Source organism: Lethenteron reissneri, chromosome 26, assembly GCF_015708825.2.
Source record: "Lethenteron reissneri isolate LAM-NWPU_2019-01 chromosome 26, ASM1570882v1, whole genome shotgun sequence".
NCBI classification, from domain to species: domain Eukaryota; kingdom Metazoa; phylum Chordata; class Hyperoartia; order Petromyzontiformes; family Petromyzontidae; genus Lethenteron; species Lethenteron reissneri.
In genome coordinates, this window is record NC_083804.1 from 12,072,470 (window position 1) to 12,180,719 (window position 108,250).

A 108,250-nucleotide genomic window follows, 5' to 3' on the forward strand; every position below is an offset into this window, starting at 1 on the left:
ATAGGGGAGTGTCAATGGCCACGATCTGTGTACAGTAATAGCCTCGATGACTTTCAGATGTGAGAGTGGAGCGCGAGGGTGGTTTGGCTCCAGCCACTTGATGACGGCTACACCTCGAGGGCTCTCACCTCCCTTAAACAACAGGAACTCAAATCGCAGTCACAATTGAGTTTATCAATAAGCAGCGCCGCATTGAGTCTCCTGGATACATTTCTGCGAGTTGTAAGGTTACTTTTATATGTGTGTGTGTGGATGTTGTATTTATTGAGGAAATATTGTAAATAAAAGAGTATTAATATTGTTACGTTATCGAAATGTGATTTTTGTACACGGCTTCTATCTTAATGGCTTAGGCTAATTTACAACTCTTTTTTGCTTTCGCCTTCGAGAAAAGCTTATTGTCAATGTCTATAGTCAGTTTGATAAATGTGTGATTTCTTTTCATAACCGTATTCTAGAAGATTACCGCAGGAGTGTTTTTGAATTTTATTTGCATTTCGTTTTTGCCAATTTTAGAAATCGGAATGACTTTGTTTTGAACTCCCTGCCTATGCCTAGAGTGGCATAGGCAGTCTGTGGTTGGGCATGGCTTACTGCTTAGCCCTTATGGGGGAGAAAGTTAGACCTCACTTATAAAGGCGTAGATGAAGACTTGTTAGAATAAAGATTGAGCAGCATTGGTCAGCGAAATTTTGTTTTATTTAATGTGTTTTTTACATATATTGGTTTAAAGAACCGAAGTATTAACATAACACATAAAAAAGGTAAATCCACAGCCTGAAATGTTTTGTTCGGCTCACTTCTAGCAGAAGAGCCTCCACTCGGGGGAGCTCAAGAAAACCTCAAAGGAATTTGGCCTACTCTTCCACGCTATGAATATGATACGTCCTTCCAAAAATCTACTGACCATGACGACACGCTTCCTCCTGCTCATCAGGTCATGTCAGAAGGCCGTGCTGATGCCTCGGACCTGTCGTCGGTCCCGGTCCTACGCCTGCCTGCGATCAGACTCAGCTCGACACATCCCATCACGGAGTATTCAGCACCACAGAGGCATGCGCCTCCGCACGCATCCACGGACGACGCCCTGGCAAGAAACCTACAGGGCGACGTGTGGCAGCTCCGCTCGGAGGTGGTGCACGGCTTGAGGGCAGATGTGGCCCAGCTGCAGAGCGACTTCAGGCAGCTGCGCTCGGAGACCGTGGAGAGGCTGGTAGCTGAGCGGGCGGCTCGAGTCGCCCTGATGGACTCGGTGCGTGCGGGCGGAGACGCCGTGGCGGGCATCGTGTCCCGTCTGCAGCGTGCCGAGGGGACGCTGCACGAGGAGAAGCTGGCTTTCGGCACCCTCGCCACTCGCACGAAGCAGCTGGAGCAGAGCGTGGTGCAGGCATGCAGGGCCCAGCTCGATCAAAGGTAGTTAAAGTTGCCACCTGTGCTGGGCTTTCCTCGATCCGTTTGTTTGTTTGTTTCATCATCATCGCGAGAAATGGGTAGATACGCCGTAGGTGTCCGCTACACATTCTGCCATTTGTTTCCACGTGTCTGTCTTGTGTCAAATTTTCATCCTAATTGTGCTGTCCTCATCAGGTCATGAGGTTAAGTTTCCATTCGGATTCCAGAGTTTCATCTGAGATCCTTTCACGTAACTTCTACGTTGGAAGTTAATAATTGTGCGATGAAAAAACTGGTGTCTGCCATCTTATTTCTATTCTTCTCTTCTGTCAGCCATCAAGAGTCGGTCGATGATGAGGATGGATGAAATGTCTCCACTTTTCCGGCAATCGCTTCATGCAGTCCCACAACACGTTCTGTTACAGGTCCCCTTTTTACGTCGTCAATCGATCTTTAATTGCTGTCGGCCTCTACGTTCTACCCTGTACCGTAGGGGAAAGTGGAATTCCCACCACTGCCTCAGTGCCACCTATGGAGATAAGCAAACCGTACCTTTAAAACTCAACTATTTAAATGTTTCCAGGTAAGGTCCACTGAGCTATTTCGCTCTTTTTTAGAGGCGACCTGGCCACAAATGATAGCTCAACGAAGTGGCTGACCACGTGGAAATTTCTAGCAGCCAAATATTCTCAACGCATGTTTCTAAATGTGGAAGGGAAAACTGGAGGACCCGTAAAAAAATCCACGCAACCACGGGGAGAACATGCAAACTCCAGACAAGCAGGCGTCATGCTCGGGATCGAATCCACACCCTCCTTTATACCAGTAGAATGAAATAACACCTCGCCGCTGCGGCGAGAGAGCAACTTTGACCAGTGCATATCAATGATCGTTATAATAATTTTACAAAAATCGTTGCAAACGTTTACGTGCTCGTTGTGCCGCGGAAGGCTGGCGGATATTCGCGAGGATGTGGGCGAGAGGCGGCGTGGGGAGGTGGATCTGAGGCAGTCCCTGGCGGAGCTCGCGCGCGAGTCCCGGCAGACGCGTGGCCAGCTCGAGGATCAGGCGGCGGCGCTGCAGCTTCTCCACGCCGAGATGCGACAGCTCATCCGCAGGAGCGACGTCGAGGCCAGATCAGCTGTGAGCACCAACACCAACAGCAGCAACAGCAGCAGTACCATGACCATGGGGTGGGGGGCATAACTCAATTGTGTCACAGAAGGAAGCTTGCTGTCAACGACGAGATGCGGTGTACATTAGGGATGAGTTTTGAATTTAAAATCTTCTGATGTTAAAGAGAGAACATTTTAAAGACGATTTTGGATTTATTTTTAACATTAATTAATTCAAGTGACTTCGTGCGAACAAAAGTGGCGTCCTCCCCAATTCTACGTGAGCCCACTTTTGGTGAGAAGAACGAAAGCATAGAATTACAGTAGAACAATGGATTTGACTTCACAGCTCTCTACTCCCCACTACGTAGCCGCATAACCTTTAACAACCGGTTATACATGGTGGTTACCCATCCAAACACTGTCTAGGCTCATGCCTGATTAGTCTACGAGATCTGAAGAGATGGGTTAGTTATATACCCAGGAAATATTTGAATCTCCAGATTTGTTTGGAGAGTCGCGCTTGTGATGTTTAGCCAATTTTTTGTAGAAGAGAAATGTTTGCATGTAATGTATGTATTACAGGATACATCTTCTTGGTTCTTTCGGTAAAAAAGACGCTGTCTTTCCGACAGACCTGTTCTTCACCTGAAGATGGCTGCTTGTGTTGCAGCCGAAACGTCGTGAAAATTGTATTTTATTATGTTTTATTATTATTTTATTATTTCCCTTCTACGTGACTTTACCGAAAGAACCAAGAAGATGAATCCCTGCAGTCACGAAAGCTTTAAATCGAAATTTATTACAGGATACTGGCATTATTTGATTTGTAAAGATCTGTTTGAACATCGTAACACCTGTATGATTGCTGGAAAGGGTAAAGCCTATTCTTTTATTATAATATTGATACTGGCAAAAAGGGGCTGGTAGAATTAATAAGGGATATAATAAAAAAAAAACTATCGTAGATGTGTTGTACTCAGAGATAATCACGCTTGAAAATGTATCCTTTTGTACCCCTAAAAGGAAAAATGTGGATACATTGACATTGATTGCACTGATCCAGTCATTTAAATGTAAATGAAAGCTTCAATGCTCCTTACCCATGATCATACATGGAACCATTTTACTCCAATCCTCAAGTCCCTACATTGACTTTCCTTTCTTGACCTCAGAACAACTTGTGGCATCTCTCATCTCGATTGATTTAGTTTTGGTTGCAATTTTTACGTAATATTAAAACGAATAACTAAACCTTCTCTAAATGCACCTGCTTTACTTCAGGTGGAGACGTTGCAGAGAATAAGTGGAGAAAGGCACGTGACGGAGTACTCCAGCAATCATTTGAAAAGCATGCTTGAGCACAGGTACAAACGTGCAGTATTAGTTGCTGCTCAAAAACGAATTCTATTAAGTCCATTACTTTGACAATAAAATGGATTACATCTTCTTTACTATTAAAAAGCAGATTCCAACACGAATTTGTCATGTGCTTCCCGATGCTACAGACTAGCACCGACTTGCATTAACCCACACCAGTCTTAACCACGTTATTTTGAGTAAATCTATGATGGATTTAATGGGTTGGTATATTGCGTGCCGTAAAACATTTCGTGAATGTAGATTTAAAAACAATATATTTGGTGTGATTGGTGTGTAATACACAAGGTTAACCATCATTTTCTGCATGATTATTATTTCTTATTTTTCAGTAGGTTTTCTGATATCCACAATGCATTGCTAGATATTCGAAACAAGCAGGCAATGGTGGAATCTGAAAAAAGAAGTCTGATTCAGACTATGGAGGCAAGGTAAGTATCGATATACACACATATATACATTTATATAGCTCAAGCTTTATATTACAGATGTAATTGTGCAATGATTAGTTGATCGATATAGATATCGAACCTACATTTTGCTGTATATACATCGAATCAAGCGTGTAGGAACTGACTGTTGAATTCGTATGCCTTGTATGTAAGAGATTTACGTGATAACTGCTGTCACTAGAGGCTGCTACAGTCATCACAATATTCCAAAAAAGATTATCGAATACAACCTCTGACCCAAAATCTTTATAATTCATCAAATCGCAAGGGATGCACATTACATGCAACTTTTTTACATAAATATCCACTTTTAGTCATTAATTCTGACCGCTGCTAAGTGCATTTGAGTACTTTCAGAGTTGTCACGAATTACCATTCCATGTATTTTGCACTGAATCACAGCATTAAGGACATTTTGTTTCAACAAGACTTCTTCCACTGAATAACTGAGATAACCTTCCATTTCTCTTCAATGTACACGTGGATGATGATTCAATTGTTGCACACTCGAAATGAAGGACGTGGGCAGGTACTCCAAATGTGAGGGCAGACACATTTTTTGTGGTTAATAGCAATCTTGTGAAGAACAGCACCATCACTCTGTAAAATGTACCAGCACGTGTGTCACACACAGCAATTCTTCCGAGTCGCCATTAACCATGTGACTGACGTCCAAGTCCGGTTAATCATTAACCCTGCCAGCCACCTACAGGCCCAACTCAGTCATCACATGCTGCTGTACACACATGCATTGAGGCACTGCACAGCACATCAGGACTTTCACAAAACCACACTTTACTCCCTTGCTGCACAAGGACATAATTAAAAGAGTGGTCCCTTCCTAATGTGCCACACAAAGATTGTACCATGTCTCTAATTTGTCTTTAAAATAGTACTGAAACTACAGTACTGCACAAAACTCTTCACAATTGAATACCATATTATTCCAAGTTATAACCAGTGACTTGAACACGTGAGAACAACATTGCCGAGATACACTGTATCCCCATTTGTAACAAAACATATGAACGGTTTGCCAATCGTCCCGAAATTTTCTGTCAATAGTTTCTGGTAAAATCAAAGCGTTTTGTACAACATCAGCAGCGACCATTTAGATGGATGCAGCGTCTTAATCATCTCAAGACACTGCACAGAAACAGCATGCCAATGGTAATGTCTCTGCCATGGATGTCTCTGCCCATCACCAGGCTGAATGAACTGACCGCAGGCACGCGGAGACGCTACAGGCCCTGCGCGGACACATAGAGGAGCGACAGCAGGAGACGGAGGGACAGGGGGCACTCATGCAGGTGTTTGGTGTCTCTTCAAATGCAACGTCGTGCTCTTTTACATCACACAATGATACGTTACGCTTTTTACAATGTTCCACTGCAACATCTACATTATTCTATTTGGCTGTTCAATTGTGTCCGACATTATCCTATCTGGGAAGCCAAGCAGGGTTGACTTTGGATAGTGATTGGATGGGTGACCACCTTGCACAAAAGACAGGTGTAATGGGCTATACGTGAACATATTATACATATTTAAATACAAATATAGTTTACAGCCCGTTGTCTTTCACTACTGGATGCAGATCTCCCTGTGCCATCTCAGTCATGGGGGTTCGACCATACTTCACCGTGCTGGTTAGTGCATAGCGTTTGAGGCGGTACCTGGGACCAGCTCAAATATTATTGGCCACTGACGTTAGATATGGCCAGGAATACAACTCAGGTGGCTGGTTTAGTAGCACATTGCACTAACTACTGTACCAAAACTTGACCCCAAATTACGAATAATTTTAAAGCCTGCCAAAATTATACCTCTTGTTTAAACTTCAAAGTGCTTGCCTTAACTTTGAAGCTTTTACTATGTAGCCATGTAATGTACCTCTTTAAATGGAAATTTCTAGAATCTGGCCAGGGTTTCAGTTCGTGTGACATTATTTAAACGAATAGGCTGTACTGAATTGCAATGACTTGATTTGACTCAAATATAGAATCTCAGCGTGCATTTCTGATACCAGAAGTATTCAAAGTGTTATTATTTTTGTAGGTCATGGTTGTTGAGCCTTGAGGGCTTACACTCCAGAGTATGTGGCGTAATATGGTGTTCTGTGTGGGTGTCAGGAGTGCTTTTATGTAACGGTGCAAGAACAACACTTGAGTCATGGCTCTACTTCAGTGTGCAGTGGCAGAATCCACATAGTTTTTTTTTACAAAATGAATCCTCAGCTATTTGAATTATAACTACATACAACTTTAAATATACAATTCACACTTGACTGCAACTGAAATGTGATTAAATTATTTCATGTAACATTTTTAACACATCACCAGAAATATAATTTTAGTTATTTTTATGAATCATTGGAATAATTTAAAAGTAATACTTTGAAGGATTTCTGAAGGCAAAAAATCATTGCATTCTTTATTTTTCATGTTAAACCTAGAATTATAATCTACTATATACTGTGTTAACCATTGGCATCCAAAGCGTGCAACATGAACCTAAATGTACGTTTGATGAATTCAGCATTTACAATGATCAATAGTCCATACAAATCTCAAATGAAAAATAGCTGAGGGCATGTTCACGTATGTTGTTGCATCAAATCATTTCACTTCATCAATCAATAACAGTACCCTCGAGCCTATGAGAGGTGTAAGTAATAAAAAAAAAGTAACCATTACATTAACCTGCTTTGGAACGCGCTTGTTTTGATTAAATTCGGCCTGCAAAGGTCAAAGTAGCGAAATGAAAGCCGCTTTGAAGGTCGAAGTGGCAATTAAAAGATGCCAGGAAGGTGAAAGCTATATCACTGCTCACCATTCGCTCTTGAGTATTTTTTGTTATTCCTACGCATCGTGATAACGCAGCTAACGAAGCGGGAAACAAATTAAGGGGTGAATGGTGACGGCACGTGTCATTGGAGAGAGTATGACTACATCAATACCTCATTCAACTTCATGCATTCTCTATGTATTCCTTATTCTACCTCTCAATGTATTGTAATAACAAGTATGAACCTCTTCGCGCTTCCTTGTGATCATTTCAGCTTTTGTTACATTTTCTTTCGCAGTGTCCATGTTTGTGATCTATTAACTATAGAAGCTAATATGCACTGATTGAAACTTTCTTCATACCGTATACTGATATGTTGCTTTTCATTATTAAGTTCACTCGTCAAAAAAATACTCCAGTTGTGTCCTTACAACCGATATCTTCAATTTGTTGGCACGAGAATAATCCCGAGTGAAATGTTCACACGTCTCAGGGAAAGCTTTCAGAGATGGTGGACGAGGTGAGCGGGAAGATTGTTTCGAAGGAAATGAAGATGCGGGAGGAGGCTCTACAGAGGTTCCTGGCAATCGAGAAGGTAGCTATGCCAAAGTGCACAGCAAAACCCGACGCTAACAATCTCTGTAAATTATGAAGAAGAAACTTAATTTGACGAAACAGTTAATGCTGGCTGTAGGTAATAAGACTAATCATTCATAGACAAAAATAGATTTGTAGCCAATAGGATCGGTCCTCCCATCGGACCTTGTTGTGCGATATCACCATCCTGCGTATATAATGCACACAGCCTTGTTTTAAATCAAATCAAGGGTCACAATTGTGGCCATAATAATTTAGACAGCAACACAACAATGAGTTCCATTTTCTTTACAAATCATTAGTACAGTGAAGCTACTTTCGCCTACTGCTGCCTTGTGCCTCTGAGGCTTTAAGCCGCCCGTGATCACTGTGGAGACAATCTGGCACTGCCTAAGGACGTTAATAAATTTCGATTTAAAGCTTTCGTGACTGCAGGGATTCATCTTCTTGGTTTTTTCGGTAAAGTCACGTAGAAGGGAAGTAATAAAATAATACAAATAAAACATAATAAAACAATTCTCACGACGTTTCGGCTACAACGCAAGCAGCCGTCTTCAGGTGAAGAATGAGACACTGCCAAGCTAGGAGCTTATATATAAGCTGAGTTGGAGGTGGAAGAAGAGCGCCTTAACAAAATAATGTGCATATCAAGATGGAATTTAGCATATTCATGGAAAATGCGTAGGAGGTGAGCGGGGCGGTTTCAAAGTCATATTATGCCCATGCATTATGCAGAATCAGCAGCACCAAAGGGAGGGGGCAGGGGGTAGCATTAACAAAGGGAGGGCATGTTAATAGTATGTAGAAGCAATGAAACATGTGAATGGGAGAATGGTGGCAGGAGACCCGCAGCGGAGCAAATAATGCATTCCCTGTGGAGAACACAAGATACACAGTTAATGCCAGTGAGTGGACTGCAGTCTGAAAGTCACCGCAAACGTGTGAACAACAATGCAAAGGAGAAGTCAGACTGCAAAGTACATTATAAATCACTGGGTTTTTCATAACTCAGATTACCTAATCGAATTTTAAATTGCAGCTAAAATGAATTAACGTATTTTTTAGCTTATTAAATGCATAATACTGACTGAATTGTTGTGTCCAGCGTATGCGAGCTCTGGAATGTGGACAGATGGCTTTTGAGAAAGGCCTTCGGCAAGACAACGAGAAGCGGCTGACGGCACTGCAGCGGCTGCACCAGCAGGAGCTGACGGCTCTTCGTGATCTGCAGAAGGTATCAGTGACCGGCGCAATTTGATGTTAAATAAGGAAAAAAAAATGATGCATATGCGTGGCAAATGTCAAGCTTTCCAATACGTATTTGCCCCCAGAAAAATCTGGTGATTCATTCGAGATAATAGCATTACCTTCTGAGTCGCCAAATGAGATAATCTCACAATTGGGCATCATGGAGAGACGAGGCACGCAAGGCATTTGACGCTATTATTGAATTGGCTGAAAAGTCTTAGCCATTACCACTGGGTTTTTATCCCCAAAATGTGGGTCTCCATTAATAATTTTGCACTATGTTTTTTTCATAGAAGGGTAATTCCATAATAGCAAGGCAACTTCATGCTAAAGTTTTGTTATTGGATCGTCTTTAGGAGAGCTATCGTGACCTTCCCTGTTACAGACATACAGGCACGCACCCAAGCTGCGTGTTCTGGGCTGTCCGACACGACCTTGACGATTTATTAATGAGAAAAGGCTTGAAAGACATGGCAAAGTGTCCCTAATAGCAGCACAATTCTTGACTTGAATTTAAGTTGTGATTAATCGTCTGTCCTCGAGTTATTGTGACCCGATGTTAGAGACAGATAAATGGACAGAAAGACGGACAGAGCTAATGCATTAATGCATTCAACGTTCGTTGGAGAGAACTAAAAAGCGTTGTTCAAATTAGAGCACTTATTATCAATACTCTGATAATAATATTTTCAATGGGTGGCACAGTCGTTAGCGCACAGCGCTATGACCTCGAGAGCATGAGTATGATTCCCCGTCACGGCTGATATCAATACAAGTGACATCTGAAGCAGTGCTGGGCCTACCCTTCACCAACCCCACACAGGAGAGTGCGGTGAAGTATGGTCAAACACCCCCTGTGGCTAACACAGCATGGGGAAGCATTCATTCATAAGTACATTGACAAAGGACGAGGACATTCCACAAATTGGTCTGCATTTTATCACCGCTGGAGAGATAATGACTTGAATGAACTCCTGCGACCTTCCAACTGTGAGATGATTATTCTGCCACATCATGGAAAGCGACATTTACAGTATTAACGCTGTTTTTCCAAGACCATCTGTACTTGGCCTCCAGCAGTTTAATCTTGCATTACGAAATGTGTGCAAGCCATAGTCGTGATCGTGAAAGTTAAACTGATCACGGCAGGCATTACAAAGGGTAAAGCTTCTCTTCAAGGATTGACTCATTGAGTGGCAGAACGTTATATACAGTATGAACACATGGTGAATGTGACGGTAGCGCACAACATTTTCTTCCAAAGAGCAGCTTGTCTAAACCTTCCGAGTGCTATGTGTGAGGTGGAGAGCAACAGCATCATGCAACAGTACCGCAAGATGGATGAAGACGTCGCACGACTGGCGAGCAACCTTGACCGAAGCCGACACGAGCTGAGAAAAGTCGTCAAGGCAGAGATAATGAAAAGGTATCGTTTGCAATGAGCCCTTTCTCTCTCTCTGACTGCACCCTCCAAAACATCGCAGGTGACCTCGAACATTGACATCTCTCGCGAAACGATTGCATCGTTTGCATGTAATCAGTGCTTTATTTCAGCCCAAAAAAAGTCCAAGAATGCTTTTGCAGCATTCTGCTTGCAGCATTTTGGCACGACACATCTCTCTGTCATTATTGTCCTTTAAAAATATATATATTCATCAGAGTGTAGCAAAAAGAGGATGGAATGGTTACTATGGAAAGGCGTAACTTGGACTCTGGCGGTCGTCATCATGACGACCGCTTGTGTTGCTTTTGAAACGTCGTAATTTTTTGTTATTTTGTTATTTTCTTTGAACCTATCTACGTGACTTTACCGAAAGACCCAAAGAATATAAACTACAGGTGCTCTGTGATACCACCTAGTCAATATTGCATGTGCTAAATTAGCTCTTTATCCATCTGTGCATCATTTATGAATAGATGCTTAAACTAATACCTAGACCACAACAGGTATTGCAATTTATAATATATAATTAGACCCAGCAAAATAATCTGTTATTTATTGTTTAATTAATGTTAAGCTCTCTGATATACTGTAGCTTTACTCAATGTGGTTATTCAACTTTTAAAGACTTATATCCTTATTCAGCTATTCAGAATCTTAACATGGAGTGATGTCAGTTTTTGCTCCAGTAACTGTGAATTGTACTGTGCTTTCTTATTCTCTACGGTAGAGATTCTCAAGTTAAAGAGCTGCAGAAGAAAACCAATGAGTTGAAGGAACATCTTCAAGTTGCGATAACAGCCCTGCAGCAGGCGATAAGTGGGACTCAGCAGAAAATAGGCCAAGAGACAGAACGTGTAAGATACAATGTATTCATAACTAATTCATAAAGCTTGACTTCACCAGGCAAACGTATTGAACAAATATAATTAACCTGATATGATTTTTAAAATCTATGGTAAGACACTAACTACTCCAAAAGTTTGTATTATTCCACAAAAAACACACAAAAATTGTTGACGACTTGATTCAACTTCTTAGATTTAAAGACAGACCCATCAGAAACCACTGAATTTAAATATTCCGGGTTTTTTTGTTATTGGAAAGAACAAACATTCATGAACGTAATACTCTATAAGGGGAAGCTCCTATCTTTTACTGTTTTCGAGGCGTATTTTATCGTTAAGAACCGCTTTAATCCGAAATATCTCAAAAACAATAAAAGATAGAACAATGGTTCTCTATTTAATTATTTTGGCTGTTTAACGCGCTATCAAACGGAAAAAACACCACGATCTTCTATTGAACGGTTTCTGAATGACACGCACAAATAAGTTCATGGGGGACTTAAATCGATTAAATAAACTTTACTTCTGATCTATAACTGATCATCAATTACCACTCGATTTCTACACTTCTGAATGCATTTCTTGTATTTCTACATTGCTGATTGCATATTTTGTGATGCAGAGACGCAATCTGTTCATGTGCAGGTAGGTGCTAGGTGGAATATTACGTCGTAAGATTGTGAGAGGCGGTGGCAGTTTGTGGAGGCCTTCATCCAGCAGTGCATTGGTCATGACTAACGATGAAGCAATCAGTATCAACACATTTCACATATTATTCAACAGGATGACAACCGTATAAGTTGATCCCAATTGTGTTTCGCTCAACTTTGATACCATTCAAGTTCCGTAGTCCTATTCGTGGGTTCGCTTTGACAATAGCACCCTCTGCAGACTAAACAGTGGGCGTGAAGGAGGGCGGAATACTTTATTTTACACCCACGTGGATGGCTCAAAAACAGTGAGCGTACACTTAACAATGATGTAAATCAGTCATTATAGGTTGTGCGCCCAAGCATGCCACTGACAGCAGCCATTTTTTCATATCAGGTGGTCACGTCGAGGTTGGTGAGCGAGCCAGTGTAACAGCTTCAAGTGTAGCTCGGTGAATATCTAAAATGTTGCCACTATTCTGATAAGGTGGGCAGCGGTGTCACGCCGTCCATCGTTTGAAATCGGTGACTGCAGTCGCACTTGTAAGCCATTCTTAATCTTCCATCGGGATAGGACCTGGCTGCCTCTGCCGTGCAAATGTTCTGATGCGGTTCAATTACAGATCATTGTTTGCGGAGCAAAGTGGAACCCGGGAACCTTTTATGCGGGGTCGGCAAAAAGAGTGCTTGTTAGGAACGTCAGCCTTGTCCCAGGTTGCTCTCCACTGAGCCTCTGGATTGAGTGAGGGCGCTTCAAGAGCTTGCGCTTAATTCTTAAGTGGGTTGCTGTGCTTTAATCTTGACGTTTGGAGATTTACAAAGGGTTAGCTACGATGTGGGTGTAGACGTGGAGATGTTTGGGCATCTCTTACAATTCAGCAGACCTGAAATTCAAATCACACATTATTGAAATCCAGAGGCTAAAAGCCTTGACTGTAATTCCAGAGGTTCTCGTCGATTCGACTTAGATTGTGATGCCGGTATAGGTTCGCCTGTCATGAATCGCATGTATAATTTGCGCACTCTGTAACTAAAAGGGTCCTAAGAAATCATTTCGCACAACTATGGAGAGCCAGGTGCGTATTATTACTATGGTTTACGATCAGGCAATGGTGACCGGAGATTGTAAATTTTAGTTTTTTTTTGTATAAATATTGGATTCACACCCGACACAGCCAATTAGTAAAGTTTGTCACCTGAAAAAATCTGGCTGTCGCCTGATGAAGCTCGTTGTAACTACTGGCGAAACGTCGTGTTCAGATGATAAATGTTGTGCTCTCCAACACACCGGTTTGCTGTACTAGTAACGAATTGGCACGCTATTTTTTCGTGACAACCCTTACTAAATCGGCTGTGTCGGGTGGTGGCGGGTTTAACGACACATTGCTATTTACGCGATCTAACCCTCCCCCCCAATATTATGGATTCCCACCGCTTTGTGCAAACGCGCCCGTCGTTGCTGTCGTTGTTGTTGTCGTGATTGTTGTCGTTGTTGCTGTACCGGGGGATTGCAGCTCGCCGCCACGATGAGACGCGACGTGCACGACTCGACTGGCAGGAGCTCTCGGGTCCTGGCAGACGTCGACTCCCGGCTCGTCGCCCTCGCCGTGAGGGCTGCCGAGCACGAGGAGAGGTTTGAACAAATCGCCGAGGAAGTGAGTTCACGTTGACCCCCCCCCCATCATCCCCGTCAACCTCTTGAAGCGCGCAATGCCATTTAACGCCGTCTGTAATTCACCCTCCACGTTGTGGCAGCTGGCACGGGGTGGTGGAGGTGGGGGTGGTGGGGGTGGCGGTGGAGGTGGTGGGGGTGGTGGAGGTGGTGGGGGTGGGGTGGTGGGGGTGGTGGTGGTGGGGGTGGTGGTGGGGGTGGTGGAGGTGGGGGTGGTGGGGTGGCGGTGGAGGTGGTGGGGGTGGTGGTGGTGGGGGTGGTGGTGGGGTTGGGGGTGGTGGTGGTGGGGGTGGTGGGGGTGGGGGTGGTGGTGGTGGAGGTGGTGGGGGTGGGGGTGGTGGGGGTGGTGGTGGTGGGGTGGTGGTGGTGGGGGTGGGGGTGGTGGGGGTGCCGCAAACAGGCAGTGTTGCCAGTGGAAGGGCATTTATGAGAGGCAACGTTGTACTGAACGGGATCGCTTTTTTCTGTTGCTAAATGGATTTGGAGGTGTGCCAAAACCATTAACTCAGAAAACACGCCTCTGGCTCAGTATGTTTGACACGATTTTTTTTCCTAATCCCTCCACAAACCAATGACTCATGCACACTCACACTGCTACTACTGCTTATGTCACTACTGGTGGTTGTGGTTGTGGATTGATTGCAAGACGATTAAGCAAATCAGTGACAATAGGTTAAGCCCAACTCTAAGTGTACACACACCACTGACGGAGCCAGTGGGGAGAGATGGGGTGGCACGTGCCCCTCAATGATCCGATCGAAATCCTTAATTTCGATAGGATCATTGGGGTTTATTAGTAATGAATCGGCATTTTGCGACCCCCACTGCCACTGTGTAGCATATTATTATGTGCCAGGGACTCTATGAGATGATAGGACAATAGTCTGAGTCCATAATTAGCATAAGTAACGGCAAAGCGGTTATAAGTGACTCAGAATTGTGCGCAGTTGCGTATACAGGACACGACCTCTCTGAAGGCAATCACCTTCAGCGAGCGCGATGCCGATCACACAACGCGGTTCGAATTCGACCCTTGCCATCGCCGCACACGCGTCCAATAAAAAGCAAGGGACAAGTCCTTACTTACTAACAACTCCTCTATCATGTTTTTATTGCTGGAGGGGTTGCCCCCCCTACCTGAAAATCCCGGCTCCGCCATTGACAAACATAATTTTTAAAAACCGTGTGTTCCAAATTATTATGTATGAACCCATGTTTTTATTTATTTTCTACAAATGTATGAGTTACAGACTTTGTACTGAATCGGACCAGTAGTGAATTCAGAGCACCATATACCAGAGTCAGCAGTTTCTTAATAAGTGTAACCATTAACTCTAGCATGCGTGTTCCGTGTCTCTCTGAGATGTGTGTTCCATGTTGTACCGAAACATACACCTCACATAGACGCAGCACAACCATGAAACCCCTACACAGTAGTAGGTGTACATTTGTGTGCATGGCGATTAAGAGAAATCAATTCAATATTGTACACGACAATGCACATCACGGAACCTCAATTTCTGTTAAGCGATCAAAATCAAAACACGCGTTGACTCCGTGTGCCATTGTCCATCCTTGCATTGTCCAGCGCATCGAAGAGGTCAAGGACCTGCGCAACAGCCTCGTGCGGCTGCAGGGAGAGGTGAGGACTTTGCTCCGGTCAGAGTGGACAGAAACGAACGTGCGGAGACGCAGCTTCGTTAAAAGAGGCGGCTTTGCAACGAGCTCACCGCTCAACCACTGGGGTCTCTACCAAGCTGTCAGGTGACCACGAAAAGGGGCAGAAACACATATCTGCGGAGGGAGCTGCTGGTAGGAACGTTGGGTTGCTCGGTCAATGGCCAGGGTCAACGGCGGCGTGGTGTATTCCGCAAATATGCCCGACTGTGAGGGCGGGCACAAGCCGGCGTGAGTAGGTTAAACGTTGAGTTTTATAAGGGCACCACGGGGTGACCAGCCCCTCCCCACTCAGCCCCACCCCTCCCAGCCCCACCCTCCCCACCCAGCCCCACCCAGCCCCACCCCTCCCCACCCAGCCCCTCCCCACCCTCCCCACCCAGCCCCTCCCCTCCCCACCCTCCCCTCCCCACCCAGCCCCTCCCCACCCAGCCCCACCCTCCCCACCCAGCCCCTCCCTCTCCACCCAGCCCCTCCCTGCACGACGGACGGACGGACACAATAATCCCCTGTGGGCTGGTGTAACCAGGAGGTTCTTACCAGTATAAATGTTTTACAATGGGGAAATGGCAGGGTAATGAGATGCCGAGCAAGCATTGGATGGGTTTCTGGAATGTATTCCTGTGTAGCGGAAACGGTTCCCGTGCAGAGAGTTTGATGGTGTCGGCTCAGTGACCTAGAATTGTAAAAATCAATGATACGGTGGTGGCATTGCGCCTGACTGGACTGAATCCAGCTCTGAGCTCATTCAAATATTATCAAAGACAAAATAGAGGAGTTAGCATTCAAGCGCAGTTAGACATCGCCATCTGCAGTACAGGGCAAGTAACACGGTTCCTGGACTGTTATGTTGATGTGAAAGGGCCCAAAGGTATCTTGGTGTAAGTTTTTCTCTGATTGAACATATATCTTTTATGGGTAGCAGGTTCTAACGACAAGGATGATGCTTGTAGCATAATTAACAGATTAAAAGATTAATAAAAAAACATGATTCTAAAAGTGAATGTGTATTTTAAAAAATATTTAAATATTCCAAAGTGTAAAAAAATGCACATTCTCAAGCATGTTTTGCAGTAAAGAGGCGCTAACGAATAAAAATGAAGTATTGTATCTACATACGAACGTGATCCTAGATGAGCCACACCATTATTGATCATTGCAGGACAATTATTGTCAGCCTGCTGAAGTGCAATTATTGGATTTGTACCATTTTACAAGCATTGATCTTGAGCAATGTTTCCTGATCTTTCACCTTTTCCTTTTTGTCACTCTCAATAATACCATATCCAATTCACAATGGCAGCATTATCGAGAGCAGCGTTTGTTCGTCGCGTTATTCAAAGAGATGCAGGCAGCAGAGTCAGCCCAAGGTCACAATAAAATTCCATGTCACCTGGTCCGTAACATCTCTTCATTAAAGCAGTTCATCAAGAGAAGTTAGCATACCGAGTTTAGCACATCACATGTGTGTACATTCGTGCATGTGTATTCACGAAGAGTGGAGTGAGTCACTCATACAGAGATTCAATGATTTCTTGTCCTTCACGACTGTAATTTGATTCCAGGAACATTTGATGTTTCATCATTTGTTTCCGTCTCATTTACACTACTTCATAACATTTCCATCTTGTTTGTACAATGTAGTCAATCATATCGTCCTAACTGTTGCATGAGTATAACATTTGCATGTATCTTTTTCATGCTACTATCAGCAGAAGACCCTCCACTAGAGGGAGCTCTAGAGACCTTTTAGAGGGCATTTGGCCTATTCTTCCACGCAGGCCATTCGTTTTTGAATAGTCATGAGTACAAGTTAAATGTGATTACATATTAGATTAACATTATGAGTTTTGAGAATTGGTATTGTTGAACGGATGCATCGTTACACCCGTAGGATGCAAGAGTATATCATTATAATTGAGTAGATTATACACATTCATTTTCTGCTTCGGATATCTCAAAATGTAAAGATGTGAGCACCCACGAGAGAGAGCGAGAGAGTGACTCTCATGAGCACATGAGTTGTTCTCAACTCCCTACATGAGTGAACAAAAAGCACCACTTGCACAGGCGCAAGATACACACGTGTGAGTTTGATACGGTGCCATTTCAGGTGGCTGCAATTGAAGCAAAAGCTGTTAAACCACCGAAGAAAGGCGTCCCCCAACCACCGCGTTGATCCCACATCAATCCGCATCCACGTACGCTAAGGCGCTGCTTTGTTGCTCATTAAGGTACTCAAACTGTCCTCCATAATCTACACAGAATTTGCAGCATTTTGTCAGTCCCTTGTTGGATAAAGGCCTTGGCATTCCGTGTCCATCACGAGTGTTATTTTTTTACCTTCGCCGCGCTGGTTACTGTGCGGATTGGTGAGGGGGGGCAGGCGCGGCAGGACCGGTTCAGGTATAACTTGCCACTGATGTTAGCCGTGGCCGGCAATGGTTGTGAGATGTTAACTACCTCGCTTGGTATACAGGATGTCGTGGGTTCTATCCCAACCCTGACGCCTGTATATTTGGAGTTTGCAAGTTCTCAACATGCGTTTAGAGTATTTTGCTGCTGTAAATGTCCACGTGATAAGCCACTTCGTTGAGTTGTCATTTGTGGCCAGGTCGCTTCTGAAAAAGAGCTATTTAGCTCAGTGGGCCTTACCTGGTAAAAATAAAAAATAAAGTATACAGCAGTAGTATTTTAAACTTATTTCGCAACCAACCGTGTTAATTGGAGGTGCGAGTAACAACTCAAGTCACCAGGTTCATATAATTTGTTTAAAATTGCGTTTTGCGTTTAGTTTGTTGTCCTTCCCCCACACCTCCAATTAACACGGTTGGCATCGTTCGGTGCAAACGAAGTTCAACATACATGCATACATATCGCAGTGAGTGTATGACTCTGCCTCTGCTCCCCTCCCAACTCTACCACAGATGTCTTATCCTACGATGATTCAACAAATGAATTACAAGTTGATAATTTTAGCAGAAATAATCTATATATATAAAATCGTGAATCTGTCTGTCTGTGTGTCTCCGGACCATACGCACTTTCATTGGACGGCGGTTGCCCCTGGCAACGGCTAGCGACGCCTTCGCCGCTTTCATTGGACCTGGCAACGGCTAGCGACGCCTTCGCCAAGGGCTGCAGTTTCATTGGGCGGCGGTTGCCCCTGCCAACCGCTAGCCACGCCTTCGCCACTTTCATAAGCTCCGTAAATAATTAAATAATAGGCATTACACAGTATTGTTGGAGCGCTGAGGGGGGGGGAAGGCACGCCACCCGTACCCTGCCTCTTCCAAGTCGACAATTTTAGGCGAGGCCGCAGGCTTTGCACGCTACTAGGCCCCGACACCCACCACGCCACTCTGAGGTAAATTCATCAAAGTTTTTCCTACTCTTCACTACACCCCCACCACAATGTGTGCTATTAATATTACTTTTAAACCCAACGCGCCAACAATCGATTATTTTAATGTCCACTGTACAAATACTCATTAAGCTGGGTGAGCGTACTGACAGTCTATTATGTACACTGTAGCCTGCTTATTAAGCTCTGTGAGCGTACTGCCACTCTATCATGTAGACTCTAGCCTGCTTATGAAGCTGAGTGGGTGTACTGGCAGTCTATAATGTAGACTGTAGCCTGGTTATTATAATCGATTCTTTAAATGTTCTTTGTACAAATTGTCATTAAGCTGCTTTAGCGTACTGCCCGTCTATTATGTAGACTGCAGCCTGCTTATTCAGCTGGCTGGGTGTACTGCCAGTCTATCATGTACACATTAGCCTGGTAGGAAGTAAAGTTAGTCAATTTGTAACACGTACGCTTTCGCAAACATTATTAATAAACAACGTTATTGCGTTTAGATCGCCTTATTTATTAAGGTGTTGTCACCCTTATCCACCACCCGACAAGCCCAATCTGCACAAAATTGTCACGTTCATAAAATACTAAGACTTGACTGCTTTAGCCCACCGGTGTGTTCAAGCGGAAAACCACAACAATTACCATTTCTCATGAAAAAACTATTGTATAATTATGTTTAAACCCCACGCGCCAATAATGCATTTGTTTAAATGTTCACTCAACAAATACTCATTAAGCTGGCTGAGCGTACTGCCACTCTAGAATGTACAGTGTAGCCTGGTTATATTTCTGGGTGGCTGTACTGACAGTCTATCATGTACACATTAGCCTGCTTCTTAAGTAAAGTGAGTCTTTTTGTAACACGTACGCTTTCGCAACCATTCTTCACAAATAACTTTATTGCCTTTCGCTCGCGTTAATTATTAATGTGTTGTAACCCTCCACCACCCCACACGGCCAATCAGTCAAAAAGTGTCCCGTTGATAAAACACTCATAAGTCTCTGCTTTGGCCCACCGGTGTGTACAAGCGTAAAACCACAACAATTCCCATTTCAGAGTACGTCCTTTCGCTGATGCTGGATGCAATTACCAGCCAAACGTCGTACTGTTCAGTTGTCTGTCCATCTGTGTACGATCGCTTGCGAGGGATTTGCCGGGAGGCACGTCCCGTGCCCCGCGATGGGAATAGGCATGTCACTGTGTATGTGTTTGTGTGTATGTATGTGTGTTTGTGTGTATGTGTGTGTCTGCGTGTGTGTATGTGTGTGTCTGCGTGTATGTGTGTGTGTGTGTCTGCAGCAAGCGCGTGTATGTGTACCTATGGACGCGCGCGCGTGTGTTGTGTAGGGGGAACGGTAGTGTAGTGGTTAGCGTGCTGTCTGTGTGTGTGTCTGTGTGTGTGTGTCTGTGTGTGTGTCTGTGTGTGTGCGTGTGTGGTGTGTGGGGAGCGGTAGTGTAGTGGTTAGCGTGCTGTCTGTGTCTGTGTGTGTGTGTCTGTGTGTGTGTCTGTGTGTGTGCGTGTGTGGTGTGTGGGGAGCGGTAGTGTAGTGGTTAGCGTGCTGTCTGTGTGTCTCTGTGTGTGTCTGTCTGTGTGTGTCTGCGTGTGTCTGTGTGTGTGTCTGTGCGTGTGTGGTGTGTGAGGAGCAGTGGGTGTAGTGCTTAACGCTACGCTGCGCTACCAACCCGGCGAACCCAGTTCGATTCCCGCTCACGGCCACCACCGGTGACGATTATTTGAACCTCCCCTAGGTCGACTCTGCCTCAAACGAGTAACTGCTGTGGCGTATTAACATCGCCACTGGGGAGACAAAGGCGGCCGGCCGTGGTGGATACAAGTCCCGGGCGAAGCCGGGTAGTACAGCTAGTTATGGATAAAAACATATTTGGCCAAAAGTAAAATGATGAATTGTTTAATGTCCTGAATCATTTCGCTAGAGATTGGTGAATGAAAAAATATATTGCAATTGAATACAGTACTATTTGCTTCACGAATAACACCGGTTTGTTTCTTGTATACTCGTGTAATTGAATAAACTGTTCAACAGTAAAGTACAAGTATTGACTCCGAAATGTGTCCTTGCATAAACACGTGTGCGAATCAGACTTCCTATGGCTGCAATCAGACTTCGTATGGCTTCATCCAAGCAACATCCAATTTTTTGTCAAATTTTTAATTATTTCTATCTTACCAGGTAAGGCCATTGAAGTATATAGCTCTTTTCAGAAGCGACCTGGCCACAAATGATAGCTCAACGAAGTGGCTCATCGTGTGGAAATGCATTGTAGCCAAACACTCTAAATGCACGACTCTAAATGTGGAGGGAAACCCCGGAGAAAAATCCACACGACCACGGGGAGAACATGCAAACTCCAAATATCAGGTGTTAGGGTTGGAATCGGACCCACGACCCCTGTATACCGGGCGAGGTAGTTAACATCTCGTCACCGTGGCGCCCCTCGGCTAGTCGGAAAACTATAACCCTATTATCTGCATTATAAGATGCACTTTCCCCCCCCGCCCCCCACCTGCATTTTAAAGTAGAAGTTGTGGATACATATGTAATGGGTTCAACTGAGTCGCAGACGTAGACTTTGGAGGCAACACATTTATTCAGTTCCAATACACGGGGTAACTTCCCCTTAACAGAATAACAACCTAAGGTGGTGACCACCCGGCTAACTACACTAGTTACCACGTAACTGTTACTACGGACCCGGGACTACAACGTCCACGTGCTGGAAGACTCGTTGAACGGAGATCGTAGACGAAGGGTTTCTTTCCAGAGATGAACAACGCTGGTCCCTCTCCGGACCCGGCTGATATTCTCTGTGGCGTGGCCGGCTCCACCCTTGGCCACGTCCACCTTCCAGAACCCTCGGGAAGGATCTGGGTCCCAATCACGTGACCGCCCTAGCCCTCTCTTGGGGCCCCTCTGTCAACTTAACCAGTCACGTGTCCTCCCGGGTCAACCAGATTGCCATGGCCTCACACAACCTTAGCCTTCGGTTGGCACCCACACACCCTATCCTGTAGGGCCGGCACTGCACTTACAGCCTGGTGCCACCCAGCGCTATTAACAGCGCACACCGTGCCCCTCTAGGGCCGGTACTACACCCACAACATGGTGGCATCCAGCGATGTCACTACACAGATGTGCTTGCGACCATATTTGTATATATGTATTAACACCAGACGCAAGTTTGGGGTGTGCCTCACTTTCCTGAGTGTCTCATATGGCGGATACAGTAGTCAAATATTCACTTGTTACAGATGGAGACCCATGCACACATTTGGCATGATGGTGTCCCTTTTGTTCATTTATAAGATTAAAAAGAAATTATTTCCAGTTTCTGCTCTTCCAAAGTGCACTCAATGTCATTGTTTTAAATATTTACAAATTTTCTTATTTTGATATTCAAACACAAGTTCTGTTTACTAATTGATTTGTTTCTACATGAGGATTTGGTGTTTCAATCTTTTTTCATGGACCAAAAAAAAAGTTTTTATTAGCTGACATGCCCAGTTAGACTTTCTTTTTTGTCTAAATTAAATGTTTGTGACACAATTCCATGCAAATTTTATGAACATCTTCTAAGCATAGCTGGATTATGCAATGCTAAAATTATGTGCAATATCATTTCACGATCGTTGCCTTCATACATCATTCAAAAATGCATATGGGTCTTCACCATTATACACCGTATGTTACAATTTGTTAAAAACACATCTATTAATACAGTCTTATGTTGGTGAGGATGGAGCACCCATTAACCATACATATATGCCTACAATGCATTTCTGAGCATTTAATAACTGCATATTGCTCCCTGAATCGCTTTAAAAGGCAGGTCTCATCCAAACAAGGAAGAAAATTCATACGCATTCATGGGGGTTCTGGAATAATTTTCAGAATGCATTTGTCCTCGGGAGGCATTTAATGACCAGAACTCATGGAAGGTGTGCAGGATCCGGTGCGCGCTGAGGGTGCAATGAGACGACGGGCTGTGATAGCGACTGCGCTGGAGAGGACCTGTCCTATCTCTAACTTTGGACAACCCTTTGAGTACTTTGGCCAGTTTTATAAACAGGATGATTCCATAACACTCCCTCCCTCCCACCTACAGACAGACGGACAGACAGACACGCACCCAGGCTGTGTTTCTTGGGCTGTCCGACACAAGCTTGGAGCTCCCATTAATGAGAAAAGGCTTTAAAGTTCTGAAGTGTGCCACCCAACAGGGAATATCGATGTCACACCCATTGATGTATCTTATGAAAATGTACTGGAGTTAGATCACAAGGGTGCCATGATGCATTGGCCATAGATTGAAGTGTTTTTCTCATTCAAAAAAGCATTCAAATTAATATTTGAAGTATTTGAAACACACTGCCTAGGTATGCACCTACAAGATAAGACACGATCAGAACAATTATGTTTTGGTTTAATCATTTGAGTTTCCGATATGATTATATTATGTCTAAGATTTTATTAAAAACCCCACCAGCACAATAGTGGACTCAATTAATGTCAGAGAGGTTAGTTTAATGTATATAGCATCATAGCCATGTGTAATTGTACTGCATAAATACACAAATATATACTATGCAGCATGTAATATACTTATTATTTTAAACCCCTCTCCTGAATTGTATACACTTATTTCCCACAAAATGATTCAGTAGCATTACGTTTGAATTTTGCTAAATATTTAACCATGAACATATATATATATCAAAATTAAATAAAAAAATTTATATTGACAACATTCTGTGCGTGTGTACACACACATACAATACACATACTGTAATTACTGTATATGAAAACAGTCAAATATCAAGTCATTCAGGTGTGCGCATTGGCCTGAGCAGAGCCATGAAGGTGATGCTGCATCACAACTTCTTGGCCTTGGAAGTCCATTCTGTGTAGCCCCCCGTGTAGTTGCGCGACCTGCAAATGAAACAGCACAAATACAAGTGTATAACTTCTACAAAAAATGCAATCTAAGCCATTCTCAATCCACCAATAGATGAAGGCCTCGCCACACCGATAACGAGGGTTTTTTTTCTGGTCAGTGCGGGTTGGTGAAACAGGTGGCGGGAGTGAACCCAGGAGCAGTTTTGTTTGCTCCCCGTGGCTGTTAGCTGTGGCTGGGAATCGAACTCCAGCTGCTCTCTGCTTGAAGTAGTGCAGGGTGATGCCCATCTTTCATCTTTGCTGATGGTGTTGAGCCGGTGGTAGAAATTTCACATTCGTATGGAGGGAGCCAGTCTCTCCATAGGAAAGACAATTTAAACTGCTCACGAAGTAATACCCATTCAGTGTACATTCACAACTAATATTCAGTACATACAACGTACAATAATTGAACGATATAGAATCGGGCAGAACTATCCCTCTTCCATTGATTACTAATGCATACCTGTCAACCCATACGGTTTACCCGTATTCTTGTACAGGGAAATTGAGTTTGCAGGTCCATACGGCATACAGCCTTTTTAATATATGCAAACATTGTTTTGTTTATTTGTCTGTGTTTCTCCCTTGTGGTGGGACTTTGTGGTGGGACTTTGTAGGATGAACGTTGAGATTTATAAGGGCACGGGGTGACCAATAACGTCTGAATTTGTCTGCAATAAGGTAGCCACTGATAAGGGGTTGACACAGGTATGGTAATGGGCTAAACAAACTCCCTAAAATTTGCCCTTCCATCTCCATCCCAAACGTCACCCCTCCCGATCTTCCTCAGCTGCAGATGTTGTTGGCCCCGACGATTACAAATCAGCCTCTTCTGTGCGGTGGGGCTACGGCGGTCAAGATGGCGTGTGCGTCTCGCTGCTGCTCAATCTGTTCAACCCGTGATTTTATTTAGATTTTTTTACAAATAAATTGATTAACTTTGTCTGTATGTGTTGTTTATTCAAATATGGTTTCCCTTGAGATGCTTTTACTATTTAAATGTTAGATGACATCTAATTATGATATTGTAATACACTGTATAACAAGTAACAGAACAACAACATACACATTGACTTTGCTCAATTATTCATTGCCAATGCATTGGTTCTATTTAAAACCTGAATTCGTGGACGGCTTGCATAATATATCCTTGCATAAATAACAGAGGATGCAGCCTTGTTTGATGAATGGATGATGAATGCTTTCCGTTGACCTTCTTCAGTCACCCTGGGTCCTGTCCTTGTTAATATTGTTGGGCAGTGACAGTCGCATGGCCCTGAATTGTTGACATTTCTGGCTTGTTGGTTATTTTAACCTGCTTGCTAGGACACCGTGCAGTGTACACAAGCTGGCTACAATTGCCCTCAAAATCAGTTACTTATTTGTTTGCGTTTTAGTTATTAAACGACACAATTGCCCGTTGTATTTACAAATGCCTAAATAAAGGGTAGGGAACCCACTTGGCAGCAGTAAGCAGATGAAAAACCACCTGACTGCCACTTTCATTGTGAGCACTGCTCAACAACTAAACACACACACATGTAGACAAAAGTAATCTTTAAGGCCATGGCCAACCAAAGTATTGTGACTTACAATCTGAGACCACATTGCACTCGGCTCTTCATAAAAAAATAAAGGTAACTTCATCATCGGCATCAGCCATGATCTATCCACTGCTGGATGAAGACTTATCAATGCCATCACTATCACTGCCTTTCTTGAAATAAAACAATTAATCTAGATCCTGCATACAGACGATTTTCATATTCATTGCTCCATCTACATGGTGGCCTTCTGCACGAGTGAGTCCACTGCTATGGCTGCCACTCTATCAGTAGTATTACTCACCATTTCTACATTTTAAGTTATTTAACAAAATTATTAATTACATTTGCTGAACTTTGATCAATGTGCTCAAGGTCTGAAGAGGACCATCCAATCAGAATGTCGAGGTCAGATTTTTCCCTCCATGAAATAAATTAATCTCATGATTTATGTTTTTCTTTCATCTGTTGTTATAATGTACGATCGCAAATGAAGAGGAACAAGACTAATGCAGCAGCAGCAGCACTTCCTTGTTCTGCCCATCCTTTATATGAATTACAGGGTGGAGCAGTGGTACACGGGTTAGCACGGTGCGCTATGAACCCATTTCCTGAGTTTAATCCCTGGCCATGCCTAATTAAAGTGGAAAGTGATATCAGACCCAGTCCTCTCCTCTCCCCTCTTCTTCACAAACCTGCACTGACCAGTAGAAAACGTGGGGAGGACTTTATCCATGGGTGAATCGAGGATAGCTGGAATTTAGCTTTTACTGGTAGGAACCACCTGGTTCCACCAGCCAACAGGGGATTATTGTGTCCGTCCGTCGTGCATAAAAAATGGGAGGGGTGGGGCTGGTTGGAGAGGGGAGGGTGGGGAGGGGCTGGGTAGGGAGGGTGGGGAGGGGCTGGGTGGGGAGGGTGGGGCTGGGTGGGGGGTAGGAGGGGTGGGGCTGGGTGGGGAGGGGCTGGTCACCCCGTGGTGCCCTTATAAAACTCAACGTTTAACCTACTCACGCCGGCTTGTGCCCGCCCTCACAGTCGGCCTTATTTGCGGAATACACCACGCTGCCGTTGACCCTGGCCATTGACCGAGCAACCCAACGTTCCTACCAGCTCCCTCCGCAGGAATGTGTTTTATATATATGAACTATGAAATTGTATTTTAATAGGTTGCCTGAGTTACATAAACGTGGAACGAGTGCTCATGACCTACGACCGGGTGTTAAAAGTTAAAACCGCGATCTTGACCTCAAAGTCAGAGGCAGTATGTTGTGAACTGGTCATATCTTGGTGCTATTACAACGTCTGCTTGTGGCCATTAAAGACCTTCACACCTGTCAAACACAAGTGCATTTTATCATTGATGGAAAATTTAGTTATAATAACGCTTACTCACCCAAAGGAGCAGATGGACAAGGTCTTTAAAAAAACAATCGTAAGCTAAAGGCCTCTGAATTAATGTTATACTAAATACAGTAGTCACGTGCATAAATCAAAGTATATTAACTTATACAGTATTTCAATTGGATAGGGGAAAAGTCCATTATGTAGTAATATGCATGATACAGAGTAGAGAATAGAAATATAAACTAAAACTGAACCAAAATGAATTATTTTTAATTTTACCAGTTAAAACCTACTGATCTATATAGCTCTGTTCAGAAGCGACCTGGCCACAAATTTAAACATAGCTCAACGAAGTTGCTTATCATGTGGACATTTATCGCAGCCAAATACTCTAAATGAATTTTTAGAAATGTGAAGGAAAAACTGGAGGACCCGGAGAAAAATCGACGCGACCACGGGGAGGATGTGCAAACTCCAAATATATAAGCATCAAGGTCGGGATCGAACCCATGATCTCCTCTAGACTAGTTGAGGTAGTTAACATTCCGCCAGCGTGGCGCCCCAAAATTAATGGTTGGGTTAAGCGAGTGTTATCCAGATAATACTGGATTTGTAAATAAGATCAGCCAGTGCTTGTAAAAAAATATATGTACATGCCTATACCTGCTTGTAAGGTATATTTGTTCTATGCTTGTTTTTAGCCTTGACTATTGCTCTCCTCCCCCCCACCCCCAAAAAACACAAGGGATTATTTATCAGTGCTGTAACAATCCTGGAGGTTAAACAAGTGCTGTCGCTGAAACAGATCGCAATCCCAACTCCGAACAATGATCTCCGACACCAGTTTGCCCTCGTCCTGGACAAAACAAACGCGTCTCCGCATTGTGAATGGGTTAAAACCAGAACTGAGAGTGCGTACTTTGTGTAGCCGAGTCTTCGCAGGCTGTAAAGTGCTGTTTGTCCACGCATTCCAGATCGGCAGTAAACCACAATGTTGTCTTCCTTGTGCGGCATGTCCACCCCGTAGAGGCCCTTGAATGTGCCAGAATCTCGGATGAAAGCGTCGTTGATCTTCCCCACTGGAAGGGCACAGCAAGGGAAGAAATGTTTAGACCCGCACAGTCCAGAGTAGAGAGGGATGATAAAGAATTGTGCAGGAGAGTTAGGAGAGTGGAAAATGTTGACCCCCCCCTCCCCCTTTCAACAAACTATTTAGAGCTTATTCGATTGCTGTGTAAGTGTTGCCAGTAACCACATGTAAGCAGTGTTTCCAACATCGTGATTTTTGTCACGAGATCAAGAGATGTTTTGGCTTTCCTTTGCGATTTATTTTTTTGCAAAGCGACTAATGACGATTCTTGTGACTTTCTGGGACAAGGACATGCAAATTTAGGAACGATTCCAGTAGTGTATTAAGTGTTCTGTATAAATTTAGTTACGTGAAACGCTTTTGGTAAATTGCTAAGTGACATTTTGACGACATTAAAAGTGATATCTTGCGACATCTGGTGACCTTTTGAGGTTAATTTGGCAATTTTCCGATTTGAGAAGTTGGCAGCACTGCATAGAAGTGTCACATTACAGCCCCCTGGTCTCAGGCAGTGTTTTCACACATTTACGCTCTTTCATAAAATTGCCCAATTGTCCCATTGCTAGGCCCATACTCTTAAGGGCATCCTTATAATTCTAGATACTATCACAAGTATTTAGAACAATCACAGCATTGACCTGAGGATTTACAGTCAAGTGGCATGGCCATGTCCATTCATCCCCCATCGTGAGCTCGAGCACAGTTTTGTTGTTGACAGAAGGAGTACTGACAATATCAGCGGGCCACCTGTTAAAACAAGTTATTTTGAAGAAAGAGACTGTAAACATTCGTCTCACAAAGGTGTGTGTTTTTTTAAATATTGCAAACAAAATAAAAAAATTACAACAAAAAGCCCAGATAAAAATGTCATATTTTTTTGGTTAGACAAAGCAAGTAACGACAAGAACATTACGTTCTTGAAAACATTGTGCAACACAGGGGTGCGTGTTCGGGACAAACATCGAAAGGGGCGCGGGTTATGGAAATAATATTTTTCTAAAAAAGGTTAAATAACTCGTGTGCAGTGCACAGACCCGTGTTCTCTCTGACATTTTGCATTCATGTTATTTATACATGTAAATTATATCATTAACAGTCATTATCTATCCATTACTGGATGTAAACCACCCCATGCGTTCATCATTCCTCACGGTCCAATGCTGCTACCATCCATCTCACTCTTACAAATGAACTTATCTCATCATTCCATCTCCACGATGGCGGTACTCTTGGTCGAGTTCTCCCCTCCGCTGTACAGTATTATAACCGCAAGTATGTGATGCTATATCCATGTAATAAATCTGGGCCAAATCACAAGTGGCACAATTGTTTCCCCGATGGAAAATTAACTCTCATCGCCAACTTCCAACTTCTCAGACGCTGTCTCCCCGACAGACCTGGTCTTCACCTGAGGACGGCTGCTTGCGTTGTGGCCGAAACGTCGTGAGAATTATTTTATTATGTTATATTTTTATTATTTCCCTTCTACGTGACTTTACCGAAAGAACCAAGAAGATGAATCCCTGCAGTCACTAAAGCTTTAAATCGAAACTTCCCACTGGCTGAAGCACGAGGGTTTGCCGCAACGTGGTAATGCCACGATATAAGATTCACGATAATCGTATCGTCCGTTTTGTTAAATGTCAATATTTCGTGATTAAGTAAAGGTAATAAAGTGGCGCAGGCCTTTTATTACCTTCTTACGCCGCGTCTGGAGGAAGGGCCTCCACTAGAGGGAGCTCTAGAGAACCTCTCTGCGAGGCATTTGGCCTACTCTTTCACGCTGGCGAGACATCTCGGGATAAAATGAGAGCACTCAACACTTTTCCTCACCGCACGCGTCCTGCCGATGGACGAACTGTTATGTGCCTATTTATTCTCAGGAGTAGACAGAAGCAGGATGGCAAGTTCAGTATGCTAACCATGACAACATGGTGGCATCAGTATTGATTATCGTTGCTCTTGTATTTATTGAATGTATATTTGACATCCTGACACACATACAAAGGCAATAATTAAAGTTGTAAGTGATACGCCATTATTCATTCAATTAATCCTGGGTAAAATATGATCGAGCGTAATGGACGACTTGGCGATTAATGAAACTTATTTTTTTGCGGTTAATTTAATTTTGTCATTATTTTCAGCACTATGGATTGTAAACACGTGATTTGGTGATGCTGCTTGCTGCTGCTGTGTTGGCGGTGGTGCACCAGTATAGTCAACAGAAGAAAAAAACAAGATACTCGTCAATAACACTGCCTCAAAAGAAAAATATACGTATATAAAATATGCAAATAAGAATATACATATGAAAATATACGTAAAATGCATATATACAAATATATTTAGAAATAATTTTTTAATATATAAAATATGTTCCGACGTTGTGGGCAATGGCTCTTCTTCATATCTGACCTAGAGGGTAATTCCCGAAACGTCGCAGATTATATATTTTTATTTTAAGGCATTTCTGTTTATGAGTTTTTTTATTATTATGATAGATTGTAAAGTTGCAGTGATTGGAAGACTTGTGGCAGGCTTGTGTTACGTGAACTGCACTTGAAGAACCCTTTAAGTCATCTTTATTCGTACTGAAAGCATGACAAAAGGAATCAAAATACAACAGAGGTGCCATATACAATCACAAATTTATGGGAAACGGACATTTCTATGAATCATCGTATTTAGTAAAATATTGATATTGTATCGTGAAACCGTAGTGAGCACTCAGCATTTTGTACCGAAATCACCGTTCTGTTTCTTTAGCACAGCACAAAAGCCAAAAGAACAGGATTCAGCGAAAGAAGACGAACCAGTTTTTTGTTTTTCTTTTTTAATGATTGTATCACAATGCTTGCAGTTATGCAATGGGCGGTGGTATGTGGGTGCAAAGTGGTTGAAAGTCTACGGAAAGTACAGTGCTGTAGTCAGTCCTTATTTAATGATATACATCGCAAAACAACAGTTTAATGTTTAACGTGCCCAATTAATGTAAGTGAATATCAGTGTTGAACTATAATTCTATTTGTGAAGGGATGATGAATGAATAAGCGAATACCAGCTGTACCTGAATGAGTGAAATAATTAATGCATGAGTGAATAAATGAAAGTGAATGAGTGAAATGGAGCTGTAACCTGAATGTGTATATACAATGATGAGTGATTGGCAGAATGAGTGGATAGTGGTTGTACCTTAATGAGTGATCACATTGATGAATGAGTGAATGTAGAAAAGTATATGGCTAAATGAGTGAAAAGTGGATGTACATGAATGAGTGAATGATTAAATTAATTAAATTAGAAAAATGTAATGGGTGAATTAGTTAATGAGTGGCTGAATGTGTGAATAGTGGTTGTACTTCAATGAGTGAATTAATGAAATGGATAAATGTTTGAAAGTGAATATAACACTTTGGCTTTTTTAAGGCCCAACACTGGAGATTTTCACAAATCTGGCAACTGCCTGATGATTGTGTTTGCCACTACCGGCGGATTGTCTGTACCCAAATGTTAAATTTAGTGGGATTACTCTTCAACAACACACTGGTTTGTGAAAGCAGAAATTAAATGGCACGTTTGCTCACGTGACAGCTTTATTTGGCTGTGTTGGGAAGAGGAAGGGTTGCACAACACATATTAGCATTTTCCTCATGTGATCTAACTCAAATATCAACGATGATCATGATATGAAAGAGATTTGGCAGAATTTAGTAGAAGGCAACATGTACCGTGAAAGAGTGAATTATTGAATCAATAAACAAATGCGATTCAATTAATTATGGAGTGGCTGATTGAGATGGCTGTGGCTGTACCTGGAATGTTGATGGCTGAAGGTATCATTCCCTCCTCCGTTTCACATGGCTCCCGCACGTCGAACACTCTGACGTCTCTGCTCTGCAGCAACCGCTTCAGCTCCTCATAGGAGACCTTGTCTGGCCAGAACACAGACACACGTGTGAAAAATGTCACTTTTATCATATGTAATAATAATTAAAATCATTACAATGTAAAACCCTTTGTCAAGCCACCTCTGGATCCAGGCCTCTTCATGTCGTTTCGGTCATGGCATTTAAAAAATCATACTTTACCACACTGGTCTGTGTTTGTTTGCGAAGGTGCGGGGGAAATATGTCACCACTGATGTGAGTCATGGCTGTGAATCGAACTTGGGTCACCAGATTAGGAGCATACTATGCTAACGATTGCACCACCATAATTAACCTTCTCCAATGAATGGTAATCTACCTTATGTACGACATGATTATAAACTGCTTAACTATAGTAAAAAATATATATTTACTTCTGTGCTTCCATGACCATCTATAATTGCCAAGCAATAGGAGTTCAGGAGAAAATATCCAATGCAGAGTGCATTGCAGCTGTTTGCCAATAACTTAAACTAGTCTTTAATAAATAAATAAAAAAGCAAATATTCTTTGCACAGCAATCACGCTTGGTGTGCCGTTACGGTGAATTGAATCAATGTGTTTTTTTCCCCACAGAATTCACATGATACGAGCAGTCCGGAATATCTGGCTAAGTTAACCTCGTTTATTAAAGTGCCCTTTTCGTTAATTCAATATACGGGGAGCAGTGCACAGTGAACCGTGAATACTGCAGAGTGGATCCCTGAGCAGTGAACAGTGAAGAGTAAAAAGTGATCATTAAACAGATGACCTTAGATCCGAAGGCCCAAATAATCTTGTTGATCTGAGGAATGTATCCTTGTTTTTTGTTCAAAGTGCTTACATGAGCAGATGGCAGAGTTACTCTAAAATTGTGTAACGATCGCATTTACTGGACTGGCACAACCATTTGTGTGTGTGTGTATCATCCGTACAAAGAAAGCAGGCCTACATACCAATTACGATCTATACAGTACTTGCCTCTCTTATGTGCCTAAAACATACAGAGTTTCATACTCTTAGTTTTTTCGGTAAAGTCACGTAGGTAAAAACTGAAATTTTAATTAATAAAATAAAATAATAAAAATCACGACGTTTCGGAGGCAACACAAGTCTCCGTCATCAGGTGGGACCGTCACAGCCAGATTTGCTGTATCACTTGATTTGCTGTATCACTTGATACAGCAAATGTGTTGCCACCGAAACGTCGTGATTTTTTAAATTTTATTTTATTAATTTTAATTTAATTTTTTACCTACGTGACTTCACCGAAAAAACTAAGAGTATGAATCCCTGCAGTCACGAAAGCTTCAAATCTAGAAATACAGAGTTTTTGTCAATCCACTGCTGGATGAGGACCTGCCCTACCAAACTTCGCCACACTGGGTCAATTGCGGGTTGGCGAATGTGTCGAGGCGTGAATAATTACATGGATTGTGGTGGACTTCTGTTCTACTCTCCACAATGTATGAACATTGTCAAAAAACTGCACGTAAGTGATAAGCAAGAAAACGGTGAAGAGAACCCCGCAAATTATCCGCGCATCTCTGGAATGTCAGTCCCGTGCTGGTACAGCTGCATTTCGTTCAGTTGCAAGCAAAAAAAACGACTGTATAAGTTACAAGCCCCTCGACTTTCAGAAAAGCCTGAAAAGTATATTTGTAAACCATTCAAAACATGTTACATGTTAACCCTGTAAATTAAGTATGATGTATGTTGAACTTATTTCGCACCATATACAGCCAGCCGTGCTTATCGGATCAAATGGTCACAGCATTTAATAATAATAAAACATTTACATACATTACCTAGTATCAACGCTGAACCCATTCCATGGAAGTTAAATGTGTTATTCACACGTGCTCAGTGAACTTGGGGAATAGTTTGACGAGAAACGCTCCAGTCAGTACCAGCGATAATCAGATTGAGTCAAATACCCACGGACGCATTTCCACACTCATTTCCCCATAAAGTAGCGGACTCTCCCTCCACTCACTCACTCACCTGCAGCTCACCTACAGCGGTCACTCGTGGACAACCTCGTCACTGTGACGGCTAAAGAGGCACTTCCCCACCGGAGCACACCCATGCAAGAACACGACAGCACACGTTCGCGTATCGAATAAATACAGGAATAAATAATTTCAAACGGGTGCACCTTACCTGTCACCGCAGACATTGAGGGAGAGATAGATTGCTGCAGGTCTCGTAGCCCTCGCCCGGGGTATATAGCAAAGGCGGAGGAGTCCGTGAGTGGCTGCCCACCGCGTGCCTTTAAACGCCCAGGGGGCCCTCCGCTGATCTTATCTTTAGCCAATTGCTTCCCTTCTTCCGGGGTAGGATGAGTCAGCCAAACTCGAAAGTCCATATGACACTAAAAGCTAATTATATAGCCATGTCATATATTGGGGCACCCGCTAACTAATTGGCGTGGTGACAACTTCGTTTTTTTTTTGTTTCCACGCTCCAGATTTGTTTTTGTATATAACTGTAATGGACGGATAGTAACGACGAGGAGTTATAAATAGCTGACAAGAGGTCAAATATGTTGAACCTCATTCCCTTATCCATTCTTATTCCTGCACAAAAAATATTGCTTCGGATTTTACACAAAAAGGAAGGTGATGTTTATTTACATAATGGTCAAGGATATGCATTGAAACCAAAACATCTAAATGGCATCACTATTATCTGCTGGATTATTGAAGCTTCCACCTGATTTAAGGTGAATATTATTGAATCATTAACTGTTGAAATTTCATACGTAGGCTTTCACTACTAATAATACAATTCATAATTAGCTTATTTTGGGTTAGATCATGTAGATATAATGATAGTTAAAAACATTGACCATATACCGACACAATCAAACCCAAACTAATCTAATTATCAATCATTAACTGCTGGCATTGCAAACATTAAAACATGTGTATAGGATGCAAAGCAAACATATTCAGAATTTCCATTGTGGGTAAATAATGCGAGTTTATTTGCTACTGATTCCTTTTTTTAAGTCTCCAAAAGATATAACAAAATTACCAGTGGGTTTCACGCTGTTCTGTTAGCCTTGCTAATGACGCTACTTGGAGGCGTTCACTCAACTTGTGAGGCTGAAGAACACTTAAATGCGATGTTTATTACTATTTAATTGTCCTAGGAAGGAAATAATTTTACGAATAATAAAATACACAAACTGCAGCCATGTATTTGATCAAACATAAACAGAACACAAAGGAGTGTACTGCAAACATGAAAATATTTGATAAAACTGCACCGACCATTGGAAAGCGTTCATCGTTACAAGACGTCATATCTGTATCGCGTGCCTCAGAAAAAAACAAGAATTGTTTTCTAAAGAAATTCCTTGCAATTACAAAAATGTGACATTGGCAAAAGAAGACCAAACGAGTCAAGTCTGGTAGCGTGCAGTCGTGATCCTGAGCTGATGCATCTTGTTTTTATCCAAGCACTGCGTGATTGTTCAAGACTTACTTGTTATTTGAATGTCCATCACAAAGTATTCTTTATCATATATTTACAGCCGTTTGTCAATCCACTGGCGGTCACGGGGAGTTGTTTGACCATACACAACGCTGGTCAGTGCAGGTAGGTCAAAGAAGGGGAGGCCAGGACCGGTGAAGACATCACTCTGCAATTATTGATAGCCCTTGCCAGTAATCGAACTCATTTTGACAGGTTTGTAGCGCAGTACACTTACACAGTTTATGAGGCAGCATATATACCGTATCTGATACGGTACTCAAACAAAATAATATTCTGCATACGTAATGAGTCTCATTCGTAAAAAAAATACTTAGATGAAACGTAAAGCTAATATCTTCTCGAAAAAGAGGTGTAGGATTAGAGAACCAAGGTTGAATCGTATATTCTGTACGTAAAAAAATGATTAATCAGGGTTTACAAGGAACAGAATAGGGATGCCTGTAACCTGCTAATATAAACCACGGGGATTATGGAGGATGTAATTTAAGGAAAATACATACATTTACGTTTTTATCAATATTGTGTACAAAGTATGCATTCCAGTAACTGACTTCATTCTACAATACAAAATCATCAATAAAACAATTCTCGAAACATTGGAGTCCATGAAGCAACAACCCCACAACCTCCCCCCTCTCACCTCCCCAAAGACAAAGATGCCCCGTGTAGCCTTCACAGACTGCTGGGTGCAAGTGCAGCACCTATGAAGGCCAGAACGGCACACGAGGGGGTGGGTGGCCAGGACCACGCTCGGCCGCCTTTGTCTCCCGAGTGGCGATGTTTTACACACCGCACCAGGTACTCGTTTAAGGCTGAGTCGAGGTAGGAGAGGCCCAGGACCGGTTCAGATAATTGTCACTGGTGTTAGCCGTGAGCGCGCTAAACCCCCCCACCACCCCGTGAGCGGCAGTGTGTAAAATCAATATGTTCCATCTCATTTGCTGATATCAATGGTTGCTACAATTTCTTTCTTCATTGACAAACAAAACAATCTACAAAACATATCAGGGAGATTAAGTTCAGTACTTCAAATGCCACATATACTGTCATGCAATTTCTTACGGTTATTTACAAAAAAAACATCAAACACAATTCAGTCAATACGAGCACGCACAATAATAGCCACGCGTACTTTGTATCACTACCCTATCAAAGCAGGGTACAATAATACTAACAAATTAATTCAAGGGAGACAGCAGCATCAATATTTCGTGTATCCTGCGTCCTATCTTTTGCAAATCCCTAGGAGCACGTGCATAGCTCATGCAATGCGCAGGAGACAATCTGATTAGAGGTGGCAAGGGGGCATTGTCGGTGCAATGTAGGATTTGATGGGGCCTCGGTAAGACACTGGTTTGCCAATTGTTGACGCAATGAACCCAGCGATTAAACTCAAGCCCCCCCCTGATCCACGTATAGTCTATTATACAGCACCGTGCATGAGTAGAGTGGTGGCACAGTGGTTAGCGCGCTGCGTTCCGAACTCTGGAACTCCGGTGACTTACGTTCGAGACCTGGCCTCAGTTAATGTCTGTGGCGAGTGATAACTGAATCGCCCCCCACCCCCATCGCCTACCTACAATGACTAGCGTGGTGAAGTATGGTCAAACAATCCCATAAAGCTAAGCAGGTAAACTCTGGACCAAAAGCTCATAAAATCCTGATGGCTAGAAAAATAGAATAATTTCATGTGGAGAGTTGAAGGGCATTAAGTTCAAATTTTTTTGTTTTGTTATTTACTACAGAACGTGTAATGCTCCAAAACAGCACAATATGAGTTTATATACCATAGATGAACCATTATTTGAGGGTTAGGTCATTCCGTTAGCTTCACATTGACATCAACCGACCCACTGGTGTCAAGGGAGCCAGCAGTTACTCAAAACAAAGCAAACCTCAGTGTTTAGACCCCCTCATCGGGGAACAAAACATGGCTTTGTTGTAAAACGTCCAAAAAGGTAGACAACTACACAACTTACAGCAGCATGCTCATTCGTGCAGCGGACAGCAGTGAATACATTGCATTGTATTGCAACATCATATTGCACATGACTGTAAAGGTGCTCTCCCCTTGAAATTCAATTACTTGTCACGATTCAGTGCCATGATTCAAGAATCGATTATTTTTCTGACGTGGTAAATGTGGCTGCAAGGATCAATAAAAATGAATTTCAATAAATACATGGAAAATAATCGACCTTTACACGGGTAATTCTCTTTCGCGTATCATGAACATGAAAATCGATTACGATATATGAATCGATACATGGACACTATCGCAGGTGTATGTAACAGAGCGTAACTGGTAAAAAAAAACATTCATCCCCAATCAGATGACAACTTTTAAAATAGAACAAATCGTGAATGTATCATCAAGCTGAGTGCATTTAAAATGTGAGTGTTGTTTCAAGTACCATTTACTATGAAATTCACAATGAGCTAATGTAATCAGACAACTGTTTCTACAGTTTATTTGTTCATAAAGTCCAAAGCAAAATCTGGAATCTACGTATGTACAGTAATTGCCTTTCTCCCAATTGCATGCCGATAGCACTATCAACATCGCAAGATGAGGACTCCATTTGAAACCCTCCCACAGCAGTCCTCCTTCACCGGTGCACGTTAGAGAATGGCTTGCAGAAAACTAGATATCACAGAACTGCTTCTGAAATCTCAAGTGATCTCTGATCCGCACTCGGGGGCAGCAACTTCCCCAACCCGCTCTGCTCGAGAGACTAACGTTCGTCACGTGACAATGAAAGCGACATTTATTCCTTTACAAGGTTGACATTTTGCCAAATTAAGTGCAAACTCTAATGTAATGCGATGGGTGTTTTGTGTGTGCAGTCACTGGTGACCAGGCTGATTTCAACGAGCTACACTCAGAAATCCAGTGTAATCACGGACATAATCTTCAAACCAAAGATCTCAGCAGTGCAGGGTCAGGGCTTTGACCCCTACGCCACCTGGACACATGCCACTGTAGTGTAATTGACATTTGGGTGGCTACTGCGAACTCTTTCTGGCCTCGATTACGCTTCTGTTACATCATACTCGGTCTGACAGATGCCCAGTGATTGTAACCGCATGCAATGTTGAGTCACATGCTCTGACGTCCTGATGCTTGCGGACAATATTAGCCTGCTTTCACACTGTGACGGGTCACATGATGGGGACCATCACCTGAACAATGACATCACAGATCTTTTCGAATTTGCTATACAAGGCAGACGCACCCGATTAACACACTTGTTATATTAGGAGGGAAAATGGGACTTGTCATGATGTCTGTCGGATCTCTGGTGCAAGAAGAAATACAGTAGTTTTTTTTTACTTTGTTGAATGTAACCTCCTCCAATGACTGCAGGGTAAGGTGAATCCATTATATTGTACAACATGTAATAATGATTTAAAGCCCCTCTGTCAATCTACTGGCTTTCCCACACCATATGTATAATTTAGGTTGTTTGACCATACCTCACCATGCTGGTCGATTCGTATTGGTAAGGGGGTGGGGGGGTTCGGCCCAGCACTGGTTGAGATATCACTCACTACTTATGTTTAGCCGTGGCCAGGAATCAAACTCAGGTTGCCAGGTTTATATCGCAATGCGTTAACCACCTGCACATTGGTTCCACCTTCATACAAAAATAAAAATAAAACGTAGATTTTTTTTTGCACAAGGTTGAGCAGCATTTTTCCAGTTTTATTCCAATGGGAAAATAATAATTTTACCAGAAAATGGCAAGGTCAGAATGACAAAACAAAACAGAATCTTATCGATGCAGAGCAACAACCATTGCGTAATGTTTTACAATTTTACTGCCCCCAACCTTTCACACCTTTCAGGGTGGGTGTGCGCAATGATTTTGCCAATTCAATGCTGCTGTTAAATCAAATTAAATTCCGTGCGAAATCTAATTAAAAACAGTTCCCATGTCAATGGTAAGGGATACATTTTCACAAAATGAAATAAGGCTTTCACGTTATCATATAACAAATTACATAAAGTGTCTTTGCTGGCGGGTATAATTGCGTGGAGAATCGGCGCAGAGGTTAACAGACTTCCCTACGAACGCGTCGGCAGTTTTGACTTTCAGGCGTTATAGGCTATCGAATTCGTTGTGGGAAGCACAGCAAATAAGTGGTAAGACCGCTTCCCACCTTCACCAACCTGACAGAGCCGAGGGTTACTTTAATGCACCTTTCTTGTTATTCACCCTTCAGCATCAATCCATGGAAAATCCTGTTTTGTTTTGCATAAATTCATCCTGTTTGTGGATGAGAATTGATCCAGAAATTACGGCAAATTCCTACGATTATTGAAGCTTATCGAAAGTCATCCAAAGGTTGTGATGAATTCATCTCATTATCTATGCTCAAACATGGATAAGATATGTAAATTGGTAGTGAGAAAAAAGTGTTGGCAATCTGTTATCTGCAGATGAGCCACCAAACTCAACCTATTGTCAGTGGTTTTACACAACTAAGTGTGACCCAAAAGCATAGACAATTCATCATCCCATTACCCAACAACCATCAGTGTGGATAACAAGTAATTTTCACGGATAATAAACATTGCCGATAGCATCCACACATCGCTACGGATAACAGGAGTGTCAGGGTAATGACATGCAATGTTATTTGTTAACAAACAATTACGTATCCGCATGGGTTACACTCTGTAACACAATTTTTGTTCCTGGGTACAAAGAGTTATTTTTTTTATTGCTTATGCCTAAAAAGTATAGAACATGCCTATTATTCCCTACAAGCTTTGCTTTTGTGACCAGGACTTTATGTGAACGAAAGACACAAATGCACACATTTTCTCATTGAAAATAGGTAAATTTAAAAATACCACTGTCCTGGTCACAAAAGCAAAGTTTGTGGGGAATAATAGCCATTTTCTGTACCTTTGAGGCATAAGCAATTATGAAATAACACTTACTACCCAGGAACGAAAATAAAAAATGTCTATTACAGTGTTATGTCAGGCGATCCAAAACGCGTTTGCCCTTGGAAGTATTGTTATAAATATCTAGCCTTTTGCCCGTCCAAGGCCTTGTGTATTGCAGTAAATCTGAAGCGAAAAGCAGACCGCGACGTGATATTCATTGCAATAATGCGTGTGCAATTTGTAAGGGCGCGACTTATTTCATTTTAAGGTTATAATCCCTTGTTCATCATGACGTCCTTTTTACTTCGATGTCTCAACAGCGTTACGGAGATCACGTGACGTGAGGGTTGTGAGTTGACGCCGAGGGGGGAGGAGGCGCCTCGCCCCCCCCCCCCCCATGTGGAGTGACGTCACCCGCTAATTATGAATGGGGGGGGTGTCCATTTGGAGGACGTCACCTGGTCATGAATATTAATGAGGGGGGCTGTTCAATGGAGTGACGCCACTTGCTCATGATTATTAGTGAGGGGGGGGGGGTCCATTTGGAGGACGTCACTTGCTCATGAATATTAATGAGGGGGGATGGTCGATGTGGTGATGTCACGAGCGATGACATTTCTGGGTGATTATAGTAGGTATGGTAGCACTCACGCCAAACAATGTAGGATGCAATACACTTTTACTCCGAGCACAAAACAAACATTACTTCAAAGGTGTTCAGCATCAAGCTTTATTGTACACTATATACAAGGTTGCATAAAACACTGTAAAAATCCACGGTTCAAAAAAGTCATTCAAAAGTTGTATATCCAAGGGGGGGGGGGGGGGGAAGAAGCATTCTTCCTCCTGTAGCGAGTGCACCAAGTGCAATGTACTTCGGAGGACACCCTGGATAGATTGATTTGTTCCCAGTTTCCTGCATACAAAGTTGTACTCTTTCATACACCTCTCACGAGATCGAAAGAACTATCACAATTCATCTTTTTTATATATTTTTTTACAGTCATTAAGGCAAACGTCATAAAGCTAACAATCATCATTTAAAAGGAAATACTGCATAAAAAAACATTTACAATTATCTACAACGTTAATTCTCATTTTACCAATCACACCATATGGACAAATACAGCTTACCGTAAAGGACTATCACCCAATGCGAGGTTAAATGGATGTTGAAAACACATGCAAGTTTGCTATTTCAGGATTGCATGGCCCAATGAGGCAAGTCTGGCGAGTGGCATCTTTAACCAAGAGCTGTACAGCACGTTCCAATTCATACAGCTTCTGTGGCAGTCAGCACCATATAGGGATTACATGTATGGGAAAAGCACAATATATCCTAACCTATCAAATTAACCTTACGACAGTGCACACTTTTATGTAGATGTGACAGCAGATGTCTCATCTGCCTCTAAATGGCTGCATAGATGTCCTAAGTAATGAATTAGGGGTTGCTTTTAGCATATATGTGTTAATAAAGGTGTTTTCTTGTTCATGTCTTTGTTTATTGCGGTTGCACCCGATTCAAGAGCCGAATGGCTCACAGGGTTTTACCCAAATCAATGAACTTGAACATGGATGGAACAAATCTGTATGCATAGCAGAGCATTACCTTGAAAAACCAGGGTACTAGATTCTAAAATTAATCATGCAAGTTAAACCTTGAACCAACTCTGTACACGTTACACATTATACAAAAGCGTGGACACTTTTTTTTTGGACAAGGTATGCATAGCTGAACGCAACAGCTGTATGCACGGACAAATTAATTGAACTACTTGGTGACAAAAATCAATTCACAGCTCTCTAAAGTCTATACAAAGCATACACATTATATTGACTTCCAAAGTGAGAACAATAAATCATTTATATCTAATACGGTTGGTAAAAGTCCAGAGGACTGCATTTAAAACAATAGACGAATATTTTATGATGCGAGTTCTCTATTTAGTGGTCCTCTAGACATATGAAACAAATGGAGTAGTTATGGGGGGTATGAACAAACATTAAAAAACACGTTTTACTTTTCCAATTTTTTTTACAATCTACCACTTAATGTGCTTCGATGACGAATCCCATGTCAAGGATCGTTACTTTGACAAATGTAAATTAGCTTATAAAAATCTATTGTAAAAAAAACCCCAATGTATTTGTACTAGAAAATTTAACATAACCCCTTCCTAAAGAGCCTGCCTAACAACGATAATAAAAAAACATGTAATGGGTCATTTGTTGAAATCCCATACTCATCTGCTGATACATTTCAAATGTATAGGAATTAATTTATCGATGCATTTAAGCCACACAGCATAACTAAATTAAATTGTACCAAAGCCCGAATCAGTAAAAAGGTCTAGGCATGGATACAATAATAAAGATTAAGCAGTGATCAAAAGTAATTAAGAACCCACGGACCCTTACATTTGCTGCAAGAATTGTTTACATGCACACACGATGTTGCAATACAGTAAAAGCCTAGGTTAGTCCAGAGCAATGTTTTTTGGGTAAACTTGGACAATTCCACAACATATTGAAAAAATAAAAAAACACCCAATCTGGCAGCCCTGGAGGAAAGTTACCAACATTCTCACGAGAAACAGGCCGCGATTTACCCTGGGATACGCTTTAGTTGCAACTTTGGGATTATAAACAACATTGTACAGAAGGGTGGCGTATAAGAGGCCTTTTTTGTCCAGGTGCTCACATGTGGTTGTCTGTCGAGCTGCATAACCCAGTCGCAGGTGCCTCTAGAGGGAGACAATCTGCACCTCAACCTGACCCGTCTGATGACATAATTGATGTCGGCACCAGGACAAAAAAAAGCCTCTTACCTCACCATACCATATTTGAACAATTTATGATCTCATATTTTAAGATTAAATATTTCACACAAAACATGTTGTATCAGCTGTTTTAGGGCAGGTGGAGGTGATCCAGAGACTCACACTTTACACGGGCATGTCTTTCAAAAGAAAAGGCCAGTGGATAATTAACACGAATGTGCTGGGATCGCAATCACGGTGTAGCCCACAGATGTAAAAAAAATCACAAGCTCAATATCCAGCTGACATCGAGCATCATTGCATGGAAACTCGGGCTCTGAATCACACTGCAGCCAGTGCCTTATATACATGTTGGATGACCGTTTTAAAACTGAAAAGTAACAAAATGAGTTGTATCCGTAAAAAACAATTGTACAATTATTTAACAAATATAAATGTGGATAAATGTCATAAAAAAAATCACATTCAATTCTGGCCACTGTAATATAACTGGGGTCCAGTGAGAAACTGAAAAAAAACACTTCATATAAGTGTGTCCAATTTAGAGCAAATGGATATTACACATTTTACTTCATTATGTTCGAGGATACGCTTCAAAAGATCAACACATTCGGTACGACTATATTACACCCTTGCAATAGAAAAATAAGAATTGAGGACAGTGGATAAGCACTGAACTAAGCAAAAGTTGTATAGTGGTCCCTCGGTTTACGATGCCATCGATTAATGATCCGCCTCCCATAGGGCCCCATTGTTTCCATTAACGATACATTACGATTAACAATGTTTACGATATCACGCGAACCCGTCAACTTCGGCTAATCGGAGCACTCATAAGTGGACTCAGCAGACATCAGCCAATCAGCGACCCGCCCCCCTTTCATGAGCGTCTTGAGAGCAACTGGTTATCTTTTAAATGTTTAATAAACATTGCTTTTGGAAACAGCTCTCTTGAATAACTTTGGGATTTGTGTTACTTAAAAGTTAAGTAAGATCCATAGCAAAAAGATCGAGGAAGTCGGCACAGCAGACAAATGTTGACAGTTTCTTCAAAGAGACCAAGATTCGAGCCATCAACATCTGAAGGTAAGAATTATTATTTTATGCTCAATTTATGAAAATTTGTATGCTCTATTTATTAATAATTTATCCATGTTTCTATGAATATTAATGCTTTAGTGTTCTTATAACATTTAATATGTAAAATTCTATTTTAATAAATAACTATGCTTTTAGGGTGGTTATCTTCCAAAAGCCTTTAACATGCATTTCCTATATTCGACTCACGCTCATTTCAATTAACGATGATTTTCGTGGAACCAATTAATATCGTTAATCGAGGGACCACTATTATGATCTTCCATTTTCTTGGCAGCCTCATGGTATAGTTTTGTATGTTATCAGAAGCACGAGTACACCCGAGACAAAAGCAATATATGCCTTCCATTTAAAACACGCATTTCATGGGAGATATATGTACATATACAACATCTATGTATATACAGTAGAATGTGTGTGTATATTTACACAAAGGCAATCAATTCAGCTTTGAGAAGTGGATATTAAAACGTTTCTGAGGACATCGACTGATCGTTTCGATATAGGAACACCCAGATAATTATTCGGTTTCCTCGGCTGAGGTTTTGCCATCGTGTTTGCAATTCTCAAAACTTTTAGACCACCCCGTGTATATACACACAGTATATAACCCTAGCAAGAAAGTGCACATTTCTATTGCTTGTGAAAACATTTGAACTTACAACCTATTAAACTGCTGTGTAGACAAATACACTACTAAAACCATAAGGCAGCTAAGTTAATAAACCATAAATACATTTCATTTCTAAAATTCATTTCCATAAATACATTTTGAAATCATTTTACTAAACGCTAAAGATAATTATCCTAAAATATGGATGCTCATGAAAAAATACAGATGATTTATTTATATATTTTGTATATGAGAAAGCAATCCCACATCTTTGGGTGGCCAGCTGCAAGTTGGAAAGCCGACTAATCTCGATTTGAAGCTTTCGTGACTGCAGGAATCCACACTCTTTGGTTCTTTCGGTAAAGTCACGTGGGTAGAAAAATAATAATAGATCACGACGTTTAGATCACCACACAAGCAATCGTCCTCCGGTGGGATATTTATTTTTTCTACGCGACTTTACCGAAAGAACCAAAGAGTATGGAAAGTCAACTGTTGAAATATAATTGTGGCACGCCGATATTAAACATATGCAAATTATATCGGCTATATTTGATTTTTGTTAAGGCGCACTTCCACCTCCAACCCAGCTTATATACAAGCTCCTAGCTTGGCAGTCTCATTCTTCACCTGAAGACGGCTGCTTGCGTTGTAGCCGAAACGTCGTGAGAATTATTTTATTATGTTTTATTTTTATTATTTTATTACTTCCATTCTACGTGACTTTACCGAAAGAACCAAGAAGATATATCGGCTATATTAGCAGCCATCTCGAACACACTCCCAATGTTTGCATAGCAGAAACTGTTATTTTGCGTTATGTGACGTCACTTTTCAAGTAAGACGCCTCGCAGTAAACAACACATCGTGAAGTAACACTGGGGGGGGGGGGGGGGAGAATGGCGTTTCATCATCATTTTACCTCCAAGAGCTTTGAGCTGTGCAGCAGATACGACACAATTTACAATATCCCATTGTCCAGGTCGAGGGGCAAAAACATTACCACACAGCTTCTCTTGCTGCAACATGCAGGGCCAGTTGTTTATCGCCATTATTGCAAGGCAAGCTTTGACAAAAATACGATTTTAAATCTTTAGTTTATATTATAAAAGAGGTGTTTTACACACAAGCCACGTAAAATGTATAGACGACGTTGCTTTATTAGACCCCTTTTAGTGCAGTGATCTTTTTGGGGAAAATCCTTCAGGCAACCTCCAATATGGAATCTCATCGTCAGTTACACAGCATTGTCAACAATGAAACACGCAACAGCAGCAGCCTTTCAGGATGACGACACTCTCATATAAGTTGTGTATAAAGTGAAACATCCATTTAAACTCACTGCATTTACCAGCGGCAAATAAAAGGCAATAAATACAGACATTATACTTGGAGATTGCTCACAAAGACACACAATTCATCAGATGCACCGAAATGCACTTCATTTTAACCCGGAAATGAATCCGGTGCAGAATAATGGATTAGTGCGCAATAATGAGAAACACGAGTAATGGTACACTGTAGGACAGCAGATGCACCTTCCAGGATGAAGCAATTCCACGAGACCAGGTTTCAGGCCGTTGCTTAGGCACATGAGTGGAGGCTTGCAAGTGAATTCCATCCAATTAATAGAGGCCCTTTAGTCTTCGTGTTTCACAGCTCACAGGAAGTAAATTACAGAAACAGCCCACGTGAGCTGAATATCACTTGAAAACAAGACGTTCTCTTCGGCGAATCATTTGCAGTGTTCATATAACACTGGGTGTACATGTTTTATTGGCTTGACAGGACAGGCACATGATCAAATACTACGTGATTCACAGAGCCACACTTCTCTGGATTTTTATTTTATCTGGCCCAAAACGTGATCTCCTGAAATGACGTTTCAAGTTACTGATAATTAGTTGCCTCCTATTCCCACGATTATGGCTGTTAACTTCTGATAGGGGTTCATAAAAATGTGTGATTGCAAGTAACGTTTAGATCTGTTTTATATGTAAGCACCACCGAGGAACTGGAGCATGACAAGCGAGAATATCAAGGCATCACATCTGACTGACAACATAGAAAAGGTTTGTAAATCGTGATACCACCTCCACAGAATTGTTTTCACACCCTGCCAAAAAATGTAGAATGGCTACACCCCACTGTGGTCACATTCATTTTTTTTTATTTACAACTATTTTTCGGTTGTGTTCAACAGGCAAAGTTTGGTTATTTTCTTGTCTTTCGATTCACAGAGTATCCTCAATCGTAGCCAGGAACCTTTTAGCCCACCAGTCCTCAAGGTCCACTGGAACAAATTCTCCTAGAAGAAAAACACACCTCAAGTAAACAATACAACAGTTTCAGATAACCAGTAAGTCTAAAATGAAGTGACGTTAAAGTCATTCTAAGACATGATAACACTTGGAGATATCTTAGTACAAGTACTCCATACTCTTTGGTTCTTTCGGTAAAGTCACGTAGGTATAAAATATAATAAATCACGACGTTTCGATCGCAACACAAGCGACCGTCATCAGGTGGAACAGATACAGCAGGACAAGTTGGACAACTGCTGTATCTGGTCGCTTGTGTTGCGATCGAAACGTCGTGATTTATTTTATACCTACGTGACTTTACCGAAAGAAGCAAAGAGTATGGATTCCTGCAGTCACGAAAGCTTCAAATCAAGATTGATAACAAGTACTCCCTAAATACATATGATGATGAGATGGTTAGGGTAGGGCAGGAAACAAAAAACTTTTTTTTAGAAAAGTGTCCCTAGACATATTCCATTTAGATGCCTAGTAAATGTAAATTGTATTCTGGTGATCCCACTCCCGTGAAAATACTTGTCTTTTGACCATCACTCAAATGCCTGCACAATTATTGTTATATGGAGGGGCGGGTTGTGTTGAGGTCAACATTCTCAAATCAAGTCCAAGGTTCATTGGGACGGTGCCTCAGAGACAACAACACGATGACTGTGCAGGATCAAGCAGCAAACAATTCACCTTGTTGGTACCGATCCCATGAGAATCACCGCGACACTGCTCAATTGTTTTACTGCATTTATTGTGAGCGTCACGCATTGTGGAATAGCACTGGATAATGAACTGGTGATGGAAAATGTAAAGGCGGCTGAAATGCACAGATTAGCGATACAGTTTGGTGTAACGAGTCTCATGCAGAAGTGTTTGTTAAGTGGTGCCGAGTTTAAATATGGATGTTAGTCAATAACAAGTGACGATGTAGATCTGACAGCAGATATCTCGAAATGGCTGCATATGTGCCCTGAAAAATTAATTATTCTTTGCTTCTGGCATAAACGTGTTACACGGATGGAACAAATCTGTATGTATAGCAGGACATTACCTTGACATATAAGGGTACTAAGATTCTAGAACTAACCATGCAAGTTAACCTTGAACCAACTCTGTACACGTTACATCATACAAAGGCATGGACATCTTTTTTGACAAGCTATGCATAGCTGAATGCAACACAGCTGCATGCACTGAAAATTTGATTGAACTATCTACTTTAATGACAAGATCAACTTACATCTGTAAATGCTAGACAACGCATAAACATTCTATCGACTGACAATTAGAAACATTTGATCATGAAGGTTTATCATTATGGTTATTAGGAGGCAGATTTTGCCAAGGATTTTTAGTCACTCAACCACTTACTTTTCTGATTGTCATCCGATGTCTCCAGCACATACTCCACAGGTCCTGCGGAGTTCCCATTCAGCTGCCTGTTGTTCATATCCTGTTTCACATTTTGCCATGCTAAACAGTAGACAAAACCAGAGGGAAAACTGTAAATTTTATGCACCTACGAAGACAGTTGTCAAAGCACAGTTAGGTATATTTTCACACGACATATTGTACCTTGGTATATCTTATAAAATGCTGTAATATATAGGTTCACTGTAATCGAGATATATATTAATATATGGGGGTGACTGTTATATAGTAGAAAGTACAGCCGATCCCTTGCAGCAGCCAAGCACGACCCATTATGTCAAACCCAGCCACAATGACATCATATGGGATTCCATAACACATTAGGTGAAAGGCGTTTTCACCTTACAAATACTGCTAAAAACCACATAACCCACAGTAAAACACACATACACACACGCCAATACTCGGGGATTGAACAGCTATTTGGGTGCTTGGCCAAATTGTTTGTTGAAATTTTATGGCCAGTTTTGGCACTTCATTCTGGTTCTCCCCGTTTGGAGATACAATGACTGCCGTTTTCTCACTCTGCAGAAACCAACCAATGACCTTTTGGTGATGAGAGTGTAAAAAAGGGGTAAAGGTGCAGCCCTGCAAGTATCGGCTCGTGCAACTGCTGGTGGAAGTGTCTCCACGACAGGCAGCTTTAGAGATCACCTCCAAAAAGAGCGATAATTTGGGTTATTCTTCAGCACCACCTCCATGTATGGGATAGGTTGGGAGTAGCAACCCTTTGTGTGCAAAAGTTTAAATATTGAAGGCAGTAGTTTAATTCAAAAAGGCATTTTTTAAGTTATAGAAAAACAAATGTAACCAAAAGACGAGCATTTCAAACAGTGGGCCATGATCCCTGAGACAATTATCTACTTACGTGACTTTACCGAAAGAACCAAGAATAGTTATCATTCTACTACTTAACGACTGCTGCTGCTGCTTACAGATCAGCTACTAATGAAATACGAAACAGACTAAACCCCCTTTATCACTCTGCTCTTTGATTTGAACTGGATGTACCATACAGGACCCCACCATTGTGATCTTTACTTAAAATCCAATCTCACATCGCTTGATGCAAGGCAAAATCTACATTGGGCCCTGTTCATCCATAAAATCCTGATTGACAAATATGCGCTATACTTAGCCAATTCATTAACCCCACTGTCAAACCCAAGAAACCTCAGACATCCATCCTATTGCCTTTTAACTATCCCAAGAACGAGAATTGCCGTTGCAGCACCAAAGTATTGTCACCTTGTTTTCTCCCTTAACATCGTACATCTTCCGTCAAAAAATATCCTGAAACAGAAAATTAGTGCTGGATACAGCCACATTTACGAACGCGATTGATAACTTTGATCCTTACCAGTGTATCGATCGTTACATTTTAATGTGAAATTGTATTTTGGGACTGTGTTGTCTTTCTGTTGTTTTGCTGCCTTGCTCAAGCTTCCATTTATTGTTGAAATATCGGCAAGAATTGATGTGCTCTTGCAATTTGTACTTGTATGCTTTATTTGTTATTATTCATTTTTAGTGACTTGTTTACACCTTTCCTATACTTTGCAGTCCTATTAGTTTCGTATTGTTCTTGTAAATTTCTGACACGGTGCTACTGCACTTGTGAAAGAGCTTCATAGCTCATTGGATTCCTCCAGTCTAAATAAAGATTCTGGTTCTGACAATGGGTGACCTTTAGGTTATCCCTTGCACGTCTGTCGACTCGGATGATGCAAGGGGTCAGAAATCGGAGCCAAACCATTGCCGCCACAATTCTGCCATCTGCTGTATAAACCTGAAGTGTGCAGTGTGGGCGATTGAACAAAAAATAACCAGGGCCGTTGACCGTTAATAATATACATGGAAAGCAAACTGTGATTTACAAAACCGTTAGTATAGCTTGGGAAAGCTGTCAGATGGAGAGGATTACAAACCAATTAAACATTTCCATTAGGAAATAAATGTCGTGCTCAACTTGAGGATGAATGTTACTTCAAACTGTATTACACACCAATGCTGAATGTATAATTTAGGATACAAAATGACTTGTGTGTAAAAAGTCTGTGTGGCCAGTTTTGCACATGTTGTTAAGCAAATAAAAAAATGTATTTGAAGCTTTCGTGACTGCAGGAATTACTATTTGGTTATTTCGGTAAAGTCACGTAGAAAGAAAATAAATTAAATAGAATACGACGTTTCGATTGCAACACAAGCAACCGTCATCAGGTGTGAATGAATGCAAGCTCGGAGACACATATACAGAGAGACAAACACAGACACGGATAGAGATACATACACAAAGAGAGAGAGAGAGACACATGGGGGAGAGACACACACAGAAACACACAGAAAAACAACGCCTCTGACGAGGCATTATATAGAAGGGGGGGGGGGGCAGATAAATTAGCATGTCAATGAGAGCGGCAGGGGGAGAGAAATTGGAAGTTTGAGAAAACAAACCTAGTAAACTTATAAATGTAATGCAATCGAAACGTCGTATTCTATTATTTATTTTCTTTCTACGCGACTTTACCGAAAAAACCAAAGAGCAAATAAAAAAAGGCCAGAGGGCACGTTGTGCACCCATGACCTCTGCAACTCAAGGTGGCAAAGCAGGTCCATCTGGAGCTTCTACGAAAAATAACTAATCGTTGGCCTACGGCCCCGAACAGTCAGTTATAGGTCATCCAGATACTGCCAACCTTGCAAAACAATACCGATGTAGGCCGGAGCCACGGCAGCAAAACTTGGGCATCGCAAAGACAAAGTCGCCCAGAGCAGGAGACCGGGTGAATTAACAATTATAGCATTTTACATTTCTCTAGTTAGGGTGTAAATAACACTTTATGCATGTGGAGACGTACGGTGTTTTATTCATAATAAACAACCTGTATTAGACACGATCTATTATTGCTTTATACAGTGCACAAATAAACTATATGTATATAAAGCTATTGTGTAAAACAATTAAGAGACATTTGTAAATTTACTGATAGGTGACTCCAGACTGTTGGTCATTCGGGTCATGTGATCAATTCATCACGTTAGTGCCCAAGGGTGAAGGAGAGCAGATAATTATCACTCTTCATTTATGCAAGCCATGGCTGGGATTTAAGCTCTGGTTGCTGGGTTCAGAGCAGTACGCCAACCCCTGCACAACCTCTGCCCCTGGCATCGAGATTCTGATATTGCGAAATATTCCCAAACAATGTTGCAGCAAGTGACGATCTAGAAATCAAGCCATGTTGCCACCACCACGGCACACACGTTGATTTGTGTCGTGGTAGCGTACTTCAAGTGACACTTAAGTTGCCCTTCTCTGGTTTCATATCTATTCCTGATAATCCCTCTTTCCCCATCCGACTAACCCAGGCTAACCCCTCATTAACCACACTGGCCCGAGTGGCCTAAGCAGACAGCAGGCAAATTACGATGCACTGTACATCAACCACTTGATTTAAGGAGTTCCCCGCATTTGCAAAAATACAAGTGAAGTGATGACCAAAATTGATCATTATCATCAGCCATTTCGAATGCACTGCTGGATCAAGGCCACAGCAAGCCACGATTAAGTAGTAAACCCAAATGTAATGAGTTACCAATTAAAGTTTCCCACTGCAGTATAATAATGGGTGACTTTTACTCAAAAATAGGTCAAATGTGTACAGACACGATGGTTAGCGAGTTTGGTATTTGGCGTGAGGAATAAGTTACATGAGCATCTGTTAAGAGTTTGCAGACAGCCAAGACATGAACATGATAAATACTTGTTTCAAAAAGGAATCTAAGGAATGGACATGGAGATGCCCAAACGGCAAAATTGTGAACAAAAATGTATTTCACTACAACTCGAATGACTGAACTAAAAAGGCAAGTTTCCAGGATTTCCCTGCCATAGCAACAAAAAAGTTTTGCGCATAGGATGCATCGTTCTTTCGATTTGCCATGTCTAGTGAATGTCTCCACACATAGGTGGCCCTTAAGGAATGAAAGCCGATTCATATGGTTAATTGAAATGACATTGCCTACATTACTTATATTAATATAATCTATATCTGCTTTTGAAGTTTTCAAGGGCTTGACAACCACATCACAGCATTAATTGATATCAACTGCCTCTAGCCAAGACAGCTGCTATTAAATCATATTAAATAACTCACCTGTCAAACACACACTCATGTAGCACTGGAAAGTATGCTATCAGTATAACTATTGAGTAAAAAAAAGTAGGGAAATGTGGAATGTAATTTTTTTGATAATAGCCGCATAAAAAATCTGTATAAAGTATATTTTAAAAATCCATCTTAAATGTAAAACAGTATTTCCAAATGACAACTCCGGGGCAATTACTTCCATATGAAACAAAGAAAGAAATAACAATAGTGAACCAGTATCATCAACACAAACAGGCAAATTGCTGTAGAGAGAAAGCTTGTTTTCTATATTAGCTGGGCGGTTATGCTTATGAATTTATGGAAACAGAGTTCACTACACGTTTGTAAATTCAAATTAAAGCGGTAACTATTTTTTAAAATAATTTACTGGTACCACGAGTCAGAAACTGGTAACCATTCCCAGTGATAATGTAGTAATGAATGCACAGATTTAAGAAATGTACCCCATGGTTTCAACTGCTGCCACCGGGAGACGGAATCGAACCAAACTGAACGAGCGGCCACTGAACTGCAAGTCCAGCGTGCTCGCCATTTACATCCCAGCCGCTCCCTTCGATTCTCAGTTAAAAAGGTAAAACAAGCTATGTTTGTTGTTCAAAAGGAATCTGTATAACAAAACTACAACAGTTTTTTCCAAGTTTTTTCCCCCCATTCGGTTACTGGTAATTAACAAAAATGCAATAAACAACCTTATTTTCTATATTCGTGTCCAATTACAAAACCATTGTAAGAGTTGTACATCTTGCACAACCCCATTGGCAGAGACAGATGTTTTAATTCGAATATGCACTCTAAATTGACAGCAGTATTTGAAATTAGGCCAGAAGATAATACAATGCGAGTAATACATATAAAGATTAGTTTATGTTTGAGGGAACAGCTCCCTGGACTACTGCTGCAGTACCATGGCATGTGCATATCCTGTCTTCCAGGCGTACACACACATTCATAATATATGTTAAACATTTATTTAAATGGGTTTACAAGAGGAGCGAATGTTTACAATGGAAGGTGAAACAAAAAGGTCAAAACTGGCCCATCATACTAATACTGTATTAGAAACAAGTTTTGCTGGCTTGCTGGCTGATGCACGGGCACGCAAGTGCGTGGCGATGACGTCACCCGCAACCCACAGCATTGTGTCGCCTCCCTCTCCAAACCACCCTCCCACCCTGGCCGTGTATACCGAGCAAATGCACAGGCAATGCTCATTTGTAAGAACATCTCGACGAAGCGTTGTACAAGTCCAACAACACATGTTGCCAATACAAGCAACGTTCATCTTTTCGCACTGTAAACAAAATGGAACGTCATGTCAAAATGTTTTTACTTTGCTTCTGGGGATTCTTTTGGAAAACAATAACAGTCCGATAACGTGTGCACTGGAATAGAGTAGAGCATAAAAGGATGGTATACTTTTTACTTTTTTGAGTGGCATTGTATTTAGTCTAGACTATAAACACCACAACCAACTTTTTGTGTTAACTTACCACGTGTACAGACAAGCCTTGTATCAATCCACTGCTGGATTGGGGAGGGGTGCGGTTATCTGACCATACGACGCCACACTGGACCATGTGGGTTGTTGAAGGCAGGCGAAGACATGGCAGCATAGAAGTACAGTACAACAATGTATGTTGCTGCACTACCCTCTGCTGACCACAACGTAGCACCAGCCCAAAAGCAACCTAAGACAATCCAGGCTCAACTCTGCCAAGATCGAGTGCATTCTGGGTGATTTAATGGAATTATGATTAACTCAAGATGATCAAGTATGGAAAACATTATAAATGGCCACGAGCAAAAAAAATGATACAAAGCTTTGCAGGGCCACACCACAAAATGAAGGATGAATAAAATATTCAATGATGGCAAAGTGTAGTCAGAGGCATGGCTCTACTTAAATAATGCAAGACACATTTTCCATCATAGTGTTTTGTATTAAACTAGGTGAAAGGCCACCGACGTTCATTCTCTCCTTTTTAACATTACCATTATAACAATTGTGTTGGAACATTATGTTTTGTATGATTAAGGGCACCACTTTCATGTAATCCTCACATTTGAATGGTAAATTCTAGAATTGGCAATCTACTGGAAAGTATGGGTGAGGGCACATGATTGTTTGACTCTCATTGTCAAAATGCATGTTTCACATAAGGGATTCAAAATTAGGATTAATAATAAATACCGAATGTATTACATGCTGAATTTTGGCAAAGCATTAACTATTCTATTGCCAATCTTCATCATCATCAGCCATGGTCAATTCACCACTGGAGGAAGGGCCTGCCCAAACCACCGCCATGCATTCACGATCCTGTGATAATTCACCCAGTACCGACACACAAGCCAAATTCATTGCTACATCTCTCTCAGACACATTCAGTTCCTTGGCTCTCATGTTTTCTAATTACACCAACAAATAATCACATTCTATATTTAGAAGCACATGATAGTCCTTGGTGATGAACAGTCTACATTTCTGGGTCAGGAAATCAAATACTGTAGATAAACACAACACCCAGATCAGATTTGAAAGAGACTTGAAATCTCAATGGTTCTCACCTGCTAATATAAAGTGTATCATTCAATCAACCAATTAAATGAAACATACTTTGAAAAGCTATCTGTAAAAAGCTTGCTCGATGCATGCACACGCATGCCTCATCTTCCTAACCATCAGCAAACAGCACCAAGTCCAGTTCCTCTGCATGGATGACAAACAACGTTGCTTGACACGCGCGGGGCACACTGGCAAACTGGCACACTGCCAACTGGAATACTTGCCAACCTGCACCATCCACCAGTGCACAGCCAGTTATTTTGTTCCATTTGTATAACCTTCTGAGCACACCCCCCTGGATTAGGTTACTTGGAGCAGCATCCATGTGTTCTCACTATAGTGGCAAGAGCTGGTGTTGCGAAAAAGCCACTGAAAAATTGTAATCGGCTACGAAAAGTTTCAGGAGCAGGTTTCTTGCAACGTCACTCTTTCAACAACCACCGGTCTTGAATATTTAAGAAATCTGGAGCCACGAATTCTCCTCCTGCTTAGGTTTGCACAGCTGTGCTATATATAGCTCGTGTTGTTTGGTACAAAGTACAACTTTTTCGCTCCACATACCGGATTCCTGAAGCTCCTGGTACGTGGAGCGGAACGTCGGAAATAATGCAAAACAAGACATAACATAAATTGCTTGGCCAGAGTTATAGGATCTTCAGGAGATCCTCAGGAGTGGGGCCGCTTTTGTGGATAAGCACATTTTCCAATAAGTGGTTTAGTTTCCAATGTGTGGAAATATATTTTTTTATCCATGACTATTATCTGCAATATTCATAGCTAATGGTAAGAATATTGCGTGTGGTCCAGTACCATGACTTATCTATGACAATCACGAATAATGGGATGAGTTTATCGCAAGGAACGGGGTTCGTGGACTCCTCTTATCCACAACTTTTCTCTGATAATCACAGATAATATAGAATGGGATGAATTTCGCACGTAGTAGAGTTCCATGACTGCTACCCGTGGTAAACATGGGTAACGGAATGATCATCATGGAGTACTGCACAGTACTATACTTGGGTGTTTGTGACAGCATCTGCTACAAAGAGATGATAAAATTCCTCAACGTCATCAAACATCACCATGCACCATCATCTATTTCACCAACAATCATTTAGTAATTCTTCATCTATCACCATATGCATCACCATTGTGCCATGACTAGCATTTACGGTGTTAAGTTTACTTGCAGCGCTATCCCACATGGGTATCGAACAGAATACAAACACTTCTCACCAACTTCTCTAGCTTGCCACTCCAATGCCCGTTCCTGCAAGTAGTCTCTCGGTTGCATAGACTGACAACGACAATGATCAACCACGCGGCGGTGACTGCAGTTGTGACCACGGCAACAAATCATCTATACCACCATCCATCGTCTTCGTCATCCATAACTCATCATCCCTTATTGTGCCGACGACTGGCGAACAAGGTAGGCGAGACTTTCATCGAGCAGAAAATTGATAAAAATGCGCTGTACGTATACATTACATAAAGTATACCATATATCTGCACGTCCCAGTATGTTTAAACGTGGATATTCACACACATGGCAAGCAATGTGTTCTTAACAGTGGAGCGGCCCCCCCTACGTGCTGTGGCACTCACTGCTGTAGACGAAGCTGACGTTTTCGGCGTGCGAGGACGTGCCGAGCTCCTTGTGCGCCGGTGCCGGTGTGGGAAGGTGCAGCCCGTTGCTCCGCTTGCCATTGACGGGGTTGAACACCAATTTGGGGGTCACGCAGCTGACATGGCAACAGCACAAGACAGGAAACAGAACTTAGCGGCGCATCGCAGCACACGCCTATAAATTGTAATTGCTTCAAAGCGGGCGATTGGGATAATAGTGCGGAGGCCGTCAAGCATACAAGATACAAAATCTTCCTGGTTGCGAGGTGGCCATTAAGTGGCAGCACGAATTTTAACGATATCCCTTTGTAGTGTTTGTTTTCACTAGGTTTCCGCTCACCCACGTAAATACGAAAAATACCAGGCAGGACCCTCATAAAAGGACATTTTTGTGACTCAGTCTGTTTCCTGGATAGAGGACATTCATGTATTTAAAGTGTCTTGCCAACTTTCCCAAATAATAAAGCCACGAGCCAAAATTCAGTAAAAAAATGCACAAGCACAGATTATGTAATGCTTTCCAACTTCCGTTTATCCTTGGAAACAATCAGCAGTCCGAATCCTCACTGGTAGCTGGTAGGGGAAATTAATGTTTGCATCTTTATAAATTGTCCCTTTTTTACCATTGCTTTGTGTCTCTCAAGTTCTAGATGGTAATTCCGGCAGTCACGAAAGCTTTAAGTCAAGATTTAATTTGATCACGTTTTCTAGTTGTCTCAAAGGGCAACTCCATATTAGTTACAACTTCATAATTTATAATGAGTCATGTTTACCAAGAGCTATCGTGCCTCCCCCCACCCCATTATGGACAGGGCGAATTCATATATGCTTTAGTATGAGTGTAAAATATCCAAATGAGACAGCATTTCACAACTTTTTTTTTCTGCAGCAGCCAGCAAAGACCGGGCACGCCAATTACATGTATTGTACGTCTGTGCATTATTTTAGAAGGCACGTGGCCAATGTTAAGTAATGCTGCAGTCAGCCGATTTAAAGACATTAAATGGAATGAGCTGTACATTCTAACTCACTTCAGCTGGCTGGGAGAAACAAAGTTTTAGTTGGCATGTTTTGATAAAAAAAATGATTACGCAGTCAGGAAGTTATTTCTACTGTGAAACGTCACGGTTTATGGGAAAGCAAAATTAGTGCTGCGAAGCATCACATGTCTTGGGATGTGAGCACGTTTTCTACAGGCAACCACTACTTTGGAAAATAACGATAACAACCACACACACAAGTATCATTACACTCACTATAACAACCATCTCCAGATGTTGCCTTCTCTAACACTGGCTTTGATAAACAAAATACAATACAAGTGGTACATAATTACAATATGTACAATAAACCTCATGTAGAACTTGTCTTTAAATGTAAAGACACTGTTGAATGTCGTGTTACAAATGAGAGATGTATAACCTTCACATTGTAAAGGAGACAAACTGAAGAGGTCGTTGTTCACAACATTCATTTCTCAAGGTCACTACAAGGGACGGAGAGCACAAGGCAGAGGTTTTTAAGTTTAAAGGTTTGAAACCGAATTCCTGAAGACTGGTTTTTCAAACCACATTTTTGGTTCAGTGACCAGGAGAAAATGCTATTGCAACATTTAATAATGCGCAACGATATATGCATTGTTAAAGAAGCATAATCAACATTAACGTTTAGGATTGCGTATAGTGAAAGATCATACTGGGGATATTTATTTATTTCAAGTGCTGTACACACCCCGATACGAGTTGGTAGGTAAATCAATGCTCATCCACACTTTGGACAGAACAAAACTTGCGGAACATTAAAACACCGTACCCCACGATTAATTAAATCGCCAAGTTGCAAAGTTTTACTTCCGTATATATAGGTTCGATATGGGTTTGTATTTGTCCAAGTTTGCTGTGACGTACATTCTTTCGTATGCTAATACAAATGCTCGAAACTACAGTTTAAATTGACAAGTGCGTTTTGTGTTCAGCCAGCCCCAGAAACAAAAACAAACAGTCCCAACAACTCCAGCCCAGCCATTATCTCACTTGTGATCTACTGATAAATGTGACCTTAGGGACCTACCTACCCAGAGAAGACATCCCATTATACATTATTACACCCACACCTGCTCTATGCATTATTGAGCTCATACGTCAATGCATCGTGCGCACTGCTGTTAAATTGCAGAAATTCCATAAAAAGGAGGACATTTGAAAGTATTGTTTTAGGAAACTATATTAATGTGCCTAGTTTACTTTAACCACAGGCAATATACGCCATGTAAAGTAATTCCTGCGTCAATAGAAAAAAAAGTAATTACTGCCTTGTGACAGTGTTTTTCAAGTCAGACCTGGGGGTCAATTGTAATTGCAATTACAGTTGAATTGTCAGCTGAAAGTCTGCCCTAGGATGCACAATTATTGTGGTAAACCTTTCAAGTTTCAGTAGGAATAAGGAGCTTCAGCTATGGACAAGTCGCCCGGAATGTCCGATCGTCATATCTTGGAAGCCAAGCAGCGCCGAGAACCTGAAGTGCTTCGATGGGTTCACCACCATGCACAAAACAGGTTGCCATGTAGGGCTTGTGGGACCATATTGTAGTAGGCAGCAGTGGGAAAATCAGATAAATGTATTGTTGTAATGTACTTCTGGTCCTGCGTCTATGCTCTCCACCTTCACCAGCTCGTACTGACCAGCATGGTTATGTATGGTTAAACAGCCCCCTTGAGCTGCACAGTGTGGGAAAGCCATCATTTAACAGTGTGGAGTGACAATACAATGGATTTGCAGTGTTTTATGATTTGCATTTAAAATACACAGACCTTTATACAGGACATTTTCAATTAGGTAGTCTGTGACCAATCACGAATCTACAATTTTACATGACCACACACCGCCTGACCCAAGCAGGAAACAAATCGCTACCCACGGTGACGTAATTACTCTCAAATGAAGCCATCAATGACGTTACTCAGGCCAGCAATAACATGCAATAAATATTACAATATTAAGTGGCACAACACATTGCCAATGAGCAAACACCTTGATTGCAAGGAGGTGCACAGTGGTTAAGCACACTGCACAATGAACCTGACAACCTGAGTTTGATTCCTGGGCACGGATAACATCAGTGGCGAGTAATATTGGATTCTTTCCGAGGCAGGGCGCCAAGGACACCCCATTTCACCGCCTCACACCGACCAGCATGGGTAAGTGTGGTCAAACAACCCGTGACCAATACGGATCTGGCATATGTGTGGGTCCCTTAAAGAGAATGCCAGTCACATGTTAAGTCGAGATTAGACTTGTAATCCAGCCAAACTCGGGTTGTAAAGAGAGTAAAATATGTCAGTTTAACAAAAATCACATTTGAATCACCACCTCTAGTACAGTATTGTATTTCCAAATCTGTTCCACGTTCTCGATTGCAGATACTGAATGTACTTAAAACTTCAACCGGAACTGTTCTTTGCAAAAGCACATTTAAGGAAAGAAACCTAATCTATTAATCATCTAAAAAAAAAACATTTAATAAAAAGTATGCAAGCAACAATAAATCACGATATAACAATATTTAGAAACATATTAAAGCATTGATTACCACGGATATTTTATCGTACAATATATCGTAGTGTCGGTATATTTCAGGAAACTAAGTTATTACGGTGTCTAAAAAGGATGAACGCAATGTGTCAAATTTGTGGCACCACTCTTGATAAAAGGTGTAGCAACTGAATGTATATGTAATATTAAATCAATATTTCGACAAATACCTTTTTGGGTGTTTGCCACTTTCCAAGGTCAAGTGGCAATGATCGATACACTACAAAGGTCACAGGGGCTTAAGAATGCATATCGACTCTGATTAAAATAGATTCTCAAGCTCAAGTAATTAGACTGGACACTGAATGAATCTCGAGACCCAGTGGTGAGCAACAACGCGCCGACCTTGGCAACTGGGCGCAAATGGAGGCCAGGAAAAGCAGTCCAGGAGGCAACAGCAGCCCTCAGACATGCTGACATTGTGGGTCATGTTCAGCAAGGGAGAGGAGGCCTTGGGCTAACTAGCCGTGCTGCTTGGAGTAAGGCCACTGCACCAGAGCGGCGGAAGATGGTAGTGCAGGAAGTACGCCATCAGGAGGAGGCTGCAAGGTGGGCTAAGGCAGTCTCTCTTGCCAAACAAGGACAGTGGACTCGATGGGACAGTGTGGAGAAGAGGAAGATCAGCTGGAAGGATCTGTGGGCCATGGAAGCGAGGCGGTTGAGCTTTTCCATCAGAGCAACATATGACATCCTTCCAACACCAGTTAATCTTCACCAATGGTATGGTGAAGATCCGGACTGTGCCCTCTGTTCCATGCCAGCCAACCTCAGGCACATTCTTACAGGGTGTAAAACAAGCCTCACCCAAGGACGCTACACTTGGCGTCACAACCAAGTCCTTAGAAACCTTGCGTCCGCCCTGGAGGACAAGCGAGCTGCCACCAACTCCCTACCACCCCCAGCAGCATCACACCCCTTACGGACGACCTTTGTCCGCGAAGGGGCTAAACCACTGAAGAGCGGCTCTACACCAATAGAGCGAGACCAGCTGCGCTTGGCCCGCGACTGGAAAATGCTAGCTGACATTGGCCGGCAACTTGTGTTTCCTCCGGAGATCGCAACCACCACCCTAAGACCTGACATGGTGCTCTGGTCCCGTTCGCTCAAGAAGGTCTTCATCATTGAGCTCACAGTACCCTGGGAGGACTCAGTAGATGAGGCTTATGAGCGAAAACATCTGCGCTATGCCGATCTAGCTGCCGAAGCACGGCATCATGGCTGGAACACAGAAGTCCGATCAGTGGAGGTGGGCTGCAGAGGTTTTGTGGCAACATCTACAACCAGACTGCTTAGAGACCTGGGAATTAAGGGCCAGAGCCAGCGTTCGGCAATCAAAGCTGTATCGGAGGCGGCAGAAGGCAGCAGTCAGTGGCTCTGGATGAAGAGGAAAGACCCCAGCTGGGCCCCAAAGTGAGAGGGCCAGGAGGTATGCAGTCAACAATGCTTGACTCAGGGAGGAGGACGCCCCTGCCATGCATAGTCCCATGGAATGTTGGCTACCAACAACAAGGCAACTCCTATGACTAATTGGGAATGGGACGCAAGCGTAGGATTGATCACCCTGTCGCTGGCCGCCTTTGGGGAGGGTGTATAGTATGAAAGGCCGAAACACCCTAGGAACCAAAGGGTCACTACTGACGATGCGCTCCCCAAATTTCACCAGGCTCACTGTTCATGAACTCTTGGAAGTGCTTGCACAAAGGATAGTAACATCTCATCCTGTGTTCTTTGGAATCACGTTCTCGATTGCAGATACTGAATGTACTTAAAACTTCAACCGGAACTGTTCTTTGCAAAAGCACATTTAAGGAAAGAAACCTAATCTATTAATCATCTAAAAAAAAAAACCATGTAATAAAAAGTATGCAAGCAACAATAAATCACGATATAACAATATTTAGAAACATATTAAAGCATTTGATTACCACGGATATTTTATCGTACAATATATCGTAGTGTCGGTATATTTCAGGAAACTAAGTTATTACGGTGTCTAAAAAGGATGAACGCAATGTGTCAAATTTGTGGCACCACTCTTGATAAAAGGTGTAGCAACTGAATGTATATGTAATATTAAATCAATATTTCGACAAATATCTTTTTGGGTGTTTGCCACTTTCCAAGGTCAAGTGGCAATGATCGATACACTACAAAGGTCACAGGGGCTTAAGAATGCATATCGACTCTGATTAAAATAGATTCTCAAGCTCAAGTAATTAGACTGGACTCACCGAACCACATGATGGCTTGAGGACAACTCATTTGGATGGGGGGGATGCGGTGAATCATTACTAAACCCTGCACATTTAAATTATCCTCCTTGTGTTTGGCTGCAAACCATTTCTTAAACGGAGAACCGTGTTTTAGGTAATAAGTGAACTCAAACAAAGCTCTGGTTATGACAGAACAAGTCCCATGAGCTCTGGCAGCATGGCATGGGACTTACCAGCTGCTGCTGCTGCAGCGCATGCCACCATGTGTACGCAACTTCATATTCCAAGTCTGAATAATTACACCACTTTCAACTGCGAGCTTAATTATCTAAATGGGGGTGGAGGGGGAGGGCATGCTAAAGTCAAACAGAATGCGCACCTGTCTCCCGAAAGCAGCTGCTTGCAGCCAAATAAAGATTAGGAAATGATAGACAAACGAATGCGAGCTCGATCATTTGCCCATGAACCTTGCTTCAGCAACTGCAGACACCACTGCTATTCGTCATCCCTTGTGTAATTTAATACCATTTCCGCAGACAAACAACCGAGGACTTTTTTTTTTATTCGGACAGCCAATGTGGTTAGGGTTGCCACCTTTGGAAGGGATTTCAGTCCCATGCAATTGTTTTGTAACAGTACTCCGTCAAATTGGTTATGATGTACATTAACTTGAGGATCTCATGTCAAAATGCTTTGACGGTTGGCTCTGAGCCTTAGACATGGCCAACAAATCCTCCTCCTGTGGACAGCAGCTGCTGCTGATGAATAAAATTTCAGTGAGGACAGCTGGTATGTTTGAACTTAGTTATTTGATTATCCTGAATATTTAAAAAGAACTTGCTCTGGGTATGATGCACAAAACTATAATAGTCATAGTAAAATGTATGCTATAGGTCCCAATAGCTGGGCAAAATGTCACGATTCCCAGCCTAAAACCCCAATTCCCTTCTTACTATCAAATACGATTCCTAATGGGATCATGGAATACAGTACTGGGAGCAGAGCGGTGTGGAGCAGAGCATTCAGGTAAAACAAAGGCCTGGCCAGCCAAGTGTAATCGCCATGTTCGGGCCAACCACCACGAGGCCATTCAGGCTCAAGAGGCCATTCAGGCTCAATAGACCCTCCATTTCTGCCTGAACACCACATCAGAAGTGTGCCAAATTGAACACACTATGCATCGGAAATGCATTTCAATTGCAATTCTGGCCGTTTCTAATTGGTCAGAATGGGCATTCTGGCTAGCTGGAATCAGCGATCCCAAGTAAAGCATTGCTGAATGTTAGAAGCTAAATTCAAAGAATCCCAATGTAATGTGTTTATCATAGTCATGGAGATTTTAACATGAGAATTTCCCATGGAAAAAAATCACGTATCCCAGAGGGAATTGTCAACTTGTAAGAGTCATGCGTTTTTAAAGAGATAAAAACTTGACGAGCTGTCCATTTCAATAAAACATGTCATGCTACTCCATTGACAGAGATGTCATTTAGAAGCGTATTAAAATGTTACTACATATGCATATACATTCCGTTTGAAGTGGACTATTATTGTAACGGTTTAATACTGGGCTGTTTACAATGCCTATGAAGCAGAGACCTTGTGTAATATAACTGTTTGTGCAAACTATAAGTAAACACTTTGTGCACCTTTAAATGAGAGAGTACTTTATACTATAAACACAATTCGCAGAATTGTCAATTAATATCGATGATGCATGTGTAGTGACATAGAATTGGTCACCAAGTAGCATAGCACTGGCTGCTGGCAGGGAAGGGGGTCTGCAGCTTGCAGCAGCCCTGACTGACAGCAGGCCAAGTGATAAACCCGAGAGGGATCTAGGGTAAAGGTTACGGAAGGGACACGTCGAGAGCCCGCTAGTAGGTTCCAGAAGGGGGGCGTGGCCGGGGTGGAGCGAGGCCACGCTAACAGGATAAAAGAGGTCCCCGAGCAGGAGCTCGGGGCTGTCATTTGGAGTGGGATCCGGTCGTCGTTGCTGCTGAAGATCGTTACCATTTACGTCTTCACCTTCTCGGCGTCGTCAGTCAGGCAGTCTGCCAGCTGTCCTGACTGGGAGCTGTAGTTACCTCTTATGAACTGTAAAGGCTGTTAATAGAGTTGCGTATAAGCGAAAGACAGAAAGTGTGTAACAGTGTAGGGTGTGTATAAAGTGTACAAAGTGAGCTCGGTGTTTTATTAAAGAATTGCCTCCAAGAAGTTACGTCTCCAAGTCAGTCACTACACATGAATCATGCTCATGGTGGTCATGATGCATGTGTAAGGAGCGACTTCCATGACACGTTGTGTAGAGGGTACTTTATTACTCACACTGGGCACAACACAGGCCAACACTTGTTCTTCCTCACACCGAGTATAACTCTAGGTATTAACACCTCTACTGGCTACACACACAGCCAATCACTTGGCCTGGTCCCATCGCCCTCACCTCGGCTACGCCGCTGATTGACGGCGTGACGATGACGGCGATGGAAACCTCGCAGGAGATCTTCCACGTGGTCGGACGACGGAGAGAGATGTCGGCGAGCAGCGACGCAGCCAGGAACCAGGACCCCACACACGAGCCTCAAGCCCTGGGTCTGCTCCCCCTTATATCCCCCCAGGCGTAGCTAGGCCCCGCCTCTGGCCGCGCCCTCTCGTGGAACCTTCGAGCAGGTTTCCGGAGTATCTCGGCTAACCCCACCTGTGACCTTTGCCCCAGATACACCTTCTCTGATTGGTTGGTACTTAACCGTGTCCATACCCGTGATTTCCTTTCCAGCCAGCAGGTGTCACCCTGTTATTACACATGTGTAAATACACTTTTTATTTTATCTATTGATACAAGTTGTATGCAATTTGTCATGTGACATTGCAGCATTAGTGGCAGAGTACATTCACCACAATCTAGAAAGAAATAGAATCTGGCCTTGCATAAAATATCAACCCTGAAGTGTACAATTCAAAGCAGCACGGGGTTATAGTTGGTGGGTGAACCATTGCTGTATATTTCTGCAGGATCTAACAAAAATATCGACCAAAACTCATTTTTACTTAAAAAATGTTTACTGGACAGGTCGCTTCTCTTTTTCAGAGGCGACCTGGCCACAAATGATAGCTCAACGAAGTGGCTCATCATGTGGAAATTGATAGCAGCCAAATACTCTAAAAAGGCATGTTTCTAAATGTGGAGGGGGAAAAAAATGGAGGTCTGAGAAAATCCATGCGACCACAGAGAGAACATGCAAACTCCAAATATACAGGCTACTTTACCAAAACATGCAGTATATAAATACAGTACAGTATATTTTCAGTTGCAAAGTGATTTAAAAATATACCTACTCTGCAGCTTTATGCAAGTCTAAGCAATGTGTCATTGTGATAGTGTAACAATGGTATGCGTTAGCCAATAAAGTAGATTACCTTCATTGATGAGAAATTAAAGTACAAACAAGCAAACTTGGCTCAATTAATTTCACAGCCACTCTCAATAATGCAAAAACAAAAAAATTCAGAAATGTCAAAAGGGGGCAAGACTGCATCAGATGAACATGGAAAAACTGCCGAATCATCGACGACGTGAGCTAAAACTGATTCGATGTCTGCGAGAAGAACTGGTTTCCCAAACATATTTAAGGCACGGCTGCTTGTTAACCACAAGGTGCCTTACACAAGAGCTGCTGCGTCTGTTGCTCTGCAAGCTGATGAAACACACTTATTAACATGCTGACAGAGTACACTAGGCGTCTGTCACAATTCATCTAATTTCCCCTGTGGCTTTCAGGGGGGGGGTCGGTAAACAGCCAAGTGGCAGTAATGCAGATGATCAACTCATTCGTTCATCTACTGCTAGACAAGTCCTCTCTCTAAACGAATTTTGGTCTTTGCCCATACTCCCCCCATGCAGGATGGTTGCAGTTGGTGCATGGACAGATGGATGGGAGTTGCCCAGGACATGGTCCAGGAATTTAACCAGGGTGCCCAGAGTTCATAGTGCAATGTGAGTATCGCTACGCCACCGTACACACAGTAGCAATTAATGTTCATCCGAACAAAAGCGTCCCTATGCAAAAAACGCACTCTGTTGTATCTTCAATTTAAACAAAGTGTGATAAAAAGCCATTATGGCTGAAGGGCCATGCATCGAGGGTGACACAGCGATGCATCACGAGTTCAATGTGGAAACAGGTTTGTAGTTTTACCTGTAAATTAAATTAAAAGTTGGAGGGGCGTTTTAAAAGTCCATTAGGTGTGTGACCAGAGTTGTATAACTTTATTGACACCAGTCACACGTTTGGGGTGCATCTAACGTCCTCAGCTGTTTAATAACACCCTAACAGTACTGTGACGTTTCAACAATATTGCACATGAGACCATTAACTACGATATGGTGTGTTAACAAGCTCAATTTTACAGTTTCGTAATTAACTAGAGTACAGTACATCTACTTTTACCATCTAAATGACTACATGATTAATGAGTGATTAAGGCTTGCCAGGTGTCGTAGGAATGGGGCTCCGAGGTGGCTAAATGACAGCAGGGTTTAAGTGTGATGGGTTTTCTCTGGGCTCTCAAGTTTCATTAATTGAACTGGCCAAAACATTAAAACGCAGGGCCCTCCAGAAAAAGCATTGCCATTCGTCGAGGCTTCTTGTTGGGTAAAGAATTTGCACTCATCACCGTTATTAGTAACATTAAAATTAAACAAATCTACTTTTTAAAAAGTACATGCTAATGTGGTTTAGGGAAGAAACAACTGTGCAGTACTGTATATGTAAAGCAAAGATGCTTTTAACAGTTTCTTAATTTATGGTTTATTCAATACTGTAGATAGAGCCAATGACACAGCAGAAGAGGTCCGCACACATTATTGGCACGTGTCCTTGAACAGAGATAAAGGCAGTACAGTGCTCACACACACACACTTCACAACTTGCCGATTTAAAAAAAAATGCAAGATGCCCGAAACAAACCCTGCCAGCATCATCAGTTACGAGTGTGACACACACACACACAGTGCCCATCCGACAGAACAGCTAGCAGTATCACTGCGTGGTCACACATACATTTGCAAAGCACTATATGGAATCACTGTAAATCACGGTATTTTATTTACAGAGAAATACATATAAATACACAAACCACGGGAAGAGATTAAATCACGTTCAAACATTTACGTATCAACTTTTATAATCCAGTTCTAGTTGAGACTGACCCTCCATGCTGCTTTCAATGGAGTGTGTGCTTGCATGCCCTTTAAAAAAATGCATCAACCAAAGTGAGAGCGCCGTTTAAGCATAACGTTTGAATACGAATAAAAAACGCGCGCGCACACACACGCAGTTAAAGCCGCTCTCATGTTTGGCGAGTCAACAGAGAACAGCACGTGTCGTGGTTGGTACTCGGCAGCAGTGTGTGGTAAAGGTTAAATAACGGGAGCCCAGTTTCATCCCGGCTCTGGCAAGGAGACCCTGACCTTCGGGCAAGGTCACCGCACACGTGCAGCGTGGACCGGGGTTAGGATCACCAGGCAATGGGACCCATGGATCGCAGGGATACATGCCACACCGTCGGGCCACAGAACCATGAACCAAGATCACGACTTGATACAAGGATCCGGGCCCGGACTAGTCCCAGGCACCCGGGTCTGAATACATACAGGGACTATGGATAACAGGACAAGGACGCGGGTAGAAGGACGCACTACCCGAACGAGAACCAGAATTAAGACCTCGGTGGGACGAATCGACTAAAATCTGAACCCGGACAGCCTCACACTCGGGAACTGGACCACTGAGACTTAGGAGACCTGGTCCCAGATGAGGACTAAAATCAAGCACGACTTGAAATTCGAATCGGTGCCAGACTTTGTGGACAAGAACCATAACACGTTGCCGACACCCAGACTGGGCGACTGCGAAACCCGGACTCAAGACCACATGGCAATCAGTCTCGCCTCTGAGTCGTGAAACCAGGACCAGGTCACCCTAAACACACGGACTCTGGAACCGGGCCCAGACTGGGAGCAGAGTTAAACCGGGCCAGATCGAACACCGGACAGGAACATTCAACCCGGACTGGACCGGACCCGACCCGGACTGGACCGGACCAGACCCGACCCGGACCAGATCCAGACTCGTCATGCTTACGACTGCAACTTCAACCCAACAGAAAAACACCCAGAAACAGAGAGTCTGACCCCCTCGGGCCAGACCCCCAGCGGGCACTTGGGATCAAACCCAAGGCCCGATCCTTACCAGGCCATCGGCGGTGACCGCTGCTCGGAGTTGAGGCTCCCGGCCTGATGGTCAACTCCGTTCTTGTTGTCGGCCTGCTGCGCCGGACCTGTGACGGGACATTAAACAAGCGAGAGATTGACGCAAGCCACACCACCACAAACCCCAGCAAGCAGCAACAACAAAATAAACCAAGACTCCGCCAATTCGATTCACCAAAACCAAGCTTACACGAAACTTCACACAGCAGGCTCACACAAATCACCAACTTAAGCCAACAATAACTAGCGACACGTGTACCCGTTGTGTGGATAACTCCACGCAACCGAGATAATTGCGAACACAACCAACACCATTGACGTGTCGGCACGGTGCTCGCTTGCACAACCCCATTCGGTGTTGCAGCTTTAACCCAGTTGTGCCCAAGGGTTTTGAGCCCTTAACAATCCAACCAGGCACCAAAGTGCCACATGGCATTGCAAGATAAAGACGCTGCAGCCAGCCAACAAAGCGCCGTAGACCACCTTAAACTATTAATGAACAATGCCGTTCGTTGTTAAGCCACGTGTTGTTCGCAGAGCACGTGGAAGAGGTGACCCCTGACGAACACGGAGTTACCACCCACCGCTCCGCATGGCCCTCTGTCCCCCATTGTAATCGGCCCCGGTGGACAAGGTCAACCCGCCTCCTCCACACCGAGCCTGTGGCCTCACCTCGTAGCCTGTGCGTGACCATCTTGCTGGGCCCCCTCGTGATGGTGTACATCGCCGCGGTGTCCTCGATGTCGTCGCCGTAAAGTCCTAACTCACAACACGCACTCGTCCTCGAGTCCCCCCACGGTACTCGCTTATATAGGACACGTGGAGGACCACATTACAACGCCTCCCCCCGCCTTCGCCGCACTTGGTACATCCCGTCCGTGTGAAGCCAACCAATAATGCGCGTGGGCGAGACCATTCGTGCAGATATAGAGGGTGGGGGGGCGTGGGCAGGAGTTTCGTTGGGGGTGTTGACTTTCGTGGAGGACCACATTGCAACGCCCACCCCCCCGCCTTCGCTGCACTTTGGTACATCCCGCCGGTAGGAAGCCGACCGATAATACGCGTGGGCGAGACCATTCGTGCAGATGCAGAGGGGGGGGGGAAGGGGCGTGGTCAGGAGTTTCGTTGGGGGTGTTGGCTTGTGGGCGGGACTTGTAGGGGTCAGCTCGGACTTCTGAAAAGTAATGTGGTGGTATAGCACTGTACGGTACAGTGGCTGCAGCACTTTGCTTGTTTCGCGATTATTATTGTGGGGGTTGCAAAAAAAACATCGCCATCAATTCATTTCTCTCCTTGTCGATGTATGTCCAATGGCAACGTCTTGTGGCTCGAACTGCCATAATACGTTCTGAGCTTTAAATTTCTGTTGTATTATTTATTTCATTGTATACTCCACCATCCCCCTCTCTCTCTACAAAAACCTTCGAGTCACAAAGCAGAAATTCGCGATACTCATGTAACACCACGCGTGCTCCGAATGTGGAGCGAGGGGTTAAGTAGGTGATGTGCTGCGTGGGAGTCGAGCGCGCCGCTGGTGTAGTGGTATCATGGAAGATTCCCATTCTTTCGACCCGGGTTCGATTCCCGGGCGGCGCACGATTATTTTATTGTTGTTGTTTACAAATTCGAAAACAACAACAATAATAACATTCAGCTGTCCCGGCAACATTTTTTAGTTATTCCACTGTGAATAGTAAATAACTTTCGTCGTGTACAGAGCGCGTTCGGGAATGTCGCTGAAATAATGTGGCAATGTTGAATTCCGGAAAATTGCGTTTAAAGTCAAAATTTAATTCGTGGCTGCAGAGTTCGCTTTACTAACGCCCATTGCAAAGTGCCGACAGCAGATTTAATGTCGAGTACAGTTGCAGCATATAAATACTCCGTAAACTTTAACCTTCATTTTCCGCGTCTTAAAAAAAAAATCTTACGCCGCCAAATGGCCGAAACGGGTACTGGGTACAATTCTAAACCCCGAATTAAACCCGAGATTATTCACCAATGCAGCAACATATTTAGTCGAATAAAAATTTTCTGGTGATTTATAGTATTTATCCGTCTATCAATGGGCAGAAAAGAGACAACAAATACACAACAATTATTTCCCGAGTAAAAAAAAATAATCGTGCGCCGCCCGGGAATCGAACCCGGGTCGAAAGAATGGGAATCTTCCATGATACCACTACACCAGCGGCGCGCTCGCTCTGCTTCCTGCCCGGCACGCGAGCTATAGGACGCATTCGCACAACACGTGCCACCCTCTATCCACTGCTGGATTATGTATACATGTTGGACTTCTAGATTTGAAGCTTTCGTGACTGCAAGGATTCATACTCTTAGGTTTTTTTCGGTAAAGTCACGTAGGTATAAAAAAATTATAATAATAATAATAATAAAAATTCCTATTATTATTTTTCTATTTATTTTTTACCTACGTGACGTTACCGAAAAAATCTCAGAGTAATGTTAGACTTCTTTAACACCGTACGTAGCCCACCATGCTAATTGGAGGTGTGGGGGAGGGGGACAACACAACTAAACCCAAAAATACGTTTTCAAGAAATTAGTTTTCAAATTACAAGGTCTTGTCACAAAGTGACTGCTAAGCATGTGGACATTTATGGGAGCCAAATACTCTGAATGCATGTTGATTTCTAAATGTGGAGGGAAAAACCGGAGAAAAATCCACGCGACCACGGGGAGAATTAACAAACTCCAAATATACAGACGTCAGGGATCAGAGGTCAGGATCGATATCATGACCTCCTGCATACCAGGCGAGGGAATTAACAGCTCGCCACGACAAGGTTTTTCTGATTAGGGCTTCACCTGGCGTTCATCACGCTGGTCAGTGCAGGTTGGTGAATAGACGTGGGAGCATAGAAGTACGGTTCAACAATGGGAGTTTGCTGCACTGCTTTCTGCTGTAACATCACGCAGCCACGCATCCTATAGCAAACCTGTTGAGCATGGTGGGCGCCCATCCAGAATCAGAATCTGTGTTTAGACTGGAGGAATGCGATGACCTGCCGATTTGTCAACACAAAATGTAAGCTTGGGCAAGGCAGCAAAACAACAACAAAAACAGTCCCAGACCACACCAAGTCGACACACAGTCTCTTGATAGCAACGCACATTAAATGTAATAACTACATATACATGGGCACGGTTCAGAGTTACAAATCATATTTATAAATGTGGCTGTATCTGGCACTAATCTTATACTTCAGGATATTTTTATAAGGAAGATTTACGACGTTAAGGGAGAAAACAAAGTTGATCCAAAACGTTGGTGCTGCAACTGCAAAATCTTTGTCATCTATTCCAATTCCAGTTCTAGGGATAGTTATACAAGGCAATTAGATGGACGTCTTAGGCTTCTTGGGTTTATAATGGCGTTAATGAATTAGCTAAATATAGCGTAGATGTGTCAATAAGCATTGTATGGATGAACGGGACCCAATGTAGAATTCTTATGATTTTAAATAGAGGTCACAATCGTGGGTTCTGCATGGTTACGTCCAGTGCAAATGAAAGAGCAGAGTGATAATGCGGGTTTAGTATGTTTAGCGTTTCATTAGTAGCTGGTTTCATCTTCTTGGTTCTTTCGGTAAAGTCACGTAGAAGGGAAGTAATAAAATAATAAAAATAAAACATAATAAAATAATTCTCACGACGTTTCGGCTACAACGCAAGCAGCCGTCTTCAGGTGAAGAATGAGACACTACCAAGCTAGGAGCTTATAAATACGCTGGGTTGGAGGTGCAAGAAGAGCGCCTTAACAAAAAGAATGTGCATATGAAGAGGAATTTAGCATATTCATGGGAAATGCGTAGGAGGTGGGCGGGGGGGTTTCAAAGTCATTATGCCCATGCATTATGCAGGATCAGCAGCACCAAGGGAGGGTGTACGGAGTAGCATTAACAAAGGAAAGGAACTATTAACATTCCTTTTCTTTGTTAATGCTCCTCACTGCACCCTCCCTTGGTGCTGCTGATCCTGCATAATGCATGGGCATAATATGACTTTGAAACCCCCCCGCCCACCTCCTACGCATTTCCCATGAATATGCTAAATTCCTCTTCATATGCACATTCTTTTTGTTAAGGCGCTCTTCTTGCACCTCCAACCCAGCGTATATATAAGCTCCTAGCTTGGTAGTGTCTCATTCTTCACCTGAAGACGGCTGCTTGCGTTGTAGCCGAAACGTCGTGAGAATTATTTTATTATGTTTTATTTTTATTATTTTATTACTTCCCTTCTACGTGACTTTACTGAAAGAACCAAGAAGATGAATCCCTGCAGTCACGAAAGCTTTAAATCGAAAAAAAGTAGCTGGTTTGTTAGCAGCATCAGAATCGTCACAATAGTCGAATTGAAAACAGTGTTTCTGAATAAAAACTCTATATTTGTTTGAGTTTCTTTCAGATGTGATCAATATGAAGTTGGAATGTTAGTTTTTAGTCAATCAGTAAACCCAATCATGTCAAGCACGCCGTTTGTTCAATGATGTTTCTGATATCCATTAAAGGTGAAGGGAATAAAACTGGATTTCTTTCGGACGTTCAGCTGGCAGTGCTACACTACTCTGATGAGCACAAACAAATCTTGACTTAAAGCTTTCGTGACTGCAGGAATTCATATTCTTTGGGTCTTTCAGTAAAGTCACGTTCAAAGAAACTAACAAAAATATTTTCTTTGATCCTATCTACGTGACTTTACCGAAAGACCCAAAGAATATGAGCACGAACAATAAAAAATAAAATCCACATACAGAATTGGCGTGTCGGGTAATCACATGCACTGATAAGCGCTCATCAGACTGTCAATGAAACCTGTATGCATTAGCCATGACACATTATTTATCTGCATGAATTTCTCGGAGAGGGATTTTGGTCGTTCTGAAGCCCTCTCCTGTCCCAGCCCACCGCGATTTCTGTACCCCCCCCCCTGCACCAGCCCCCACCACGACCAAACAAGGGGCGGGGCTGAAGAGGAATGGGCGGGGCATAAGGAGGAAGGGGGCGGGGCATAACCGATGAAGGGGCGGGGAATAAACAAGAAAGGCGCAGAGGGCCTGATTCGGAATGAGTGTGTCTTCCAGAGGGTCGACTTCCCTGGTGATTTAAAGTAATAAGAGCATAGAATAAAATCATGTACATATAGTAGGTAGCATCGCTTCAATGCTGCAGATGCGGCCACAAGCCAACTAGTTTAGCGTATTTCAGCAAAGACGTGTTTCTTAATTCGACCATGCTTTTTATTGCTCTGAAGCCCTTTGTTGGGTCTGCTGTGCCTTATGAAACGTAAATATAAAAATTAATATTTCATAGTCTACACTTTAAGTAAAACGTGTGTCTATGCTCAAGGTTTCAACTGTTGTCTCCTACACCGCTCTGTATTTAAACATGGCATGGGATAATGTTGAAATAAAACAAGGTTAGGGGCCGTCCATAAATGACGTCATGCACCTGGGGGGGGGGGTCAGACATTTGTGACGATGGGGGGGGGGTGAAAAATGTGACGTCACATCAAAATGCGCAACTTTAAATAAATATAGACAACACGTTCTACTTAATTAAATATACTTTTTAATAAATGATTTCTCCTACAACATCAGAGTGCAAGTGCCACATTAGATACGCACTACAATGACAATAGTTTGAAGCGATTTGAAGCATGTTTTCTTTTTTTGGGTAGGGGGAGGGGGTGCAGAGCTTTGTGACGTCATATTTGAGGGGGGTCTGACTTTGTGACGCCGTGTGACGAAGGGGGGGGGGGGTCAAAAATCGTACAAAATCACGTGACGTCATTTATGGACGGCCCCTAATCGGAGTTACTGTCCTCGGTATATCTACCCAAATGTTATCGCATTGTGTCCCTAAAACTTGTGACTTGCTTCTATCACATGCTATAATGATTGTGAACCTGCCTGTACAGCCGCCTTTATTATGGAATGATGGCCAGCCCAAAGGAAAGAAACATTCCTAAAACGATGCCCACAGTGGAGATGGAGAAACGGATGAACGCATGGGCAGGGAGCTCTTTCAGGACTGCAGTGCGGCTCTGGAAATTCGAAAAAAATATCTCTTCTTGTTATTTTGGCTGCCGACCCCTGACCATGGAAGTCCAGTTCACTGTGGAAGTGCAGTTTATGATGGTCAGGGGTCGTCAACCTCCGGCTCCGGAGCCGCATGCGGTCTTTAAGGACTGTTTCGTGACGCTTTTGTTTAAATTAAGGACCGTCTCGTATTCACATGCATTACCGCTCTTGAAATGAGTTTTTGTTTACCTAGGCAAGATGGATTGTTGCGGCGTGTGACTTGAGAGATGGCAATAGCTCGTGAAGACTTTCATCCAGCAGTGCATAGGACATAGCTGATGATTGTTGTGATGACCAGCATCAAGGAAGGCTGTTTCGATTAAAAGTAAGCAATCAGTGATTTTGTATCATTTTGATCGAGGGTTTACATTTCACGTCAGATAAACTATTTCCAGCCAAGAGCTGTAAGTCGGAGCATGCACTGAAACCACTTTATGACTGTCCTTGTCCCATGCCAAATGAGATCTGTATGATCTTAATTTTGGAGCTTTCGTGACTGCAGGAATTATTATTTTGTTCTTTCGGTAAAGTCACGTATAAAGATAAAAGAATAAAATAAATAATTAAATAGCTTTTTCATTTTATCTTTATACGTGACTTTACCGAAAGAACCAAAGAATGAGATCTGTATGGTTATAATGGAACGTATGTTGCAAAGAGACGCTGTCTGAAAAAAATATAAAGGGATACATTAATGTGTACTGAAATTGTGAAAAAATTCCAGTTTTTTGTGTGTACCGTGCAAATCTACTTATGTCCAGCAGATGGCACATTCATCACTTGCCTTCACCAGTTCAAGGCATCCAATAGTCCCTTAAATTTACAAACCACGAGTCAGTTTTTCGGTAAACAAAACAATGTAACGCCCATATTCAGATTCACGTGAGTAATAACATAGTTGGTGGGCAGGAATATGGAAGAGAGTTGAATTGCTTGTGTTGCGATCGAAACGTCGAGATATGTTTTTTTAGTATTTCTCTATGTACGTGGCTTTACGAAAGACCCAAAGAATAGAATTTAATTAATTTGACAGTGACTACATTTGATATATATATACACACAGTCGTACATAACCTTTTTTAATACGTTTGGCGAGCATGGGAGAGGACAAAATATAATACTCCCAAGAGAATGTCAAATACTACACACCCGATAGCGTTGCTAATGAGTGCGATTTTAGTTGTTGGTTTTGATTGTGCACCACTGCCAACACATTCTCATCAAATAATTCGTTTAAACACTGACATAGTGGTATAATACAGATAATGTGGCACAGTATTGATTTACTGTGCACAGAGTACGTTGTACAATCATTTACATGATAACTTATGCAGTATTGAATCTGGTTTTGTTATTCCAGAATATATGTGAATATACTAGTTTTTAGAATAAAACTGAAAAGCAATTGGCTACAAATGTACCATACCAGTAGTGGACAGACAGTATTCTCTGCGTTGTATATACAGTTTCTATTTTTGTAAAATATATTATTTCAGTATTTACGTGAGTTGAAACACTTGCCACACCAGATTTACAAATAAAGTACTCTATTGTTTTACATAACATTTAAACAAATTACAGCTCTTTGCCAATCACTGTTGGATGAAGTCCTTCCCATGACATACTTGGTCATGGATGTTGTTGGAATATATTTCACGAAACTGGTCAGTGTGAGTTGGTGAGGTTTTGTCCAGGAACAGATTGGACATCACTTGCCATTGATTTTGGCCACGGCATATAATCCAACACAGGTTGGTTAATAGCACAGTGCGATAAACCACTGGTCCATCTTCATATATACCATGCTTTCCTGCACTGAAATCATTGATCATCATCATTATTTTATTTCCACAAGTCCAGATATGTTTTCCTAAACTAATTAAAAGCATATCATCTGACTCATACATGTATAGAATAGAGAGCGAGTGGCTGGAAGCGTTTTCTATATAGCGAAGGAATGGCGTTTCCAGTCCACTGACTTTAATAGTACAAACTGCACTAACGGCAGTTAACGTCACTGAATACGACCTTTGATTCCAACTGTTGTGTGATATGCTACCAGCGCTGCACACATGATAAATGGGGGGACATTTTGTCATAAATCTGACCTTGCTTACTGGATGTCAAATGTTGGAAAATAATATAAAAGGCACAACATATGGCATGGTTAGTCATCATAAGCAGACTTTTTTTCAGCAGAAGATGGTGTACTCGAGTTGAGCTGGGGTTAAGCAGCCCTTATATTATCCATGTTTTAATATTACCAAGATTGCAAATACCAACGCAGAACTGTAAAAGGAAAATATGTAGCTGTTGATGCCCATCTTGCCACTTCTGGCAAGATGGGCCTCCACTAGGGAGAGCTTTAAAAATCCTCTGTAGTAGAGGGTATTTGGCCTACTCTTGCCACGCCGGACAGATGTATTGGAATAAGTGTTGGGTGTACCCACACTTTACCCTTCCACATGTGACCTGCCACTTGACTGTGCTGTACCCATTTATACTGCTGAGACAACAAGAGTAGGCTTGGGGGCATTTAAGAAACTTGCCCATATTTTCAAATGCCATGCCAGGAGATTGAACTCGCGACCTCTGTATTGCAAGTCCAGTCTCATAACCTTTACATCATGACAGCACTCTGGACTGTACCATAAGAATGTACCAATCATTAATTTCATTTTTTGCTAAAATAAAAAAACCTATAGAAACAGGTCATGTGGTTGTATCGGTCGTAGATAAACTGATCTTGTAAAATACTGTTCATCTGTAAACGTGAAACTAAATTGAATTATGGTAACATCACAAAGAAAATATGTAAATACTTTTCCTCAAACGATAATAAGGTCACATGTGTGCAATATTATCAAACCTAATTGGTTATATTGCACTGGGTTTCATCAGCCATGTGTTGTACTTCAGGCCACAAACTTAGTTATCGCTGTGAACCCGAGGCAATTTTAACAGGTATGTTTTTTGTGGAGGGTGATAATACATTTTCATGAGTATTCATTCCTTTTCATAAAACGGAGGGAAACACAACGTAGCTGGGAGCATGACCTTATATAAATAACGTAGTGAGGAATTGCCTAATGATCCGAGAGGAACCAAGCTGTTAAACATGGAAATGTACGAGACCTGGGGTGAGGAGATAACGGGCTTAAGAGTGAAAGCCCCCACTGATCAATTACTCTATTCTCTGCAAAGAGCAACCACATTAGATTTCACAAGTTGTATTTACTATGCACGATTGCAAGACTTACAGTGTCATATTAAGTGAACATATTATTCGTACATCCGATTAGCACGGTTGGTTGCATACGGTGCGAAAGAAGTTCAACATACAGTACGTACACATTTTCAGTGATGCAGTGGTAACAGCACACTGCACTATTAACGAAGCAACCTGAATTTGATTCTGGGCAAAGGCTAACATCATTGGCGAGTGATTCATGAACCGGTCCTTGTCCCCTCCCCAAGCCCTTTCACCAATCTGCTGACAGTGTGAAGAGGCCTTCATCCAGAAGGGGGTTGACAGAGGCTGCACATTTGGCTTTTACATCTATATAAGCATTGCACTTAACAATGGATAAATACTATTTAAGCCCAATTAATTATTCTAGGCTGTTCGTCAGCATTTTTACAGGCAAGGTGAGAATAAAGATTGTCCATAAAGAACCACAAAGAATCAGTCGTTCGCAGAGTAGAGCAAGGTCTTAATATTGAACTAGAAAGGAGTCAAAACCAGTCAACAAATGTTTTACACGTAGGCTTTCGCGACCAATATTATCCATAATAGGTTTTGTGGGTTAGATCGCGTAAATATAAATGTGTCGTTAAACCCACCACCACCCGACACAGCCAATAAGTAGGATGCTTTGTCACGTAAACAAAACATGCCAATTAGTGCTTGTTCAGCACACCGGTGTGTTGGAGAGTACACCCACAACATTTAAAATTGGAGTACGACGTTTCTGTGGTAATTACAACCAGCCTCATCAGGTGATAGCCAGAATTGTGGAAAATCCTCCTGTTTTGGTCTTAAATAGGGCAGTAAATGTAATGTCGTCACTTCTGAGCCAATTATGTGTGAAGACCAGAACGGCGTGATTAATGTAGTCATATAAATGACAATTTCTATATATGATTGGTTGGGTTATTCAGTTAATCAACATACATAATGTCCATTAATATACATTAATGTAGATTATGTACATTATATACAATGAATGTACATTATGTATTTGCATTCTGCCGTTTTTGGGGCCCAAAAATCGCAAATACTGTAACTGTCCATAGTTATTCACCATCAACGTATGGTGACCTGGAGAGGCATGCAATTCGACAGTGTATTACTTGATAATACGCTTCCAAGCAGCACGAAGCCTGTAGCTATCAGAACAGTTACAATTATTTTAATTTCTCTCAATTTCAATCGATTCTAGAATTAGTCTTGACCAGTCACTGGTGTTGCACAAAACGTCAATATTATCAAAATCAATTAAGTGCCCTTGTTGGCACACCTGTTCTGCTACTGCCGATAGTTGTGTTTGGGAGTATTTTACCATACAGGTCACCATACGTCGATGGTGATTAGTTGTGAGCAGCCAATACTAGGTATGCGATATTTGGGGTGCAAAAACTGTGAATAACCCAACCAATAAATAATAGATATCCATTATAATTTATATGACTACATTAACCCCGCCCCTATAGTATTCGCACCCGATTGGCTCAAAGTGACATCAAATTTACTCTCATATTTAAGACGATAATTCTGGCTGTTGCCTGATGTGGCTGGTTGTAATTACCGGTAAAATGTTGGACTGGAATTGTACATTTTGTGGGTTGACTCTTCAACTCACCGGTGTGCTGAACTAGTAACTGGCATGTTTTGTTCGTGACAAACCTTACTAGTTGGCTGTCGGGTGGTGGCGGGTTTAGCGATACATTTATATTTACGCAATATAACCCAAAAAACCTCTGTGATGACCAAATGTTTGATTTTACTGTTGCATAAAAAAAAAATACAACGCAATTTCATAGGACACTGCAACTGTGTATATAGTGGGGATAGTTCAATTGGTAAAGCAGCAGGCTTCCATTCAATAAGGACATTAGAGCAGAGGCCAAAAATGGCCTGCCCAGTCCATCGCTCCTCTGGAGTTGGTAAAATTAGTAGTGTCACTTGGAGAGTAAGCATGCTGCATACATCGTGTACTGTCAAAAACAGTGGAACCCAGAACAGAACATTAACATCCATTAATCCAGGGCCAGAAATGGAAATAAACACCAGCCAGTGCGGTGGTGAAGCATGTTGTAGCCCTTGGACAATTCTACTGGTCATCTGTGAAAATGAGCTTCATAGCTCATCGGATTTCTCCAGTATATTCAGATTTACACCAAACATTTGAACAATAATCATTCTAAAATCCAACACTCGCTAGTGCATTAAGTAAATACATTATTTGAGATTTAATGTTCGGTGAATCTAAAAAAAAAATCCAACTATTTTATGTGCGAAAGCTTTGGGAATTCGTAAATAAGCCAAACATTCCAGTGCACATTAATTACACCGTAATAACGCTTTTTTTGTTCCTGGGTAGTAAGTGTTATTTCTTAATTGCTTATGCCTCAAAAGTATAGAAAATGGATATTATTCCCCACAAACTTTGTTTTGTGACCAGGAGAGTGATATTTTGAAAATTATCTATTTTCCAGAACATTCCAGATAGATTCAGTGCTGAGTAAACTTGGAGTAACTTCTAGAACATTCTATAACTTTCCAGTAATATAAATAGTAGTATAAATACAGGGGCCTTAAGCCCACTAGTTCAGTTTTGTTCTAGCTGCCTAAGTGGATACATATCTGCATTTTTCTGAGATGGCATCAAGAGGCTGCAAGCATCCGGCAGACGCATTTTGCTATGTCTGCGGCCAATTTATCAAAACGAGAGCGAAAAAGTACTCTGTGGAAGCATCTGCTAAGATGTGTGAGGCCTACAAGGTATATTTCGGCATGCCTGTCGGAGATCAAGACAAATCCTGGGCACCTCATTTCACCTGCGAGCAATGCAAAAAACTCTGGAAGGTAAGATGGGCAATTGTTGCTTGGAATTTTATGTTATAAATTTGTTAAAATGTTTAAAATTGTCAAATGTTTTTTTTTTTACAATTTTCAATATTATTGAAAAATATATCATGTATGAAAAATGTTGCGAGAATCTCTTACACATTAGTCATGGGTGAAATAAATGTATTTTGTAGGATGGTACAGAGGGGAAAAGAGAGCCATGAAGTTCACTATCCCAAGAATTTGGCGGAAACCCACTGACCACTCAAGCAGCTGCTACTTCTGCATGGTGGACCCTTCCAAACGTCAAACTGGCAAGAATGCACCTGCTATCACGTATCCGGACCTTCCTTTATCCATCGCCCCGGTGCCACACTGCCATGAGCTCCCCGTACCCACTCCTCCGGAGAGCAGCCGTCTTTAGAAGACAGCAGCAAATCAGAAAGCGAGGAAGACGTAAATCCAGATGACAATTTCAGAGGTGGAGCTGAGGAGAGAAACCCATACTACCCCAACCAAAAATACATCAACGACTTGATCAGAGATCTTGGTCTCACCAAGTGCAATGCCGAGCTTTTGACGTCTAGGCTCAAGCAGTGGAACTTGTTTGATAAAAGTGTGCAAGTCACAGATCAGAGGAAGCGTCACCAACCTTTTTGCAGCTTCTTCACCTGTCAAGATTGGCTCTGCTTCTGCCACAATGTGACCAGTCTGTTCGAGGCAATCGGAATCGCCTGTAAACCAGAATGAGTGACACCTCTTCATTGATAGCTCATCCAAGAGCTTCCAACCCGTGCTGCTCCATAATGGTAACAAGTTTTGGTCTTTTCCTCTGGCTCACTCGGTGCACCTCAAAGAGAAAGGTCTTGAACAGTATCAAGACCTTGCTGGACGCCTTGAAGTATGATGAGTACGGATGGGAGGTCATCGGAGACTTTAAAATAGTGGCATTGCTGATGGGTCTCCAAGGCGGTTTTACCAAGTTTTCCTGCTATCTTTGCCTTTGGGACAGCAGGGATACCAAGGCGCACTACCACAGGCGAGATTGGCCACAGCAGACCAAGTTCTCTGTGGGGAGGAACAACGTCAAGTGGGAGCCACTGGTGGACCCCGGAAGGTGCTGATGCCACCACTGCACATCAAATTGTGCTTAATGAAGCAATTTGTCAGAGCTGTAGATAAGGAGTCGGCAGCCTTCAAGTACCTTCAATACTTCTTCCCTAAGCTGTCTTGAGGCAAAGGTCAAAGCCGGTGTCTTTGTCGGACCACAGATAAAGAAGATCCTGGAGTGCAACTAATTATCCAAGAAGCTCACTAGTAAGGAGAAAGCGGCTTGGAACAGCTTTGTCGCAGTGGTTCGTGGCTTCCTGGGCAATCACAAGGTCGAAAACTATGTGGAGCTGGTTGAGGCTCTGGTGAAGAACTATGGCACAATGGGCTGTAGGATGTCCCTCAAAGTTCATATTCTTGATGCTCATCTTGATACATTCAATTAGAACATGGGAGCATACTCGGAGAACCAGGATATGCTGGACTTTGAACGCCGCTACCAAGGACAGTATAACGAGAACATGACGGGAGACTACATTTGGGGGCTGATTCGTGAAAGTGATTTACAGTATAATCGTAAATAAATAAAAAACTACACATGATTAAATATTTTGAAGTCATTTTTGAATGACTTTAGTATAAATACATGTTCATTTTGATTCATGTAGTTTTTTTCTGACTTTATGTGAATGAAAAGACACAAATTCGCCCGTTTTCTCAATGAAAATAGGTAAATTTCAAAATATCACTGTCCTGGTCACAAAAGCAGAGTTTGAGGGGAATAAAAGCCATTTTCTATACTTTTTAGGCATAAGCAATTACGAAATAACCCTTACTACCCAGGAACAAAAATTGTTACATCGTGTTATAATTTATAATGTACGTTTGTAGACAAGATACCGTATACGGTGCTAAAAACTCATGAATATACTGTCCTGTGGTGGATTGTATTAAGTCACGTATTACATACCTTGGAAAATGCACGTCGAAATTGCAACAATAGGCTTGAAAAAACCAACCAGATTGTTTTCTACATTATTTGGTGAATATTTAATGTAGATTTAGTTTCATTGAGGACTTTTTCAACCAACTCACCTCGTGTAAAATATTTGATTTAAAAAACCCTTATTTCGTTTTATAGCCTGTATTTCATTTCGCAAGTTCAACGAAGCAGCAACTGCACGCATAATCTTCTATAGCAGCAAGTCACTGTTTGCGTTGTCTTCGCAAACTGTAATTACTGTGGTCATGGGAATTTTCCTATTGAAGCTCATCAATATTCAGAAATAAAGTTTGTGCATATACAAAAAGCACATTTATGTCATATGCAGAATTGTAGTGCTGACGTTAAGACGATAGGGGACATATATCACAACCTTCCCTATTTCTGCGTTGTCACCCAGAATGACACGTTCAAGGCTGGTGACAAGGACCGTGCATTATTCAAGTGGACACAAAAAACGGGTCATCTGAGGGTGTTTGAATATTTTTTTGGGTTCAGTAACCACCAATACGGTAACGGTCAAATGAGTGCATTTGGCAGAAATAAGGTGAGCAATGGACAGTAGCTGCCAGACCGCTATCGGATTCCAAATCATCCCCGAGCTGTCAAACATTTTTCATGCACAATCAGTTGGACGTGAGAAAAAGAAATCCTGCATGTTCGCACTTGCATAAAATACAAAACAGTAGTTGGTTTCGCCAATCAAGACATCTTAAAGATGATATATTGCATTTTTTCATTAATTAATAAAAAAAAAACAAATAAATCAGTGGTTAACGAATAGAGGTGACGTAAAACAAAGGACAATGACAAACACTGATTCATATACTTTATTTAGCTAAACAGATGTATGACACGTACTTCACAAGCACACACTACATTTCTACAGCATACAGTAGCTCGCAAATTGACAATTAAAACATGTCAACAATAAACAGAAATTTATGGAATTCACATGCACCAGTGTATCATTATATATTGTAACCCAAAATGTATTACTGTGAAGTATAGTGACACTAATAGTACACCATCAACATTGTCACCATAATTTATAACTATTTCCGCAGTGCCAAGTAAATTAAGATGGCTTATGATGAACAGCAAATAGTGCGTCATATAATACGTGATGTTGTTGCACGCATATTTTGTTTATAACAAGAAGCAGTAGTCATTAACAGTAGCAGTGCATACAAAAGGCACAACATTTTACGGCACAACAGGAATTGAGCAATATCCAAACTACTGAATATGTTCCAATTTAAAAGTACTTTCTATGCATAAAACACAAATGCCATATACGAATGTGCAACATGTTGCCGAGGAAGAAAAAAACCCATCACACGAGTTCTTCCTTTAAATGTCATTAAAATAAATCACATTAAACGATCAATTAAATCAGTTAGGACAAATAATAGGGTAATTAAATGCCAAACATACATTTAATTCAATTGGGAGAAAATATTTGAACAGAAAATATGTACCGGTTCAGTTCTATATATTATTTTAAATTCATTTCAAAAAGGCATTTTAACAATATATACAAGCTTCATTTAAACGACATTATTGTTCATAAAGTATCCGGGGCAAAACAGGAAAAACATACTGTGCAGTGCTTGCAAAAAAAAGTAGAAAAAGCCAAATACAAATGACTTTTTTTACATTTTACAGTATTCATTTTATCTCAAGGTTCAACTTTAATCAATGAGAGAAACAGATGTCACTCAGCTTTCAAACCCATCATTAAGATGACTGTTTTCTGTTTACACGACCTGTTTATTTAAAGAAAAAAATCGTGGAGCAGACCCGAGTTAAGTTTGGTCAAAAAAAAGTTGGTGACAAAGAACAATGAAAGTATATTTTCCACATTAAGAGTGGCTTTAACATACCAAGGGAATAAGCGATTGAGTAGAAACTCCACCGATAGCCTGTCTATATACTGGCTGAATTTTGTTACATCATCGATTTTGACAATGATGGCTCATATGCTTGATAACCACCTATTAATTGTAATTAAGCCAGCTCGTTATATTTAAGGGTATTTAAAGGTCTGGTTTTCAAAGAACAATTGTACAATTCAAGAAATAAACAAGCACATGTTCGTGTAATGCACAGGTTAAAATGATTACATCACTATAAGCAGCCTCAGTTTCATTTTTTTCCCACGCTTCAATACGAGTGCTTCGATGTTTTATTTATTTTAGTTTTCTCTTGCATTTCCAGCTTCATAATACGGTACATAACTACTTAATTGCAATTCCTTATAAATAAAACATGTCCAGTGACACGTGTCGAATTACACTATCTTTGTGGACGCGGAACTAATTTCTATTCATCAGTCCGTTTTCCATTTGTAATATTTTGTCATTCATCAAGGCCCAAATAAAAACTCGGGAGTATTGCCATTGCATGCCTCATTCCATACTGGGAGTATACATTATATACTTTAAAATCTCATCAATAATTAACAGATGTTCAGATCTAGGCCTCCAGTCTGAATATATTTACAGGATACACGAGGATTTTGGCCGACTTGACACTGGAATATCAAGTCATGGGCAAAACGTTTTAAGTTTAAAAATTACTCAAGCAAGTCATGAATTTATTGAATAATATTTGTTAACAAATGCGACAATGTAATTATAGCTTGAGGCAGTAATTTATATGGAGAGTCAGCGACATGCACTTACAATTACCGAGCGTATATATTGGCCGACGACTTTTTTTGCAACAGTTTTTCATTTAGTTTACTATGACACGATTTTTTTTTCAACTCCATATGTATTTTTCCAATTTTTGTGCAATGTCTGCTCTTTAGAAGAAAACAGAGAACACAATTTGCCAATGGGATATTCTGACAAATAACATCAATTAACTCCAGATTTCTTCCGAAGCACCATATGGCGTTACAGTATGTATACAAAACAAACTGTAGTAACCGATTCTCAAACGTGTCTTGATGGCTCCTCACACACTTACTCACGAGAATGATTCTTAAGACACACACAAACGTTGCCCACAAAACCCACACCGTTCAGCACACTGGCAAACCAGCAATCAATCGATTTGCATAATTTACTCTTCAAAGGTTATACGCCACGTTCAGAATGGCAGCTTCTGAGAAAACTCTCCTTATGGTACCTGTGTACAGGAACGTTCTACAATGTAGGCCTAATTTACACGTAATAATCGGCACTTAAATGAATGAACTGCAAAATGTGCAAATATTTTTTCCCTTCGACAGATTCTGAGGGTCATGACAATGATTATACCTTTTGAATAACACTGCACATATAACCCATGGAACGCTATTGCTACGAGTGATGCTAGTGTACTACATTGCACAAATAAAAGCCTTGTGTCACGACTTACCACTTATATCAAGTGGATCCACACGTGTGCATGAAAACACTTTTTTTAACATTCACAAAATAGTAAGCAAATAAGAAGAAAAATTCAGTGTTGCATGCTTGATCATTTTCACACAAAGCACATTTTACACACGTAATCGCTTGGCTTTGTCATGTACGGTACAATTAGATGTACATTTGAAATTGTACTGTACATTTTTGGCTTACAGAAACGAACATTTCAAGATGTGTACGGTAATTTAGTATTTAAGTGCTCTTCCATAACGACTGCGATATTGTTAGCGGTGAAAGGTTCAGTACACGTTTTGTTTTGACGAAAAGTGAAGTGAATATTTAGGCGTGCAGAGCTTCAGCAACACCAAAACCTAAAAATAAATCCTGCTTTACATTTCTTGGTTTTTTATTGCCTGTTAAAAATGTTTTTTTAAAACCAATATTTGTAATGCATCTTAATAATATAAATAAGCAGCAGCAACCCCATGTGTTGTAACACACACGTTTAAATATTTCATTCACATGAAAAATAGGTATTACTTTATTGTTAGGCCAAAGTAACAGCACCATAATTAAAATTGGATGCTTATTCTGTCTTTTGAAAACATAAGAGAAATTCGATGTTTGTAAAATTATAAGCAAAATATACGGTGCTTTCATTTTTTCAACACACGAGTATATCTTGTGAAAACTGAACCACTCATATTTCCCGCACCCCCCATTAGTACGGTTGGCTATGTACAGTGTGAAAGAAGTTCAACATACGATACATATATATTAGTTAACCTAGCATTGAATGCTCAACCATGCATTCTATTAAGCAATGGCATTTAAATATATCATCCCTTTTAACAAAAGCCCTCAATGTCATCAATTCCAACTGTATATTCCACCAAAAATGCCAAGTATCTTGTTAGTGATAGCAGGCAGCCACTCATAAATCATCAATCTTAACAATGCTCAAATAGGGATTTTTAAAGGTTAGAAACTACTTGGGAACAATAAAATGAATTTATTTTAATGGCAAAAGTCAGTGATAATTTTATTTTTAAAAAATTGCTGCACATAATTAATTTTAAAGTAGTTTTTTGTAATTAGGTTTGCTTTATTACATTTAGGTGAAGGTACATTTAACCCTCACACAACTTCCTTAAAATCTTCCCAAAAACTTTACTATATTTTAAACAGGCTATAAAATAACCAAATGCAAACATGTCCAGTTATATAATTTGCACATTAAACTTAATGGTTGCTAAATAATTTAACATCAAAGTAAGATGAAGCAGAGATCGGGTATATGAGTAACAGATAATACTCGGCAGAAGAAGCCTTCTGATGTAAAAATCCAATATTTGATAAAGCATGCAGAGGCTGTCAATGACATTTGGCATTATGGAGTAGCCAATACCTCCACAAATCAAACGCGATGAAGTGCTGACACGCTCAAAATGGAAACAAACTCGCAACTGTCTACGCACACAAAACAAAAACACCTCACTCAGGACAACCGAGTGGCAATGGATGCTATCACCCAGAACCGTGGTAAAAATGAGGCAGGAATGGAACTTTATCATTATCAATTGTATATCCGAATTTGAAACTGATGTAAAAAAAAATATGATAAAGAAGATAGCAATTAGAGGATTTGGTATTGTGCACATTCATTTGCAATGCGTACACTGTAAAATGTCTGTGCAACTTCTGTATGCACTCAGTGAATTTCCATGCACGTGGACAGTACAGAACAGAATAATCATCATGATAACGCATTTTTATGATTAACCTCAATAGCTACATTTCTGCTCTATCATACACTTTGCCAATTAGTGTAGCAAACACATTTGTGGCTTTCATAAAAAATGTTCTATGCTAATATAAGCTCACTTTTAGATAACTTAAAGAGTAATTGCAGCTCACAGAAGTAACCGCATTTGCAGCATTGGCCAATGCAACCTCATTTTTATACTTTCACAGACGGAGTCTTAATACTACGACCAATCAATTGCAACCCAAGCCAAATCCCAATAATATTATTTTCCAACACTCAGTATGCAGGCGTAGCGAATGTGTTTGCGGTAGGCACTGCTTGGGAGAAGGGAGGCTTGCTGTAAGCCTCCTCGCCCTCCACCCCACTGCCGGTGGCGTAGGGCGGCGTCGGCACCGGCATGATGTTGTCGCCGTCAGCGATGCCGGCCCCACCGTCCCCGAACGGTGAAGAGAACGCCGCGTCGGCACCCAGACGGAACCTCCGCAATGCCAGGAAGGCGATCCCACTCTGTTGCGCGCCAGAGATCCACGTGGAAACGCCACACCGCCCCCACCCACCCCAAGGCACATTGCCACCAAAAGGTGCACGGTCACCATTGACAGGCGATTGGGAGAACATTTTGGGTGCGCCAGGGGATGTCGAGGGCCGGGGTTAGGCAGGGTTAAAAAAACACAGGATACAAGTTATCTAGATGATTGTGAAGCAAGGAAACGGTTAGTTCTCACACATGCTGATCCTGACACTCTCACGTAGTTCTGGTGACATGTTAAGCAAAGCTTTCAAAAACATTTCAATGCACAATAAGGAACTCCAAATCCGTGTCTCTAGTAAATATCAGTTTGCATTAATTTCTGGAAAAGTTAATTGTTTCATATAGCACCTCTGAGGTTATACAAAACAATCTAATATTATCGTATCTCATAGTAAAATAAGTATTTAAATAGTTAGTGTTTCCAGGTATTTCAATTGGCTCTAATTACTACAATCTATGACATAGGTGTAGTAGTCACAGATATTGTAGCAAAGCTTACATTACAAAACATTCATTGGATAATCATCATCATCACAAGGCTATCTCAAAGGTGCTATTTTTTGCAGACAATTAGTTCGCATGCGTTTCACATTAGGGGCGACGTTGCCAGGTGGCGTTACCCAATTAAGTCAATTGCAAGTAATTTCAAATTTGACAAAAGTTTGGCCTGTGACACCGGCACACACTGGGTCTACTCTTTTTCGAATAACAATTATGGAATCATTAACATCCACTGAGATGCAGACACCCTGGTATTTTTTGGTTAATACACCTAGGGTACGAATCAGGGCAGCTGCTGAAGTGGAACTGCAAGCCCATATCTGTCAACCCATACGGTTTACCCGTATTCTTGTACAGGGAAATTTAGTTTTCACTTCCATTCGGCGTACGGTCGTTTCAATACGGGCAAAAACACATTTTTTGTCTATTTGTTTGTGTTTCTCCCTTGTAATGGGACTTTGTAAAATGAACTTTGAGATTTAAAAGGGGCATGGGGTGACCAATAAGGTCTGAATTTATCTGTAATAAGGTAGGCACTGACAAGGGGTTGACAGGTATGCGAGCCTCTGCAACAAGTGGCAAGCGCGCTGCCGCTCGGCCACACAAAGGAACTCTGTTCCGTACTTTGTCTCTCGTAATTAACAGATTGTGTACAGTTCGTAAAATAGGAAGAAAAACATTAAAAAGTATTTTAAAGTGTCCTTATGGCTCTAATGATCTTTATTTCCTGAAAAAAAAACATGCATGGCAAGTTTAGTGTTAAGTTAAAGTTACAAAATTTCAGAAAAAAATCAGTCTGACAAATTAAATGATGGTACTTGACTGAAAGGTGTTTCGGTCAGTGGTTCTCAACCTGTTTCAAATCGAAATTAATTTATTACATTTCATGTTTATTTTTACGTATTGGAAAACATGAGTGCATCTCACTCATACGTCATTAGAAGATAACTTGCAAAACCTTTACTTGAAAAGGATCAAAATTAAAGTCTATCCAAAGGTATCAGGTTAAAAACCACACGTGAATTCTAAAATAGAGGATGAGCACGAAGAATAGCAAGCAGATTCTAGATATATAAGCATATAAATGGTTATAAATGCATTCTAAACGAGCCCTGACAGAAGCCTGGCCTGAGTCTCCTCAGAGTAACCAATGTGCTTAAACCTGCCCAGTGCAAACAATGATTGGTAAGCCTGGAGTGTGGTACAAAAACACGGTACAAAAAAGTTGAAAACCATAAATGGAGCGCAAAAGAGTGGAACGCACGACAGAGTTTACATATGCAAAGTATATTGTGTAACATAACGATTAGTGCAGTTGAACACAAAAAGGACTGCATCGCAAGATTTTGTTACGATTGTGTCTGGTAGCACGCAAGAGTAAATGGATACACTAATCGAGTGTTTGTTAAGGTACTACTGTCGGTTATTGATTGGAATAAGTGGTGTTGTTTGTTTTCTACTTTGCCATATTGTCAACACTGAAAATGATTCACGTTCTCAACACATTTTCAACCATTAGGACATTTTACTATTGTGCAAATGTGGGTGATCATTAAAACAGCAAAAATCATCGAAAATCATGCCTGAAATACACAAAAAGGTCATTGATTCCAAAACATTGTATAACAATATATATTTTTTTGGTATAAACATCATTAGCTATATGGCACTTCATAAGGAAAAATAAAGCTCTTGGCAAATCGCAAAAATATTGCATAACTCCCTTCCCCCAGGAGTCCAGGTGCTGGTTTGTCAGGGAAATTGGAAAGACAAAATGTGGACTCGCCTCCATCTGTCCCTTCTGTATAGGATAGTGTTTCCCCCATGGATGCATGGGTTTTCTCCGGGTGCTATGGTTTCCACCCACACATATAAACACTCATTAATATAGAGCACCACAGGGATGTGGGAATTGTTCGTGCCTGCTCAAAGCCTGGCTGCTTTCCCGCTTGTCTGTGGTTCCTCAGCGATCACGAGATGAAATTTACATTAACGAAGCTATATAAAGCTAAACATTACATTAAAGCAGACTTGTCATGCCACTGCTCTCAGTCCAAGCATTGGTGATGAAATTATTTACATACAGTCTCTACATTCCAAAGGGTTATGTAACGTTAATTATATGGTAACAAATGACTTCAACACTCATTTATTATAGAGCCCTTGAGATTCCGTTTAATAGTGTCCGCTAAAAAAATGCGTCACTATTAATTACCGATTCATACACAAGGAAGCATTGTAGCCCTTTTCAAAATGCAATTTTGTCTGGAATGTCCTTCAAAATAAAACTGATGATGTTAAAAGCATAAATTATCTGCTTAAGATGATATAAATTGCAAATGCAAGTGCTTATGAACATCCGCACTTACGAAAGAACCGCTATAAAGTTGTTTACTTTTAACCATCCGACTTGCAAACGTTCGGTCATACTTATGAACCAAACCGTGCAACTATTATGTTTGGTGGAATGATCCTTTGCGAGATGAAATAAATGCCAGCATCTTTCTGGGACTCATAATGCCCCTTCCAACAAGAAAGCCAGCATCAGGATTCAAGGTCAGTGAAAATAAAACAGATTTTTAATAAAATAAAACTGATTTTTATTTTATTTTACTTTCTTTTATGTTTTATTTTCTATACGGTATTTATTACTTGCAAATGTACAATATTTCTTCTTATTTATGTTTAACAATGCTTCCCTTTTTTGTTGAACTGTAATACATTTTTTACACCAAGTTCTGAGATATGAACAAATCGACTTATAAACAGGTCTCAGCAACATAACCCCTTCAAAAGTCGAGGACTGCCTGTATTGATGTAAACTGGATATGGAAGCAGCAATTATAACCTCGGTTTCTCAGATGTGACACTCCTTGTTTAACCAACTTCATCATACAAGGTTAGAATTCGTTGTTGTAGACAAAATGGTCTTTTTCAGCCATTTGAAGTAGCTGCTACAAATCATGCACTCTACTGCAAAGCCTTGGCTATGGCATCCCTTAAGCAGGCTCGTGAGCTATTTTGAGATTATCAAAGGGAACTGTGAAATACACCATAGGTATGACAGCAATCATTTAGACCTGCCTGATCTCTTCTCCAGTCGAAGCAGTTGGCCACACCATTAACAGCACATATACACTTATTTTGGAACTACTATTGATTTGGTAGAGTGGTACCACCCAATGGATTTGTTATATTTATATTTTTAAACATCTTTTTAGAATCGTGGTTTTCAAACTGATAACTTGAGAGATAAACCAGTCCTAATATATGGAGTGTTCAGGGCGTATTTATTCCTGGCAGTGAAATAACATTGCATGCACAAGTAAAATGAAACAATATAAGTAAATTATAGCCAATTATTGTAATAAATGTAGCAGTTCTTACTATAAAATAAGCAAGCATAACATTTACCATTCTTACTGCCTGCATTTCAAATTACACGTCAGGAAAGTTAAAACATGTTTCTGGCATAGACGTAACCAATCGTGTTACAATTAACAATGAACACCCATGTATTCTAGATTTTAAGCTTTCGTGACTGCAAGGATTCATATTCTTAGGTTTTTTCGGTAAAGTCACGTAGGTAAAACATTAACATTACTAAAAGTAAAATAAAATAAAAATCACGACGTTTCGGAGGCAACACAAGCTTCCGTCTTCAGGTGGAACCGTCACAGCCACGACAGCTGTATCAAGTAAATGATACAGCTGTATCAAGTAAATGATACAGCTGTATCAAGTAAATGATACAGCTGTATCAAGTAAATGATACAGCTGTCGTGGCTGTGACGGTTCCACCTGAAGACGGAAGCTTGTGTTGCCTCCGAAACGTCGTGATTTTTATTTTATTTTACTTTTATTAATTTTAATGTTTTACCTACGTGACTTTACCGAAAAAACCTAAGAATATGAACACCCATGTAGACTGGTTCTCCTTCAAGGAGAGTTAGATATGCCACATGTCATAGAAGTGTTGCTTTATTTGGTGCTACAATTTTAAAATTACTCAAACATTTATTTGCATGTGTGTGCAAGTCTGCGCCAAAAAATTCCGAGCATTTCACCGACAGTTAAATGCAAGCTCCTCACCCAAGAGATGATGGAGAAGAAGCAAAAGGCGATGGTAGCGCGAGCACTGTCTGCTCCAATTCCATTGGGCACCTTGCTGTCAGGTGTTTCTTGCCACTGGTTTGTCAGGAGGCAGAAGCCCACAAACCACATGAAGGCCCAGAAAGCTGAACACAGCATAAGAGAACGGAAACAAGCACGTACTTAAGGACATGACACCAACCAACATAAGCGTCATGTGTTTTTCTTCTTCTAAATGTACCCTTATCCATGTCTATTTTGACAATGGAAATGTTTACTTCCCTATTCTGTATGAGCAGTGTTAAACTGTAGTAATACTGCATCCATGGTACTGAGCTGTGCATTAAAGTGTTTCACCAACAGTGTTTTTGTATTGCTCATACTGGCCTTTAGTTTTGTACACTTAGTGAAAATACATGTGCATCACGACCCACATCCCTGAGAATTGCTTGGAAACCACTGTACAATTAATATTTCAGTGGCTCAACTTGACAAGAGTATTCAATAAAACATTTCCATGGAGAGTTTCAATAGCCTTTCCATCAAACAAAACATCCTTGTGCATTTGTTTTAGCGTTTTAACAATCATATACACTATGCACGTTCAATCCAACGAATGCTTTATTCAATGACACCTTAATAACCTTAAGGAGACGGACACCACTGGAAAAGTGTTAAACGGACGTCTAGCCAGAAGACACCGACCGGAGAAGGCGAGGTCGGCCAGTACTGCGCGCTTGCGGTCCTTGACGCTGCTGATCTGCGGGAAGTAGGCATCGAGCGCCAGGAAGGCCACGCAGGCGAAGAACGCCACCACGCCGATCGTGATGCCGTAGCGGCACGCATCCCCGTTGCCGTTGAAGATGCAGTGCAGCTTGGAGCCTTGGTTGTTTGTGTAGCCCTCGTTGACAATGCAGCCAAACACCACGATAGAGAAGAACTGCAGAACGAAATGAACGCGGGATTCAAAGTAAAAAAGTCACAGGTGGTTTCACCCAGCTCAAACGTGTGTCTGGTGGGGGGGGTATGTCAGTGTTTGTAGCTGTGAGCCAGTATATGAAATTAAACATTGTCTAAAATGGGGGCGAGTCCTTCCATATGATAAACAGTGTTGACTTACCAAATAGAGGTACTTATTTTGTATTAACCCTGAAGGAATAAACAGCGATGTCGAGCCCAGATGGGGAAATGCACAAGCTCACAGTGAGCCGTGCTCTGCACCCCACCCCCCAGTAGGTTTCACAATATAGTGATATTCTTCTTCGACGTTTCGTGAGAATAATTTTATTATGTTTTCTTTTTATTATTTTATTATGTCCCTTCTACGTGACTTTACCGAAAGAACCAAGAAGATGAATCCCTGCAGTCACGAAAGCTTTAAATCGAAAAATAGTGATATTCTTAAAACAATTATAAAATTGTGGTCATGCAGTGTTTACTGAATATATAGTTACTAACTATATATAGCATCTTGCCATTAATTTATATTATACATAAATATGTGAACAAATACAGTTGGGTAAAAATGGATATTCCACTGGTCATTATTACATTTATTTCTAACGCACGATTTCATTTACGCAAATACATTTCATTATAGTCATAATAAAATTACAATCACAATATCTTACTTATATAATGCTATCAACAGGACTGGCTAAAGTATTACCATTAGTTGATTATAAAAAATAAATTGCAATTTAGCCAACAAGTAGTGTAGAATACCCAATATACTATTTAAAAGTGTGAATACAGTATAAACATGAGCTCTTTCAATATGTAATTGTACTCTCGTAACATACGGTGTTATTTTAAACAGATTAAAGTATACAGCTGTTGTTGGCTGAATGTCTTTCATTTAATTAAAAGTAGAATGACACCAGTGGAAATAAGTGTCAACGTCCCTTCATAAACTTGTACAGCTAGGATGCTATAAGGCAAGTCACTGCTTACGATATCTGATATGTAATTTATGTCAATACTGCCAGAATTGCTATACAGTACTCATTATTTTCTAACTAAATCATGCAATAACTTGGAGTAAGAACCATGGCTGTTAAACATACAATCCTAATCTATATGGCCTTTTAAAATATAGTGGGAAGCATGAAGTCTCAATTGTTAGCTTATACGGTCATATCTTATTAATATGTTTGTTCCACATTCAAATATCTTACGCATTTTACATTATTCACCAACGAATCATCGAAGGTACAGGCACTGCCTCCACCACTTTGGGGTATCACTTTAATGTGACAATGCCTTTTGATTGTGTGTGCTTCGGGCCTTCACTTTGCTGTGTCATGCTTCCTGAAATCCGAAATGTTTGACATCACAAGAGTAGTTTAATTTACTGCTTGAGTTGAACTTACAATAACAACACCATCTGCATACGAACGCAGACATTCTTTCCTATTCTACTTGAAACTGAAAATATGAATCAAGAATTGTGACAAAAAAGATAAACAGATGAGCTAACGACCTTGACTCAACCCGACTCTTTACCATTTTGGTCTGCAAAAAGACCTTTAATTACCTGTAAAATGTGTATTTATTCCATGTTCTTTCGTCTCTATATAACCACACATACTGTATAACACAATAATGACCACATACTACATTAATAGCGTCCCTATGTTTCAATAGGATTAGATTTTTAATTATCTCCAGGTTCTAAAGCAGTGTTAAGCCAAGGTAGGACATGCCAACACATATATGAAGCAATCTAGATAAAAGTCCATTATGCACAAGCAAATAAGAACTGTGATACGGTTCATGTTAAAATAATTTCATTTTCAATTTGCCTTCCAATGCAGTTACATTTAACGTTGGAATATGCTTCATATATGCCATGTCATTATTAATAGTCCCACATGTGAGACATTTGGATTCGAAATAAATGTTCGTGACATGCACGACCTCATGGAGCAAAGAGTGAAAATCAAATGTTACATATTGTCCTAGACACCAAAGACATCGTACCAAAGGCTCAGAACGAACTAATTTCTTCGATAATAACAAGATTGGGAAAATCTAACATAACATTTAAATGTGATGTTAGATTGACGTGGCTGTGGTGTTATTTACATATATTTTCTGCAGTCTTACGTGGAAGTATTTTACACTGTTACTGTACAAGATATAAACAGACCAATGACGTACATTAACAGATCCAATACACATCCCTACGATGCAAGGAAAACTGGTATAGATATAATTACGTATAGGTTTATTGGTGGTCAGGATTTTCTTCAATTTGGAAAATTATGTTTATTACCATCCATTTTAACGAGCCAAAGAAACCAGGTTCAGAGAAAAAAAAATAGCGTTTCGGAAAAAGAATTCCAGGAAGTGTTAAGAGTTAGAATGTTGTCCACAATTCTGGGATTGGCATAATTTACGTGATCGGCATAATTTACGTGATCACATATTGTGAACATGACAATGTGTTTGTTTATACTTCCAATGTACAGTAACCCGTTTTATTGGAGTAGCAGTTTTATCTTCTGCTTCCACAAATTTAGAGGATGTGGAACAAATATACCCACTGTCATTACTGTATGTATTCATCTTGTCGCAAACACATCAACACAACTCAATGGTGTGAATTTTAATGAGCAGTGTGTAACAAACTAGATAACAGCACAATTACTGATTGAAACATTAAATAGTTTGCATTTAACTAGAGAACAGTATTTCAGTGGAATCAATGAAACACTGTAGCAGTACATAGTATACCGCTTACGTACATTTTCCCCAGGATATGCTTTGTAAATGCCACTTATCAGATTAAGCCATGCATGTTCTGGTAGCTGTTAATGTGTGCAATATTATTGCATTAAATCGATACCATGCCTTTTATACTTGAGAACAGAACGGTATTTCACTGGCTAATCTGATGGTAAATTTATATATTCAATCACCCTCTCCTCCGAATTAAACAAAATCCTTCAATCTGCCCAGCCGATAACTTAAGCAATAAAATATATGATTTATATAAAAATACACCGAGTAATGGACTTGACGCATGCACATGCATGTAATCACACCCTAAAGGGACGAGTGTTTGCAAGTGAGCATCAATGCTTGCTGACACCAAGTTATTGCTGCAGGTTCTTCGATTACACTTAATCCCAGAGGATTTCCGTGTTTCAGGTCAACCTGACATTACTTAGGACTACCAAATATCCTATGTCACTCCCAAATAAATGCAATATATATGCACGTTAATGTTACTGCAATTGGTTTAAAATAAGGGATGCATCTCAAATTCAACAGTTCATTGGTATCAAGAAAAAGGCTTAATTTCAGTTGTCTGCACAACTTAAAAGTCCAATCATCGGCAGCTACAGCAATGATGCCTGCAGATGCTGTTCATATGTACTTTAGATACTATATACTACCACTTAATAACATGTCTTAAGACTCAGTGAGGCTCTCCTGGATTACAACAAAAACAATAATTTCTACAAGGGAAGTATGTCAAATTTGATAGGTATTTGTCAAATCATGACTGGGTGAAAGGTCTCCCCCCAGGCCATGTCGGTTATGGGGAATGTTTTTTTATCATACTTCACCATGCTGGTGAGTGCAGATTGGTGGATTGGTTCAGATATCACTCTCCACTGATGTTAGCTGTTGTCAGGAATTGAGCTGAAGGTCCCCCTCTGTATCGCGTAGTGCCTGAACCACTGCACCATCACTCCAAGTCCTTACTAACCCAAACACCCAAATATGAATCTCTTACTACAGTTCCGTCTACTGGTGGCGAGATGTTAATTGCCTTTCCTGGTACGCAGGAGTTCGTGGGTTCAATCCTGACGCCTGTACATTTAGAACTTGCATGTTCTCCCCGTGGTCGTGTGGCTTTTTCTTCAGGTTCTCCAGTTTTTCCCTCCACATTTAGTAACATGCGTTTAGATCATTATTTGGCTGCAAAAAAAAATCCACGTGAAAGCCATTTCTTTGAGCAATCATTTGTGGCAAGATCGCTTTGAAAAAGAGTTATATAGCCCAGAGGGCTTTACCTGGTATGATAAAAATTTATTTTACTTTTAGTATATAAAAACGAATTACTGTACTCCAAAAGATTTGTATTTTACTTCCCTGTAAAAACTGAGATTGGTAGCCTTTACACTCAACCAGCTGAGTGCTCAATGAAAATAACTACTGTACTCTGTATGTGTGCATCTTTAAGTCATACGATTTAAACTTAATAATTCAGAATTGTTTTCGAGAATGTAAATAGCAAAAGTATGTTTTACACATCTTTTCAGCTGAACATCCTTCTGGGGGTGCATCTTTTAATTAGAATTGGTTTAATAAAAGCTAAATTTGGCCAGTTTTATTTCATCAGTACCATCAGGCTTGCTTAAACCGATACTGGTGAATTGCAGATGTTTAAAGGACCTTTTTTGTTACAAATAAGTGGTAGTTTGACCTAAAGCTATATAATACATAACGTACTATACACTATTATGAGCCAAGAATGTCTGTCCCGCGTGTGACGTCACTCCACATCGACCAGCCCCCCTCATTAATAATCAGGAGCAGGTGACGTCCTCCAAATGGGCACCCCCCCTCAATAATACAATTAGCGGGTGACGTCACTCCACATGGGGGGGCAAGGCGCCTCCTCCCCCCTCCTCGGCGTCAACATACAACCCTCACTACAAATGCAGAACCCTCACGTCACGCGATCTCCGTAACGCGATTGAGACATCAAAGTAAAAAGGACGTCATGATGAACAAGGGATTATAACCTTTAAATGAAATAAGTCTGTGTCACCGCTGCCTTACAAATTGCACACAAATTGATGTAATATCACGTCGCGGTCTGCTTTTCGCTTGCAAGATTCAGATTTACTGAAATACACCAGTCCTTGGACGGGCAAAAGGCTAGTGTTTCTCATTACCATCTCCAAACCGACCCCTCATCTCCAATTAGTTTCCTCTGATCACCAATCCGATATTAATTTTCTCCACCTTCAAATACCGACATCAGCTCCCCCCTGTGATAGATCACCAATGAGTCAACTCACGAGCCATTTGTACTCACGAGCCGTTAGACACGGTGATTTATTTCCAAATATAGTTTGCCTCTTGGTATCCCTTACACAAGGAAAAACTTCCGCTCAAAAACCCCAAATGTATGAGGTTTTAGGCTCCATCCTTGGCCGCTTGATTTTTTTGCTATATGTCCTCCTGCTTGGCAAATAGTCATCCCCAGTTTTAATTCCAACCATCACTTCTATGGTGTTGTCACCCGGCTATACATTGCTATCGATTCCAGGAATCCAACCTTAAAGAACACTCCGAAATACTGCCTTGATACTGTCTTATTTTGGATTGGTTCTAACTTCCTCAAAATAAATATTTTCAAAACGTTGGGCATGACTTAAACGTTCACACCCAGCAGAGTACAGTGTGAGCATGCATCTCCTACACCAGGGGTCGGCAACCAAAATAACAAGAAGAGCCATTGCTTTCCAATTCGGTACAAAATTCAGTATTTCAAGAGCCGCAATGCATCTGAATACATACTGTACATACGTACATATCGTCAAGAAGCAGCCCGTAAAGAGCCGCATGCGGCTCCGGAGCCGTAGGTTGCCGACCCCTGTCCTACACCATTAACATGTCATTGAATCCGAGCACTCATTCCACTTCCACAAATCTCAAATCTGCAAGTCAACCTTCCTCATAGGACCATAATTCATGCCTTCTCATCCACACCCCTCAGCAAACTCCAGATGATGCAAGACTCTACCGCAACTGTGACATCACCACAATACTCGAATTCTTCCACTGGCTGCCAAACCAGTCTCACATCAAATTCAAGATCACCCTCACCATCTTCAAGAACCTCCATGAACCTGGGCCTGCCAACATCTCCCGTCCTATCTCACTCGAATCCCTTCGGAGCCCTCCATTCCAGCAACCAAAGCATTCTATGAAAGTTTCCAAACAACCCTCACTCATTTGGATGTTACTCCCCTCCTCTCCTCAACGTTTTCTGGAACTACTCCGTCATCCGTGCTGTGGACTCGCCTGCCCATGTTCCAATCCAGGCTTCCTTATTTCGTCTGCAATTGAATTGCTGACTCTATACGAAATAAATGTTCACTATTTTTTCACAGCATTCTGAATGTCTGTGGGATTTGAACACTGTATAAATCCCATCTGTATTGTACAGACATGTGCATGAGTGGTGTATGGTCCCAGCTCATCACCCTCAACAAAGAGTGCCATATGCGATACGGATTTGCATTAATACGGGGCTTACCATATATAACACTATGTGACACAATTTTTGTTCCTGAGTAGTAAATGTTATTTCGTAATTGCTTATGCCTAAAAAGTATAGAAAATGGCTATTATTCCCCACAAACTTTGCTTTAGTGAACAGGACAGTGCTATTTTGAAGTTTACTTATTTTTCATGAGAAAACGGGCGAATATGTGTCATTTCGATCACAAAGTCAGAAAAACAACAACATATGAATCAAAATCAACATGTATTTATACTAAAGTAATAAAAAAATTACAACGAAATATTTGGAAGCGAGTAGTTTTTCGAGATTTGATTATACTGTAAATCACTTCACGAATCAATCCCTAAATGTAGTCTCCCATCATGTTCTCGTTATACTGTCCTTGGTAGCGGCATTCAAAGTCCAGTATATCCTGGTGGAAGAGCTTGTCTTGCTCCTCCGAGTACGCTCCCATGTTCTCCTTGAATTTATCAACATGAACATCAAGGATATCAACTTTGAGAGACATCCTCCAGCCCATTGTGCTGTAGTTCTTCACCAGTCTCAACCAGCTCCACATAGTTTTCGACCTTATGATTGCGCAGGTAGCCACGAACCACTGCGACAAAGCTGTTCCAAGGCCACGTTTTCTTTACTAGTGAGCTATTTGGGGAATTCATTTGCATCCAGAATCTTCTTCATCTGTGGTCCGACGAAGACACCGGCTTTGACCTTTGCCTCAAGACAGCTTAGGGAAGAAGTCTTGAAGATACTTGAAGTTTGCAGACTCCTTATCTACAGCTCTGACAAATTGTTTCATAAGGCCCAATTTTACGTGCAGTGATGGCATCAGCACCTTCTGGGGGTCCACCAGTAGCTCCCACTTGACGTTGTTCCTCCCCACAGAAAACTCGGTCTGCTGTAGCCAGTCCCACCTGTGGTAGTACACCTTGGGTGTCCCTGCAGTCCCAAAGACAAAGATAGCATGGAAACTTGGTAAAACCGCCTTGGAGACCCATCAGGAATGCCACGATTTTGAAGTCTCCGATGACTTGGTGAGACCAAGATCTCTGATCAAGTTGCTGAGGTCTTTTTGTTTGGGGTAGGATGGGTTTCTCTCCTCAGCTCCACCTCTGAAATTGTCATCTAGATCTACGTCTTCCTTGCTTTCTGACTTGCTACTCTCTTCTAAAGACGGCTGCTCTCTCTACGGATGAGTGGGTACAGGGAGCTCATGGCAGTGTGGCACCGGGGCAATGGATGAAGGAAGGTCCGGATACCTGATAGCAGGTAAATTCTTGCCAGTCCGACATTTGGAAGGGTCCACCATGCAGAAGTAGCAGTTGCTTGAGTGGTCAGTGGGTCCCTGCCAAATTCTTCCCCTCTGTACAATCCTACAAAAATACATTTATTTCACCCATGACTTTAAAACAATTTTTTTTACAAATTTTATAACATATAATTCCGAGCAACAATTGTCCATCTTACCTTCCAGAGTTGTTTTGCATTGCTCACAGCTGAAATTAGGTGCCCAAGGTTTATCTTAATCCCCGACAGGCATGCCAAAATATGCCTTGTAGGCCTCGCACATCTTAGCAGATGCTTCCAGATAACTTTTTCGCTCTTATCTTGATAAATTAGTCACAGACATAGCAAAATGCGTCTTCCGGATTCTTGCAGCCTCTTCATGCCATCTCAGAAAAATGCAGATATGTATCCATTTGGGCAACTGGAACTAAACTGAACTCGTGGGCTTAATGCCCCTGTATTTATAATAGTATTTATATTACTGGAAAGTTATAGAATGTTCTAGAAGTTACTCCAAGTTTACTCAGCACTGAATCTATCTGGAATGTTCTGGAAAATAGCTAAATTTCAAAATATCACTGTCCTGGTCACAAAAACAAAGTTTGTGGGGAATAATAGGCCTTTTCTGTACTTTCGAGGCATACGCAATTAGGAAATAAAACTTACTACCCAGGAAAAATAAATTGTTACACAGTGTAATGTACAGATGTAGGTGTAATGGCGGGGTATGTTGCCCCAAACGGCTCTGATTGAATGTATATACTTTTAGAAAAGGGACAAGTCATGCCCAACCATACAGAGGGCTCAACATGTCTACAGGTAAATCTCATTGTCAATCACCTGCTGGATGAAGGCCTACCCACACCGTGCGAATCGTGGGGTTATTTGACCATACTTCACCACATTGGTCAGTGGTGCGGGTTGGTGAAGGTAGGCAGCACAAACATAGGGGCGTTGGGGTCCAATAAAATTATTTTTCTGAACCTACCGCTCCTCCCCGCAACAGCCTATAGCATACGCGTATAATCTACACAAGGTAGCAATCAATGCAGTGTCCACTATGCTCACGCATCTTGATGGTTGATCATTATGGACATTAGCAGGTTCTTATCCTCCAGTTGACCACGCCCAGGATTAAATAAGATTCCGAGTCTATGCAGTATAAACGCGTACATTGGTAATGTAATATATATCTAAGGCATCACCATTTATATTGAAACGCAACCCACTCGTCGATAACACTGCCTTAAAACGCTTAAACATATATCCGACGTTTCGGGCAATGGCCCTTCACAGCACATAGAGCAGGCATCACCATTTACAATTCAAGCAGGGGTCTTACCCAGGTCACCCCCGCGTTGGAAACATTGTAATACATTAGTCCGTTTAGTGTATTATGTTACATACATATACCGTAAAGATATAACGAGTGTGAGGCCATCGCCCAGTCGTGGGTTCACTTAAAACATTACGCAGCGTGTAGCCGAGATCACCGTCCCCGCGCGCGGGGCGAGTATCGTAAAATCAGCCATGGGTCTCCACTGCTGGATGACGACGAAGCTCTCACCCAGCTGACCACCCGCAGGATGGAGTGCGGCTGCTTCATGAAGGCCACGGGGTCGAAGGCTCCTCCCGCACGCCCGGCTCCGTACGCCGCGCCCGCCGGCACGGCCGCGCCCGCCTCGGTCGCCTCCATCTCACTCTACCTCCTCTCCCTTCTGCTCCTCCCTCGTTATTCTCCTCTCTCCGCTTTCCCTCCCTTCGCTCAGCTAGCTAGCTAGCAAGCAAGCGGCGGCCCCGGGCTATTATCGCTGTAATGTAGAGCGACTGCGAAGGGAGGGGTGGGTGGACAGAGACCGCGCTGCTATTGCTGCTGCTGCTGCTGTTGTTGTGAACTCGGTGACGAATAAAAAATCGCGGTTGCGCGCTTCCCCTATCGGCAGACGTCGTTCAGCTGTTTTGTTTGACCCCGTGGGGCTCGCCGTAGCCTGGGGCGGGGGTCACTGTTTTGTATGGGGGGGGGGGCGGTTTATGTGCGGCAGGGAAGGGGTGGGGGGAACGGCTCCATGTCACGTGATGCGCGAGGGGGAGGGGTGGGTGTGAATCGGGGGGCCAAATAAAGGAATACAGATTCTTGGTTTTCGGTAAAATCAAGTAAATAGAAGAAAAAATAGATACCAAAAATGTTACTTCATTTATTTTTCACGTAGACATAATAAAAAACAAAATTTTTTATAAAGAAATTAAAAAATTCGATCAAATTTAAAATACATTCAAATTGAATTTTTATTCTATTTTCTATGTGACTTTACCGAAAGAACCAAGAATATTAATCCCTGCAGTCACGAACGTTTTAAGTCAAAATTTAAACAAATACATATTCAGAGTTTTGATTTATACTGGAGGAATCCGATGAGCAATAAGACTATTTTTCACAAATATCCAGTAGGGGCGGGTGAGAAAGTTACAACAAACAATACTGAAACACGATATGAGTGCAAAGTATAGGAAAGGTAAGCAAATCGATAAAATATATTTTTACCACGTAAAGCCCACTGAGCTTATTACCTTCTTCAGAAGCGACCTGCCCACAAATAATAGCCCAACGAGGTTGCTTATCATGTGGGAATTTATAGCAGCCAAATAATCTAAATACTGTAATCTCATACATGGGATGATGTCCCTTCGAAGGGATTATTTGTCATTTTAGAATAAATTTATTATTAAGTCAATGTGTCGACACAGAAGACGGCCCCACGATCCAAGCTAAGAAAAAGACACCGTTGTACTATATAACTCAGAATAATCGTTTGTGTCATTGTAGAGAATATAAATAAATAATATATAAATATTATCTGCCCATTTCTCTTGTCATATTTTATGAGCATTTTATCCCGTATCAAGAAAGGTGGACAGATTATTTAGAACTGCACTGCAGTCCCATACGACACCCAACTAACACGCCACTTCATGACTATATGCCTTTAAAGTGTATGAAATGTACGTCCGAAATTTGACAAGATATGTCAGCAGAACGATTTTTTTCCAAGTTATCCACAGATTTATCCTCACCAAAATTCAGTGGCACCAGCATTCTCTTAATTTTTCTGAATGCATTGACATTATTCCAGACGAATTTCTCCAGTTCGAATTTATTTCCAGGTCTTGGCACATTCGAGGAACATTTTCAATTCAAGCTGGTGACCTTTTGGCATACCAACACACAATGTCCAATCCATGTTGTCAATGAAATCCTGAATGCTATGATAATGCTATTATTACTGCGATTGCATTTACCAGGTTAAAAACACTTCTTTTTCGTATGGCTGATGTAAATTGAGTGCAACAACTACAATTTCACATTCCGGTGCTTAAGCCAGATAACCGCATCAGGAGAGGTAGAGTGCATGTATCACTGTGATGTCTCCTTCGTATTTGAGGATCGGGCATTGCGTCCTTACATATTGTATGGTATGTTCTTGATGACCACAGTCGCACACTGGAGGGTTTTTAATTGCCCATTTTTATCTGCCATGGTGTGTGCGGACGTTGTTTAGGGTGGAGTTTCGTAGAATATCTAACCCAGGGATCTTCTGCGTTGGGCGGGCAGTGTCCAGATCGGACACAGAGCTAAGTTCTTTAATACAGGACATCAATGTTACGTGTGTTCATTATGTTTGCGAGATAGTGTTCAGTTGGAGGACCCTTGTCTCAGGGCCTATCTGGCATGTTGTTTGGCCCTGAAGCGGCCAGTGGTGTGGCTTGTGTTGTTGCTCTGAAGCCCGGGAGATCGATGATTGATGTTCGGTCGCCACGTTCATGGCATTTGTTGTGATTTCTCACTGAACAGAGTGGGCTGCATGAAAGCTGCCATCTTCCACTCCAGTCCACTGAGGTATTAGCTCCTTTTCATAGGTGACCTGGCCACACATGAAGCTCATCGAAGTCGCTCATCATATCAGTGAATATATAGTTGCAGCCAAATAATCTAAACTCTAAGTATACAAGTGTCAGGACCGGGATACATCCCACAACATCTTCTTCTTCTTCCTTCGTGACTGCAGGAATTCATATGCTTTGGGTCTTTCGGTAAAGTCATATAGATAGGTTCACATTAATAAAAATAAACCAAAAACTACGACGTTTTTCACTGGCGCGATCACCGCAACGGTGGTCGCGCCAGTGAGACACACAGCCCATCACACAGTCAGAACCATCGATGCATCGAGGCTAAGGGGCCATGTTAGTGAGACCCCAGGCCGTTAATGCAGAGGTACCCAACAGGGCAATGCAACTCAGAGAGTCGGAGATAACAACCAAACGGCAGGGAAGAATGGAAGCACCACAGCAAGTTACGACTTTGCTTGGTTAATAACGTCCTTCCAATGATTGCTCAGCTTATACCCATCTTCTCGGTTGAAATTGTCTCTGTGTTTATATATCTGGATGGCTTCATGGACAAATCTTTGAAGGTACAGAGTTCTTCTGGGCCGGATGGTGGTGGGAATCAGGCTTTAGATAGGAATCCGTGTGGATGGCTTTCCTGTAGACGGAATGTCCCAACGAGCCATCAGGCCTCTTCTCGATCAAAACATCCAGGAATGGTAGCTTGCCATAATTTTCCACTTTCATGGTAAATTTGATATGGAATTGATGTGGTTGAAAAATTGGTTCAGTGCTGGCTGTTCATGTGGCCAGATGACGAAAGTGTCATCTACGTATCTCTTCCACAGGGAAGGATGTAGGGTGGATGCCAGGATGGCATATGTTTCAAATTTCTCCATGAAAACATTCACTACCACTGGTGATAAGGGAGAACCCATAGGGGAACCTTCATTTTGTTTGTAGAATGTACCATTCCAGATGAAGTAAGTGTTGGTACATCAGGATGCAGTCCCTGTTGGACCAAGTCTTCAATGATTGCTATGGTGTCAGGTACAGGTACCTTGGTGAACAGAGAGACTACATCGAAGCTGACAAGCAAATCATCTGGAGACAGTGAAATGTCCTTGATTAGAAAAACCAAGTGAGCTGAGTTAAGTACTGCTGAGGTGGTCTTTCCCGTGAATGGAAGCAGGGTCTCAGACAAAAATCGGGCCAGTTTGTAGGTAGGTGAGTTCATGGTGGATACAATAGGACGAAGTGGAGTACCTTCTTTATTAATTTTTGGAAGGCCATAAAATCTGGGTGGTCTAGCAGCCGAAGGTTTTAGAGAAAGCTACTTAGTGTAGATATTGAATACAAGTAGGTTGAGCACACTGCCTTGTGGTAAGCCATCTACTTTTCTGCCCATTTATTTCCACGTAGAAGCTTCTTTTCCATCGTTGGCTATGCATTGTCTGGATAAGGTCTAGTTCGCCAGTCATGAGGTACAGTTTTTGTGGATCAAGATGCGGTGTTGAACAGTGTCATATACAGCAGATAGTTTATACTTTAGTTTTCTACGTGGTTGTTTAGTAACTGCAGCTACATACTATTAACATTCCTTTCCTTTGTTAATGCTACTCCCTGCACCCTCCCTTGGTGCTGCTGATCCTGCATAATGCATGGGCATAATATGACGTTGAAACCCCCCCGCTCACCTCCTACGCATTTGCCATGAATATGCTAAATTCCTCTTGATATGCACATTCTTTTTGTTAAGGCGCTCTTCCACCTCCAACCCAGCTTATATATAAGCTCCTAGCTTGGCAGTGTCTCATTCTTCACCTGAAGACGGCTGCTTGCGTTGTAGCCGAAACGTCGTGAGAATTATTTTATTTTATTATGTTTTATTTTTATTATTTTATTACTTCCCTTCTACGTGACTTTACCGAAAGAACCAAGAAGATTAATCCCTGCAATCACGAAAGCTTTAAATCGAAGCAGATAGTGTCATATGCTGCGCCGGTGATCAAGTTCCGTTGGTAGCCATCATCGATGTCCTGTGCGAGGTTTAGTAGTTGGCCTGCACAGGTTCGGTCGGGTCTGCAGCCCGCTTGGTCTTGTATGCGTTTTGAGATCTTCCAGGGGTAAAATTTGTTGCAGACCCTGACGCCTGTATATTTGGAGTTTGCGTGTATTCCCCGTGGTCGTGTGGAATTTTCTCCGGGTCCTTCAGTGTTTCCCTCCACAATTGGTCAGGACAGACATGTGATGGTTGGATTTGTGACATTTGACTGTATTATTTGCAAGGGAATTCTTGGAATAAAATTATCAACTGTCAATCATGTATCATAGTCACATATGTTAACATTAAAAATATGTATATTATGAATTAAAATACGTGTACACTATTGTACTTCAATGTCTGTATCGTTTATCTTTATTTAGTATCAACATTCATATTTTTTCAAACGTGTTCAGCATTACAAATGAGTACAGTCCACGAGTGCAAAAACATTATTTTGCGTTCACATATGCTTGTCATCATTTGCACACTTTGCAGCAATAATGTAAGACAATGTGTTTTGTGTTACAACCTATTTTGAGCCATGCTAGGTGTCAATTAGAGAAAGCACTGTATGCTTACATAACGTCTAATTTCAGCATCAAACACCAAAACAATGGACCCAAACAATACATCTGAGTAGAGACTATTAACCCTAAGACAGCATTGTGGTTCACATATAGTTACATTTTATCACTTAAAATGCTTGCAAAATGGAAAGACACA

The 108,250-nt window shown here is 41.6% G+C and overlaps 4 protein-coding genes and 2 non-coding genes across 7 annotated transcripts; 2 read left to right on the plus strand and 4 right to left on the minus strand.

Moving 5' to 3' along the window:
* Nucleotides 1-5,565: 5,565 nt before the first annotated feature.
* Nucleotides 5,566-20,948, plus strand: LOC133347701 (coiled-coil domain-containing protein 154-like). The gene is made up of 8 exons (XM_061560200.1): nucleotides 5,566-5,649; nucleotides 7,620-7,721; nucleotides 8,829-8,957; nucleotides 10,273-10,397; nucleotides 11,143-11,269; nucleotides 13,425-13,565; nucleotides 15,171-15,346; nucleotides 17,373-20,948. Exons 1-8 carry the CDS (start codon nucleotides 5,644-5,646, stop codon nucleotides 17,467-17,469), a joined length of 903 nt encoding a protein of 300 aa, XP_061416184.1. The 5' UTR covers nucleotides 5,566-5,643; the 3' UTR covers nucleotides 17,470-20,948.
* A 267-nt stretch (nucleotides 20,949-21,215) lies between these two features.
* Nucleotides 21,216-33,783, minus strand: LOC133347693 (thiosulfate:glutathione sulfurtransferase-like). The gene is made up of 4 exons (XM_061560191.1): nucleotides 33,635-33,783; nucleotides 31,379-31,498; nucleotides 27,393-27,552; nucleotides 21,216-23,573 (listed from the first exon to the last, which is right to left on the minus strand). The coding sequence occupies exons 1-4, from the start codon at nucleotides 33,648-33,650 to the stop codon at nucleotides 23,516-23,518; spliced, it is 354 nt and encodes a 117-aa protein (XP_061416175.1). The 5' UTR covers nucleotides 33,651-33,783; the 3' UTR covers nucleotides 21,216-23,515.
* A 6,806-nt stretch (nucleotides 33,784-40,589) lies between these two features.
* LOC133347694 (MAPK regulated corepressor interacting protein 2-like) lies at nucleotides 40,590-69,395 on the minus strand. The gene is made up of 5 exons (XM_061560192.1): nucleotides 69,227-69,395; nucleotides 68,535-68,622; nucleotides 56,456-56,592; nucleotides 48,050-48,151; nucleotides 40,590-46,677 (listed from the first exon to the last, which is right to left on the minus strand). The coding sequence occupies exons 1-5, from the start codon at nucleotides 69,276-69,278 to the stop codon at nucleotides 46,604-46,606; spliced, it is 453 nt and encodes a 150-aa protein (XP_061416176.1). The 5' UTR covers nucleotides 69,279-69,395; the 3' UTR covers nucleotides 40,590-46,603.
* Nucleotides 69,396-70,079: 684 nt separating this feature from the next.
* TRNAG-CCC (transfer RNA glycine (anticodon CCC)) lies at nucleotides 70,080-70,150 on the plus strand. Its single transcript has one exon. It is a non-coding gene; the product is annotated as a tRNA-Gly (tRNA).
* Nucleotides 70,151-70,680: 530 nt separating this feature from the next.
* Nucleotides 70,681-70,751, minus strand: TRNAG-CCC (transfer RNA glycine (anticodon CCC)). Its single transcript has one exon. It is a non-coding gene; the product is annotated as a tRNA-Gly (tRNA).
* Nucleotides 70,752-83,592: 12,841 nt separating this feature from the next.
* LOC133347695 (synaptogyrin-1-like) lies at nucleotides 83,593-103,567 on the minus strand. Of its 2 annotated transcripts, none has more exons than XM_061560193.1 (4): nucleotides 103,163-103,559; nucleotides 93,741-93,975; nucleotides 93,036-93,181; nucleotides 83,593-88,417 (listed from the first exon to the last, which is right to left on the minus strand). In XM_061560193.1, exons 1-4 carry the CDS (start codon nucleotides 103,289-103,291, stop codon nucleotides 88,187-88,189), a joined length of 741 nt encoding a protein of 246 aa, XP_061416177.1. In that variant the 5' UTR covers nucleotides 103,292-103,559; the 3' UTR covers nucleotides 83,593-88,186. The 2 variants fall into 2 exon arrangements, with proteins under 2 accessions (XP_061416177.1, XP_061416178.1); XM_061560194.1 differs by lacking the exon at nucleotides 83,593-88,417 and adding an exon at nucleotides 88,429-90,134 and having other exon boundaries at nucleotides 103,163-103,567.
* Nucleotides 103,568-108,250: the final 4,683 nt, after the last annotated feature.

Coding starts and splice junctions, on each gene's coding strand:
- LOC133347701 (XM_061560200.1), top strand. Junction 8,958..10,272: donor CTCTTCGTGATCTGCAGAAG/GTATCAGTGACC, acceptor GCTATGTGTGAG/GTGGAGAGCAACAGCATCAT. Junction 15,347..17,372: donor GGTCTCTACCAAGCTGTCAG/GTGACCACGAAA, acceptor GTGCCATTTCAG/GTGGCTGCAATTGAAGCAAA.
- LOC133347693 (XM_061560191.1), bottom strand. Junction 27,553..31,378: donor TTCAGCCATCAACATTCCAG/GTACAGCCACAG, acceptor GTGCCCTTCCAG/TGGGGAAGATCAACGACGCT. Junction 23,574..27,392: donor CGAAGACTCGGCTACACAAA/GTACGCACTCTC, acceptor TTTCATTTGCAG/GTCGCGCAACTACACGGGGG.
- LOC133347694 (XM_061560192.1), bottom strand. CDS start 69,278: ATGTACACCATCACGAGGGGGCCCAGCAAGATGGTCACGCACAGGCTA. Junction 68,623..69,226: donor GGTCACGCACAGGCTACGAG/GTGAGGCCACAG, acceptor GTCCCGTCACAG/GTCCGGCGCAGCAGGCCGAC. Junction 46,678..48,049: donor ATCGGATGACAATCAGAAAA/GTAAGTGGTTGA, acceptor TTTTTCTTCTAG/GAGAATTTGTTCCAGTGGAC.
- LOC133347695 (XM_061560193.1), bottom strand. CDS start 103,291: ATGGAGGCGACCGAGGCGGGCGCGGCCGTGCCGGCGGGCGCGGCGTAC. Junction 93,976..103,162: donor TCCTGCGGGTGGTCAGCTGG/GTGAGAGCTTCG, acceptor TTCGTTCTGCAG/TTCTTCTCTATCGTGGTGTT. Junction 88,418..93,035: donor TCTTCTCCATCATCTCTTGG/GTGAGGAGCTTG, acceptor GGCGCGCAACAG/AGTGGGATCGCCTTCCTGGC.